Source organism: Prorops nasuta, unplaced genomic scaffold (assembly GCF_024137725.1).
Source record: "Prorops nasuta isolate Cenicafe-Biocafe unplaced genomic scaffold, Cenicafe_Pnas_1.2 PNAS00017, whole genome shotgun sequence".
In the NCBI taxonomy this organism is placed as follows: Eukaryota; Metazoa; Arthropoda; class Insecta; order Hymenoptera; family Bethylidae; genus Prorops; species Prorops nasuta.
This window is the reverse complement of record NW_027116814.1, coordinates 2,710,726-2,854,904: the sequence shown is the minus strand read 5'-3', so window position 1 is coordinate 2,854,904 and position 144,179 is coordinate 2,710,726. Positions and strand designations below refer to the sequence as shown.

The 144,179-nt window shown below is 30.6% G+C and overlaps 10 protein-coding genes across 16 annotated transcripts; 3 read left to right on the top strand and 7 right to left on the bottom strand.

Annotated features, from left to right (window-relative positions):
- Nucleotides 1–49,715: 49,715 nt before the first annotated feature.
- On the bottom strand, nt 49,716–50,984 carry LOC136779692 (uncharacterized). Its single transcript, XM_066737418.1, has 4 exons — nt 50,919–50,984; nt 50,345–50,373; nt 49,937–50,263; nt 49,716–49,815 (listed from the first exon to the last, which is right to left on the bottom strand). Exons 1-3 carry the CDS (start codon nt 50,936–50,938, stop codon nt 49,983–49,985), a joined length of 330 nt encoding a protein of 109 aa, XP_066593515.1. The 5' UTR covers nt 50,939–50,984; the 3' UTR covers nt 49,716–49,815; nt 49,937–49,982.
- A 16,859-nt stretch (nt 50,985–67,843) lies between these two features.
- LOC136779566 (neprilysin-like) lies at nt 67,844–72,309 on the bottom strand. Its single transcript, XM_066737206.1, has 16 exons — nt 72,254–72,309; nt 71,979–72,160; nt 71,737–71,898; nt 71,584–71,667; nt 71,298–71,515; nt 71,033–71,230; nt 70,179–70,955; nt 69,942–70,095; nt 69,654–69,862; nt 69,400–69,576; nt 69,225–69,328; nt 69,064–69,128; nt 68,697–68,748; nt 68,550–68,617; nt 68,171–68,472; nt 67,844–68,099 (listed from the first exon to the last, which is right to left on the bottom strand). The coding sequence occupies exons 1-16, from the start codon at nt 72,304–72,306 to the stop codon at nt 67,917–67,919; spliced, it is 2,988 nt and encodes a 995-aa protein (XP_066593303.1). The 5' UTR covers nt 72,307–72,309; the 3' UTR covers nt 67,844–67,916.
- A 736-nt stretch (nt 72,310–73,045) lies between these two features.
- Nucleotides 73,046–77,888, bottom strand: LOC136779590 (neprilysin-like). The gene is made up of 16 exons (XM_066737246.1): nt 77,829–77,888; nt 77,563–77,741; nt 77,320–77,481; nt 77,166–77,249; nt 76,878–77,098; nt 76,611–76,808; nt 76,048–76,530; nt 74,982–75,123; nt 74,695–74,903; nt 74,439–74,615; nt 74,242–74,345; nt 74,081–74,142; nt 73,961–74,012; nt 73,815–73,882; nt 73,437–73,738; nt 73,046–73,365 (listed from the first exon to the last, which is right to left on the bottom strand). Exons 1-16 carry the CDS (start codon nt 77,864–77,866, stop codon nt 73,183–73,185), a joined length of 2,664 nt encoding a protein of 887 aa, XP_066593343.1. The 5' UTR covers nt 77,867–77,888; the 3' UTR covers nt 73,046–73,182.
- Nucleotides 77,889–81,243: 3,355 nt separating this feature from the next.
- LOC136779454 (neprilysin-like) lies at nt 81,244–85,657 on the bottom strand. The gene is made up of 16 exons (XM_066737072.1): nt 85,587–85,657; nt 85,312–85,493; nt 85,070–85,231; nt 84,918–85,001; nt 84,632–84,849; nt 84,367–84,564; nt 83,514–84,290; nt 83,282–83,435; nt 82,995–83,203; nt 82,741–82,917; nt 82,566–82,669; nt 82,403–82,467; nt 82,057–82,108; nt 81,909–81,976; nt 81,532–81,833; nt 81,244–81,460 (listed from the first exon to the last, which is right to left on the bottom strand). The coding sequence occupies exons 1-16, from the start codon at nt 85,622–85,624 to the stop codon at nt 81,278–81,280; spliced, it is 2,973 nt and encodes a 990-aa protein (XP_066593169.1). The 5' UTR covers nt 85,625–85,657; the 3' UTR covers nt 81,244–81,277.
- Nucleotides 85,658–88,024: 2,367 nt separating this feature from the next.
- Nucleotides 88,025–94,335, bottom strand: LOC136779455 (neprilysin-like). The gene is made up of 17 exons (XM_066737073.1): nt 94,263–94,335; nt 93,991–94,172; nt 93,749–93,910; nt 93,596–93,679; nt 93,310–93,527; nt 93,045–93,242; nt 92,834–92,969; nt 90,462–90,523; nt 90,237–90,378; nt 89,949–90,157; nt 89,711–89,887; nt 89,538–89,641; nt 89,379–89,440; nt 88,869–88,920; nt 88,718–88,785; nt 88,339–88,640; nt 88,025–88,265 (listed from the first exon to the last, which is right to left on the bottom strand). Exons 1-17 carry the CDS (start codon nt 94,298–94,300, stop codon nt 88,083–88,085), a joined length of 2,379 nt encoding a protein of 792 aa, XP_066593170.1. The 5' UTR covers nt 94,301–94,335; the 3' UTR covers nt 88,025–88,082.
- A 7,916-nt stretch (nt 94,336–102,251) lies between these two features.
- Nucleotides 102,252–109,230, top strand: drk (growth factor receptor-bound protein 2 drk). 4 transcript variants are annotated; one of them, XM_066737040.1, is made up of 7 exons: nt 102,252–102,389; nt 102,707–103,124; nt 103,748–103,845; nt 103,948–104,067; nt 104,171–104,336; nt 104,418–104,591; nt 104,658–109,230. In XM_066737040.1, exons 2-6 carry the CDS (start codon nt 103,047–103,049, stop codon nt 104,589–104,591), a joined length of 636 nt encoding a protein of 211 aa, XP_066593137.1. In that variant the 5' UTR covers nt 102,252–102,389; nt 102,707–103,046; the 3' UTR covers nt 104,658–109,230. The 4 variants fall into 4 exon arrangements, with proteins under 4 accessions (XP_066593137.1, XP_066593138.1, XP_066593136.1 ...); XM_066737039.1 differs by lacking the exon at nt 102,252–102,389 and adding an exon at nt 102,435–102,629; XM_066737038.1 differs by lacking the exon at nt 102,252–102,389 and adding an exon at nt 102,482–102,582 and having other exon boundaries at nt 102,650–103,124.
- An 885-nt stretch (nt 109,231–110,115) lies between these two features.
- On the bottom strand, nt 110,116–111,068 carry Rpb5 (DNA-directed RNA polymerases I, II, and III subunit Rpb5). Its single transcript, XM_066737043.1, has 2 exons — nt 110,642–111,068; nt 110,116–110,572 (listed from the first exon to the last, which is right to left on the bottom strand). The coding sequence occupies exons 1-2, from the start codon at nt 110,941–110,943 to the stop codon at nt 110,242–110,244; spliced, it is 633 nt and encodes a 210-aa protein (XP_066593140.1). The 5' UTR covers nt 110,944–111,068; the 3' UTR covers nt 110,116–110,241.
- Nucleotides 111,069–113,923: 2,855 nt separating this feature from the next.
- shv (DnaJ homolog shv) lies at nt 113,924–116,257 on the top strand. The gene is made up of 5 exons (XM_066737037.1): nt 113,924–114,195; nt 114,335–114,719; nt 114,781–115,049; nt 115,123–115,409; nt 115,915–116,257. The coding sequence occupies exons 1-5, from the start codon at nt 114,125–114,127 to the stop codon at nt 115,977–115,979; spliced, it is 1,077 nt and encodes a 358-aa protein (XP_066593134.1). The 5' UTR covers nt 113,924–114,124; the 3' UTR covers nt 115,980–116,257.
- Nucleotides 116,258–118,614: 2,357 nt separating this feature from the next.
- Nucleotides 118,615–124,419, top strand: LOC136779389 (neprilysin-2-like). Of its 3 annotated transcripts, none has more exons than XM_066736955.1 (16): nt 118,615–118,956; nt 120,355–120,536; nt 120,618–120,779; nt 120,858–120,941; nt 121,010–121,227; nt 121,297–121,497; nt 121,578–122,327; nt 122,410–122,551; nt 122,662–122,855; nt 122,933–123,109; nt 123,201–123,304; nt 123,401–123,462; nt 123,529–123,580; nt 123,651–123,718; nt 123,796–124,097; nt 124,171–124,419. In XM_066736955.1, the coding sequence occupies exons 1-16, from the start codon at nt 118,940–118,942 to the stop codon at nt 124,348–124,350; spliced, it is 2,895 nt and encodes a 964-aa protein (XP_066593052.1). In that variant the 5' UTR covers nt 118,615–118,939; the 3' UTR covers nt 124,351–124,419. The 3 variants fall into 3 exon arrangements, with proteins under 3 accessions (XP_066593052.1, XP_066593051.1, XP_066593053.1); XM_066736954.1 differs by lacking the exon at nt 118,615–118,956 and adding an exon at nt 120,117–120,264; XM_066736956.1 differs by lacking the exons at nt 118,615–118,956; nt 123,651–123,718; nt 124,171–124,419 and adding an exon at nt 120,117–120,264 and having other exon boundaries at nt 123,796–123,954.
- On the bottom strand, nt 124,273–143,712 carry LOC136779388 (protein eyes shut-like). 2 transcript variants are annotated; one of them, XM_066736951.1, is made up of 14 exons: nt 143,581–143,712; nt 143,400–143,525; nt 143,154–143,302; nt 140,708–140,929; nt 137,814–138,742; nt 135,828–136,132; nt 135,534–135,744; nt 127,751–127,902; nt 127,548–127,684; nt 126,114–126,359; nt 125,855–126,058; nt 125,550–125,778; nt 124,490–125,478; nt 124,273–124,380 (listed from the first exon to the last, which is right to left on the bottom strand). In XM_066736951.1, the coding sequence occupies exons 1-13, from the start codon at nt 143,589–143,591 to the stop codon at nt 125,397–125,399; spliced, it is 3,003 nt and encodes a 1,000-aa protein (XP_066593048.1). In that variant the 5' UTR covers nt 143,592–143,712; the 3' UTR covers nt 124,273–124,380; nt 124,490–125,396. The 2 variants fall into 2 exon arrangements, with proteins under 2 accessions (XP_066593048.1, XP_066593049.1); XM_066736952.1 differs by lacking the exons at nt 124,273–124,380; nt 124,490–125,478 and having other exon boundaries at nt 125,485–125,778.
- Between the last annotated feature and the right edge of the window lie 467 nt (nt 143,713–144,179).

Below are 144,179 nucleotides of genomic sequence, written 5' to 3'. Positions count from 1 at the left end.
TTTATGTTTTGAGAGAAACATGTTTAGAGTTTTGAGTTTCTGTAAATAACATTTAACATCATGTGTTAGTTTAGTGATGCCTTAAGTATATTTAGATTTCAATAATCTGCTTATAGTTTCGAAAAATCATTATCCAGGTATTAAATAATGTTGTTGTTGTTGTACTTAATCCTTATTGGCTAACTAGAAAATAAATAATAAAAAAATAAAAATAACTAAACCCTACGTCCATGTAATTAATTTTTGGATGCGCTGAGATGGAGAAAAATTATTCCGATAGATTTTTGATTGATTTTCATAATTTAAATTTTAAAATTGTAATAGCAAACCCGATAAGTAACCTATAATAATATGATATTAGTCTCACCATTTTGAATTATATTGTACTGGTGCCAGAATAATAATATCGACAGCCAAAAAAACTTTTTTGATAAATTATTAAAAATAAATTCTGAATTTAATTTAGATTAATCTCACCACATTCGATGTGTTATTTTGAATTTTTTAAATCTAATCTTAAAATTGTAATCAGTAATCTTAAACAATATAAGACATAATTTGGGCATATTTTTATTAACCAAAGGCGTCTGAAATAATGAAAATATTTGTATTAAAATTAATATATACCTTTTAAGAGGAGCATTGCGCGGCGAAAAAGTACTTCCATATATATCTTCTACAATTTTAAAAATTTGAATATTTTCATAAGGACCAAATTGGCTCGTATTGATCTGCTTAATTAACGTAAAGGCTTAATTTTTGGATTAAAACAAAAAATTTTTTTGAAATCGAATATTAACAATAATATTTTATTTCCCATCAATAATTTCGAAAAAGGGAGCCTTTACGACGCTGCGTCAAATTTCAGCAAGTAATTTAAGACCAACAAGAAGCAAATATTCCCATAAATGTAGAAGATTTTTTGGAAATACTGTTCTAGCGCAACAATGGCAAATTTGCACATTTTTCCTTGTTGCGCTACCACAGTATTTTCACAAAATCTTCTACATTTATGGGAATATTTGGTTCTTCTTGGTCTCAAATTACTCGTTGAAGTTTGGCGCAGCGTCGTAAAGGCTCCCTTTTTCAAAATTATTGATGGGAAATAAAATATTATTATTAATATCCGATTAAACAAATTTTTTTTTTAATTTAAAAAATAAGCCTTTACGTTAATTAAGCAGATCAATACGAGCTAATTTGGTCACTTTGAAAATATTCAAATTTTTTAAAATTGTAGAAGATAATTTGGAAGTACTTTTTCGACGGAAAATGCATCCCCTTAATTAAAATGATACTAGAGTTATCGTCTTCCATTATACAGGGTGTCCTATTTTAATTTTGTTACCTAATAATTTTGTAGACAAATGGGTTTTGGAGAAAACGTTTACGATAGAGTTTTAGACAGAATTTAGAGTACCCTAATTAGCAGTATCAAAAAATTTATCTTGTATATCTTTATAGAGGATAAGTGAGGTTCGCTTTATGCTTTGGTAAATGGAACGATCCATATTTTTATTACATAGTATTCTTGTAGTTAATTTCAAAAGAGCTTTTGAACACATTATATAAATTTAACATTTCATCCAATCTTTTACTAGACATTTAGATTTGAAGTTATAAATAGATAATCGACAATGCATATATATTCGTAATGGTAGCACACACTTATTCACCTGCACAGAAATCCATAAACAATTTTAAGTTGAAATATCTAGTAATAACTTGGATAAAACGATAAATTAACTTATTATGTAGAAACCTCTTAAGATAAGTTACATGAATATACAACACAACCATATAATTGCATTAAAACAGATTAAGGTGACCTTCGCCATCCTTCATAAGGACAAAAAATATGAAAATTTTGAGACTGATAAGTAAACAATTCTGAGCCTTAAGGTTTTTATTCAAAACATTTTTTTTATAACCTATTTGTTTTAAAAATATATTTAGGAGAGAAAATAAAATAATTGTATATTCTATACAGGGTCCAACAGTTAAAAGTTCAATAGCATAAATATAAGAAAACGTGTATCTACATAACTATCAGAGATATCAAAAAATTGTATAAGACCTTTTTGAATGCAAATCGTAATACGTTTCGAAAAGGTCTTATTCAAAATTTTGATATCTCTGATAATTATAGAGATACACGTCGTTTTGTGTATTTATGCTCTGGGTCATTTTAACAGTCAGACCCCGTATACTTTTTTAAAATTAAATTTCGTTATAGTAAATCTGAAAATACCCAAAAGTCCAAATGTCATTTTCCTAAGGGAATTACTTAAGTTTATAATTGCAATTTCATTCCCAGTCATTCAAGTATTTCATCAAATTTCAGAGAGAGCTATTAAATAATTTCAAGGATACGTTTGTACGAGTACCTAAAGCTGAAGCGGAAGCTAAATCTTATTCGAGGGGAGCTACATTTATCAAAATGTAGACATTATGAAATAGAATTACGCGCTCGGTGTCACGTTTGAAAACTCTTATCTCGTACGAATGAAAATCTGCTTTCGTTCTTAGCTATAATGCGAAATGTTTGGCTTCATTTTTTTCATGCTTCATAATGAAATACACCATTTTTTCTTTCATATGATTATTTCCTCTGCTAATTAAAGGTGAGTTATTTTAATTTTCTACATAATTTAATTTAAGTCAGATACGATTTTAAAAATAAATAAAAAACAGTGAGTTAATAAGTGATGGTAGGAGACAGTGTTCGTAAATGATGAAGAAAGAAGATGGACAAAGTGAATTTTGATCGAATCTTCCTGTTTTGTGGAGAGATGAGGTTGTAACACAGGCAACAAGTTGGTAATTCTTCTTTCATTGTCATTGGCATTTATGTATTTTTGGTTCTATTGTGACGACCATAGCTGTCAGAAATTGCTCTTTTACAGCCAATTTCAGCTAAACATCCATGTGTTACACAGGGGATACGTGATTATGTATTGGTTGTAAAACAGTGATTTCTGGTAATTTTGGTGATTGTTGAATGTTCCTAATAATTGCATTTACTATTTTCCTATATAGAAGATAATGAATTAGGTTAATGGTAACAAATGTTAAATTTTTGAAAAAATATAAAAAAAAAACATTAATTAATTTGTGTACTTTATAGAATGAAGGTGCAAACGAAACAAGATTAGGAACAGTATTTTTAAAGGTTGAAGAGAATTTAAAATATATAAGATGGAAAAAAAACAAATTTCTCAATACAAATTTCCTCTTTTCAGGAAAAGTGAGTTTGGCAATGAGCAAAAAACTGGGACGATTCTTCTTTCAATTTTATTATCAATTATGAATTTCCAGCTTCATTCTGATGTTTACCGCAAAGTATTTAGCTAAATTTGTTCAAACTAGATTACAAAACTTGTTAATTAAAAGTGACAGAAGTTTATTTTCTGAAAAAAGAGGGAAAAATACAATTAAAAAATTGTTTACACTGAAAACGAAAGTGTGAGGGAGCAACAGGTGATCGGGAATAGTATTCTAGAAGGACAAAGAGAAACAGATGTATAGGATAGAAAGAGAAGGTTTGAACGGAGCCTTCCTCTTATAGGGAGAGGCAAGGGGGCAACAGGCAACAAGTCGGTGATTCTTTTTCAATGTAATTTTCATTCATGCTTTTTGAGCTTCATTGTGGCTACCACTGATCTATTGAAATAAGTTCGAGATGAATGAAAGTGGAATTCTCGGTTTAACAAAAATATTAGGAAACTTGAAGGTTGTGATATATGTACAAACACATATATACATTCGACTATATAGTGTGTACCAAAAGTTTGGACTCCCTGAAATAACTCAAAACTGAAGTATTTAAAAAAAATGTTTTATACCGAAATTTTAGCACTCGACAAATATATATTTGTTGACTTTATTAATTTGACCTGAAAAAACAACACAAAGGTTATGTCAAGATCATGTTGATTCTGTTTAAATAAAATGGTGTATTTTTTTTATATTCTTTTGGTTTATTTCAAAAGCTTTTCAGAGGCCTTTTGAATTTATTATTCCATATTCAGTCATTTGCAAATATTTCGATTTGAAATTGCACGTGGTTGTAGATCGAACTAAAACACTGTTTGTGTGACCGCAACGCGACATATAGCACAGTCTTTTATCTATGATTACTTTCAAATTGTAATTTCTCATAAATAACTGTATGAAATGAAAATATGAAAAGTGGATTTGTTATTGATTTTTATATAAGCTACAATAATATGCAATAAAAAATAGCTTATTAAATGTGTGAAAATTAAAGTGACCTTGACGTGACCTTTGTGATGTACTTCAAGGTCAAACTATTTAGGTACAAAAGGTGTATCAGATTAATCTATTACAGACAAATAATTTGTGCCTAAACTATTAGCATTATCAAAGAATGTTTCAAATAAAATTTGTTTAACTTTTCGAGAGGAGGATATCATTGAGTCGATTGGTTTGACTTTCAAACGTTTCTCGAAGGTCATATGAAGGTTATTTTGAGTTTCTCGATATAAATCCCTCATTTTTATTACACATTATCATAACTCACCTCGAGAGCCTTCTAAAACCATCTTAAAAATGTTGTCACTTCACGCAGTCGTTTATCAGATATTTTGATTGAAAACTGCATATAATTATAGGTTCAATTGAAATAGTGTGTTATCTCTACGCGTATACACATATATATGCTCGAATATCTTTAATTTCAAATAGAATTATCTAGCAAATGGTTGTATTTAATAAAAAAATAGAAATAAGACTTTTCAAAGCTCTCGAGATAAGCTATGAGAATATCCAATAAAAAATAGAGGTTTTCATTTAAAAATCTCAAGATGGCCTTCGTGTATGCAAATTAATTTTGATTATCAAATGTATGACACTATATTGCACCCCTCTCCTTTCTAAATTGAACAACTTCTATTAAAAACATTTGTTAATAATAAGAGTAATCTGGCAATGATGTATTTGCAATAGATTAGATAACACATCATATATATATATATATATATATTATTGTTTAAAGTTTAAATAGAAAACTTTGTCCAAAAATCCTCCCCTTTTAATTATTTTAAGGTACCCAGACTATGACGAGTCTTACATACAACAATACCATTTCCACTGCCAAAAATGAAAAGGCTACAAAAATACATTTTGAACAATTTAACGTCCATTCCTCGTTCAATAATCATGACAAAAATTTAAATTAAGGGCAAAAAAAATTTACAAAACGAGAAGCAGATTTGTGAATAGGAAAATCGTAAGTATAGGTATGCTTTGTTAAACGCACACGGACAGGTAATCGAGTTGACAAGTGGTTGCCGGTGTCTTTGAGTGTGATTGTCATTCATGCATTGTGAATCAAGGACTTTATTTTTAGAAACGCTGAATGAAAGTGGAGTGGTTTACTCCTACCTCCCTGCCCCGTAGTAGTGCAACTGGTGAGAGTGGTAGTAACGGTAGCAGAGTAGCTATAACAGTAGTGGTAGTGGTGGTAGTTGAATACTGGTGTACACTGGAGGGGAACGGAAGAGCAAAGGGTGCTTTATGAGGTGGGGGATTGGGGGGATGGGAACAAGAATAGGAAGGAGGACGAGGAAGACATTCCTCCGATCTACGAGTAAATCGTACTACTACGTACGAGAACGACCATTGGAACACTCGTTTCTTCAGGCGTGCTGCACTTTTTGATAATAAAGTCTCTATTACTCATAGTGCTGTAGTATAGGTGTTTCTAATCTTAATACTCGTACATGTAAAAGTTTTTGATAAGTTTAGTTATATTGCATTGGATGCTGAAGACATTGAAGAATCTCTTGTGTTAAAAATTAAGTGGTTGTATTTAATTAGTTTTGGTATTTGATTTTAATTATGATTTAAGTAATGAGGAGAGAATTTATTTGAATTAATCTTTTAGAGAAGAAAGAAGATACAAAGTTATGAGAGGGGGGGGGGGGGACTAAGATGTAAGAATTAAATTGTAGTATGTGGGGGCCAAATATCTTGTTTTTGTAAGCTACACTTTTTAATAATAATGTTTTTAAATTCAAACATATGTACATGTAAAAATTGTTGATAAATTTAGTTATATTGCACTGGATGCTGAAGACATTGAACAATTTCTTGTGTTAAAAATTAAGTAGTATATAACTGTTTTTTATATTTCAATTTAATCATGATTCGATCGAGTAATAAGAAGAAAAAACGTATTTGAATTAATCTTCCAGAGAAGAAAGTAGATTGAAACTTATGAAGGGGGAGGGAGGATGAAATTATGATCTGAGAGTTAAATCGTAGCATAATGGAGACAAGTGTCTTATTTCTATAAGTATGCACTTTTTAATAATATTTTTCACTCAATAGTTTTATATAATTGTTTTTAAGTTCAAGTGCATGTAAAAATGGTCGATAAGTTTATTTATATTATATGCTGAAGACACTAAACAATTTCTTATGTGAAAAAAAGATGTGGTTGTATCTAATTATTTTTGATATTTGATTTTAATCATGATTCGAGTAATGAGAGGAAAAAACGTATTTGAATTAATCTTTCAGAGAAGAAAGTAGATTGGAACTTATGAAGAGGGAGGGAAAATGAAATTATGATCTGAGAGTTAAATCGTAGCATGATCGAGACAAGCGTACGTCTTATTTCTATAAGTATGCACAATTGACAAAATATTCAATTTTACTATAAGGGAGCTGAATAAAATTATCTCAGATTTGACTAATTTTAATAGAAATAAAAAATGATTTTTAGATTTTACGTTCGGGTACATCTGGAATAATGAAAACCATAGTTAAAGGGCAAATATAAAATACAAGTTTCCATAGACTTGTACATTTTATAATGAATCAAATGAAACAGTAGTGTCTCGATAACAAATAAAGGAAAAAAAGAAAAACATTATTAAATTCTTACATTTTACTAAAATTTTTACTATCCTTCTAATTTAATTTCATTAAAAATACTCGACAAATTTATCTTACAAAGAGAGGGTTTCTCATAAATCGTTTATATTACTATCAGCTCACTTACTCGTATAGCACACATTTTAAGATTTATATTAATTTTACGTGCATCGTATAAAAAATATATACAGGATGTCTCATACATCAGGGAATAATTTTAACCTTCTATTCCTAACATAATTTGAAGAATAAAAGTCTTTAATCATCATTTCCTAAAAAGTTCGTAATATTTCAAAGATATTCAAGTAATTTAATAACGTATATATAAATGGAGCAAGCGTATGTTATACAAGCGAATGGTCCCTATAAGCGAGATTAATAAAAGTAATAAAAAATGTATAAAAATGATATTAAAATTTATATAGTTATTAATTTAGGTTCTCGTAATGTCATCGTTATTAAATATTGTTCAAAACTTTTTCTTCCTACGGCTACGCCACCCCTACTCCTCTCGTAACAAATTCACTTAAATTATTGAATAATTTTTCCATAAAATCAATAACGTCGATATTATGATGGTTCCTCATGTCTTTGTAAAAAAATTATATAGAAATAGTAGATTTGACATAGAGTTAGGAAAATTTCACTCAAGAACGTTACAAAATTGGTTTTAATGATGTTACGTAAGAAATAACAGCGACAATTAAAGCGAATTTATTCCGAAGAGTAAGGGTGTGCATATATTAGTAAGGGTGAAAGAAATTATGAATATTATTTTAAAATAATGTAAAACTTTATTCCTACAAATATTTAATTTCAAATATAGTGTTTATATAAATATTTTTTGTATCTCTTTTGCAAATTTCGCTAAGATAAATTATTTGCACAGACAATTAACATATGATCGTTCCATTTACACATTAATAATTATTTAAATATCTTCGTAATTACAGAATGTAGAAAAAATAAACTAAGGACCTTTTTCTTTCAAATGATGTAAGAAATACATGGTTGAAATTTTTCTCCTGATGCACGTAACACCCTACAGAAGTGCATATGTGTGCGTGTGTTGTATAAGGTATATGAAATAAATATAAGCTTCTGAATGTTTATATATATATATATATATTTAAATTATGTTATACGTGCAAATAAGACAGAATATTATATACACATGAGCCTATGTGCTATATAGGCTGATATATGTCTGTACATGTACACTCATACTATATATAAATAAGGTAGTATCAAACATTTCCAGAAGTGGCTTCGTTTCTTAAAAACATCTTTGTTTATCTAAATTCTAACATTATACTTTTTAAAATCATCGCTTTCTACAGTAATATACTGATTCCTGTATCCTTGAAACTTATGAAAGGTCAGCTAAAAATCATTTTTCTTAAGACCGTCGAGGACCTTCTGCGATTCGTTTTGGATCTCAAAAATGAAATCATAATGTCGAAACGATGACCTTTAAGGAGAATTTTCATCTTCGCAAATAAAAATCTGTAGGAGTGTGTGTATGAAATAAGTCGAATAGGACAGGTGTAATGCATCAAGGTCTTGTTTGTGTAAAGAATAAAAACTCAGAGAGTTTGGTAAAATATGGAAATTGCAGAAGACTGAATAAAAATGCTCAAAAAAGTAGCGCTTTCAACGCTAAGGGCCTTGGTACACAAAACTTAAGCACTAAGGTAAAAACGAGCCAATCACTGTTTGGCCATTGAGGAAATTCTCGGAAATTCTCAACTGTGATTGGTCCGTTTTAATCTTACCGCTTAAACCTTGTTCAAAGTTATTTTGCGTGTACCATGTCCCTTAGAATCTAAGAGCAGCTTTGCAGCTTTGTATATTGATAAACAAAGATCACAAAACAGTATAGCTTCCTATTCAATTCTGTGTTGCTGTTTTTTTGCACGCCACAGAAATATTTCGTGATTTTTTTTACGACAACTTGTAAATTAAATGAATATACATTCTGTATACAAATAAAATCTGAAATACTTATATTATAAATATCGAAATAAAGTTTAATTAGGTAATTAATTCTTGTACGTAAAATGAATGTAGGATGTATAGGTGTCCCATTTTAATTGTCCCTGGTTATTACTTCGAATCGTAAACAAAAGAAAATAAAAGAAATTCTGAGTAAAGTTGACTGACTTCAGATGTTACAAAACATCATTGATTTGACTTTGGAAAGAGTAAACAAGAAAATACGAAGGTCACCTTGGTTTTTGAAATGGATATCCTTATGTATTATTATATATTATTATTGTTTATCCTACAAAATGTTTTAAAAAGACTCATAGTTTTTTTTAATTTCATCCAGTTGTTTACGAGATATTTTAATTAATCTAAAATTTTATTTAGGAATGGATTTGGTTATATTAGTGTTTGTGTGCGATCATGATGCATACAAACGTATAATAATTGTTTACTTGTGTACAGTTTCTAATTGAAATATCTCGTAAATGACTGGATTAAATGAAAAAATGATATGAGAGCTTTCAAAAGCTCTTCAAAGAAGCTGCATAAATATTCAAAAAAATAAAAAGCTGCATTTAAAATACCAAAAGTGCCCTTCATATTCTCTTGAGATCGCTTTCCAAGGTCAAACTATTAATACTATCTACTGTCCCTTTTGAAATCAGATTAATTTTATTTTGAACATTTTTGTGTAATTTGTGTTTTTACTTTTTGTGATAATTACTTGGATCGATTAAAATAAGAACCCTCTAAAAAAAATTAGCGACACGTTTACATAGACGTATTTTAAATATCAAAATAAAATTTAAACCTGTATATTCATACAATCTATAATAAATCTAAAATAAACATTAAGAAAAATTTCATAAACCTTACACTTTCTCTAATTATTATACTATAAATAAATATATTTCGAATACTTAAATTATAAACTTTGAATTTAGCATTCAGTGTTGGAGGAGTCTAGCAACGAACACCTTAGTTCAAGTGTTAGATTAATGCTCTCCTAAAAACAAATTATAGATTAGTATAGTGAACAAGGAGTTAGTCTACTAATGCAAGGTGCCTCAATCTTCCTAGTTTGGAATCTTGTTGAAGAATGAAAAATTTATTATACTTTAACTAGTAAAACAATATGAGATTGACTGTATTCATGGAGAATCGATTGCAGAATAATTATAATTTTTATTTTGTGGTATTTACAAAATTTATTTTAATATATGCATATTTGAATATACACTGCATGTACAGAATCATATAACATGTATGGAGTATGTTCCACACGTAGTAACGCCTTGATATATAAATTTCATAACCACATAAAATTCAAAAGAAAAATTTTTGCATATAAACTATATGTATATTGAATATCCACTAAGCTATATATTATTATATATAGTGTGGGCTTGGGTATTCGGTAACTTCATCGGAATTGTAGGATAAAAAGAAAATCATCAGTATTCACCTATTTTCTTCAGCAAAAGCTAAACGATTCATTTATCATTTATTGACCAGATCAAATCCACTTACCTAGCTACTACATTTTCCGGGTTGATATTTACGTAGAAAATAGCCTGTGTATTGACCTTTAAACCGGACCCTCTTTTTCCCCACATTCCAGCTGGACACATGGATCATTTTTGTCACGTGATATTAACCAATCCGAAACTATATATCAACAAATCTACAGAAAATTCATAGAACTTTTTTAACATTTCAACAAATAATTTAAATAATTATAAAACATTACAATTTTTTTAATTGTTCATTTAATGATTAAAAACAAGAAACTATGAAAATTTATTTTAATATTGAATAACGAGTGGACAAAAATACTTATGTGTCTGGTACAAGGGTTAAAAAATGTTATAAATTTTAAAAAGTTATTTATATATATATATATATAACAATGCCTATTAATAACTCGATTAATAAGAGAATGGGCAAATTTCAGTTAATTTGTAAGAAACGAGAGTAGATGAGAACGTGTTCAAGAAATAGGGAGGATGGAGACATTACGTTGATCTGGGAGTAAATCGTGGTACACACACAAATACACATATATATATGTACGAAATATCTAGGACTCAGCACTCGAGACTTTCAGAGTTCAGACGTGGTTTGCCAGACGAAAGGAACGCACGTGTCTGCAAACACGCGGCCAAATGCACCTGCGCATTTCTCAGACTTCTCTCTGTCCGTTTATTTATGTATGTGTATGTGAGTCTCCTCCTCCCCCACACAATCATACACAAGCATAGACACTCTATCTCCCACACGTCAAACACAAACGCAACTGGTTCTGCCTAATCTCCATGTCAACCACTGCTGAACTCCCTCAGCAATTCTTGTACACTTTGAGAAATTGATTCGTGTTGACCTTTTTGCTATAGTGTAGTATGGGGACATCAGGAAAGTGTAATTAACCTAAGGTTTGATAAATTTATTTTTTTTTAGTGTACAGTTTTTCTAAACCCACTCAGATGTCTTGAATAAAATTAAAAAAAATATAAATGAAAATTTGTTTAGTAACTCGTCATAAAAAATGTGTTTTATTATATTTATAAATTTAGTAGGTGTGAATTTATTGAAAGATAAGGTTGGAAATTGTACAAATGGTGGAATCTTAAGTCGTTGATGGAAAGATCGATCAGTGATTTTTTTATATCTGTGATATTTTAGATATATACTATATAGGAACGTGTAGTGAATACTGTTACAGTGTAATGATAATGATTTTTAGTCTATGTGCATGTTATCAGTCTATTTTTGCACTTTTTAGGGTTTGCTTTATGTATATGTATAAAAGTACACATTAAAACTTCGTTATCAGTGTATTTATCGCGCCTTCCCTATATAGCATCGGACAGCTGTTGCACTGAGAAATATATTGGTTAAAAGAGTATGCAGGAGAATCTAAGCTCCTTCAAATAAACTGTCAGTTGGTGCTATACATATATTGGTCCAGCGTCGTATTGGGACTGGGCAAATATACACATTGAAAGTTAAGTGAGAATGTGTAACTGTGTATATAAACAAAAAAGTTCTGCAAACTGATAAAATTTACCCATAGTTAGTACTGATATTATGCATATGTATTGTTCTGCACATCCTTAATGCAATATCACTGTGTATACAATGAGAAAAAATTTTCAGTTAAAGCAAAATTTTTTGTTATAACTGCAAATAAAATTTATTGATGTAAAAAACAATTTATTTATATAAAGAATAATCCATTATTTAATAGACATGTTCGTTGTATGAATTAATTTTGTTCACTGGTATAAATAAAAATTCTACAGTAGCTGGAAATGTTTCCTAAGTGTATAAGTGTTCACATAGCGAGTAGTATAAATCAACCTTTCTAGTGTAATAATTAGAAATGAGGAAGAGCGTTGAATCAGTGCAGGAAGAATATCGCTCACTAGTTGCAAATATGGCACAATACAAATTTCAGAATTTTTAGATATTGACTACATAATTTTCGATTTATTAATTATACACTTAACTGAATTAGATTACACAAATAATTAGTATTGTATAATTTATTGCAACGACATTTATATCAATATTATACGATCTGATGAAATGAAAATTGGGCCTTGCGAGATTTTAACAAATCATAAATATTTTTTTTTAATCACTTACGTGTTTTAATAAAAAGTTGTACATTTATTGTCAAGCAATAATTAGAATATATGTATAGTTAAATTTGTGTCATTTTTACTTAATAATAGAACATTTAAAAAAAGATTGTTAGAGAGATTAAATTCAAATTTATAATTTTTTCAGTTGTGCTGATATTAAAGCCGATGAGCGATATGTAACAAGAGCCAAGGGAAAAATAAATAACTTAGTTTATTATTCAAATTTAACTCTTAGATAACCAGAATTTTTAAGAATGATAAAAATGAGCATTTCCCATAAAAATGTCTCTTTAAATCTCTCACCCAGATTCAACAACGACACATACATTGGTTTCTAGTTCTGACGTCACACAGCAATATAGTTGTCATTTGAGGGTTATGTGTGTGAATATTAAATATTTGTTTGTAGTAATAAAATAATAATTTGGTTACCATAAACTTATAACTAAGCTTTTTTGTTGTAATGGTTACTAATCCAAATTAAGTAATTTTTATTTTAATCAATATAGCTAATGGTCGATGATATCCAAAACGTTCTTTATTTTAAATTACATTTTGTAATTATGGATACTTTCTAACTAACCTGAAAATGTGTATAATGAGATAAAAACCGTACATTAGGTGTTACACGAGCTATACATGATGTAACAAGGTCTCTGTACTACCCTTTTAAAATGTAAGGATGTAGGTGATTCGAACAAGTCTAAGACGTTTATAATACATATATATATACCGAACATGCTTTATCGAATTATAGTATTTTCTACTTCCGGTTTAAAGGGTGAATATTTTTTTGCTGAAAATTTAATTTTCTAAAAGCAATTACATTTTTTATTTCGTATTCTTATAGTTTTTTTTAAAAAACTGTTTAAAACTCATTCTTTATTTTTTTAAATTTGTCTAGTCGTTTACCAGATATTTCTATTTGAAATTGCATATATAGTTGTAGGTCTGACTAAAATAGATGTGCTACTACTAAATTAACACATGCATAGTCATTCACGTACATTTTCAAATGAAAATATCTCGTAAAAGACTGGATAGATTGAAAAAATAAAAAAAAGTTTTTGGATAGCTCTTGAGATGAGCCATAATAATTCAGAATATAAAATAAGAGATTTAATTTACAAATTTGGATATTCTACAGAAAAAGGTTATTTTTTATTTGGATCGAAAGTGAAAAATGCAATTACTTAATAATTTGTTGGGTATAAATATATATAGACGCCTTTGGCCACATAAAATTGCCCACCTCTTACTCTTTAAAGGTTTAGTAAAAATGCTCTATTACACCCTATGTAATACTTGTGCCTATTTCTGTCGATTTTTAGACTGATTCAAATCTACCGTTAAGTGATTCATTTAATTAATTTAAGGTTAACTGTGCCATCAATTTTTTATACATATTTGTTGCGTTTTAAAACCGGTCATCCACCAGACACTGGTAGTGTTAAACATAAATATTTTATTGGACGTCAGTAGTCTGGAAAAGTTTAAGCAGAGTGCCAATCATAACGCTGCACAGTGGAGCAAGAGCCTTCAAAGTTTTCAGAAAATACAATACCAGAATAACCGAAGAATTATTTATGTAAACGCCATTATTCAGTATAAAAAGTTGAAGTAGGTTGAAATTAGATAGAATCATCTTCATCATCATTATGACCACATCAGACAATTTCTGTTTTAAGTAGTTAAAAAAATGTTTCTTTAAGCAAATTAATTACTGCTTTTTGCAAGTTTTTTTGTATTTTTTACGTTTATTGGAAATTATATATATTTTTTTTAATTAAAAATATCTGCAGTAATGTTATTCTGGTTATATTTACTCGAATAATTCTCTCTACATTTTTAAAAATCATTGTTTCTAACCACTGGAATTTCCTCGATCAATAGGTAACAATTTTGAGAATATAAATTATGTTTAGTTCATGCAGTAGATATTTGTGTAAAGTTTGAGGCACATTGTGCTACGGATATTTTGAAACAAAGTATCTACTCGTATCATAAGCAAACTCACAGCAGCGATGGTAGATTATGGGAATTTGGTTCCCTCTTTTGATTCCCTTTCGCTTAGTAGCTCCGGGAACGAGGATCATGGTGGGCCTCTCGAATTCCCATAATCTACCATCATAGATCGACGATATTATTCTATATTGATATTACATTTACTGGTACACACAAAAGTACAATTATTATCATGCATAACGTTTTCAATAGATTTAAATCTATGTCTGTAATTTTAGAAGAAATTTCTGAATTTTGAAAAATAAAAAAATAAATAAATGTTTGGTAATATTATCATCATTTGTCTTTTCAAAACCTAGTTTAGTCTTATCAATAATTGAATCGAATCGATCTTTAAACTCTTTTTGTATCCAAACTTTATTCTTAGTTATTATTGGCTTATCTTCTTTCCATGTGTTTCCTATTTTTGAAGAGGTAATTTATAGGATAAATGTAGCAGACATTCAAATATTTAAATCCACCAATGCAACACAGATAATGCATATCATAACTTTCAGCTTTGCATTTACTTTTAAAAATCATTTTGTTGACTTGATTAAATTGTTTCTCTCTGGTTGTTGTATCATATACAAAGGGTATAATTGTACAATATACAGGGTGTAACGAAACGACCGCCTTTTCTCGTAACTGGAGGTTCGGGGTGACAAACTGAGTGCACGTGTAAAATTTCGTTCGAATCGTTCAAGAGGTTTAAAAGTTATTTCTATTTAAAAATCACCCTTTTTCAGTCCTTTTCGAACGACTTTAACTGCATAATGGAAAGTGGAGAAAGTGAAAAACAATTGATGAGCACCCAGCTAGAATGTTAAAATTATCGATCGCGTGCGGTAATACTTTTGCTATTTAATTCTTTAATCTGGCTATTAGATTAATTTTAAAAATAACAAAATCCTTTATATTACAATTCCAATTCAATTCAGTACAAGCATCATTGACTGATTTGATGGAAAGAGCGAGTTGACGCAATGTAAAGGAAAGTATCAAAAGCTAAGATATCGCGCGAGCGCAATGATAACTTAATAGACAATGCATGAGGGCATTCTCTTTCTACTAACGAAGCTAAAGGGAATGATTCAAAATCAATACATTGATGAAGGAGAAAACTAAACTCACCCATTAAATGTTCTGCAAGTTCCTTTAAATCGAAGTTTTTGAAAAAGCTTCAAACTGGCTCCTCGATGATTTCCAGAAAGCACACTATCACTGATTTTGCATTTAAACACTTGTGAATTTAAACAAATTAGGTATTAACCTACGTTTCTTCAAAACACTGGAGAATTTGACACTTTTGAACTGTTTGAAGTAGGGTGATTAAGAGTGGTCGAAACGAATTATTGATTATTCTATCTCTCTGTGTCTCTCTTTTCAGCTTACTTCAAACAGTTCAAAAAGTGTCAAATTAACCGGTGTTTTGAAGAAACGTAGGTTAACACCTAATTTGCTTAAATTCGCGAGTTCTTAAATGCAAAATCAATGAAAGTGTGCATTCTGGAAATCATCGAGGAGCCAGTTTGAAGCTTTTTCAAAAACTTCGGTGTAAAGGAACTTGGAGAACAATAATGGGTAAGTTTAATTTTTTCTATCATCAATGAATTGATTTTAAATAATTCTTTTTACCTTCGTTTGTAGAAAGAAAATGCCTTTATGTGTTTCCTATTAAATTATCAGTGCAGTCGCGTGACATCTTAGCTTTTGATACTTTCCTTTTCATTCTATCTTCTCCCTCTTTCCATCAATTCAGTCAATGATACTTGTATTGAATTGATTTGGAATTGTAATGAAAAGGATTTTGCTATTTTTAAAATTAATCTAATAGCCAAATTAATGAAATAAATAGCAAATGTATTATCGCGCGCGATCGATAATTTTTACATTCTAGTGGGGTGTTCGTCAATTGTTTTTTCACTTTCTCCACTTTATTATGCACAGTTAAAGTCGTTCGAAAAGGACTGAAAAAGGGTGAGTTTTAAATGGAAATAACTTTTAAACCCCTTGAACGATTCGAACAAAATTTTACACGTGCATTTGGATGGTCACCCCGAACCTCCAGTTACGAGAAAAGGCGGTCGTTTCGTTACACCCTGTAGAATTCGTTTCAGTAAGTGCATTACATACTTTGCCATCCTTTATAGTAAATATAAATTTGTAATTTATTTCTAATTACCTCTTGATTTTTATCACAAATATATTTAAAATAATATTTTCTATTTTGCCCTTCACACTATTTTTTTTCTATAATAGACAAATTGGTAAACACTTTTATAAGTTTGAATTTAATAGATATCTGCAAAACCTGGTTGATCTTGGGCATTGATTTTATTTCAAAAAGGTATTTCTAGAATTTAATTGAAGTCAAACTAGACATGTAATTAATAGAAGGAGTCCGGGAGAGTTGAGCCACTTTTCACCAAAATTAATATATTTCCTTAACAAAGCAATATAAAGACGAAACGGGTGGCAATAGATAGCTTGGTTTATTGACAAAATACAAGAAATCTGTTGGTTTATATTCATTGATCAAGAAAAGTATGGCATTAATTCTTATAAAAACTGTAAAATGCTTCAAATCCCCTCGAGAGGTGGAAGACTTTACCATACCAAATATAAGTCAGAAATGTAAAGATTATAAATAAAACTTGATATACAAATGAGTTATTAATAAGATATGTTTGATGAAAAATTACTTTTTATAATTTTGCAATGAGTAAAAATAAATTTTAGGTTATTTTTCTTAGTTAAACCTCTGCAAATATCGTGTATATATCTCTTACAGCGAATACAAATACCCATATCCAAAATTTACCTGAAAGGTAATCAAATGATTTCCTATTAGAATTTCCAAAGCTTGTACGCCACCTACGAAAACGCAAAATAGTGGTTCATGCCTCCCATCTAATACTACTTAGGATAATTTCATATAAAAGAAAATAGAAGTTATTCCATACAAAACTGATTTTGTTTTATAAAGCTAGATAATATTGAGAGATAAGATATAAAGTTTTAAATAAATAATTTTCAATTTGAAGAAATAGGGAGCAAAATGAGGAATTCAAAATTTTTTACTTGAAACAAGTCCAAACAAGTTTTTCTTAATAGTAACTATGTAGTCCTGTGCATTGCATTTTTTTGTCATGCGCTAGAGTAGGCGGTGCCTAAGTATATGTTTACAAAAAAATTTTGCTCCAATAGCCTAAATATTAAAAAAGATATTTCAAATGGTTTATGTCTCCCACCTGGTGAAGTCTCTTAGACTCCCCCTACAGCTGAATGATTTATTTTTAAATCAAACTGTTTGCTTATTATGAGTTATGTAGCAAAGAAATATCAAATCCTTCTTTTGAAAGAAGACATGACTAATGTAGTTTTTCAATTTAATATTTACAATTTGTTAAGGTCTTTAATGCCAGACCTAAGTTCTTTGCAGTGTGATCTAATGGAGCCTTAAAACAAGCACACTTTATTCAGTTGCTAATACAAGGTGTAACTTGAATGACATATTTACTTGGAAGAGTAAATAAAAGATTCAATTTTGAAAAGAAAACACTTAAAACAATGTTTTAATATTGTCAATATTTTTCGAGTTATATAATAATATGTTTAAATCAACAATCTGTATAAATTGTTATGCAACTCGATAAATAATAATTTGTAAAACATACACATAAGAGTTTTGTGTCGTCTACTGCACATATTGCAAAAAATTAGTTTATATTTGTTTGATATTCTTTTTATTTAACTAGTTACATAATTATTATTGTAGGCCATTAATCTAATAAATTTACAGTTAAACAGATAATTATGTAACTTAAAAAATATTAGCAATATAGAGCAATATTATTAGACATCTCTCATTGTTATTATCAAATTTGCCAAAAACTTTTATAAATTTTAAAAATATTATTAGTATTTAAAAAGTGCCATAATAATTTATGCAGACTTTTGGCCTAAATATAGTATTATATGGCTCGAAAAATATTCATGATATAATATAAAAAAAATATTATTTATCCTTAAAATTAGGTCGCCTATCAATTCTTCCGAGAAAATAAGTCATTCGTGTTACACAGTGTATATCTATAGGATAACACAGCTTTTTTGATGAATGTACAATTTTGTAAGAAGGAAATATTTCCGCAGTTTTTTTTCAATGACATTACATGGTTTCCGGGACAATTCAGCATCAAATAACACTGCTAGAGCATTGTCAGCTGATAAAAACATTTTTTTGATTATGAAATTGTCAGATTTTTTAACACGTTCACTGCCAGACTACGAGATAACTCATAACAAAGTACGAGATATCTCGTAGACTGGTAGTGAATGTATTAAAAAAATTTTTTATATTTTCTGGCTCGTTCTGGACTTAACGTAGTTATATTTTTTAAATATTTTAGATCTGCAGTTAACCTTTTTTTTTCTTAAACTCTTGCAAGTTGTTTGCATTAATTAATTAAGCAGGAATAGAATATCCCAAATATTTTGATTTCAATTGTTTACTTCGCTCGGAACACAAATGAAATAAAATTGGTGGTCAATTGTGTTTTTTTTGGATTTTAGAATTTTCAGATCGAGAAAATAAAAATGATTTATCAAAGCCCTAGCTCTTATTAATATTTTACGAAACTTTACACTAATTCTGATTACTTTTGTACATGCAGATTAAAACTCTGATTTGAAAATCGAAAGCTTTCTCTTAATATCGTTACATTTATTTACATTACATGATTTACGTTTTTTGAGCTTCTCTACCATAAAATTATATTACAAATTTAAATTTTCTATTAGAAAAGTTTTCATAAAGTATAGTAGTTCTTTTCTAGTTACTCAAACATTGTATTTATAGCTATTCCTGCGAGAAGCAAAAAGATAAAAATCCAAAGGTGCAGGTGTAACAAAGGAAAATTCTATACAAACGTGTGTAATAAAAATGTGAATATAATCAATAAAGTAATAAAAAAGTGGTATAATTTTTTGAGATTTGAATTTTCTTTAAAATCATGCCCAACTAAAAAAACAATATTTGAATTAAATTTATTTATTTCAGCAAGCATAAGTAAAATAATAATTTTTTTATAAACCTATCAATAATTAAATGTTAATTGTACTATCGCGAAATCAAGATAACAATATGATCAAATTATATTAAAAATAAAGTAAATTTTGATAAAATATTTGTAAATGGCTGAAGTAAATTCTTTCCATTGTCAATAATATTAAATATTTAGTAATACAATGAATTTATTTAAACCATTTCGTTTGATGGTATATATAGCAACTAAGTGATAAAGATTATCTTGTTTCGAATAAAAAGTGTCTGAACCATAGTAATGATCATAAAGACTACACTATCGATACTAATTTAATTTATAATGATACATCTTTATAAAATATTAAATTCCATTTTCGAATTTATTGTCAATTTAAACAGATATTTAACTCACTGTACGCTTTTCTAATCTAATCAGAAAAAACAAAAATAACAGGGATGCGAGGTAAACATGCTATAGATTTTACCTGCAATTGACCCAAGTCACAATATTTACAATTTTTTCTTCATTGCTTCATATGAGAGTATATAAATCCATATTAAAAATAGAAATCATAAGTAACATTTTTAAAATTTCGAAATAATGAATTACAAATTAAAATACATGTTTACGAATGATTCAAGAAAACTCGAAGGTAAATAGAAATAAAAAAACGACGATGTAATTGGAATTTCACAAGTACTTAAGAGTAAAAATGAAGATATAAGTACAACAAACTTAAAACCATAAAAAATTGCTGATACAACTTTATTCTTAACACAACACTACAGTAGTTATTGCACCTTGCTATAAATATAATAAAACAAAATATCCTGAGTATAGACACGATACGAGTATACCGAGGTTATTTCTGGATATACCCTGCAATCTAGGTTACTGCAACTGCAAGCCACAACAACACAAACAAGTTCAGAATGCACAAGATACAGCACAGACACAATGGAAACAATAAACTGTCGCAAAAGTTGTTCTATATTCCTGCACGTTGTTTTGGTGTAGATTGTAGATCAAGTACGAATCACGAGTCGTGTAAGCTATATCGGTTTTCTACACGACCCACGAGGACTACTACGAGACGACGTTACTCGCATTACTACACTGTTTACCGTTTAATTCGAGATACTCGAAATGTCACGTGTGTGGACTGTGGATGACTGGTAAGTCAGCGATAACCACGCCGCCTGTGCCGGGTTACGAGAAGTCGAGGAGTAGTAAGTAGGAAAAGAGAAAGAGATCTGTGTGTGTGTGTGTGTGTGAACAGTGCTTCAACTGGGGAGACGATAGAGGATGAATGGAGAAGAGCAGACAAGGATGAAACGAATACTCGGACCTCCTCGCTTTTACGAGAACATATACACTCAAACATCGATCAGAGTATAGGAATGGCATATATAGACGAGCATACATAAATTAGGTATATACAAAAGCACGTGGCTTCTGTTCAAATGGTAGGGAACAGAAAACACACGAGAAGAAAGAGATGATAGTGCTAGAAAAAGAAAGTGATAGTGAATTATAGTGGGGATGGAAAAGGGTGGGGAGAAAGGGAGATAGAGATGTATCGATGGGTATATTGTGCGAGGTGTCAAAATAAATTATGGTAATTTGGGAAATTGATATATAAAGTCAATGTGACTGTCAGAATATTTGTATCTGTTCGTTCGTCCCTTTTTGTATCTATAGTTCTCAAGGGCAAGTCTCGTGTAATCTTACGAGAAAATTGTAATTTATGAGGTTTTTTTTCAGGGTTATTGAAACATGAAATTGATTTTTTATTGTTTTAGTTGGTTATATGTATTTCTGAAAATATTGATACAGTTTTTATAATAAAAATAGTGAGGAATAAAAAACATAATGTAATGGTAATTTGCGGTATCTAAATGAATGTCTTCAATCGGCATAAGTAGTTTTCTATAAATACACAAAAAATTGTTTTTTTGTTGCAATTTTAATAAATATTCCCTCTTAATGAACCTAGTTTCATATGCAAAAGATAGTTATTTATTTTAAATATTAAATCTGACGACAAATTTTGGAATTTTCACTCTTCTTCTTTTCCCGTTTAAAGTATTATATAAAATAATAATTCGTAATATATTTTTAAAACAAGTAGCTTCGTTTAGAAGGGAATTTTATTACTTTAAAAACAATCTAAAAGAATAGACAACGGTTGAGAACATTTTGATTTTGCGTCACGCTAATTTCGAGTCTTTTTGGGAAAACATTTTTAGTTTCCTTTATGAGAAAGTTACAATTATTTGAAACTTTTAAGCGTCTTTTCACAATTCAACTATTCCTGTTGAATGAAGGGAATCTTTAGCTATTTAATAAAATTTAAATAATTAAATTTTTTCCTATGAAAGAAAATTTCTTACCTTGTTACACAAATCTTATTTCTTAACTGAAACATTATTAAAAATAATTTTTTTTTATTTTAATCCATTATAATGAATAAAAATATATAAAAAAAATTTTAATCATTCATTGATTTTTAATAATTTTAAAAATAATTTTGTAAATGATAAAAGAATTTTATCACAGTTTGTGGTTACTGATAAGCTATATTTAAATATTTAATAATTTATCATTACTATAGCCAGAAATCAACCGGAAATGTTACTCTTTCAAATAATTTATCAGCAGATAAGTTTTCTTAAAACAATTATGATGTCATTTCTGGAATAAATAAGAAACAATTTTTACAATTCTGAAATCGCACGAAAAAAAATATTATGTAATTCATATACACTTTAGTTTAAATATTTAAAATGAAATAATTAAGAGTCTTAGTAAATATTATTTGAATCAAATCAAATATAATTTAAATGGATTAAATTTAATTTGACGCAATTAAATATTTATTAAAACTATGTAAAATATTTCAATATGTATGAATATTCAAAGTAAAAATTGTTCAATTTACTTTTTTTCATTATTATTGGTTATTGATAAAAAATCAATATTCAAATCACGTTTAAAAATGATTTAACATCATATGTCTCGTATTATTAGTTATTTAAAAAAGCATTGTTTTAGTAAAGTCGTTTAAATGTTGCTTTTTTTAAGCGACTTTCATATTACGTCATAAAAATGACCTACTATCGCGTATAAGCATTATATTCGTTTGAAAAAACACGTTTGGTTTTTACATTGAAATTCATATTTTTTATGGATGGAAAAGACTCTGGTTCCAATATATGTATAAAGAATTATGTTGTATATAACTTTAATATTTCATATCGACTCATCCCTTTAATTGCGAGTTAAAATACAGCAGCAGGATTGAGAAAAACATATTTAAATTTTAAATACTGATTTTAGTTGTTAAATTAAAAATATCCTACTTACGGCTAATCTGCCATTCTCAGTTTTTATATACATATATAGCCAACCTTCCTCTTGTTCCATAATAATGTTGTTCAACTGCTGAAGATCTCCTGGTGCGAGCTGTCCGAGCCTCTTTAGAAGCATTCTCGTGCTTTTCTCCACTAATTTGATGTGCGTCGTATCACGATTTTCGAGATAATGATTGTATTTAGTAGACGTAAGAGCTACAGAACTGCTACCGAAATACACAATATAATTGGTTAATTTGAAAAGACGCTACCTGACTGACCAATCATAATTGAGGATTTCAGTAACAGCTCTGTAGCTGCTATTTCTAGTGAGTCCGACCAACGTTTTGCATATTGTGCAACAATTACTATCAATATTCTAAATATTTTTGATATTTGTATAATATCGTCATTGAAAATTCTTGCAGCTAAATAATTAACCAGTTTGATGGTTATGAAGCAAAGCGTCATAACCAATTGTTGTATTTCTCATTATTGTTTGGAGTTTCATTTTCTTTCATTCTATTTAATAATTTTGCCCTATTAATGTCTATATAAAATGAATTAAAAAAAAATTAATTTAGGTATGGTGTTTCACCAGTGAGAGTTGAATATTTTTCTGCTAATAGATTTTATGTGTATATGTGCTTCAGTAACATGTAGTCTCTAAATTATTGATGATCCAACTCTAACACTATGATTTTATTTGATAAATTTTAAGCTATATACAATGCAAAAATTTTATTTTTTTGAATGTCAGAAACTAGTACAATTCTTTAAGGATTGAGTCACTGTAAAAACTGAAAGAAACCTTTTTTATTATATTTTTGCTGTCTAGATGTTATGACGTCAACCTTTTCGAGAGCAAACTCTTTTGCCTTTTACTCGCGAGAGGAACACGAGTTCGAACGTGTGGTGCACAAGGCACACGGAATTAAATAAAGAAATGGATTCCAGAATTAATTTTAAACAATTTATTTTAAATAAGAATAATATCAGTAAAAACCTCTCAATTGGGCGCCAGAAATCCCATTTCATCCCGCGGCTTGACCGGCTGAGACCATCTCAGGTCGTGCTACAATTGGCTTTACTCGAATCCGGACAAAAAAATAATTAATTTTATTTATCGGGTCCTAAATTATGCGTTTAGGAACCTTAACCACGATTACCTAATTGAAAAAGCATTTAGGAATACCTAACAAAGCTATTGGAATCCAACCAACATCTAGCTATTTGTCAGGTGAACCTATGACCTGAAGATAGTATGACTAAACACGAATCAAGGCAACGAACCTAACCAAACCTGAAAATCCGAAAACAACATTGATCGGAAAATACCTAAAAACAAATCACAGAATTCGATCCTTTAAGTGGCTGCCGCCTCCAATATGGCCGCCAACCTAAAAATCAACATCCGAATAATAATTGTAAAATAACTACGAAACCGCTCACCGGCTCTCCTGATAGGAAGACGTCTGTCTCTTTTCTTCCTACCAGCTACTGTCCCGTGAACCCCACGGCAACGAAGAGAAAAGCGTGTACTTCCCCGATGTGGGGCTTCCATGTTAAGTGCTCGACTATTCTACACAGTTCTTCGCAGCCTCTCCGTTTTGTCTCCACCAGCATCCAAAAAGTCCTCCCCTCTTTCCGATGCAGGCATATGCACTCGCGGAAAAGCTCGAGGGAAAAACACTAACGGTGGAGGGGGGGGGGGGGGGGAAGGTAAAACCCAAACTCAGCGACAGATAGCTGGTTTCTACATTAAGGATCGCGAGAGCAGAGGTCCGTCCTCATCGACAGTCCAAGAAAGAGAGTTCCTACTCAATCCCTGTCTAATGAGGAAGAGAGTGAGTACTTGCGACGTCGATTGGCACGTGCCGGGATCCATTAGCACTCCTCGCGGATAATTGCCTAATCGATCCTAGATCCCAGCACGTGCTACTGCGGGTCTGCGGGTGACTCACTAACGGAATTAGGTCAGTGGACCGTGCGACGGTAACCCCAATTAACGACCGTGCCCATCCAACCTTATCAAACTAACAAAAAATCTATGACAGGGAATATCCTATGACAATTTAAAGGAAGCAAGATAATGATATTTACGTATATTATAAGATATTTGAAGTACGAAATTAATAAATACCATTGATAAATATTGCATAATAAGAGGGCTAAAACTACTTTTCTAAAGTATTTACATTCCATGGTGTACGCAACACAACTCGAACGATTTTCAACATTTTCAGTCGAAATTTTAACTACCTCTTTAAGCCAACATTTCTAACAGAATTATATATCTAAAACTTAAAAAAAACTATTTTTATAATTAGCGATAAATTGAAGTAGAGCTTTGAATTGCTGACCGCAAATGATAATTCTTTTTGTTAGAAATATTTTTTTACAATAATTAACAAGTTCGGAGGAAGTGACATCCGGAAGATTCGGCGACGATCGTCATTGTTCGTTATCGTTCGTCGGCGTTCGCCTGTTCAAGAACAAGAGGAGGAAATTTGAAGGGCAACAGAAAGATCTGATTGATCGATGGGAGCGGTTGTGAATTGAACCTCGTAAAGCTTTGTAATAAATTCTAAATTATCTCAGCGTCAGCAGAGTTTTTCATTGGGGAAATAATTCTTTCCACTATCATTGAACATTTACTCATTTTTTTATCATATTTCTCCTAATACATCAGAAGTGGGAATTTATCCAAAAGTGTCTTAATTACGATTAACGCGATAATGAACGGAATGCGTAGACGCAGCGGAGACGAAAGAAAGAAGAACTCGAGGAGAGGAAGAAGGTCCTTTTCTACGAATTTGGGAAAAAGTGAAGTGGATAGACAGTGTGAACGTATACGAAACCTAGAAAAAAGTAGATTCTTTAGAAAGAAGTCCGCAGATATGTGCTGTGTCGACAGAAAATTTAAGGCAAGGCGAAGAAGAATTAATACCAGTGTATGATCCAGCAAGAGATGACATTACGGTTGAAGACTGGATCCAATATGTTGACGAAGCTGCAGATTATTAGGAATGGGACGATCGAACAATAATGAGGCTCGTGATGGGAAAAATGAAAGGTCACGCGGAGCAATGGTTCTATACACGACGAGGAGCAACTGCAAATTGGTTGGAAACCAAAAAATTATTGAAGGCAAAATTCCATAAGAGTATCTCATTTTCGAAAATGTTTCAAAGGGCAGTAACATACGAAGCGAGACCAGGACGATTCCTCGGAGATTACTGTTCCCAAAAACTCGACTACATACGTAAGTTGAGTATACTTATTCCGGAGGAATACATGGTAGACCTGGTCATTGAAGGAGTAACGGACAAAAATATTGCAAAGGCCATTAGGGCAGCCGGATGTAAAGATACCAATACACTGCACGTGTATATGAGGGCGTTGGGTAAAATGCCTAAAAAAGAAAAGAAATGGAAAGGGCGTAACCATGATAAAGAGAATGTTGATGGTATAGCTAATAAGAGTAATAATAATAATAATAATCATAAACAATATAACGCAGAACGAGTTAACGATAGATCAAATAACTCAAGAATAGTTTGTTTAAACCGTGCACGCGAGGGATACATTGCGAAAGATTGCAAGCAAGAGAGGAAAGAATATTCGAATTGTAACAAGTTAGGTCATTTGCGCGAGGCATACACGGTGGCAGAAACTATGAATTGCATCGAGTTATCTGATAAAGTAGCCCCGAACTTGCTTGAACGAACTATAAGAATAGATAACTATAAAGTTGATGCATTAATACATACCGGAAGTGCATGCACCATCATTCGAGAATCTGTTGCGAAATGGTTTAATTTGAAGATGGTAGAAAAAAAGGGAATGACTTTGAGAGGTTTTGCTGGAGAGACGATAGTGGTTAATCAATCATCGCGGGTAATGATTAAAATAATGGGTGCTACGGCCAGTACTGATGTGTGGATGGTACCGAACAAAACGATGAAATACGACGTAATAGTTGGTAGGGATTTCCTAAACCATGACCAGGTAGTCACGATAAAAAAGGGATGCAATTTGGTTGTTAGACAAATTCCAGAAATGTCTCAGGACAAAGTAGAGATTATGAAAATAGATATTTTTAATAACACTACCATTGAAATGTGTGAAATGAATAATATAGATCCGCAGCTAGCAAAAAAGTGCAGGCTACTGTTGGAAGAATTCAGGGATTGCATTGCGACCACAATGAGTGAACTGGGCAAGACCAACGCAACTGAGATAGAAATAAGATGCATAGAAAGTGCACCGGTAGTCTATCGGCCTTATCCCTTGGCGGACATTGAAAAGGGTATATTGAGAAATATTGTTAGCGAATTATTAGAAAATGGCATCATTCGGGAATTGAATTCACCGTATGCTAGTCCGGTACTACTGGTAAGAAAAAAAAAACAGGGGATTACCGAATGTGCGTGGATTATAGGAAACTTAAAGCGGTAACCATAAAAGACAAATACCCGTTGTCACTGATCGAGGAGCAGATAGACAAATTGGGAACAAATTTATTTTTCACTAGGCTGGATTTAGCCTCTGGGTACTACCAAGTGCCAGTCGCCGAAGGTTCAATTGAAAAGACGGCATTCATTACGCCTCAAGGACATTATGAATTCATGCGTATGCCTTTCGGGTTACGCAATGTACCTGCCGTTTTTCAGAGACTCGTCAATAGAGTCTTAGGACCGCTAAAAGACAAGATAGCATTCCCTTATCTGGATGATATTATTATACCGTCAAGGACAGTGGAAGAAGGCATAGAGCGTTTGAGGTTAGTACTGATCCAATTGAAAAAGCATAATCTAACGTTGAATTTAGGAAAATGCACTTTTTTCGAAGAAAGTATAGATTACTTAGGAAGGGAAATTAGTAGTGATGGAGTAAAACAGGGTAAGAAGAAAATCGAAGCCGTAGAAAATTTTGAAAGACCGCAGAATGTGAAACAAGTTCGTCTGGTATTAGGGTTAACCAGGTACTTTCAAAGATTTGTGATGGGGTACGCGAGTCTCGTAGAACCGATTACGCGCCTTGTTAGAAAGGGTGTGTCGTGGAGGTGGACTGATGAGCAAGAAAACGCTTTCACACAAATTAAACAGGAAGTCGCTTCTCGTGCCATATTGACGATCTTTGATCCAGCCAAACCCACTGAGTCACACACGGATACCAACGGTTTAGGAATAGGAGCCACACTATCACAAAAGAACCGAGATGGTAAATTAACGATTGTAGCTTGTTTCTCGAGACAAACCACAGCGGACCAACGTAGATACCATTCATACGAACTAGAGACCATGGCTGTGGTATTATCGCTGCGGTATTTTCGCACTTATCTTTTGGGCATACGATTCAAGGTCATAACCGATTGTAACGCATTGAGGCAAACGTTTATAAAAAGAGACTCGTTATCCGGAGTAGGACGATGGTGGATCGAGATACAGGAGTACGATTTTGAAATTCAGTACCGGTCGGGTGGCAACATGGCGCATGTAGACGTCCTAACTCGAAATCCAGGTACTACGACCATAAATATCGTGGAGATTGATCTGACAAAATCCAAGGGGATAATAGCAGCGCAGATGCAGGACGAGCAATTATCCAGAATACGGAAAATTCTAAAAGATAAAGAAAATAATGCGAAAATGAGACAAATCTTCAAGGAATATAAGTTAAAAGCAAAAAAAAATATACAAGAGGCTGAATTATAGAAGATACGCATGGGTTGTACCTAAAGACGCAAGGCACCAAATTTGTAGACTGTGCCACGATGACGCTGGCCATTTGGGGGTAGAGGAAACCGTTGAGAGAATACGAGGTAGATATTGGTTTTCAGAGATGCGGATGTTCGTTACAAAGTATATCAAAGCCTGTCGTCTCAACTGCGCATACCATAAGGATACCACGCGACGTAAACAGTGTAATCTGAACTCTATCGAAAAAGTGGCGGAGCCCTTTCACACCATTCACATAGACCACGTTGGTCCCTTTGAGACAAGTCGAAAGGAAAATAAATATCTGCTTGTATTGGTGGACGCATTCACAAAGTTTACGGTGATCGAACCAGTAAAAAATACAGAGTCGAATCACGTGATAAGGGCTTTGCAAAGTTTGATATGGTTATTTGGAATACCGCAAAGAATAATCAGTGACCGAGGGACCGCGTTCACTTCACAAACCTTCGATATTTTTTGTAATAGTTACGGTATAAGGCACGTATTAAAGGTGATAGCTATGTCACTGGAAAATGGGCAGTGCGAACGATACGACCGAACTATCCTAAGGGGTTTGGCAACAACTGCAGTAGGAGGAGACCCAAGGGATTGAGATACGCATGTTAAGAAAATACAAAGTGCTTTGAATATATCACATAATAAAGGAATTGATTCTACGTCGATTAGTGCATTAATTGGTCGCAATGTACGCTGCGGTGTAGACGCACCAATTTTAAGTGAAGTACAGGCCGAAGTAGAATGGTTAGACTTGGCTGAGTTATGGGGACAATTATTGGGACATATAACGCAGGATCAGCAACAGCAGAAGAAAAGATACAACGAAACTCGAAGTGAAGTGCGTAAATACAAGGTAGATGAGCTTGTAATGGTGCAAACAATGGGTGTACCGGCTAAGGGAACTAGTGAAAAACTACTTCCGAAGTTCAAAGGACCTTTTCGCATATGTGTGGTATTGCCTAATGATAAGTATGAGATAGAGGATCCCAGAGAAACGAGGTTTAGGTCAAGACGCATGGTAGTGGCTGCTGACCGAATAAAACCGTGGATCACGACACAAGGGTCGGAATATAATAATCCATATAACTAATTATTTTATAGGGAATAAGTAATTAATGTAGCGAGTAAGCAATTAAAATAGCGATTTGACGAAGGATTCGAGTGTAAAGTACGACGGTACTGATGAGTTTTTGACGAGAAAAGTGAAATAGCGAGTTGGCAATAGACTCCCGAGCCTAGCATGATTGTATTGATTATCTTAAGAAGGGGTGGTGAAGGAACCAAATGACAAGGAATGTATCATCAATAGCGAATGTAAAGTTCTTGTAAAACACACACAGCAATGAGTGTACTAAACTGCGAAAATGGTAACAACACTCGAAAGGCAAGATCGAGTTAATTGACTAATTTGAGGACAAATTTATATCACTATGGCCGAATGTAAGAAATATTTTTATCAAGAAGTAACAAGTTCAAAGGGCGGGATATCGTGAAGAGTCGGTTGGTGATGTCATAGAGTCGGTGGAGATCGTCATTGTTCATTATTGTTCGTTGACGATCTCCTGTTCAAGAACAAAAGTTGGAAGTTCGAAGGGTTTCAAAGAGATCTGATTGACTCATTGGTGAACGGCTTTGAATTGAACTTTGTAAAACTTTATAATAAATTCTAAATCATCTCAGTGTCAGCAGAGTTTTTCATTGGGGAAATTATTCTTTCCACAATCATTGGACTTTTATTCATTTTTATTATAGTTTTTCTAACACATATTTTTTTATAGATAAAAGTTTGAATTAACTAATCGAGTATCCAAGACGTATGATTATTCAAAATGTTATTTTAAAAATGTAATTAAAAATTTAAACAATATTAAAACTTCTTGGATTTATGCTATGTATCGTGGATTGTTTGAACAGTTTCGAAGAATAGCTCCAGTACTGTTATTTTAAAATATTCATCCATAACAATTTTATGTATGCTTTAATATATGCCTAATAACACATGCACGAATAGTATTTTCTAATTTCTTTTCCTTCCAACCAAAAAATGTAAACAAAGCCTTTTTTCAGTCGCTAGAGTGGCTTAATCCTTCAATAAATTTGTTGACCAGCGAATGTATAATTAGGTACAATTGTAACATGACTAATAAATAGTATTAATATCTATGTACAAATATGTCAACTCAGCGTAGGTACATATGCGTAAAGATGCCCTTCACAGTCCGTGAAAAGTTGACGATTAGAATCCAAGTGTAATTTGGTTTTATGGTAGCCTTTGTGTTTTTCAAACTTGTCAGTATTTTCTTCTTTTGATTCAGTTTTGTATCATATCCGCACGCTTTAATTTTTATTAATCAGTGTGTACTTGATGTGTAGCTTGAATAGTTATCTTTGACTAACCGTTAGGCGGTTTGAGGTTGAAACGTGTTGTATTATACAGAAAATCGGAAGCGTTAAGTGGGCGATCGAGGGTACGAATTAATGTAACAAAACGAAGAAGGACGATTGTAACATATTATATAATTGTCTATTCTTGTCCATTCAAAGAGTAGTATCAATTATTCCTATTCCTGCAGACAGATATTCCAATATGCCATGCCACATGGTATAAAAACAATTAAAGGACCTTCGTAGAAGATATTACGAAAAGAGTTACGTAGCTTGTTTCAGAAAATAAACTGTTTCAGAGAGAGAGAGAGAGAGAGAGAGAGAGAGAGAGAGAGAGAGAAATAGCTCGTTTCTCAAGATTTGTCATATAACTCTAGATTATTATATATAAAAAAATTCAATTCGGAGAAAGATCGGTGGTTGAATACAACTCATATCCGACTTCCCTGTTAAAACTATGCTGATGATGGTTACGATAGTAAAAAGGTATAGCTACACTTGGGGATCTTATTAGTCTTTATATCGGGATTAACTACGATTGAGTAACATAATATTTTTGCAAAAATTATTATTTATCTCTAGGCTTTTTTTCGTGCAAATATTGCACATCATAAATCAGTAAAATATTCTTGACTGAAAATTGTTACAATTGTATCCGATCTCCCCTACAGTTGCTTGCGCATATAACACAACAATAAAACACCACAGTGATATTTATAAATACTATGCACCTACTCGCACACTATAAACAAACACAAGCATAACAAATCGAGACTGTGTAAAAGTATACATATACAAAAAAGTCATTCAAAAATAACAAAAATCACCGAAAGATAACACTGATAGTAGCACGAGCACACACTCTCGCTTCAATTCCACTGTGTTGACACTTAAGGAAGGAGTAGGTTAGGAAAACACAAAAGCACGTGATACTCAAGATGAAACCAAAGGCACACTAAACCTCTATCTCTCTCACTCTATCTCCTTCGAGAGGAAGAGAGAGAGAGAGAAGCGTTCTAAAAAAAGATGCGAAAACACAAACGATTCGCACGAGATTTACTACACGCCATACACACATGCACGGATCAATGAATGAATTAGATACGTAGAAACACAAGCACAACAAGATAGAAAGGGGGGAAGAGAGGGAGGGAGGGGGAAAAGGAGAGAGAAGAATAGGTTAGGGATGGGGAAGGGAGAGTAGAAGTGGTGGGAGTTGGGCACGTGCTTCGGGGGCTTGAGGGGGTGGAGGGGTGGAAGAACAGACGGTTTGACGAACTTGTTCGCGAAATGAGTCATTGCAGCTCAGTGTCTACGCTCTCTCGCTGGCTACAAGGTCTCGGAAACTATACGCCACCATCGGGTCGTTATCTCAATTGGATTATCAAACCGAACGACCTTGACCCAGGACGAGGCTTATCTGCCTCGTAAACAAACAGTGCACACGGTGTGCGTGTCACGTGTCCTTATTGCTGCGAGGGAGCGAGTGGGAGAAGGACTCGAGGCAGATGGAGATGACTGCGGAGAGTAGGATGAGGGTGGCTCAGGGGGCAAGTGGGAAGGGAGGGGGGGGGGGGGGGGGTTAGATAGAGAATGAAGTACCCGGTCCGATTCGAATTGAGGAAGGTCGGTGCTTAACTAATTGTCTCGAGTGCCAACGAGCACTGCCTATCTCCCAAGCAGATAAGTACCGAGGGATCGACCCGATTCGAGACTTCTCGTTGGCCCAAACTCGTTTACCTTGTTCACTCCCTAATGCTGCATTTTCATGAACCACTCGAGACTTACGACGTCACAGTCCCGTTATTTTAATATTCTTTTTAATTCTTGACCATTTCTTTCTGTCAGTGATCTGGATAAATATTGGTGCTGTTGAACCCGATTCCATCGATTTTCTCGATCAACTCGAATCCTTTTCAGGAAAATGCCACTTTGATCGAGAACAGTGTTTCTTTGATGGGAATTTTGTAGTCTCGATGAAAATTGTATCGAAACTTTACATAGATTTATTATAACGTTTTAGATTAGGAAAATTGATCACTAGCTGTAAGAATCGATGAGATTTTATTGAAAATATAATTTTGTTTTTATTTATTTATCGAAGGTTGCAAGTTTGGTGGTCAACGTATAACTTGTATCGCGTTAAACGACCGGTACTATTTTTCTGATTGATGGATGATGTCCATTTATCTGATTGGGTGCACTTGAAAAATAGAGTGGTTATAGGGTGTATAAATATCACCGAATGGTTTTCAAGGGGTCGATTCCTCAGGGTGACCCGACGAGAAATGTCCCAAGCCATACAAAAATCAGTTCGGTGGTTTTCGAGATTCGAGCTACTGAAAATGAATTTTATTTGGTTCTTTACCCGCTGCTGGGTGCAATAGCACTGTAGCGTGGTGACGTCACTGCAGTGGCGTAGCGGAGAGTGGGTCAATTGTGTACATCACAGGATTTATTTTATTATGAAAATCACTGATGGTTATTTTTAAAACGTACTTTCAGTAACAAATTTTTAGTATTTCATTACATGTAGCAATTTGTAATGAGAAACTAATCAAACTAGATAAAAATTAAGGGTTATAAAAACACTATTAGCGTACGAGGAAATATAAAATACTGGTCACTAATAAGTCACAGCACAATTAATAACACTTAATTATTACTGATTGAAACTTGTAGTGAATAAATAATGTATAAAAATATACAGAACAAAATTGGTCACAATGAGAATATCAATGGTAATTATTCTCGTAAAAAATCTCACAAACGACGATTAACTACGCGGAATTATAAAACTTTTATTCTAGATTTGTTAACATCCCACCAAAAGCTTGACTCATCCAATGTTTTAATTCATTTACTCGTACTTTTTTATCCACTGCTTAAATATTAGTTCTAGTTTAATTCACATTCTTACGTGCATTACGGGCTTTGCTCAAACAGTTGATAGACGCACGAAAACAAAGCCACGTTAACGCACTGCCTGTTAGTAAACAGACCAGTCAGTCGCCGACGGGAACTTTGTTTTGGTGCGTTAAATACGCGAACCTAGTCTTGTAATGCGCATAAGTACGTGAATTGAAGCAAAACTGATTTAAATAATGGATAAGAAAAGTGTACATGAGTGAATTAAATTATTTTATAAGAAAAGCTTTTAGTGGGGTATTGGCAAATCTGGGATAAATATTGTATCATTTTGTTGATACTGAAACGTTGCTGAGGGGATACCTCACAAGGATAACTGCCATTGGTGATTTCAACGTGGCCAATATTGCTCGGTAAGTTTTTATACAAAATAATTTATTAACTGTAAGCTTTTCTGCCAGTAATAAGTGTTATTAATTGTGCTATGGCTTCTCAGTGACCCACATTTTTCCTTTTCCTGTATGATAGTAGAATTCTTATAAGCATTTATCTTTTCTGGCTTAATTTAATTGGTTTTTCATTATTAATTGATGCAATTACTGTAATTCAGAAGATACTTTACGTAAAATATACTTAAACCGTTAATAATTTTGATAGTAAAGAAAAAAAGCCTTTTGAAATGCACGGATGGTCGGAGCTGTGCTACGCCACTGCTATGACGTCACTACGCTATTATGGATCATACAGTGCTTCTGCATTTAGCAGTGAAAATGGTTAAAAACACTCAGTTTTCATAGCTTATTTCTCGGAAACCATTATAAGCTGATTTTAATACGTTTCGGTACTTTTCATTAGGACATCTTGAGGAATCCTTTTCTTTAAAAACTTTAGTGATATTTACACTGTATACATTGAGTAGGTTAAAGTAATCAAATGAGAAATCTGAACGAATTCTTTTTCAAACAAATGAGAAGTTTAACGTAATTTTAGGAATATAACTAAATGATAGTATATGACAAGACATTATTAAAAAACAGAGATTCCTGGTACGCAACTTCTAGTTATTGAAATATACAGCGTTTTACTTAAAATGCTCCCAGGTGAATAACTCAAGTAGCATAGGAGATATGAAAAGATGTTTGAAAGAAAAGTTTAATTGCGCTTTTAGAAAAATAAACGAAAGTACTGATTGACTTAACTTTTAATAGTTACTTGAGGATTGGATGAAGATCACTTTTTATTTTTTAATAATAATAATGATTTTTGGCGAGGATAATGGTGTACAAATATTCAATCTTGAAACCTACCGTGTATTCATAAGCATTAAAAAATAATGGAGTTGGAACGATCAATCCTTTCTTTTCTGGCTTAATAAACTTAAATTGACGGTAATGGACTATACAAGGATGGGCAAAAGTCTGGATACCCTTATTAAGAATATAATTAATTATGCATCGCAGAAAAAATGTTAGATTCGTATGTCTACTTGCTTGAAAAGATATATTTAAAGGGTAAATAATTTTGACCTTGAGTAGCTTCACGGAGTTTATATGAAGGACAGATTAATATATTAAATTAAACATCCTATATATATGATTACATATTCTTGTAGCTAAACTCAAAAGCTTTCCCCAAAACAGTCTTTTAATTTTTAATTTCATCCAGTTTTTATGAGATATTTTAATTTCAAAGTATACGTTGGTGATTTTATATGCGTGTATGTGTGGGACGGTCATGCATACTGCTTCATCTAAACTTGGTTTTAGAAGATGTCTTATTGTAACTTTTGGACTTAAATCTCTAAAAAACTAATCATTCTACAAATATTAAAAAAAAAATAGATCATAAATGTAGCATAGTATGGCATTAATTTGAACTTGAAAGGTCATTCTACGGATGCATGAAGGTCACCTTGAGTTTTTTAAATGGAACACCTTTTATATGGCTATATATTTTTGTAGCTGTCTTCAAGATCTTTCTAAAAACCTCTTCTCATATTTTCATTTCATTCAATTGTTTACGAGATATTTCGATTTGAATGTATATGTATAAGTGACCGATTATGTTCCTGTACCCGTAGCGTCCGAGAATATACGCTTCTTCAGCCAAACCTACAACTATGTGTAATTTCAAATAGAAATATCTTGTAAACGATTGGATTAAATGCAAAAATGAACAGAGTTTTTTTTGAAAGCTCTTGAGGCCACCTATAGGAATATGTAATAATACATATAGAACATAATATTTTAAGAAACTCAAGGTGACCTTTAAATAACTTTTGTTAAACCGTTCGAGGTCAATATTATTTAACCTATAAATACATCTTTTGGATCCATTAAGTTTATGTGTATAATAGTTTTTTTGCATTGCATTGTTCTTGAGATGTTTAATCCCTTGCCTTATGATTTAATTTCTAACTGTACGTGCCAAAAGTGACACCAAGGCTGGCCTCAACACGATTTTGTCTTTTCGAACACATTCTGAAGGGTGCTTTTATAATATCTATTAAAATATCAGTCGAATTAGGTGAGATGTGACTGAATGTCGTGCCTCTACAATATCTCTATGATATTTGTTTACATTTGGCACGGCCGCCCTACCATGTCTTTGAGACGTCATTGTAAGCTAAAGGGTTAAGAGCTTTGAAACTTTCATTCCACCTTTTGAGTTATCATAAATGCTTTTTGTCCTATATTTTTAAGTTTAAAAAAGCCTTAAGGTATATAATATATTACACATAATTGAAAAGTGATGTTTTTGTTTTAAATGCCTGTGAGAATGGCCACTCAATAGCTATGCAACCTGTACATTTAAAAAAATCGATTTTATGATTGCAATTAGAATGTGCAAATGATTAGCTAATTTATATACTATATGTATTTTAGTGGACCAAGAAATCCTAAATGGAGTGCTATTGATCCGACTAGTAGCTAGAGTCACCATATCATAATAATAGTCTTTTTTTTTAAAAGGTGATTCCAATGTTGATGACCTATATCTCAAAAACCACACGTACGATCACTGGAAAACTTTATCTTCAATGTCTAATCATATACCATCATTTAGCATATAAATGGATTTTCAAATCCAGGTCCAAAAAACGATAAAAATAGCTGCACTTATTTTTAGGAACCTCTTTTTATAGGGTTTGCCATAGTTAATAGGTCACCCAGTATGTATGTTTATCATTGCATATTTTCTATACAAATTATTCTTAATACGTAAAATAAGATATCTCAAACTTTAAATTATTTAAATCTTCGTCATAAGTATTAACTTTTCTAATATAATTTTTGTAACAAGCTGATACGTATAATTATTTAATTTATAAAATTCGAAACTAAAGCTCGAGCAGCGTTGATTTTATACATGGACAATAAATGACTTAATCTAGCGTTTCTTAAAATTTGAAGAAAACCTTTTCCGTAGACATTGATTATTAATGCCAAAGATAATTTAAATTAGCGGTTGAGCAAAGCGCGACGGCTCATAATTGGATTGAAACATGTAAGCGCTTCTCGATAAAGTCGCATTGAGTTACAGATATCTGCAGGCGATATAGGAAAAAAAACTTACTAAACTCATTGCAGGAGTATTGACAATACTGTAGCAGGTTGACCAGATCGAACGAATAACGCTTAATTGCAGGCTAGCAGCTCAACAACTCTGCCGGACTGCAGCAAAATATAATCAATATTCTATAAATGAAAATTCCCCTAGCGACCGCACGCAGATATTGCAATTCTTATAAATAATTTTAAAATCAAACATTTATTAAGTGCTTTAATATATGTTCAATCTTTGTTGTATGAAAAATCTGATTATATGCAATGCTTAATCAAATTTTTTGGATCAATCGGTACATATGCTCGAGCGTTTTATTGATAAAGAAAGTATTCTTCATTGTAAAGAAAAAATCTTTTTTTACCAAAAACTCGCATTTAATTTTCGTTATTCGAGCTTGGAAGCCCTAGTGAGGCAAGCCATGGTATGTTATCTTATCAACGGTGAACAACGCGGGTTCTCAGTTGAACTGCGTGCTCGTGTAGAAGATAACATTACGCCGAGTAGCCAATGAGATTCTATTTGAGTTCCCGCTCGTTCGTAGAGAAACCAGAATCTGGAATATGATTCTATATAGTAACTTGATCCACCGTTCTCCATCTCAATTTCAACTGTCGATCCGTGCTGCTTCATCTTCTTATAGATATATCAACCACCAATGTCCAAAAATATTCATGGAAAATGTAACACACAACACTTGCAAATCACTGAATCGTATACGAATAAAAATTAATAAACGTATATTCGTATTCCACTAAAACCTTTTGAAAAACAGCCAAAATTCATTGATAAAGCCACTGAATAACTGTTGTACATTATAATCAATTTATATTGTTAAACATATAAGTTTTTAAAAATATTATTCAGCGCTGCTTTTTCATGAAAGAGAAAGTTACAATATCCAAGTTTTGCGCAAAACCCGATTTTCGGGTGAATAAAACAGTTGCGAAAAGCCAGTGTGACAAACAGTATTTACGATTCTTGAATCCTGTTCTAACAATCGATTCTCGCTGCCAATACAATTATTTTTCATCTAGAAAAAATCGTAACAAATTTTCCAAGTGCCAGTTCTGATTCTGAAACTCGTAAGACAAAATAATAAATGATTAATAGAGTATAGGTTAATTTGTGAATTTTTTTCATAAATTAAAATTAATTGGTTAGAATAATTAACATAGATGGTTTCTCCCGAAGTCGATCCTTGCACTTGTCGATGCTCCGAGAGAAGTTACGATGAATCGGGTCATCTTTCTTCTAGCACAAATTGCTGGGTTTATCACGTCAACTGCATCTACGGTTGTAGATCAGGTACATCACCGCTGCGAAAACCACAATCTCGGTCGGTGATTACGACGAAGCTTACTCTATAGCTCTTCGTTTCTCTTATCACTCCGATTTCTACGATTTTACGCTACAATCGTTGCATTACTTGTATTTATAAATCTAGCGCATTGAAGAAACTTCCAAATCCGTCAATTGGGATCGTACAGACCTACGCACAGTGATATTTAAGCGGGAATGTATAATCGCATACATAACCAAAAAAATTCCAGGAAAAATTACTAAATTTTCGATAGTAGCGTTGCTATTGTGCATATATACACTCCTACACATAGCTCACGTAATGCTATGAGCAAATGCGTGCATTGTGCACACCAGTGCACACTGCGCATATAGCCTCAATTTTTTTTCAGTTAAATTCATGGCACACTATGTTGAATTTCATGCTGGACTGTTTGCTGGATTTATTAGAACTGATGAAATTTTTACGCTTAGTTCACAGCTGAATCCTCATTGGTCGTCATAAATACAGCTAGCAACTCAGCATAGTGTGCTATGGGCTTTATAGAAACAAAAAAAACAACAAACCTTTCTATATGTAATAACATTGAACTTGAATTCAGCGCCAACGACCTTTTTCAAACTCTATCTCGAGTCTGCTTGAAAAATCTTTTTCTAACCTCAAATTAATTTTGTAAAGATTAGTGACACGAGGGAAAGATTCGTCTAATTAATAGAATGTTAATGAAGCGTATTGAATAGTGATATAAGAATGTTTCTTTGTAAAATATAAAAAGTGAATATGCATTTGGAGCGGCAGCGGTATTGATTCGTAGCTCGTGAAATTTCAGTTCACAAAGCAACGAGGCGACGTCCGGTGCTGAGTCAACGTGATTTTCCGAGCATGAGAGATCTCGCAGTACACGTGACTTTCGCACGATCAGATTTTGGATTATGGCATTGCTATGCTGGATGGATGATAGCTTGGAGGTTTTGCGCTAATGAACCAGAAATTCTTTTGTAGTGGTTTTATTCTCTTACGTCACCAAATCTATTGCTGTACTGTGGTTGGTGTGGCCTCGGGGCTTCGGAGAGTGGGGGCACCACTCTCTCTGTACAGTCTCTGCCAGACAAGGCTCTGCCATGAGTGCCATGCGCCACCACCTGACCTCTATCGGTTTAGTTAGCAAACAGGCCACCTAGGCCACTACAACGCCGAGCCTCTGACGTATTTTTCCTGGCGATAAAGAGAGTGACGCAAAAGTTACCCAGGAAACATGCCACCAGGCAAGTCATATCTGTCTCAACAACTTTTTGCTAACTCAGAAGATCCAACAAATATTTTATACTAAATTACCTCGCAACGGTAGACAAAACCTTGCAATATTACGATCATGCGAATATTCACATCTTTTAACAGTATGAAATGTTTTCATATCGTTATTAAGTATATTAGGTAGATGTGGCAATAAATAATTCATGAGGCGCTCGTTTTGTTGATAAGGTCCATTGAATACCTACGAATGGATATGTATATTAATTATTTATTATAATATTTTTTCACTTATATGTGGGAAGGAGGGGAAATATTACAACGTTCATTGACGTGTGATTCATGTTGGGAATTTTGACGACGAACGAATATAAGCATTTCCAAGGTATTTCAATGCACCTGCTTCATTCGTTTCCTTCGCAGGTGTTTTGCAAAGTAGACGTCGTGTTCAGCTGATTATTATTTGCTCCTTCGAAAATATCATGTAATTTCAACAGGTATAATTTTTTTTGCACACATGGAATTTAAATTATTTGCAAAAATATTATATGCAATGTTTTATTATTACGAATGTTATTTATAAAGTTATTTCTAATATTATTTACAGCTTATATATAAATACTAAGTTAATAAATATTAAATTTTTATTGTTTTAAAGAATAAGGAAAATTACTTAATTCTTCTGCCATTATAGTATGTCTGTAATAATTATGGGTGGAAAATTTATATTCAAAAGAAAATATTTCATTGGCCTTTATCATTAAACGGAGCTAAACTCAAACTTCATTTTAATACTTAAGACGAAGACCAAGCTAAGAATTATATTGAAGTTTAAAGTAAGAAAACTTGATTTCAGGTAAGAAATCGCTAAACTTAAAATCCATTTTACGGTACAGGTCTTTAGAAGAATATATTATCCTATAGCGCAGATACCTTTCTTACCGATACACATCTTGAGATATGAAGAGGGCAGCACCTTTCAGAGGGTTAATTTACTGCCTATATATAACATTTACCCTTCTTTACCGGAAGAACTTATTCTACAATTTTTCCATTTTTTTATGTCAGGGTAAAATAGTGCGCTTCGAATTTTGGATTTTGAAAATAATAATTTATAAATTATATAAACTTAATATTACTGTTATCGAGGGAAAACATAAATTACTTTTGACCCTGTAGTAAAAATTTAACTTTATTAAAAAATTGTTGGGGAAATGTATAAATAATGTAATTGTGTGATTATCTTAACTGATTTTTAGAATTTTAATTTTAGTAAACCTCCATTATTAAATAAATATAAAATATAGTACAGTAACCACTCCAGTAATACAAAATCACTGGAATATCTTTGGAAGTATTTAGAATGCTCCAAGGGTGTCCATACGTTAAATGTACAGGCTGAGGATGTCCTCTGAAGATCGTGTGCTTTCATGGCACATAGTACATTGTTACTTATTTTATTTATATGATAATAAATTTCTAAGATTATTATATATTTTTTTTTAAATTAGTAAATTAAAAGTAATTATGGGTTCATTACATATTTCAGATGCATGGATATGATAGAAATAACACGTAACAGTTAAGAGGTTTTAAAACTATCATAAAATTTGAGTATAAAACTCTTTCCGAGTATCTTAAAATGTAGAATTGAATGGCGCCAAAGTCATATTATTTTTGATTTGGCAACGTTGCATTATATACACACGTACTTCAAATGTATATAAATAATAACATTGTTGACGTATGAAATAACAACTTTCTGAAAATAAAACAATATTTATAAACAATTAATTGTAAATGAAGTTTATTAGATGTTTTATTCATTAGTTTTGTTAAATTATAATATTATAAAATATATAATAATAATATTGATTTATTGTAAAATTATTTGTGAAGCATTTCTAATTAGTTTGTCACAGAATCAATTATTCTTGGTGCTTTGTTGCTCTCACTTTACCCCCTACAATTTGTTTTAATAATAATTTGACGTTTTTTCTTCCAAAATTTGAAAAAAAGCGTTTTTATATCTTGAAAAATTATTCCCGTCTTTGCTATTTTTAAAATTATATTTGGAGAACTTTCTTATATTTTTAATATTTACTTTGCATATTTTTTTATTGTTAAAATATTTTTAGTATAGCTTATTTATTTTTGTATTTATTCTTCTTGGTATTTCGATTTAATATAGTTTACAAGCCTCCACTCTCTCAAATAGCTCATCATCATTTTAATTTTAATAAGTAGTTAATGAATTATATTGAATAAAATTTTAACATCTACAAAACCTTCATAAATTTTATTTAAATTTTTAGACTCTAAAGAACCTATATATATATATATATATATATATGTTAAAGTTCCTAATTTACATGTATTTATTTTTAGTTTTAATGCAAATTGTTTAATTTCATTTTTATTATAGGGACAGTGTATAAGCAAATTCTTTACCATTTTTCAAAATTTATCTATCATCTTCATTTTTGTTACACATCATAACATTCTGGAACCATTGAACACGAAGCAGTTCTGTGCAACCAATATAAGGTTCGCACCTGTACGTTTCAAATACGATAAGAAACCATGCAATGTTTATCCAGATCAGTGAGTTAAAAAAGAGAAAGAATCTGCAAACAAAGTTCCATTACACAATTTAATATCAGTTAAATTCCTTATACTCGCAGGAACATTTTTCGATACCATAATGTACACGTTGAAATATTCGTTAATACTTTTTGCTAGAATCTGAATTATTTTACTACTCTCGTTAAATCCTATAATTTGGAACTTGAAATATAGAATCTTTATTTTCTTTGTAATCGTAATTTTTTCATCCCTTATCATATCCTTACACTGAGAAAAAAAATTTTTTGTCAACGATACCATGAGGTTGAGTTATATGCAGTTACACCAAAGTAATTAGAATTAAAATAATAACTTGCAGTATTGATTAAATATCATGCATTAAATTACGTTAAGTGTTTGGTATAATTGTTTAAACTAAATATTTAGTAGTGTGGGAATAATACATATTTGTATAAAACAAAAATGTATCTAAAGAAGAATATACGCATAGTTCAGCCAACCTCATATAGGATTCAATGAAATATAAAGAATCATTTTTACAATAATTTATCCATTAAAACAAAATTTCTTAGGTAATTAAATTAATATTATTAATGAACCTTTATTGAAACATGCTTTCTTTTAATAGAAACAAAACTTATTTAAATGAAAATAGTCGAATTTTTTTAAAGGAAGGCTTTCAATCATTTTAATAAACAATGTTGGCTACTTTGATTCATACGTAAATTATTTTGTTTGTATTTCTCTAATAAAATATGATTCTTCTAAAGTATTTTAATTCAAGCCAGAGTCTTCTATCTTAATTTGTTTAGGAGATATGAATTTTCAAAGATTTTATGTTTTCACCAAAAATAGCAAAAATGCAAAATTTGACCGCTTATATCTTCGGAACACAAAAAGATTTTTAATCCTAACTTGCGCCAAAACTCTGGTCTTTTTTCATATTCTAACATATTTTATTTTGATAAAAAGCGGGGTTGTATTTCGAAATCTGTCAGTTTTTACGTGGGACCCTTAAAACTTCAATTCTAAGCCTATACTTTATTAAGGAGCAAATAGCTGAGTGGGTTAAATGCTGGACTAGTAATCACAGGATCCTAGGTTCGAATCCCGTCAGAGGTTGTGGTTTTTTCTCAAGGAAAAATTATATAGTTCAGTTAGAAGGTAAGTTGTGACTATGTATATATACACTTATAAATCAAATAAAAAATATATATATGCTACTGTGATATTATAGGACTTTTCATACCAATGACAATTATGTTAATCTACACGTGTATGTGAGAATCTATACAAATTTAAAATAATATAAAGTACAAAAGATAGAGAGAGAGAAAGAGAGAATTTCATACATAGTTACTGATATTACGTATGTTTTTTGCTGTGTGTGTGTGGGACAAAAATTTATATAATTATAAATTTATTTGATTCAAAGTTATATTTCATTACTGCAATTAAACATTTTTATCTATTCTTTCAAAGTAATTATTTTTATATCCTACATTTCATTTATATCATAAGAAGCTCATTTTTAATTAAATTAATAATCTTCCTAGTATTTGAATTAATTATTTATGAAGTAATAGGAAATTACTTTAACCATGTTACAACACTTTTAAAACATACCTATCAATACGAAATCTATTATATTAATTTATTCGCGTAGTTGAGACAACGAAACCTCTCAACAATATCTGGTGGTTGAAGCAAAACCTATATTTCATTCGCCGTATTTAACCTCACGGCATAGTTGAGCCAACTACGTTTCGTTTGATAACACTATATTTTTTTCTCAGTGTACTTATTAAATTTACACCGATATCTATATATACAGCATAATTCGGCTAATACGAAATTCTTTCTTTCCTTTCAACCACATTATCCTTTTCCCAATTAAAATCTTTAAACAATTGACCCCGACGTTTCATCTCCTGTACACTTTATCCAATAATTGCCTGCTCTTTCGTCTCTTACTAATTAATTCCTATACTTTATCGATCGTTTCGTGAAAGGAGAGTATGTCAGTTCTTTTTTAACCTTTAGAAAAAGCCACTATGACTCTATATATGACGTTAATTAAGCCTAAGCATATAAATATTTGTTATTGTTTTAGTATATGCTAAGAACTACATCAATCATTTTGTTGAGTTATAAAAAAAATTTTATCATTTTTAACAGTGTCCATATTATCCATATATTTCTGTAAACTCTTCACACCTGCATGAGCGTGAAATAAAGTTGAGACATCATAAAATTTATTTATTGAAGGATGTCTGATAATCATCTAATTTAGAGATTTCATTTGTTTGTATTAATATTCCTGCTGCTAATTCTTGTGATTTTACAGACTGTAATTGAAAAATAGAGGTTAAAAATTACTTTAACGATTCGCCAGTTAAATGTGTAACTTTTGAAAAACGATTATCCATTAGTTTTCAGAATCATCTTTGTATTTGCATCATTGTTCCACAATGAATACATTCACCAAATGAACATGGAACATTATTAACAATTTCTTGTCAAGTTGCTTCAATTTTTTTATTACTATTTTCCATGACATAAAAAGATATTTCAAATAGTTAATATTTGCACTTGGTAACTTTACCCTTTGGTACAGGGAGTTTCATATATTTAACAGATTTTTCTTAACAAATTTTTTACAGCCCTTATAAATTCTATTTTATCTACTAGACTTTTTATTCTGCAAATGACGTTGGTAATATATTAAACAATAGTAAAAAATTCTTGCGTCTTTCAAAAGAAAATTCGTGCATAAAATAGTTAAGTGCGTACTATAGAGACTTTATAACTTTGGCGAAACTACATAAGTTTTATCACATAATTTATGATGGGATGAATTGATTTTCAACGTAAGCACCATACAGTGTTAATAAATCATTATCTACAATAAATGTTGTACTTTTCCATATCATGCAACTGATAATTCAGATTATAAATGAGAGTTCATTTACAGCCATTGCTACTTACATCGATTTGTATTTTAAGAATAATTAACTCGATATCATGTTGTTCCTTAGGAAAGCCGAAGGCAGTTTACATCCATTGGTACAAACATCTTAGTTCATATATAAACGACAATTTCTATATTTACAATTGCATAATAACTTAAATTTATTATCATGATTAAAATCATTGCATTTTTAACAATTTTGATCAAGAGTTTAGACCACTTTAGGATAATAAAAACGATTTTTTTGTTGCTTCAGGAATTGTGTAAGGGTCGTAAAAATATCATACTAAATTATTATGGTCCACAAAATTATTAAAATACTTGAAATTTCAATTTTATCGCAGTGCCTCACGGTCAGATTGTCTCTACTTACGAGGACGGCTAGTCATGACGCAAAATCACGTTTGGTGCGATTGTTTATATTATAATGTGATAACGTTCTTAGATCTAAACGAATTTGATCTTACGCTTTGCGTGAGAATGCTATCACATCAATCACATAAGCAATCGAGAATCGACCAATTCGTACAGCGACTTAAACTTTCTAAATATTATGGATTAAGTATTCGTAGAAGTAGCTGTTGCGCTTAAAAGATAAGAAAAATGATATATGAGCGATATTGTATCACCTATTACCTACGAATGAAAAAAAATGCAATACGATAAATATTCTATTAGGATCTATATTCATGATGTTCCTTGCAATGAGCTAAAGTTGTAAGTAATTTGCACAATTATGAACATAAACCAACCCTTCATAAAGATGTTTATATAAAATTGTGAAACCTATTTACGAAGAATTAAGTAAAGATGATCTCTTCAATCTTTGCCTAGGAGGTTATATTTATATATATATCTTAATTCCACTATTTGGGCATTAGCTTTTAAAATCCTTTTAAGCGTAAAGTCATTATTGGAAATTGCAACCAATATTAGTGTCGATATATACAACAATTGTCTTTCATCAATTATTCATATTTTTGATGTTATGGTCATGAAAATTGGACTGAATAACTCAGCTGTGATGGGAGCTGGTGGGAATTTGATATTTACAACATTCCTGCTTGAGAGAACCAACACAAGCACAAGTCTCGTTCGTGTGAGTCATTCTCAGTGCCTCGTGCAAACTATTAGACTCGCGTGTAAAAATCCTCGGTCAAATTTTGTGGGCTTTGGTAAACATTGGGTGTAATAAGAAGCGTGTAGTATTTTCGGACCTCTCTGTCTTTCTATAGATTCTTTTATTTTCGATGAAAATCTTTCTTGTTTAGCTGATCAGCTGAGCCACTTGAGAAGAATAGCGACCATTGTCTTCTCGCTTTCTTCCTCTCTAAGGTTAAACCGACTAATTTATGATCCTGGAAATAAATATTGATGCAAGTATTAACTTAACCAATAGTTTTGGATATTGCAAAAATTTAATTTGTTTCAAAACTAACCTGAAGAAAACATTTAATTTAATTCTCAATATATAGGGGAAGCCCGGGCAAAGCGGGTCACTGTCCTTACACTTTTATGTAAACAATAAGTGTTAATATTTTGATTTGGTGATATTGATACAACAGTTATGAATGTAAATTAGTAGCATTTCGTCGGCAGAGACGTATTCTATAAAAGTCCTGGCAATTAAATCAGTTTTGTTGACGCCGATAACAATTTTAAAGGTTAGTTTTTTCTAGATCATTTAAAAAGTATTATAATTATTTCTTTATTCTTGATACTATTTCGAACCAGCGTTATTTAGCTTTAAAATAATATGCGAAAATATTGTTTTGGATAATTTTCTTAAAAGTTATAATTATTTAACTAAAAAGTGTACTCTCGGGCAAAGCGGGCCGGGCAAAGCGGGTCAAGTAAATTGATAGCTTTTGTTGAATAATTTACAGATGGTGAATAAATACCAAAGGAAAAAACAAATCAGGCGTCTTGGAGTCAAGACATAATGCAAAAGGCAATGGACGAAAGTAAAAAAGTTCTATTAGAACCGCCTCAAGAAAATATAATATAAACTACCCATACAGCACACTTGACTAAACGTTGTCTTATAGACTTCTTTTAGTCAATAAAGTTGTCTTAAAGCTACTAGGTGCTCTATGAGTACTCCACTTTACAAAGATATATCAAAAAAGGGAACTTGTGAAAAAAAGCTCGGTAGATTTCATAGGGTATTCAATGACGCTGAAGAAATTGAATTGTTGAAATATTCGTTGCAAATTACTCTGGTCGAGGATCTTATTTTTGTAATTTTTGCCAAGAATGAAATTAAACTTAGAAACTTCGTTCAATAATATACTTCATGTTAATGTTAATATTCCATTAACTTAAAATTTGATAAAATAATTATAACATAAAGTCAAATATTCAAATTTGTTTTTTTTATGTATCTAATAACATTTGTATGGTTTATTATAGCGGTAATCTGCTTTGCCCAAAAGACTGACCCGCTTTAGGCTTACTTATGGGGCAAAGCGGGTCAAAAACACTTTTTTTTATTCTTCGCATAAACAAAAATTATGAAATTAAATGTTGTTGATTGTTTTATTACTTTATAGTCAGATAATTACCCTGACTAATGACACCGAGAATATTTGATTATCAATTAAAAACGCAGTTTTCTTGATCTACAAAGCTTAAGTGGCCCGCTTTGGGCTATCTTCCCCTATATCTTACAGAGAGAAATCTTTAATTTTTCTTAGTAATTGTTTATGAAAATGTACGTAAATATAGAAATAATATGTAGCATCAGAAAATTTTTTCCAAATTTACGAAATCTCAAGAATCTGTAATGTTTTTTTATACATGTACATATATGGGGCATTCTTTGCCAAATCAACCCCCCCCCCCCTGCCCACATCAATTTTGGAGATAAAATAGTTTTCAGCATATGAAAATTTTCGTTGAAATGTCTATTTTTTAATGCCGTTAGGTATTTTTGAACTTTCAAAATGGCCGACCTAGAATCAAAGCTGAAATAGAAGGATGCGTAATATTTTTTTTAATATTATGCAATAACTTTTGCATCTGGATTACGAAATGCTTCTAGATAAGCTTTTTTGTTTTCTTACCTGTCGAATCTAAATCCATTGCGAAAAGTAAGCTAGCACGTCAAAATTGATTTTTTATATTAATTTTTTATTAATTTTGTCTTGAAAGCGAAAGGCTTAAATAAAATTTGCTGTAGAATAAAAATTTCTTAAATTTTGATCAAGAATACTCTCAAAATTTGTAAAGATAATTTTTGATTTTTTGAAAAATCGAAAAATTAAAATGTTCAAAAAAAGTCTCCAAAAATTCTAAGACAATTTTATTCTACAGCAATTTTTATTTAAGCCTTTAGTTTTCAAGAAAAAATTAATATAAAAAAATAAACTTTGACGTGCTAGCTCATTTTTTGCAATGGATTTAGATTCGACAGATAAAGAAACATAAAAAAGCTTATTTAGAAGCATTTCGTCATGCAGATGCAAAAGTTGTTGCATAATATTAAAAAGAATATTACGCATCCTTCTACTTCAGCTTTGACTCTGGGTCGGTCATTTTGAAAGTTCAAAAACACCTAACGGCATTAAGAAATAGACATTTCAACGAAAATGTTCATATGCTGAAAACTATTTTATCTCAAAAATTGAAGTTGGCAGGGGGGGGGGGGCGATTTGGCAAAAAATGCCCTATATATATATGTTTTAAGTAAAATGTAAATGTAATTATTACGAGTCTTTACTTACCTAAATATGAATTTGATAGACTACAGTAAATTTACATTATATAATTTTCTCTTCAATTATTGGATACAAATATATATTCTAAGACTCATCATCATTAACTAAAGAATTTAAATAATACTTACTGAAACATGCGATCATTTTAAGTAATTGCAGCGTTCTACTCTTATTTTTCTAGAATTGATTTCATGCATTACTCCTATTTACTTCGTTGAAATAAATGCGTTTTGTAACTTGCACTCTACAGCTATTTTATGTATTAAACTATAGGACAATCTACAATTATTTTTTATTTAGTACAAATGAAGTACACCCTCTTAATTGAATTTAATTTCATTTATTAAAAAAAAACATATTAATTAAAATAAAAAACGCATTCGACGAAAGACTGAGTTGCCTGTCGAGGCTCTCGCTTTGGCACATTTTGAATACGGCTATACAAATTTCGTCGGGTCTGGCTCGCGGCGAATGGGCGAACTGTAAAACAAAATATACACTTCTATTTATATATTTAATAAATAATTTAAATTAAAGGTATTGCTCTTGATTGAGCTTTGTTAGTTGACATTTATCAACAACGTTTATCTTAAAATCTTACGTATATTGATGGGTCTCTTCACTCGACACAGCCGCTGTTGCTGCTCTTACTGCTTCCGCTGCTGCTGCTGCTGCTCTTGCTGTTGCTCTTGTTGCTGTCTCTGCTGCACCTTTTGCTCGAGCAGCAATTGGTGCATATACTCCAGCCTATCTATGAGCTTTAACACAACATACCGGTGTGTCTCCATTTGGTCGTGTTGTTTTTTGTGATGCTGCTGCAGTTGACGAAGCTGCTTCATCAGTTGCTCCATAATCTCTGAATGCTGTTCCCGCAGAATGGTCATATCTTTGACTTGCTGCTTTATCAGTTTGTCTAATAGTTGATTCTCTGAATTTGTAAAATAATTAGAATATTGTATTTGCGTATTGTATTTTAGAATATTTTTAGTAAAATGAATTTTTTACTAACGTTTATAATCATTTTTGTCACACATTGTTCTGCAAAAAATTTAAAAATAATTAAAACATTTTAATAATTATTTGTTTGAAGGATTTTGGGATAAATCTTTTATTATTCTTATCATTAACAGCTTGTCGACCGGCAATTTTACAACGTATACGCATGAAAACACGAGTTAACTCGTAATCGGCCAACAATATGTTAATATTAGTGCTAATAATCTTTTATCCGTTAATTTCAAGTATATAACTTTCTTTTAGCGACACTAATATGAATTTATTTTAAATATTTTGTTATTTCATTCGAGGCTTCAAATGTTAAATATTATAAAATTGTCTCCTATTACCTCTTGACTGTTAGTAGAATCAAATATCTTTTTCTTTCTATTTAACCCAATCTTTGACATTGAAAGTTAAGTGATTAAAAATCGAAAAATTAGTATTGTAAAACTTATTAACTCTGCTTTCGTTTAATAATTCTTAAAGCAAACAACATTTTTGCTCATTTTATATATTACATGCAATAAACAGAAAAGGATCAACTCTAATATTAAAATACAGATATTAATTTTAAAAGTACTTACATAATTTTATTGTCCACCATTTGACACAGTGCTCTCGCTACACGGTTTCAAATACGACTAAGCAAAGATTATATGGTCCCTTGACTTCCTCCCCAAATAAATGTACAGGGTGTCCTATTTTTTAAATCAGTGTGGACTTAAGAAATCATATATGACTTTAGTATACGGTTTCTAATAAAACCAACGTTTCATTTTTATTTTAGTTGTGAGTAATTAGCTGTAGACCCTGTATATAATGAAGCCATTCTGGGTCTAAACTAACTCCCCACTCTGACCTCCCAGCTCATATAACTATATAAGCTTGGATGTCAAGGTGGGGGTACCATTGAGACTTAGATTGTGTATTTTCATAGCCTATATATATTATAATATATAAACAATATAATTCCAAGTTAGATACCACAATATATCAGAAAATTATTGGCTTGGATAACTGAATACTGCAAATTATTTTCTTACCTGAAGTAATGCATATTATTATTAATAAGTATTAGAAAATCTTATCTCCAAAAAAAATGTATCATTGAAATCATTTTTTTTTTATGAATCACTAATGCATTGAAATATAAATTTCAGGAAAGAGATATAAGCCTTATAAATACGAAATATTTAATCAAATAAGACCGTGTATGTGCCCAGTACTCCACAACATGTAACATTTATGCACGTAATATTTCTAATACTAAAAATTATAATAGTAACAGTTTTATACTTTATGAAAATGGGTCTTTTAAAACGTTACAAAATATGTATCTACTATTTTTCTCTATCAAGCATATTTTCCAGATTAGTAAGGTTTTATAAACTATTTCCTTACAAGTATAAATATAAATAAACTCTTCAAATACTCTGAAAATTTAAAGACAATTTCAACAATGTCAACGGAAACTTTAGAGCTGAAACTATCCAAATTTTCTCTCTAAGAATTAACTAATAATTTATGTTATATAAGAGCTAAAATCTATTAATATTTAATCAATAATATTGGGAAGTAAGTATGGAAAAATCATAAAATATAATAACGGATATTGAATCAGAATCAGCCTCGGAATCAGCCTATCGATCGAGGGTTTGTAAATAAGGGTGAACTATAAAATAATTAATATGTAATTTTTTTTAGTTTAGAGCATAATAAGTATTTAAAAATTCAATAGGTTTTGAAAAGCGTATCTTCAATATTTCTGAGTATCATCAATCTTGTAAAGTGTACCTATCATGTTTGTTTCTTGTAAAAAAGCGAACGAACGAGTGCCTAGCGGGCGAGAATATCAGTCCTGTGGTGACACTTTCTAATCCTAACGAAGCAATTAATTTTTTTTATGCAAAATGCTTAATTGTCTATGTGCGAATATTTACCCTTAAGTTCAGAAAAATCGATACTACTATAAAAAAAGCAAAGAAAATATTGGTCGAAATAAAGTCAAGAATGAGCCAGTTATGTAAAAATGAAAATAATTTATTTAATAAAAAAACGGAAATATTGTGCATAAAAAGTATTAAAACGAAAAATGCACCAAGGTTTTGCAAAAACGTAAAGATTAAAATGAAAGAACGTACGAGAGGCTAATACCAGGCTTTTTTGGGAATTTTCTCTGGAATAACCGTCAAAATTCCTAGGTGGAACACAATGTTCGCGATGGGAAGACAGAGGAAGATGAAGTTACCAATCCAATCACGATATTAAAGGTTAGTTGTAATAGGCATCCTATATACTATATGTATACCCTCTAAAAATTTCCAAGACACGTTATCCTCATCACCCACAAGAACACTTATTGGTCCAAATCTCTAGGAAGATGCATGGTATTCGAAACAACTACAATTTTTGTCAAGAGGCTGAGGTACTATGTATCAAATTTGCGGAACAGTTATTGTCTACTGGTATAAAAGAAACCAGAATAAGTTTAAAGATGCTCAGCAAGCAAGCTGAAGTGGATACTACCCATTTTGAAGGTCAAATTTATGATGCAGGTATCGCTGATTAAAGGTAAGTCCAAATCTTGTTGGATATATTTATATACAAAACTTTAAATGCGTTTTTCTCGAAATCAATATTTGAAATTGGGTGAAATAGAAATTGAAGAAATCTTGATGAAACTATTTCAAATTTTTATTATTGTTTCATAACTAAATTATCTATAAAAGTAAGTAGGAATTTTTTGTCAATTTGAGTATTTATTATGTTATGAACAATTATCTATACGGATTTTTGTTTGAAATTTCTCAATTTTTTTTTAGAAACTGTGTTAATAGCTTAAAAATCAATAAAACCAAAAAACCCTACGTACTTTTCTAGCTATTAATATATGTATATAATCGAAAATTTTATTGTTTTTTTCTAGATTCAAAATTACAAACGGTACTTTTCCGTTCGCTTACCCTTATAACCAACGAGATTTCGGAGTAAAAATTTCGTATATTCGCCCTTTTGTTATAACTCATTATAACAAAATTCTATTAGGATAACATGCCCAATATATATAGACAGTTTAGCACTTTGTTGTATATCGGGGCTGCATATTTAAAATATAACATTTGTTTTAAAGACAAATGTCGAAACTGAATAAAAAAATGATTAAAGATTCGAATAAAAAATAATTCAACCCATTAGAAATAGCTTTAAATAGATTATGACAAAGATAAGAGTCCAATAACCAAAAGTACCAATAGATGGACGATTCGCTAATAGTAAATATTAAGATTCAGATTAAATTTAAAAGGTAATCAATGTGTATTAATAACTAAAAACATTTTTTGAAATAAAAAAAGGCAGTTTTCATTTCAACAAAATTTATATTATGAAAACTATCTCATTAGTGAATTTTTTATTTATTGATCATAGTTTATCTATTGGGCATGTTACCCTATCAGGTTCAAATGTTTTACTTTATTGAAATATATACACAGTACAATAAATTCCATGCTCTTGCCAAAAACAATTATTAGAATATCTTATTTTTCGTTTCTCTACAATGGTCTAATGTATTTAAATTAAAAAAATATATCGTATATGTGACACAATGTGTGCTTCTTTAAAATATTATAGTCAATAGCTATTCCTACATCAAAACCATTTTCGTTCCGTTTAACCCTTTTAAAATTAACTTTTGCAATATTTTCTCTCCACTTTCTTTTATTCATTTACAAAAAACTACAGTTCTTGCCACAAAATTTTTCGTCACACACGATCAATCACACAAGACAAAGTTGCTCCAATCTCCAATAACTATAATATTACAAATATGCAGTAATGAAGTAATCAACACATTCAACATAGTCAATTCGGCCAACTTCGCCCCATTAGCTGACTTTCTTATCTCTACAGCGTTGCCAAGCACATTCAACAACACTTCGATGCATTAATAAAGCCATCAAATATAACTTTTTTTAAAAGTATAATATACACTATTATATAACTAAACATATAATGTGTTACAATAAATAAATATCTCAATTTTCTTAAATAACTAATAAAATTATGAACATTGAATATATCACGTAGTTCTTACCTGATTAACTTAAGCATTTGCTTTTGGACAATATATTTTTAATTGTAAAAAACATACAAGAAATTCTCTTACAAAGCTTTACAATCTGTGTTTATTTTTCGTACCTTGTAATCAACTTGTTAGTTTAAATAAATTACTATTACAGTATTGCACTGTGCGCAATTATATCGACCAAGTACATTGAATATATCAAGTATATGTTGTTTGACACTTGCTTTTGGACAATATATTTTTAACTGTGAAAGACATACAAGAAATTCTTTTACAAAGCTTTACAATCTGTGTTTATTTTTCGTACCTTGTAATCAACTTGTTAGTTTAAATAAATGACTATTACAGTATTGCACTGTGCACGATTAGCGACCAGGTACATTGAGTATATCCTTGTAGGAATGGTGTTTCGCAATTGACCAAGAGTCATGAGTCATTGGTGGTATGCTGGAACGCCTCATAGAAAATCGTCGAATCATCGAACTGTTGTTCCGGTTGTCGGTGCTGTATAAGGTTTGCCCACTCAAACTCGACTCACGGCCGAGCATTCACCTCGTTACACACGGGTGCAAAAGGTTTAAAAATACAAGTGTCGCTGTACCAGTGGTCTTCTCCACCTCGATTTCCCAATTTTGCCCGTTTCAACCTGCCTACTTTAATTCTTCCTCATTCAATAATTTTAACTCGAACACGGGTTGCGGTGTGCATCAGGAGTCTCTAAACACCTGAATATCTTAAATTCATAGCATTTTAGAAAATGCTATATATAAAAGTTCTAAATAGTATTTTTAAAGAGATTTTGGATGGCAATAATAGCTTGACCTTGGGAGGCGTGCTGAAGTACTTATGAAGGTTGCCTTGGAGGTTTTAAATGGTACCCTTTATTTTTTATTGCATTTTCTTATATTTTGTTGTAAGTTCTTTAAATCCCTATTTTTGGTTTTTACATTTTATATAGTAGTTTATATATATATATATATATGTACATTTAAATCGTAATATCTTATAAAGAAGAGAATGAAATGATGAATTAATGTAGCATTTTGTAAAGCTCTTGAGGTGAGTTAACAGCATGTGTTAAAATATATAAGGTGTTCTCTTTAAAAAAATTAAAGGGGCCTTCATATGACCTCCAAATAAAAGTCCAAAGTCAAACCAATATTCGCAGGTTATCTACCTTTTGAAGTCATACAACTTTTGTTCTAAGATTTTTTTTCTAAAGCTACAGGAAAAGCCTTAAAACTCTTAGCAACTGGAATGTGACACTTTGTATATTTCAAAAATGTTCAATAAATATAAAATCTGTTGATTTTTAAAATTATGTTTGTTATTATACAATAAATAGTTTCACTTTAATTAGATATATTTAATATTCTTATAAATTATTTATTGATTTAATACTAGTACATATTCTTGACATATTTCATATTACAATAAACCGTTATCATAACTTAACCATATTCTTCTTCCCTTCATTATTACCTTATATTTAAGATTGCAAATTTACTAAGAAAGTCTACACTCAATATATTATCGAAATATTGAAATAAAGACGAAGCTTTTTTATTTTATATGTGGAATAGGCTTATAATTTTTGCATAGTCCTTTCTACATGAATTTCGTCATTAGCAACCGAGTAAATCTATCTTATGTCTCGTTTTTTAAAAAATCATTTTTTCTTTCAAAGAGTGAAGAAATGATAATTAAAAGTTTCTTTCCACTTTGATCTAAAGATGATCGAACTTCTGGAAATTTTTTATTGATTCAAACTACACATCATTATTTTCTAATAAATCTAATAAGCCAGATTAAATAGTCAATGATAAGTCACTTTTCCTTACACCAGCCATTTTTGACTTAAAGCTTCTGAACCTAGAAGGAGCTATGCCAATTAGAAGTTTAGTTGTAAATTCTTTTTTATAATCAGAATAATAATACACTGTGTTTTCTATTTTTAGTAGCACTTCTTATCTAAATCCAATGTAATCTCCTATTATCAATCCTGTAGGATTATAATTTTTTTTTAAACATTCAGATATATTTCTCTGTATAACCTGTACATACAGCCAAAATAATAAATTTGATGTTGTATACTTTAATAATGACATAATTGAGAAAAATAGTCTTAATAGTTTTGTTCGATGGATGTTAAATATAGTACTTCATGCTGAGAATGCTAATCGAGTTTTTATTTTAGTTAAACATTTAATAATCCATTTTCTTTTGAAATTTTACAGTCATTAGACAAATTTAAAGTCTTATTTAAAAATTGTGCCTAAAAGTGTCAAAATCCCCTCCAGTTATATCTACCAATTATTCATCATTGTGAGGCGATGAAATATCAATAGTTATATTCTCCATACTTACTTTTTTATTTATTTGACATGACTTGTTTGTTACCATTATTTGATCTATGTTGCAGTTTTTACTTTTAAATTTTTATTTATTTTACGTAGGCAATAATCCTTTATTATTTATAATATCAAAATGCACTTCAATTTCACTGTGGCTCTTACAAGTATGTTTATTAGAGTTGAAAATCTTAGATAAATTATTATCATTAACAAAAATGCTTGCTTGACAAGCTCCACTTTAAACAAAACTTAAGTAATACTTTGGTGATTATCTTTGTAATGTTTATTTGCTTATTATATTGAGTACTATCAAACACCCCTCAATTTTTTGCTTAATTCATCTTTTTTCTATTTATAAAACGTTTATATTTATAAAAGCACATTTATGTTCATATAAATATAAATAAAATATTATTTTTAAATTTAAAATAAATAAAAGATTTGCATATCTATATTTACAACTATTTTTCATCATATTTTCTAGTCTTATGCAGTGAAGGTAAAATCTTCTTCTGTTTTCTGACCACCAATAAAATGAGTAGGGAAGCTTGTGGAAAGTTGTAATAATTTTCGGAAAAATGTGCACATTTTAAATTTATTTATAATTTCTTAGGGATAGCTATTTTTTCTTAAAGATCAATTATTCGTTCATGTAATACACAAGTAAATCATTTAGAATCTTTGCTGATCTTAGCCAAAAATATATTTTTACCAAAACTGTCAAATGTTATAATTTGCCCCACATTTGGGACAAGCTGTAACAGATGATTTGCAACCATTAAAATGAAAATGGCAACATGTAGAAATCTTTTTCTTTCTTTTTCCTTTATTAATTAATAAAAAATAAAAGTTTACTTAAATACTATTAAATGTTGACAGTAAAATAAACCGAAAAGAATTAAATTTATCATCAAGTTAATCAAATTATTATTAATATAAACAACTTAAATTTCTTTTCACTCACACATTTTATGTGTCCATACTTAGTAAATTACATATTGCACTCATTCTTCTTCATTAAATTTGCTGTAAGCATATCTACAAACTAAAACTTACAATTTACCTCAACCTACAATTTTGAACGTTTTTATTTATCCAGAAAAATATCATTCGATTAGGTAAATATTATAGCAGTATTTTAAATCTTAAAACATAATCAGAATCAGTAGATATTCATTCTTGATGTTGGTATTAATTAATTGACCTTAAATCAAGATTTACAAAATATATTTTTTTTCTATTTAATGACTAAAATAAAGTATATTACTGTGTCTCTTATTTTCTCATTTTAATTAGGCATTGATTGTATTTACGTAATAGGGCTAGGCAGAAATGCTCCTAATGATCCTACACAATTTGATGACGAGCTTGCTAATAAGTCATAAAATTTTTATTTTTTTCAAAACGTTTCATTGGATATAATCTTCTGTGTTAGTACAGCAACAGTTCATGGCTATTTCCTTAGAAGGTTCTTGCGTCTCCCCTTTCTCTTTAATAGCCAGAAGAGTCATTCGTCTCACGGTGCACGTTCCAACTTTCAAAAGTTTTCAAGTGTCTACCTAACAAAGCTACTAACAGACGCTTCTTGAAAAACAAATAAAATGTTTTTTTATTTTCTGTTTTTCGTTAAGGTTAGAAATAAGGTAACATTGAAAATGTTAAGAAAAATTTTATTTACACGCCTTGAGGAAGTTCACCAGATTTACATTTTAACAAAATCTACCTTTTTTGCATTATCAGAAGATACAGTAATGTCTCGATGGCAAGTACATATATGAATAGAAACAAATTCTATACAGCAGATATGATCGTCTGAAAATGAAAAATCAATTTATTGTTATGAATATCATTTATCGTGAATTGATTAAATACTCGTACCATTATGCCCAAATTACTTTAAAATTAGTTTATAAATATAAAAATTGATTCGACCAATCTTGTGATATTATAATTTAAGGATTAGCAGTTTTGAAAAACTGTCAACAAATTGTTTACCTCGTATTTTCTCTATAACATCCTAGCCGCTACTTTCCTTTGATTCCCTGAATTAACTGTTGCCCACTGCATACTTTTTGGTCTACCCTCAAACCATCAGTCCCTCCTCTCCTTTTTTTTCATAAATTTTCTAATGACTTCTACCTACCTCTACCCTACGCAGCTCTCATAATTATAGAATGCCTTATGTAATAAGATGGATGATAAAATAAAAAGCTCTATAAATTATACAAAAATTAGTATCTAAGGATTTTGAGGTCTGTGCATTCTCCCTCTTTCTCGTTGTTAAATTAGAATTCGTAAATACAAAATGGTGAATACAATATGGCAGAGAAAAATACACAAAATATTCAAAATTGGATAAAAATTTATATGTATTTTTATCTACCAATATCGATTTATTTATATCGAAAGCAGATACAAAAATGAATTGTTTTACTTCGGTCTTAAGGAGGCTAAAATATGTCGATTATTTATTATAGACTTTAAAATAATGTTATGAGATCGTCCCATTGAATATGATTTTTCTATTAGGCTATACTAAAAAATATCTATCTAAGCTAGAGCTGTACAAAACTAAAACACCTTGTATAAGGTCGTTTATCTACATTATCATTAAAAGTATCAAAGTTAAATTTTGCACAAGATATATTTATGTTAAAATGGTAAGATATTTGGAAACAGTACTATGTATAGATTTAATATTTCTGTAATATTACAGAGATAAAAGTCTGGATTTTCTTGCATCTATATTCTGAGGCATTTTAATGTTATTGAGTTAATAGCAATTGTGTCAAAATAGTGACCATATTTTTACGTAATGAAAAAACTTTTAGAATTATATAGAAAGTGAATATTTTATTGATCAAAATCTAACTTTTGCGAAAATCCATGTATTATATTTTCAATATAAAATAAAATGAATTTAATTATTTAAAGTTTAAATTTAACTTCACTAGAGCAATCTGTTTCGTAGGTTATAAACTTACCAAGATAGTTACAATTTTTCGATACTTCAAATTAATATTCCAGTAGTAGAAGTAAACGTCAGGAGCTGTATCTCGAAATATTTCATTACCTAAAAAAATCATACATTTAAATTAAAAGTTTTCAAAATTTTTATATTTTACCAATATTGCTTAATTTTCTATAACTAGATGCATTTTCAAACATTTTCACATTAACCATATACTCTAAAGTACATTTTCAAATATATTTTACTCAAAAACTAGAGTATTAATAATTTTAAAAAAATTCTATTTTACCTATTGAATAATTATAAGTAATATACTAAATTTTCACATTTTTATTTTTTCAAAGCATTCATAGCCCAACCACCTTAAGTATCAGGTACCTTATAATTGTCCACTTGTATAGAGACACAATGTTACTCGAAAATACCTCAGGTATTTTAATAGCAATGATTTTAACCTAAAAAGATTTTTTATATTATTAAAAAATTAATTTAATATACTTATTTTTATAATATAAAACACCTTTCAATTACAACACAATATGTATAACACAAAAATATTCTTGTAGTATACTTATTGAAACGTAAACACTAAACTACGGTAGACCAGAATAGCAGAATGTAATATCGAAAGCGATAAGCGCGTATTGTATCGTACAATGTTATAAATCTTTTTGGTCAACTACTTCCGCTTTGCGGATAAGGCTTATTTTCCCCGTCAGCGTCGCAGTTGTATAGGAGCGATACTTACGACAATTAAATAGAAAAAATATTTTTCATTTCTTCTATTTACAAGAATTTTATTATTTTTTTTTCAACACCATTATAATATATGTCGTTCATTTTTTTATCTATAAAAAAACGATGTCGGTTTTATTATCGTTGAAGGAAAATTCCGAATCACAGCTAAATTTTCTGAGGAAAGTTGAGTTATTGGATTTAAAATGAAGAATTATAGTTTCATTTGGAGCATAATTCATATTGACTAATGATAAATTTACAGTGACATTAGATTAATTAGAGAGATAATAGTTTTAACTGTGATCGAGTGGCGTGTAAATCTCTATCACATTCTTACTAAATGTGAGCGGAAGCGTGCATCTACGAAGCTCGTAAATCTTGAACGGGAAACGGAAATGCGCATACTCATGAATTTGCGAGTGGTTCAATGGAAATCCCGGTCACAACATTTAACTAATATAAATGTTACGTGTTCTATGCTAAATCTCAAGAAAAAATCATATTGCTATCTGTACATTTGTGTTACAGAGTGTATCATTTAATTCGATCAAGAGTGTGAGCGTAAAAATTCATTCATCTTCTTAATTGTAAAATATATTAGTTTTTTTTATAAAACTTTTTTTTTGGATTTGAATAGAAAGTTTTTTTTGGAAAGGTTCTATGAAAAAATTGATATTCCTTTATGTTTATGAAAATGAATGTATTGTTACGTGCTTAATATGGGGAAATTCGCATACTCATGAATTTTCGAGTGTGGTTCAATATAAATCTTGATCAAAACATTTAATTAATATAAATGTTACGTGCTCTATGCTAAATCTAAAAAAAAATCATAATATTCTGCATATGTTACATGATGTATTATTTAATTCGATCAAGAATGTAAACGTATAAATTTATTTACCTTAAATATAAAATATATAATTTTTTTGTATAAATCTTTTTGGATTCGAATAGAAATTTCTTTCAGGAATGTTTTATGAAAAAACTGATAGCTCTTTATGATTACGAAAATGAGCGTGTTGTTACGTTCACAATCTGGGACAATTTAAGTGAATCGCCCTTATACTGGGTGGACCATTTTAGCACACACACATATACAGATTGTAACGTGAATTACTTATTTCCTTGGAACAAAGCGAATGGAAGATCTAGTTATGTGAAAAAAAATCTATAGAATTTTTTAATAATTTAAAAAAAAATATTTTCAGAATTTCTTATTGATATGTTTCAGATAAGAGTTTGTGTAAATTGTTTTATACAGCTCGATATTAATACTCTAACAATACTCAAATATAATTAAAATATATTTCGTAGACATGATAATCGTGATGAGAAAAGTTTAATATTTTTTTTACATTTTGCTAATTTTTTTTAAGTGATATAAGAGTCCATCTAGGTATAAATTTATTACATTAATAGTTTACAAAAATAACATATAACTTAATAAATACGAACATCAAAAATAATACAAAGTTATTTTTAGTCGATATAATAATAGACAACAAAGAAACCTAATCATTTTTTTTTTGGTATTATTACGATTTTTCTCAAGTTAACTAACAATATATGTGATCAAAATATATTGTTATGTAACTCGGTTAATATGCATAATACGAAAAGAAATCATTAGAATTTTTTGTTGCCTATTATCATGCTCACAAAAAGCTATTTTATGCTTTTTTTGATATTATTCATACCTAATGAGTTACATAAACAATTTTGTGGACTGTCGACCTAAAGAATTCACACTTAGACAAATTGTTATGTAACTTGAAAAATATTAGCAACATCAGGAAACGTTATTAGATTTTTATCCTCACTATTATCATATCAAATATAAAAAAAACGTTTATACATTTCACGAATATTATTGATATTTACAGAGATTCATACAAAATTATGGAGATTCATGGCCTAATCATGTTGTAATGCAACTCAACAAATATTGTCAATATATTAAAAAAATATGTAAATGTTTTCACTTCAGAATCAGATATGCTATTAGTCACTGTTCCAAGGAAATAAGTAACTCGTGTTACGCCATTTATAATGTCGATTATCTTCTAAAGAAAACAAAATAAAGAAAAATATTTAAAGCAAAAATTATTTTACTTTTAGGTGAACATTGGTTTATACCATTGGTTTGACCTTGAGAAATCACATCAAGGCCATTCCTATTTTTTTATACTATACCCCCTATTTGTTTAAAGCTCCCTATTGTAGCTTAGGCTTTTGATGGAAGAATGAAAGTCATTAAACTCTGACAAAAAGTCGAAAGCACGAATTTTATAGTACTTAATTTATATTTCTATTTTTACTCTTATAAAATTATGTAATATTTTTTGTGACACTTAATAATAAACTAAAATTGATTATATCAATAAATATTTTGATGGAATATGTTAATGAGATTCATTTTTGCTACCTAAGCCATCCTCTTCAAATTTTTATTTCTGCAAACGTATGTTATGGTATTAAAATTTAATAATAGAGAGTTTTGTATAGAATATTAGTAAAAATTATTATCATTTGACCTATGAAAGAACCTTTCAGGTCAAATCAGTAGTATCGTCTCAAGTCTCCTTCAAAGTCAAACAACTTTTGTTTAACATTTTTTTCTTTATCTTATTTTTCTTAGAAAATGATCACATCTTAATATGGTTCACCCTGTATATACATTTTCCAATATAATAATCTTTATCGAATTAAAACTAATGCTTATATTTATTCAATTAGTAGATCAATATATTTACATCTTAGTAAACGTATAACTTTATAAAGTCTTTGAAGTTCTGAAAAGTATACAATCAATAAACGTTATTAACGATGGCAATTAATTGCCGATATTTATCAAAAGAATCGTAACGACTTCATCCTTGCAAGTGTTGTCGACGAGTGTTTGTATTGCTATTGCATTTAATTGGGTGCTCATTGTAAAGTGATAACTTGCTTGCATATAATGCTTTCATCTCAGCAATTGCATAAAGGTGATTCAATTGCCATGCTAGTACTGCGGAGATTATCATTCTTTTATGAGAACATTGGTCACTGGGCAAAACAAGTTATATATATAGGCAATGATCGAAATAAACGATATATTTAACTAGCTATATATTTTAGAAAGTATGAAAGATACAATACAAAAAATTATTTCATATTATTATATACTATTTTACGTATATGTGGATTTGGCTGAAATAAAGTGTGCAACCCTTTCACATACACATGCATAGTCCCAAATTTCAAATCGAAATATCAATTGGACAACTTGATGAAATTAGAAATTATCACATTCTCATCGAAATATTTTTCTTAAAAATTTCATAAATAATCCAGACTATTTTAGAATTTAATTGATATAAAAGAATTTCAACGTACGTATATACACAAATTTGCATTGGGAAAAGAAAAATCTTGTTTTTGAAATATAAATATTTTCCTTGTGCTAAAGAATTTTGTTTTTCTAGCTCCGAATGTGTTAATTTACTTTTTTAGAAAATTCTCGAATTAACCCACCATAGACCGTTTAAAAAATAATGATCCATAGACGATATTAAAGGGACATTCAAACGACCTTGAAAGTGCTATTCAAGGTCATACTAACACCACTCTCTGCTCAATGGATTTTAAAAAATGCTACAATATTTCTCTGAAATATTTTTCTCTGCTCCGCTTGGTCTTAGAGATATTTAGGTGGTCTGTAACACTCTGTATGCTGTATAATCGTAAGTACGCTCGTGTTTTTCTCCTTACATAAGTCGGCAGGCACTAGCAGGCACCAGCGTCACGAATACTTACATTTATACACAGTTCGCGCCGCTTGCCTTTACTCGCTGCGAGAGCTTCCACTGCAAAGCCGTTCAAACTCCATTTTACAGCCTCGTTTCGTCTAATAATAATACTTAAGAATCTCAAACATTTTGCAACAAACACAAGAAACCTTACACTGCAATGAACAATTTCCAATTATATAATTATAACAAATGCCATCGGGCAATCTTTTCTGTATTATATTATATATTTAAAAAAATAAAACTGAATGAAGTATAAAAGTCGCAATATTAATTTATTTTATTATAGCATAATGGGAAATTGGTTTCTTTATATTTCAGAGCAACTTCACTCTGTACTATCTAGGAAATATTTATATATATATATATATATTGATCTATAGCAAAAAATGAATGATTTAATCTCGTGAAATATGTATGTAGATTTAACAAATACAGAATTAATCATTTCATTCACAATTTTTAATCTTTTATTCTTGTTAAATAATTTACTAATAAGACAGAGTTTATTATTTGTTCAGACTGTAGTTTAAAAAATATAAAGACAATCGTAAATTTTAAATATAAAAGTGAAAATATTATAATCTTGAAAATATTGCTTTTATTTAAATAAAAATTTTGATTAAGTTTAGTAATTTCCTCACTATGATTAACAAGATTTTAGATATTTTACGTGTGTGAATACAACATACATACACGTATATTTATTGATATAGTTACAAAAAACTTTAAGATTATTGATATATATATATATATCTGTAAAAATTTTAATGACCTCTACAAAAATTTGCCATTCGAATTAATAATATTTGTTTTTAATGTTATTCAGATAGATGAAAGAAATATACATCGAGAGTTATTTAAACAACTTCAGCTGCTTTACAATCAAATTAAGTAATAAATTTTACGAACTAAATAATATTTCATACTATGTTTTATTAATTTATATTGTTATAGTTATTTGAAAAATCAATGCAAGGTACCGCAAACAATTTTTTTCAATATCCATATTTGCATAGTTATTAAATATAATACACATGTTTAGTCTTGTGCAGATGATAATATTTAAACCAACAAAATTTGTGTACAAAAATGATAGATTTAAATAAAATTTGAGAAGAGACAAACATATGTATGTATATGTGTAATTCTATATATTCAATATATTACTTAAGGACAGTCTCGTCATTTCACCACATTAGAAATAAATAACGCATGCGTATAGTTGCATCTTGAGAAAGTGAGTACAACGTAATAAATTTTTATCTTGAAATTTTTGGTACTTTAAAAAAATATTTGCTTTCCCTAAAAGAAATTAAAATTTAATATATACAAACGAATATATAGATAAGAAGAAATCAGGATAGAGGAGATCGATAAGAAAAGATAAATATACTGGAAATGTGTGTGTGTGTGTGTGAAAATGGGATTGTTGTAATATGCGCAGAAGCGAATGCGTAGTTATTTAGAAGCGAGAACTGGCAGAGTGAGTGGTGGTGGTAAACAGTGGTGCTCCATCGCTTTCCAACATCACTGGCAGTGAGGAATAATACGAACCACTGTGTTTGCGACGTGTGATGCAAGATTGCAAACGTTCAGAGCCCCCACCATGCATCCAAGTTTCTCACAAATACATAAGCAATCTCGTATCCGTGAGTCGTCCCCACTCCTAGTCCTATCACTTCCAACTCTGCAAGTTGGACACACGCACACTACGACACCACTACTCCCGTGTGGATGTTTCGGCCTCTTTCGCTTGACTTCGGTCAGCTTCGGAATAATTCTAGCGCGAGAAGGAGGGATATAATTTTGTTGGATATCTCTCTCTCTCTCTCTCTCTCTCTCTCTCTCTCTCTCTCTCTCTCTCTCTCTCTCGACCTTAGTGTTATCTTTGTTTGGGCAGCGATTCGAGGCAAAATCCTTTTCGATCAACTTTGGATTTATATACCGTGGGTTCGGTGGATTCGAGTTCGAGCCCATTCAACTACTTTTTTTTGTTATAATTATAAATTTACACAGTGATTAACTTACTAGATTAAATATTAAATAAAAATAGGTCTTTAATAATTTATAGTTATGTCAAAAATATATTTATTGATTTTTAAATTCTACATTCTAATAAAAATTGTATTTTAGCTATCTATTATTAACTCGAATCAATTAAAGGCTACCTAGAAATATTTTAAATTTATTAAAAAGCAAAAACATAAATAAAGAAGAATTAAACAACCTGTAACCATTGGATTTACAAAGGCTTAAGTTAATACCAGTTTTATGTTGGGTACTGAACGCTAATTGATCATTCTGCAACTTGAATTAATTTAGTTTGCACCATTACAATTTTATTAAAATCTGTACGTACAATATAGGTGTCTTCCTAAGTGAGGTTTGTAAGAAATACAAAAGTTGTAAGTGTCATTGCAAATTTAATCAGTTGCTTCATTCTGGAAAATAAAACACTGCTAATAATTAACATTATAAGATACGAGAAAGTCACCTCTTTGTGTACTGCAGTGATCATTTAGTTTAATAACTAATTATATTAACAGCTAAAGATATATTTTATTAATTCATTACAAATAATTAAATCATTAAAGAATTTTAAGCTGCTGAAACTCAGAATTATTTTTAATTTTCGTATAAATTTTATTTGCGAAGTTTTTAAAAATTGTAACATTTCGTGCAATGTTTTCCCGAATATGAAACAATATTTTTCATCATATTTAAATGAATGAAACGACTAAATTGTTTTTTTTTTATTGACGAGGGGTTAGGCTTCAACCTTGAACTGTTTGGAGACTATCGGTACATCTATAAAGAATATTCTAAATCTGTAAAATAGACATCCTCTTTGAGAAATAAACGAAAATTATTGCAATTGAGTCATAAAAAATCAAACGCGCATACATCATTAATAAATTTCTTGTTTTGACAATTATAGCAAATAATGGTAACAGTCTATTTTATTACCTCTCAAATCTCAAGTGATTTTTCCGAATGAAGTTTAAATCTGATCTATATATTATTTAATTATTAAAAAATGTAAAGTGAGAAGTTGTAACACAAAAGTCACATGCTACTTTAATATCGTCCGACAGTTCAAATGTTAAAAAGAGTGTAATATTTGAGTAGTACTGTTTTCTTATTTATGTATGTGTGATTCAATCTATAAAAGTTTATAAAATATTATTACGCTCCCTTTTGTGAACACAATAGTTTTTATATGTGTGGTCTCCAATGGATCTATACACAAAAAGTAGTGAGAATAAAATGTGGTATTTTACCGAGATATTTTTAAATTAAAAAAGTATACTAGTGGTTTAAACCTATATTTTGATGTTTTTAATATAGATGATATATTAGAGTTAATTGTTAAAAGTTATAAGTGCGAAAGAAATATTTTTGTATTAATTAATACTTTCTCCTAACATTTATTAATTCTTAAAATAATAAAATTTTCTCAATAACTAAAAAATTGTTCTTATCCTTTCCAAGATTGTTGGAAATTTATTGCTTTATACATTGCACAATTACTATTTAAATAGGAAACAATAAGTATGGATCAAAGTAATAGTTATGCAGCTTCATTTATTAATTACGTTTTATTACACTTACATTTATAATAAAGACAAGATTGTCATTTATTTCCAAATATAACACTTCTTTTCAGGATTCATTTTGCTGCCTACAGGGCACGAGAATGCTTTAGAAAACTCTTCGGAATTTGATAATTCACCTAAAACCCTTATTTGGCCAGGACTGTGGGTAACATTTTTAAAACTAACCTTCTTATTTTTCGGTGGTTTGATAGTTTCGCACCAAACCTTAAAAAGAAATTCAATGAAGATATAAGTAACTACATACAAACATTTAGGAAAAACAATAAAAGACTAACAGATGCCGCAGAAAGGAAGAATAATTGATCTTCACTAAAATCTTCTAATCCAGGAATCTTTGGATCTGGCGTTCCTTTCAACGCTCTCGCAAGCTTGAAAACTTTATACAAGCTGTGAATTCCTGTGCTATCAGCAATATTCTCGTCCAAAGTTATGTTTCCGTCTAATTGAGAGATGAAATTTCCATTTCGAAAAGAATAAGAACCGTATTGCTTAACGAAGCATTTTGCCCTCGATATATATTCTTTGTCCATTTGTTCATCCCATGTAAACTCTTTACCATCTTTATCGTAATTACGACCTGAAAGATATAATATGTTACGTCTTACGATATTCTTTAATAGTATAGGGTTTTCATGAATTCATAATTAGTATTACTAATGGAATCAAATCCATGGGATATTTCGTGAATGATTAAAGAACCCAGCAGACCATATCTAAGGGCACTGTGAACAATGGATTTACAATTATTGAACGAAATAATTGAAACTGTTATGTGGATGTTATTCGTAAAAATTTACTTACTCAGGATGCCAAATAGAGAAAAATGGGTAACTAAACAGTCCAGCTGGTACAACTGAAAAAAATTTCAAATACTCGATGTTTTATTTTAATTTATGGTTCTAATCCTTTTGTTATCAATCAACATTGCCCAGAGGAATGCGTTGAATATCGATATTATATTAATATTTTTTAAAAATGATAACTTACAGTTACTTAATTGGAAAATTAACATATATATAAATATATATAGTAAATGAGATGTGCTTTAGGATATCATGAAAGCAAAAGGTATCGAATATTTTTAATTTAAAATATCATATCTTAAAAATATTAACATGAAATCGGATGAAAAACGTTTCTCTGAGCAGTATTATTTTAGGTTACTTACTTAAACTATTAAACTCCGGTAAATACATAGCATTTAATGAAATAGGAGTTAATGATCCGGTCCATCTAAAATAAATTAAATCATTTGTTAAAAAATATTAATTAATGTTAACCAAATGCTTTTAAAAATTTCTGAAATATTTATATTTTACTTTCACTTACATAAAGTCTTCCATTTCTACTTTCAATAGAGGTTTTAGATTCTGCAAAGCTTGATATTTTTGATAGGATAAAGCATTATCAAAGTGTTGAGAGCCAATATTTAACTAAATTAAAAAAAGAAAAGAAATGTTCTACAAATTATTAATAGCTTAAAAATTGTTAGTAGAGATCATACCCCTCTATAACGGTTTTCAACAGCAGTATTGTTACTATACCATTTCGGATAACCAACGAATTCCTTCATTTTGTCAACCTTTACCATAGCATCCATCTTCATATCATTATTAAACCAAGTGGATTCCTCAATATCCAATATAGCCCCTGTTTTCAAACTATCGACCATAGAGTATCCCTAAAATGAAACAGAAAATTTATAACTCATATTCATTATTTGCACGTGTATTATAAGAAATGCACATTATGACTTACAGCTTCCAAATGTTCTCTGGGAAAATATTTGTTTACGTATTCGTAGTAAATTATATCAGACATTTCTACTTCTTCAATGCAAGTTTTCCACCTTTCTTCTTGCTCTGATATATCATCATGGCCATTTTGAAATCGAAAAATCATTCTTCTCATATCATTGGTAGTATATTTTAACATTTCGCTTACAAAACTCCACTGAATATAATTGGCTAAAATTCGGATATTATTATTTTAGTTGTTCTGCATAAGTATGAAAGATTGAAAGATTGTAATCATTAAATTAAATACCGATAACTTCTTGGGGTGTCTCCAGGAGAAGGAAAAGAAATTGTTTAAGATAATTCCTGCTCATTTGTAGATCTATAGGAACATCCGTAGTGCTGATAGGTACTTCGCTAAACAACTTTGCCAAATATTCCTTAACGACCTCCTCAAAAAACTCCTACAAGATAATGAATATATTCGCGTATAAATCTTATTTTCTGAAAACTATTTAATTAATATAATATCTATTAACCGACTTACCCTTAAATTAAGCAAAACTTGTTGGATTTGTGACTTAAACGGTTCTAATTCTCCTTTATTAATTTTGTCAGATATGTCAGAGTCATTGTAATTATTCTGATCATTGAAATAAGCATTCCTTTGGTTTTTCACATGATCCTTATTAAATGCATTATTGTTTCTTACATAACCATCGTCCATGTCATGTTTATTTTTGCCTTGTACGTGTTGTTTGGTTTTGATATCCTTTTTAGTCCGTGCAACTTTGGTATTTTTACTGTTCCGTCTTTGGGATCGCAAAAACACTTGATTCAACCATTCATCAATTTCTTCATCGTTATGTTCTGATGTTTTACCGTTGACTGCATCTTCTCTTATTTGTTCTTTTATCTTACTCTTTTGTTCTTTATTATAGTTGTTTTTACCATGACGTCGCTTTGAGATCCTGAGTCTAGATAATAACATACTCTCATTTTCCTTTAAATTCTGTTGACTTCTATCTCTTCGTTTTTTAGAGTCTTTGTTCATTTGTTTTTTTGTATGATTTTTTTGTATTCGTTGATTTGTACCTTTTTTCCATTTATTATTAATTTGATGGTTATTCATTGTCGACCGTTTCTTGCTAATTCTCTTAGTGATAATACCCTCTTTATCGACTATCTTCAATTCTTCATCATCTTCATCATCTTCATCAAAAATACTACCATAATGGAAATTTTTCATCGTGTCAGAATTATCATCTTCGCTAAATGTCTCATTGGTGGAGCTCATTTCCTCTGGGTTATTATTTTGTATAATCTAAAAAAAAATCAATTTATCGTTTTGTTTACGTAATTCGATATTTTTAATTAGCTAAGCTATTAGTAATTAACAACCTCATATAGCTTTTTTTCAAAATTGATTAAATCATCCACATCTTTTGCAAGCTTCTCCTCATTGAGAGTAGTACCTGTTTCATTCGCTATTTTATTAGCAACAGCCTTAATGAGCTTTTTGTAAGAATCGGATGAATAAAATTGGCTACGATCAGTTTGTTCTGTGCTTGACATTAACGGCAAGTCTGGAGGAGCAATCTGCGATATAAACAGGTTAGATTTCGAATGTTTACCACAGTCGCTTGAAATAATTAGCATGCTTTACCCTTAAGAATGGTTTAGGATTATGTTTTTCTAATCCTTTTCCTACAGCACCATAAGTAAAAAAACTTGACTTGCCAAAATTGTCTATATAATAACTTTCTATATTCGTCCAACGATTAATCACTGATTCCCAGTGATCTTCTTGCATTATCAACGGCCAACCACGATTGCTTGTTACAAGTGAAACAACTGGAGATAACCCTCTGGCATTCATAGTCTCTGCAGTAATACAATAGAAATTAATTGGGTGGAATTTTAAATAAAAAATTTACTAATTATTTTTTTACCCTCGTCCATGCAAGCTTTGTACCAATTTTTTGCCAATGTTAAAGGTAGGATATCCTCTGGTTTTACTTCTTCTTCCAGAATTTCTAATAAAAATATTATTTTGAAAAACTATGTACAATTATATTTAGTTCTCTAAGAATAACATTAAATACTTCGAATTTTCGATTGAACATCTGCTGCCGATTGATCTAATACATCCCACCTCGTTCTATCTTTTGGAATTTGACTATTATTGCTCCAATTTCCACAAGCGTATTCGTAGAAATCATCGCATGGATTTACGTTTTTGTTCATGTTAACATGAAAAAATCGGCCTGTAATAGAAATTGAATTTTTTAGGCACATTGTTTAAACATTGTATTAGTTACTTTTTGTAATATTTCGTATGACTTGCCCAATCTTGCACATTCCTCTGTCTGACAAGTTAAGCTTGATTGTGATTCTTCTTCATGTTTTAGGGCACGAATAAGTGTCTTATACCAGGGGACATCCAAAAGATTCGAATCGTTGAAAATTTTATTATCTTTTGGTGATTTTGGCAATCTTCGTCCTAACACTGTGGTTACCGAGTAACATCTTTAAAGAAAAATCACTTAATTAGATCGTTGATTGGATTCCAAGTGCTCGAATTACTTCAGTTAATTATTTACTGTATAAATTGATATTTACATTAAAAGCCAGCAAATAATTTTCATTATTGAATCCATCGTAAGCACAGACATAGCTTCAGAAAGGTTCACATCGAACTATTAAATTATAACAAGATAGCAAGTATATATATTTTCATCAGAATAGGAAGTTCCTCCAATGATAAAATTTTATCGTATAGTTTTGTGGTAATTAGAGCTGAGATACGAGAAAATCATCCTCTCGTCCTTCACTAATGATTTTAATTATCACTAATTATAATTATTATCAGGCAATGATATTTTAGTTTTGTGTATGTATTCGATTGCTGTAATCTAAATATATTTCTTTATAAAATAATAAAATCATTAAAGCCTTTCAAGTTGTTAAAAACTAGTTTTTGTTTTTGTAATTTCGTCATAAAAAGTAGGTTTTAAATGTTGAAACGTTCTAACATTTCAAGTATTATATTCCAGAACGTGAGAAAATTTATATATATATATAATTTTTTATTTAAATCACAATATAACGCTTAATTTAATGTGTTTACATTATCAAAGCAAAGGGGGGGGGGGTTATTTCTTTTCCTTTCGGAATCTATCAGGGCATGGATGCTATCAATATTAAATTTGTATAACAATTACCTTTTCTACGGAATAAGTGAATATAGTTACAATTATATCAGTATAATAATGTTACTATTATTGCTCAGTTACTAAAGATTTTTTGTTGATAATGACATATGTAAGATAAGATATTATTTTAATTATTATTGAAATAAAATTATTTCAACAAACAAAAATTTAGTTTTATTCTTTACTACATTTTCAAAAATTCATATCTCTTTACTATGTATGAATGTTTATTAGATAGGAAGCCATAATTATGGATTATAACAGAGGATTTGCAATTTCATTTAATAATTACTTTTTATTCTAATTATTATCATAATAAATACACAAGCTTATTAATTATTTCCAAATATTACACTTCTTTTCAGGATTCATATAACTTCCTACTGGGCATGAGAATGCTTTAGAGAATTCCTCAGAATTTGATAATTCACCTAAAACTCTAATTCGGGCAGGACTGTGTTCATCAGTATCTAAATCAAGTTGCTTACTTTTTGGTGGTTTGATTGTTTCGCACCAAACCTAAAACAGAAACTCAATGAAGAAATAAATAACTACATACAAACTTTTAGGAAGAACAATAAAAAACCAACAGATGCTGTAGAAAGGAAAAACAATTGATCTTCACTAAAATCTTGTAATCCAGGAAGCTTTGAATCAGGCCTCTTTTTATTCTTTCTCCAGAGTTTGAAGGCTTTGTATATGTTATGTGTTCCTAAGCAATCAGCAATATTCTCGTTCAAAGTGTTCTCGCCATTTACATTAATCGTAACCTTTCCCACTTGTACAGAATATGAGTTGTATTGTTTAATATAGCAATTTGCCTTTGCCAAATATTCCTTATCCATTTTTTCGTCCCAATTAAAATTCTTGCCATGCTTATCGTAATTGCGACCTAAATAATATATTTCATTTCACTCTGTTGAATTTTTGAAGTGTTATAGTTTTTTCATGATTTTATAATGCATTACCATGTGGATCAAAAGCATGAGACAATTCATGACTAATTATGAAGCCTACGAAACCAAAATTAATGGCACTGCAAGGAACAGATAAATATTTATTTAACGATATTATAGTAATCAATTTATTAACATAATTTATAAGAGTTACTTACTCTGGATGAAAATTAGAAAAAAATGGAGACTGGAATATCGCAGCTGGTAAAACTAAAATGGAAAGTCAAATATTCGTATTTTTTCAGTATATTATATAATTTGATCCAATTATTACTTACCTAGGACATTAAAGATAGCAGAAAACATAGCATTTGTTGTAATAGGACTAAAATCATTCCACCTAATAAAAATTATACAACAGTTTTTTTTTTTAATATTCATTAGTATTAATTAGGGTCTTTAAGAATCTTAAAAATTCATTAATATTGATCTCACTTACATATTGGGTTTAAATTTATCAGACAACAATTTTTCAAATGTCTGTAATTTCTCATATTTTTGATAGGATAATGCGTTTTCAAAATGTTCAAAATTAATATTTAACTAAATAATAAAACATGAAAGAGAAGTCATAAAAAATGTTATAAAGTTAATAAAAGTTATCAATTATTTAAAATTTAATAGGAGGTATCATACCCCGTTATAATAATTTTTAACAGCACCATTATTATTGTACCATTCTGGATAGCCAATAGATTTCTTCATTTTGTCCACCTTTTCCTTTGCGAACTTCTTAATATCATCATTCATCCAATTAGATTTCTCAATTTCTAATTTAGTCGCAGTTTTCAGAATATCAACCATTTCGTTTCCCTTAAATGAAACACAAAGTGACTAACCTATACTGATTACATGCACAGATTTATCATAAGAAAATTACATTAAGACTTACAATTTTTAAATTTTCTGCAGGAAAATACTTTCTTACATATTCGTAGGAAATTGCATCAGTGAATTTTACGCTTTGAACGCAACTTATCCATCTTGGTGTTTTCTCTGTGACTCCATATATGTTGCTCCAAATTTGAAAAATCATATCTTCTATATCATCGGTAGTGTATTTTAACATTTTGTTTATAAAACTCCAATGAATATAATTGACTAAAAAAGGAATAATATTATTTTCGTTGTTCTACACAAATTTCAAAAATTGAACGAGTACTACATTATATTAATTACCAATTACTTCGTTAGGTGTTTTCATGAGAAGTTTGGTGTACTCGAGACGTTGACTCGTATTAATACGTACCATTATCATAACCTTATTTTTCTTAACACCAAGATTTTTTAACACATCGGCAAAACATTCTGTAAAGAGTTCCTACAAAAGAATAAATATACATGTTAATTTTATTTTTTGGTACTTCTTTAACCCTTTCACTACGGGAAACTTCTGCACCACGGTATTTCCCCTGAACGTGCCGCGCCTAAAATTTGCACGGTACTCGAGTAAAATCGTTAGCAGCCACGTTTACGATTCACCCGAGTTGGTCTAACGGTGTTCATTGACAAAAAGCTGTCGCCCGCGTGCGCGTCTGTGTGAGTGTCATTTTATGTAGAGCACTTAGTGCGCGTTGTGCACAGCGGGAAATTGACCCATACAGCACACTTGACTAAAAGTTATCCTATAGACATCTTTTAGTCATCTATTTGTCTCAAAGACTTCTAAAAGATGTCTTTAAGTCATTTGATGCTCTATGGGGATTCCTTTACAATTTGTCTAACTTCACTCTGTACTTTATCATGGAAAATGATATACTACACTATACTGAACAACACAGGATTAGAATTCCTATTGTGTACCTAAAGACCAGTGTGAGATGGAAAAATTTAAGGCTAGAAACCTCAGAATTTGAAGACAAAAAAGCAGTAATCATCCTAGGTAGACGCCAATTCCATGCGAAGGTGATAATTTAACATACAATTTATCTAATTTTACTTCAGAGTGTCCTCATTTCGAGCTCCCGAACATAAAAACTGCTTTTTTGTCTTCAAATTCTGAGGTTTCTAGCCCTGAATTGTTCCATCTCGCACCGCCTCTAAGTGGCATCACATGGAGATGGACTGTAGTCGCACGTAGTAGCGAAAGGGTTAATATATTTAGGACAGGGCTCGGAAATTTTTGCACAATTCAATTGTTTACTATAGTCACTTATAGGGATTTCCTATTAATGACTATAGTAAAATAGCTGAAATGTGCAAATAATTCCGAGCTCTGATAAAGGATATGAATTAATCGATGTACCTCAATTTCTGTTATAAATTTTTCCACCTCAGCAGATGTTACTTCGAAGTCCTCGTCATGTTTTTTATTATAGGAAATAACCTTTGTTTCATATATATCATTTAAATTACTTTTATTTTCATCCGAGTAATCTTTTTTCTTGAAAATAGATGAAAATCGTCTCTCGTTCTTTTCGAAATTTTTGTGACTGCTGTTTCTATAGGTTTCGGAATCCTTGTTTATTTTATTATTGTTTCTATGCTTCTTAAATATTTTCTTATTAAAACCTTGTTTTTGTTTATAATTAATATGGTGGCGTTTCTTCATCAACCCAATTTGACTAATTTCATTAAAAACATCATCTTCGTCATCTTTCGTTCGTTTTTCGTCATCGTTTTCATTATATATAGCATTAAAATTTATATTTTTAACTTTCTCAATACCATAAGCTTTGATAAATACCTTTCGGCTGTCCTCTTCCTCTTTTACCTTAATACTCCGTATCTAAAATGGAAATAATATCATCATAGCTTTTACGTAATTTATTATTTTTTCAGAATTTAGAGTTATCAATAATTAACGACCTTATACAGCTGTTTCTCAAAATTTACTAAATCATCGACATCTTTCGAAAGCTTGTTCTGATCGAGGGTAGCACCTGTTTCCTTCGCAATTTTATTGGCAATTGCCATAATGAGCTTTTTGTAAGAATCGAGCGAGTAGAGAAGTTCACGAGATGGTAATTTTATATCATCTTCTAACGATTCTGTTGGAAGTTCAATCTATAACACGAACTGATTAGATTTTTCGAATGTCTCTTTCAGCTATTTGTAACATAATTAGATTTGTACCGATATGAATGGTATAAATTGGACTACGCCAAGATGGCCTTTTTCTATAACATTATAGCTAAATAAACTTGTGAAGCCTGTCGACTTTGCATAATATTTTTCCACTTCTTTTAAATAATCATCGGTCATAACTCTTTCATTCTTTGCCATAGTTATAGGCCAACCACCAATTTTCGACACAATTGAAATTATGGGAGATAACCCTTTGTCATTTATAGCTTCTGTAGTAATATTATAGAAGTTAGTTGTAAACGAAATTTTCTGCAAAAATATTGATAAATTTCTTACTTTCATTCATGCAAGCTTTGTACCATTTTTTTGCCATTTTAACAGGTAGGATATCGTTAGGTTCTACTTTCGCATCCAGAATTTCTAAAAATGAAATTTAACACGATGAACTATATATAATTATATTTAGTACAATGAGAATAACAATAAATACCTTGAACCTTCGAACGAACATTTTTCAACATAAGATGGAATGAACTCGTCGAGGTTGCCCAATTGGGAATTGGATTACTGATTTTCCAATTTCCACAAGCGTATTCGTAGAAATCATCGCATGGATTTACGCTTTTGTTCATATTTCCAAGAATAAACTTGCCTATGTATCAAAATATGAATTTAATTTCAAATTTCTTTTACAAATGTTAATTTTATGTTTTTAAGCATTCGTATTACTTGCCTATTTTGTTACACTCCTCAGATTGACAGATGAGGTTTGATTTTGATCCATGACCATTTGCCTTGGAATAGTGTTGCTTATACTGGGGAAGTCCCAAAAGGTTTGAATCAATGAAATTTGTATTATCGTTCGATAAATCGGAAACCGTTCGTCCCAACACGATGGTCCCCAGAACAAATCTTAAATAAAAATAATTTTATTATATTATGGAATACTCTGTTGTGATTATTTCAGTGATTGAGTTATTATAAACGTTATAAGTATACATTAAAAACCACCAAAACAGTTTCACCATAAAATACATTTTGAACAAGAAAACGACTCGAGTATGGTTTAAACCGAACTCTTAAATTAGATCAAGCTAGCAAAAGTATATATTTTCATGAAAACAGGAAGTTCTTTCAATGATAAACTTTTATTGGATAATTATGTGATAATTGTACAGTTCAGATAGGAGAAACTCATCATCTCGTCCTTCAGTAATGATTCGTTCACTATCATTTATTATTAGCGAACCATGATATTGTTGCTATGTGTATTTACTATACTATAAATATAATTGATTACATGCAGAGAGAGAGAGAGAGAGAGAGAGAGAGAGAGAAAGGTATAAGGTTTTTTGTTATTGGGCAGCTGGGGGTCGTTCTCCACGTAATTTTCTGTGTAGAATCCAAATCCGAGGTCAGAATTGGCCCAATGCATCAAGGTTTTCATATATATGTGAGGTCATATACTCAAAAAAATTATTTTTGGTTACATTTGAGGTTATGTACCGGAAGCACAACATTTTTTACGTCTTTTCTTCCATTTGTATCATTTAGTACTACTCTTTCTCTGCAAAGTAAGCTACCAAATTGTCATACATGATTTTTCTTCTTAAACTTACGACAATTTTAAGATAACATGATAAATTCCAAACTGTGTTGTTATAGCCCAAAAACCACATCAACATTTACATTAAATCTGCAACTTTTTATTTATACACCCAAAAATCCAGACTTTAAACTGTATATGTAGATTTTAAGTGTCGCTAATTACGAATCTGATCTCAGATCAACTACAAATTTATTATACAACTAAATCTGCAAATATTGACCATTAGGGTGAAACCTACTAAAATCTGTAAGGTAGAATTTTATCATGTAGGATTACCAATTTTTCGAAAATACGTATGCTGATTGCCCAATTAACAGCAAATTGGCAATCCTACATGGTAAAATTTTACCTTACAGGTTCTGATCGGACTCATCCTTAGACTTTAAACGAACAATATTTGAAATTTGTCTGTTATCTTAAAATTGCTACAACTTTGCAAAGATAAATCGTAGTTAACCATTCGATAGCTCATTTCAAAGAAAAAGAGTTAGAGTAAATAATGCAATTAGAAGAAAATAGCTAAAAATTTTGTTCGACCTGTATATATATGCACAAAGTAGACTAAAAAGCCATTCTTCGAGTATATAACTTCAAACATCTCAACATCCTGATGTGATGAATGAATTCTGACTTCGTATTCAGATTCAACGAAGAAAATTACTTTGGAAACGACACCCACCTGCTCGATAACAATCATGATCGTATTTTTTGTAGACATGTGTAGTTTTTGTACATTCCCAGTTACGAAAATATTTCATATAAATAAGCAAATGCTTAGGGGAAGGTAGCCCAAAGCGGGCCACTTAAGCTTTGTAGATCAAGAAAACTGCGTTTTTAATTGATAATCAAACATTCTCGGTGTCATTAGTCAGGGTAATTATCTGACTATAAAGTAATAAAACAATCAACAACATTTAATTTCATAATTTTTGTTTATGCGAAGAATAAAAAAAAGTGTTTTTGACCCGCTTTGCCCCATAAGTAGGCCTAAAGCGGGTCAGTCTTTTGGGCAAAGCGGATTACCGCTATAATAAACCATACAAATGTTATTAGATACATAAAAAAAAACAAATTTGAATATTTGACTTTATGTTATAATTATTTTACCAAATTTTAAGTTAATGGAATATTAACAGTAACATGAAGTATATTATTGAACGAAGTTTCTAAGTTTAATTTCATTCTTGGCAAAAATTACAAAAATGAGATCCTCGACCAGAGTAATTTGCAACGCATATTTCAACAATTCAATTTCTTCAGCGTCATTGAATACTCTATGAAATCTACCGAGCTTTTTTCACAAGTTCCCTTTTTTGATATATCTTTGTAAAGTGGAGTACCCATAGAGCACCTAGTAGCTTTAAGACAACTTTTAGGTGTCTTTTAGTCAATTGGATGACTAAAAGAAGTCTATAAGACAACGTTTAGTCAAATATGCTGTATGGGTAGTTTATATTATATTTTCTTGAGGCGGTTCTAATAGAACTTTTTTACTTTCGTCCATTGCCTTTTGCATTATGTCTTGACTCCAAGACGCCTGATTTATTTTTTCCTTTGGTATTTATTCACCATCTGTAAATTATTCAACAAAAGTTATCAATTTACTTGACCCGCTTTGCCCGGCCCGCTTTGCCCGAGAGTACACTTTTTAGTTAAATAATTATAACTTTTAAGAAAATTATCCAAAACAATATTTTCGCATATTATTTTAAAGCTAAATAACGCTGGTTCGAAATAGTATCAAGAATAAAGAAATAATTATAATACTTTTTAAATGATCTAGAAAAAACTAACCTTTAAAATTGTTATCGGCGTCAACAAAACTGATTTAATTGCCACTACTTTTATAGAATACGTCTCTGCCGACGAAATGCTACTAATTTACATTCATAACTGTTGTATCAATATCACCAAATCAAAATATTAACACTTATTGTTTACATAAAAGTGTAAGGACAGTGACCCGCTTTGCCCGGGCTTCCCCTATATTTTTCTGTTCAGTTCATTACAATTTCCTTGGAATTGCTTTGTTAATATATTTTTCTTAGCTATCTTTATTAGATAGAGCAGTTCATACGACAGGTCATCAAAAAAATAAAACGACTTCAAAATGAATCTACAAGTGACGATGTATTATTAGCCTGAATTATCATTTTAATAGGCGCTTTCGAAATTTCTCTTAAAAATAGACAAAAAATGAATTTCATCAGCAGCAGGATCAGAAATGTAGGATATTAGGAAGTAATATAGATGATCGGTATGATAACGTTGCGTATGTATGTGTATGGCAATATGAAACGGTGAAGAAGAAGAAGTACAAGCTTCTTTTGTTTATCGAAAGGAAAGTACCAACGAAAGTGAGAGTAAAGTAATTCTTCCATGGAATCAAAGCTCTGATTCCCCGAATGAAAAATGAATTATCTTGGCAATTATGCTGTTTCGGAAAAAACAGTAAATAACTTCTCGGCTTGTTATATCTTCAAAAATACCTGCTTAAATTTCCATGCATTATTGATGATACAACCTGTATATTGATACTTTTAATATAGATCAATTATTAATTTTTCGTTAAAAGCGACTAAAGTAAAAATATATATTTTTGTATTAATTAATAGGTTCTTCTAATTTTGATTAATTATTAATCCAATAAAAATATCAGAATATCCAAGAATTTGTTCTTGTCCTTTTCAACATTGCCGAAAAATCATTCCTCCATATATTGTATGAATATTTTTATTAGATCGGAAACGATAATTATGGATTGAAGCAAATGATTTGCAATTTCATTTAATGATAACTTTTTATTCCAGTTATTTGCAGAATAAGTACAAGCTTATAATTATTTCCAAATATTACACTTCTTTTCAGGATTCATATAACTTCCTACTGGGCATGAGAATGCTTTAGAGAACTCTTCAGAATTTGATAGTTCACCTAAAACCCTTATTTTGCCAGGACTGTGTTCATCAGTATCTAAATCAACTACCTGATTTTTTAATGGTTTGAGAGTTTCGCACCAAACCTAAAAAAGAAATTCAATGAAGATATAAACAACTGAATACAAACTTTTAGGAAAAACAATAAAAGACTAACAGATGCCGCAGAGAGGAAGAACAATTGATCTTCGTTAAAATCTTCAAATCCAGGTATTTTTGGATCTGGCGTTGCTTTCAACGTTCTCCTCAGCTTGAAGGCTTTATACAAGTTATATATTCCTGTGCTATCAGCAATGTTCTCGTCCAAAGTTTGGCTTCCGTTTACTCGAAAAATAAAATTTCCATTTCGCACAGAATATGATTCGTATTGTTTAACGAAGCATTCCGCCCTTGACATGTATCCCTTATCCATTTGTTCATCCCATGTAAACTGTATTCCATTTTTATCGTAATTACGACCTGAAAGATGTAATATGTTAGGTCCTACGGCATTCTTCAATATTATAAGGTTTTCATGAATTTAATAAGTATTACCAGTGGGATCAAATCCGTGTGATATTTCGTGACTGACTATGGAACCCAGCAGACCAAAATTAAGGGAACTAGGAACAATGGATAAACACATTTATTGAACGAAATAATTAAAATCATTATATGAATGTTATTCATTAAAGTTACTTACTCAGGATACAAAATAGAGAAAAACGGATAATTCAGTATTCCAGCTGATATAACTGTAAAGGAATTTCAAATGCTCAATGTTTTATTTCAATTTAATTTTAATCCTTTTGTTACCAACCAACATTGTCCAGAGCAATGAGATGATTATCGATATCATATTAATGTTTTTTAAAAATAATAACTTAAAGCTAGCAACAGAAAAATTAGCAGATATTGGATATACTTTAGGACATCATAAAAACAAATGGTATCGAATATTTTTAATACAAGTTATCATATGTTGATAATATTGATATGATATAAGGTTCGATGCGTTTCTCTGAGCAGTATTATTCTAGGTTACTTACTTAAACAATTAAATTCTTTTGAAAACATAGCATTTATTGTTGTAGGTTTTACAGCTTCAGTCCACCTGAAACAAATCAAAATATTTATTAAACAACATATTGATCATTATTAATCAAATACTTATCAATTTGTTAAATATTTATTTATTTTACTTTCACTTACATAAAGTCTTCCAAATCTTGATGCAATAGAGTTTTTAGATTCTGTAAAACTTCATATTTTCCATAGGATAAAGCATTATCAAAGTGTTGAGAGCCAATATTTAACTAAATTAAAAAAATAAAAGAAAAGTTTTACAAATTATTAATTACTTAAAATTCAGTATTAAAAATCATACCCCATTATAATGTTTTTCAACAGCAGTATTGTTATTATACCATTTCGGATAACCAACGAATTCCTTCATTTTGTCAACCTTTACCATAGCATCCATCTTCGTATCATTATTAATCCAAGTGGATTCCTCAATATGTAATATAGCCCCTGTTTTCAAAATATCGATCATAGAGTGTCCCTAAAACGAAACAGAAAATTAATAACTTATTTTTATTATCTACACGTGTATTATGAGAAAAGAACATTATGACTTACAGCTTCCAAATGTTCTCTGGGAAAATATTTGTTTACGTATTCGTAGGAAATTATATCAGGCATTTTTACTTCTTCAATACAAGTTTGCCATCTCTCTCCCTGCCCTGATATATCATCATGGCCATTTTGAAATCGGAAAATCATTCTTCTCATATCATTGGTAGTATATTTTAACATTTTGCTTACAAAACTCCACTGAACATAATTGGCTAAAATTCGAAAACTGTTATATTCGTTGTTTCCATAAGGATAAAAGACTGAAAGATTGTAATCATTAAATTAAGTACCGATTACTTCTTGAGGCGTCTCCACGAGAAGGAAAAGAAATTTTTTAAGGTAATTCTCGTCGATTTTTAGATCTATATGAACATCCCTTATGTTGATAGGTATTTCTTTAAATAAGGTATCCAAATATTCCTTAAAATTCTCCTCAAAGAACCCCTAGAAAGTAATGAATAAATTCACATATAATTTTTTTTTTAACTATTTAAATTATGGGATATTTGTTGATTGATTGACCTTCAAATTAAGTAACGCTTTTTGCATTTCAGAGTTATTTTGCTCCGATCCTTCTTTTGTACTATTGTCAGAATTATTAGAATGATTGCCTTCATTTACATGATTAAAATAAGCCCTCCTTTTGTTTTTCATATGTTCCGTATTACCAGCATTATTATCTCTTCCGTAAGCAAAATCAAAATTATTTCTATCTCTATCCGTTATGTGTACTTTAGACTTCTTATTCTTTTTAGTCTGTGCAACTTTGGAATTTTTACTATTCCGTCGTTGGGATCGCAAAAACACTTGATTCAACCATTCATCAATATCTTCATCGTTATGTTCTGATGTTTTACCGTTGACTGCATCTTCTCTTATTTGTTCTTTTATCTTACTCTTTTGTTCTTCATTATAGTTGTTTCTACCATGACGTCGCTTTGAAATCCTGAGTCTAGATGATAATATACTCTCATTTTCTTTTAAATTCTGTCGACTTCTATCTCTTCGTTTTTTGGAGTATTTGTTCATTTTATTTTTTGTATAATTCTTTTGTATTCTTTTATTAGTACCTATTTTCTGTTTATGATTAATTTGATGCTTTTTCTTTATTGTTCCATTTTTGCTCATTCTGTTAGTGATAATACCCTCTTGATCGATTATCTTCAATACTTCATCGTCATCATCATCTTCATCAAAAATACTACCATAATGGAAATTTTTCACCGTGTCAAAATTATAATTCTTGCTAAATGTCTCATTGGTGGAGCTCATTTCCTCTGGGTTATTATTTTGTATAATCTAAAAAAAATCAATTTATCGTTTTGTTTACGTAATTCGATATTTTTAATTAGCTAAGCTATTAATAATTAACAACCTCATATAGCTTTTTTTCAAAATTGATTAAATCATCCACATCTTTTGCAAGCTTCTCCTCATTGAGAGTAGTACCTGTTTCATTCGCTATTTTATTGGCAACAGCCTTAATGAGCTTTTTGTAAGAATCGGATGAATAAAATTGGCTACGATCAGTTTGTTCTGTGCTTGACTTTAAGGGCAAGTCTGGAGGAGCAATCTGTGATATAAACAGGTTAAATTTCGAATGTTTACCACAGATGCTTGAAATAAGAAACAAGATTTACCCTTAGGAATGGTTCAGGATTATGATTAACCATTCCTTTTCCTGCAGCATAATAACCGAAAAAACTGGACAGGCCAAAATTGTCTATATAATAACTTTCTATATTCGTCCAACGATTAATCACTGATTCCCAGTGATCTTCTTGCATTATCAACGGCCAACCACGATTGCTTGTCAGAATTGAAATAATTGGAGATAACCCTCTGGCATTCATAGCCTCTGCAGTAATACAATAGAAATTAATTGGGTGGAATTTTAAATAAAAAACTTACTAATTATTTTTTTACCCTCGTCCATGCAAGCTTTGTACCAATTTTTTGCCAATGTTAAAGGTAGGATATCCTCTGGTTTTACTTCTTCTTCCAGAATTTCTAATAAAATATTGTCATTAAAAATTATATATACTTATTTTTAGTTCGGTAAGAATGATAATAAATACTTCGAATTTGCGATTTAACTTCGTGTGCCGATTGTTCTATTACATCCCATTGCACTCTACCATTAGGAACTGGTCTATTATCGCTCCAATTTCCACAAGCGTATTCGTAGAAATCATCGCATGGATTTACGTTTTTGTTCATGTTAGCAAGAAAAAATCGGCCTATAATAGAAATTTAATTTTTTAGACAAATTACTTAAACAATGTTTCAGTTACCTTTTGTAATATTTCGTATGACTCGCCTATTCTTGCACATTCCTCTGTCTGACAAGTTAAACTTGATTGTGATTCTTCCTCTTGTTTTACGTCACGAATATGTCGCTTAAACCATGAGAAATTCGAAAGATTGGAATCGGCGAAAATTTTATTACCTTTTGGTGATTCTGGCAATCTTCGTCCTAACACTGTGGTTACCGAGTAACATCTTTAAAGAAAAATCACTTAATTAAATCGTTGATTGGATTTCAAGTGCTGGAATTACTTTAGCTAATTATTTACTGTATAAAATGATATTTACATTAAAAGCCAGCAAATAATTTTCGTTATTGGATCCATTGTAAGCGCGGAAATAGCTTCAGTAAGGTTCACATCAAACTGTTAAATTAGAACAAGCTAGCAAGTGTATATATTTTCATCAAAATAGGAAGTTCCTCCAATGATAAAATTTCTCGCACAATTTTGTGATAATTAGAGCTGAGATACGAGAAAATCATCCTCTCGTCCTTCAGTAATGATTTAATTAACACTACTTATAATTATTATCAGCTAATGATAATTTAGGTATGTGTATGTGTTCGATTGCTGTAATCTAAATATAATTCGTTATAAAATAATAAAATCATTTAAGCATTTTAAGTTGATAAAAAGTTTTATTTCTCTTATATAATTAAATCATAGGATGTTGTTTTTAAGGGGTCACACGACTAGGATTTTAGAGAAATTGATTTTTTGTTTAGCTGATGAAGGGAAATGCACGTAAAATACTTTTTTTTCAGGAGTAATTCGACAAATTAATTTGTTAGTTTTTTATGATTATTGATGATCATAAAAACTAAGCAATGATACTTCTTTTTTTTTTAATATTTATTATTAATGGAGTAATTATATTTGAAAGTGAATACTAAAAAGATCGCCATGCAATGTGGAGGTTTATAATCATGTGAAACAAATCTACCGAAAAAACTATATTAATTTACGCAAATACGCTTTGATTAAACTTAATAAAAGAGATAAAAATCTAAACATTTTAAAAATATAATTTTTTTTTTTAAATAATGTTTTTATCATAAATTAATTTTCATAACTTTTTAATAGTGTTAAGATATTTATATTGAAGAGGTTCATGCAAATGCGTATTAGTTAAGGAATAATCCCTCAAAGGTTTAGCAAAATCGGTTAAGTACTTTTGAGTTATCACGCATGATGCAAAAAGAATAACATTTTAATTAAAGTGCTCGCTCTGAACTCACATTTCTAACTCAAGTATAATACAGAAACAAATCTAAAATCATTTCATAAGTTGTACAACCGTAATCTAAACATATTTTCCTATCACATAATTGAAAAAAACAATGGTAAAAAAAATATTTTTTAAATGTATTTCCCCCTTAAACAATATTTTAAGGTGTGATAACATTTATATATAATTACTCCTGTTGTCTAAAATATATATTGTATTGGAAAAGTTGAAATACCTTTTTTTCCTCAACGCCTCGAATCGCGAGTGATTTCCATGCATTAGTTATGCAACACTTTCTAATTTATCGCTTTCGTATTGCTTAGACATATAGTAATAATACAAGACCCTATTGTTTACAAAGCAGAAGATCCTTAGAGTGCTTTAAATGTCCTCCATGGGTATCTTGTGCTGAAAATAACCGTTCTGAGTATGGATTATCAGTACATTTGATGAGTAACAAACTTTAAATACGTTTTTCTGGAACCCACTTTTCTTATCTGGACGGAATCGCTACATCTAGACTTTTGCACACGTTGATTTGAAATTTTAACAGAATCTTCACAAATACATTGATGAGAGAAGCACGTAACTGTTTTTTCATTGATTGTAAACTTCCATTTATATAAGCAATTATGGACGATGTTTTCACAAAAATTTGATTCTTTTCCAAAAACATACCAATCCTGTGAAAATAGAATTAACGAAAAATCCTTACGTAATTCTAGCATGTAGGTGAATAATCTTTTTTCTTTTTTGACCCAAATCTTATACTTTCCTAGACATTAGTCCACCTGTTTAGATATTACAATAGAGACTATTCAGTAGATTGGCTGCTCAGCCACCATTTTGTATCAAAATACGAATGAAAAACTTATTTTGGAAACTCCATTACATGCTTAAAAAATAAATCTTCAAAACAGAAATTTGATTTTTTTTTCATATTCCCGTAAAATATTATACAATTTAGGCATTTTTTTCAACCGCTAGTACGGTGTTACCCACCTTAATTGTTGAGAGGTTGTAGTATGTCAAGTATTATTTTCCAAAACATGAAAAAATTTTTAATTTTTATTATATAAATCAATTAAACGTTCAACTTAATTTTGTTTTTAACTTTTATCAAAGCAAAGGCTTTTTACCCATTAGACCTTCGATATCTATGGGAATAAGTAAGTATAAACAATATTAAATCTGTAAATCAATCACACTTTCTGCATAATCAGACAATTAGAATTAAAATAATATAACCATATTGATACTATTGCCGAGTAGCTAGAGATTTTTGTTAAAAATAACAAATTTAAGATAATTCTTTCTTTTAATCATTAATAATTTCTGTTAACATTTGTAATTATTAATAAAATAAAATTATTTTAACGAACATGTATTTATTCTTATACTTTCTAACATTAACGAAAAATCATTCCTCCATATATTATATGAATATTTATTAGATCGGAAACGATAATAATATATTACAACAAAAGATTTGCAATTTCATTTATTGGTAACTGTTTATTCTAATTATTTTCATAATAATTACAAGCTTATATTTTACTTCCAAATATTACACTTCTTTTCAGGATTCATATAACTTCCTACTGGGCAAGAGAAAGCTTTAGAAAATTCTTCTGAATTTGATAATTCACCTAAAACTCTAATTCGGCCAGGACTGTGTTCATCAGAGTCTAAATCAACTTTCAATCTTTCTGGTGGTTTAATTGTTTCGCACCAAAGCTATAACAGAAATTCAATGAATAAATAAAAAAATTTTAAACAAACTTTAAGAAAAAACGTTATTAATACTAACAGATGCTGTAGAAATGAAGAACAATTGATCTTCACTAAAATCTTCAAATCCAGGAATCTTTGGATCTGGTGTTCCTTTCATTGTTCTCCATAGCTTGAAGGCATTATACAAACTATGTATTCCTGTACAATCAGCAATGTTCTCATCCAAAGTTATGTTACTGTTAACATGAGAAATATATTTTCCATTTTGCACAGTATATAATTTGTATTGGTTAATGAAGCATTCCGCCCTTGACATATATTCTTTGTCCATTTGTTCATCCCATGTGAACATTTTGCCATCTTTATCGTAATTACGACCTGAAAGAGATGTAATATGCTAGGTCCTACGGCATTCTTCAATATTATATGGTTTTCATGAATTTAATAAGCATTACCAGTGGGATCAAATCCGTGGGATATTTCGTGACTGACTATGGAACCCAGCAGACCAAAATTGAAAGCACTGTGAACAACGGGTAAAGATTTATTTAACGAAATGAGATTAAAGAAGTCATTGTATGAATGTTATTCGAAAAAATTACTTACTCAGGATGCAAAATAGAGAAAAGTGGGAAATTGAATAGTCCAGCTGATACAACTAAAATTGAATATCAAATACATGAGATCTTATTTCAGTTTATTTTTAATCCACTTATTACTAGCCAACATTATCCATAGAAATGTGCGTCGAGTATCTATTTATATTGCTCCTTTTTAGAAAAGACAACTTAAAGTTGCCGATTAGAAGATTAATATACGTGTGATATTCTTTAACCCTTTCACTGCGAACAAAAGTCTATAGGTGTAACCGAGTGGTGAGTCGGATTTTCAATATTTTTGAATCTAATCTATATAATTTTAGAATTTTTATATGCATATGCATGTATATACGTTTTTTGGCTTGCGTCACGGATCCATGACATTCACAACGAAAGGGTTAAGAAATTGTAAAAAAGAAGGTATCGAATTTTTTAATTTAAATTAACATTTCTTATAAATAATATGAGATTGGTTCTCCATACATTGCTTTAAGCACTATTAGCCTAGGTTACTTACTCAAACTATTAAACTGTTGTAGAAATTGAGCATTCACTGTAGGGGGACTCTGCTGACTCCATCTAACATAAATTAAAACATTTGTTAAAAAATATTACCCATTATTAACCCCAAAGCTTTTAAATTTCTTAAACTAGTATTTGTTTTAATTTGACTTACGCGAGGTCCTCAATGTCTTCTCCCGATAGCATTTTCAAAATCTGCAAAACTTCATATTTTTCATAGTTTAATGCATTTTCAAAATGTTGAAAGCTAATATTTAACTAAATAAAAGATACAAGAAAAGTTTTACAAATTATTAATTATTTAAAATTCAGTATTAAAAATCATACCCCATTATAATGGTTTTCAACAGCAGTATTGTTATTGTACCATTTCGGATAACCAATGATTTGCTTCATTTTGTCAACCTTTTCCTTAGCATCTTTCTTCATATTATCATTCATCCAAGCGGATCTTTCAATTTCTAATTTTGTCCCATTTTTCAGAACATCAATCATATCGCTTGCCTTAGATGAAACAAAAAATAAATAACTCATACTCATTATTTGTAAGTACATTATGACTTACAGCTTTCAAGTTTTCTTCGGGAAAATATTTCTTTACGTATTCGTAGGAAATTATATCCGACATTTTTATTTCTTCAATGCAAGTTTTCCATCTTTGTCCTTCCTCTGATGTATCATCATAGCCATATTGAAATCGAGAAATAATGTTTTTCATATCATTGGTAGTGTATTTTATCATTTTGCTTATAAAACTCCAATGAATATAATTGACTAAAATTCGAATGGTATTATTTTCGTTGTTCTGCATAGGAATAAAGGACTGAACGAGTGTATTCATGAAATTAATTACCAAGTACTTCAAAAGGCGTTTGGAAAAGAAGGTGGAAGTATTTTTGAAGATAAGGGCTTTCCATTTTAAGAACTATGTGAACATCTTCTCTGTTAGAATTTAGTTCTCTAATTAAATCTTCCAAATATTCCTTAAAGATATTCTAAAAGACAATTAATAATTTCGAATGTAAATTTTATCTTATAAAAAGTATTTACTCTTTAGGATATAAATCAACTGATATACCTTCGTTTCATTAAAACGTTTTTCGGGTTCAGACTCATTCTGCCTTAAAGGGTTAGACAACTCTAGAATGTTTAACAAAATCGATTTTTTTTCGCTTAAAATATATTTTAATAACTTAAAAATATTTTTCGAAAAAATAATTTTTGAAAAGTAAGACAAAGTGCAAATTTTAATTCTACCGCATCGTGTTTCGACCGGGAAAGCACCTTTTGTACGCTTAACAGAACGTCCACGGTGTCGATCTGCAAAAGAGGCCCGCAGCTATTTAAAAATCATCAGAAATACAGCCCAAAAACAAAACATAAATGAGGAAGGTCAATTATATGAAGCAGGCATCGCCGAGTAAGGTAAATATAGATATTATAATTATATACGACTTAAAACTTTAAATATGTTTTTCTCGAAACTACATGTTTTGAGCTGGGCGGAAATAAAACTCGAACAAATTTTCGCCAACCGACCTGAACATTTGACTGTATATTCAAAACTATATTATCTAGGGAACTGCGTAGGATTTTTTCGATATAATCCATAGTTTTTAAGTTACAAGCAATTATTGATCATTTTTTCTCCCATTTTTCGATTTTTTTTATACATGCATAACTTTTCAAAAAATTCCTACCTAGTTCTCTAGCTCGTCTTATATATAATCGAAAATAGTTTAGTTTTTGTTCGAGAGCAATAATTGTATGCACTTGCGTTTCCGCCAGTGTATCTTTACAACCAAAACACGCCAAAGAATAAGTGCTCTAATGTCATTATTTTTCTTTCTTTGGCTTTCAAAATATTATGTCTTATAGAACAGTTCATTGATATAATAAGAAAGAACCGTTTTTAAAATTCTAATTTGTTTCATTTTTTCGTTAAAAAAAATCTCTAAATATGTAGATATTTTCTTGCTCTGGAATGGCCTAACCCCTTAAAACTTTATCATTATTTAAGTCACAGCATTATCAGAATCTTTGCCAATATTTCGATAATTAAAATAAGCATTCATTTTGTTTTTCAAATGAGCCTTATTACCAGCATTAATATTTTTTTATGTAAGTAACATCAAAATTACTTTAATCTTTTTCTGTTATGTGTGGTTTAGACTTATTCTTTTTAGTCTGTGCAACTTTAGTATTTTTGTTATTCCGTTGTAGGGATCACAAAAAAAACTTAAATCAACCATTCATCAATATCTTCGTTATTAGGTTCTAATCTTTTACCATTAACTGTAACTTTTCTTTTTATCTTAAGGTAGTAATCTAGTAAATCGACCGGTTTTGCAAGGTATTCTTCGGGAATTTTTTTGACTATCTAAATGAAATGCAAAAAATCTGAACATTTTATATGTTATTAATACTATATTGAATTATACAAAAATATATATTTTTTTAATTTTTACGATATTTTATTTAAATTATTTGGGTTCAAAGTAGGTAAAAAAAAACATGTGCTGCTGGCCCGTGAGGTATCTCCAGTTTAGGTAATCGGAAATAAAAAAATGCAACGGATTATTGTTCAGTAGGATTGTCATTCTGGCCGGAACTAGAAAAAATTAATTTGGTTGAAAAATAACAAAATGGCGGACTTCGAAAAAAAAGGTACAATTTTTGTAGAGTTAATTGGGCTGTAACTTGAAAAATTATGAATGAAAGAAAATGATTCTAGTTCCAGCCAGAATAACAGATGTGTATAGAACCACCTGTAAAAAATTCAGCCCGATCGGTTCAATAGAAAATCTGTTATGCCTCGGGCCGACCGAGAAAACGTGGTTTCAAGAAAAACGCATCCTCACACTAATCGTCGATCCCCGGTGAGTGCAACAAGCTTTAGGTCTCTTCATACGTGTCAAACGCGGGTATATCTGGTTATATCCGTTCGTATATCAAAAGGTATACGAAACTTCAAGGAAATATAAAGGTAATGAGTCATAATAGTGAGGAATAACCGTTAGCAGCTGTCGTGCACCTTACAGCGTTTAATTATGCGGCGCTCTCGAATGTATGTTATAACTTTGTTAATATTTTGAATATCGGTTTAAAATTTATACACCATATTCTCATGTTGGTATACTATCGAAATATGAAAAAAAACATTTTCGACCAAAACAACTAGACTACTACCTTAATCTTTTGTTCATTATTATAGTTTGTTTGATCACGAAGTCACTTTCAAAATCCTGAATCTAGATGATAATATTCTCTCATTCTCTTTTAAATTTTGTTGACTTCTATTTCTTCATTCTTTGGTTAGTCATTTTATTTTTTATATGATTTTTGCGTATTCCTTTATTAATACCCCTTTTCCATTTATAATAAATATGATCGTCTTTCCTTGTCTCGATCCATTTTTGCTAATTCTATTAGTGATAATACCATCCTTACCATCTTTCTTCATTTCCATAACGTTTTCATCAACGACACTATGATAATTGAAACTTTTCTGCGGATCAAAATGATCAGCTTCACTGAATGCCTCATTGGTAAAGTTCATTCCATCTGTGTCGTTATTTTGTCCAATCTAAAATAATCAATGTATCATTTTGTTTATATAAATCAATATTTTTCAGTAATTAAACGATTAGTAATTAACGACCTCATATAGATTTTTTTCAAAATTGATTAAATCATCCACATCTTTTGCAAGTTTCTCCTGATTGAGGATAGTACCAGTTTCATTCGCTATTTTATTTGCAATAGCCATAATGACCTTTTTATAAGAATCGGATGAATAAAATTTGCTACGATCTGTTACTTTTGGGTCTATCTGTAACGGGAAGTCTGGAACATCAATCTGCAATATAAACGAGTTAGATATCGAATGTCTATGTCATTCCCTTTAAATAATAAGCAAGTTTTACTTCTAAGGTGGGATCAAGATTATCCTTATCGAATTCTTTTTCTGCAGGTTGGAAGCCGACTAAACTTGTTAGACCCAAAATGTTTGCATAATATTTTTCTATTTTAGTCCAATGGTTATTTGTTGAATTCCATTGATCCTTTTCCATACTCAACGGCCAACCACCAATTTTTGAAACTACTGAAATAATTGGTGATAATCCTCTGGCATTTATAGCCTCTGTAGTAACAATATAGAAATTAATTGGGTAGAATATTAAATAAAAAATACACTGATTTATTTAGTACCTTCATTCATGCAAGCTTTGTACCATTGTTTTGACAATTTTAGGGGTAAAATATCCTCTGGTTTTGCTTCTGCTTCCCAAATTTCTAAAAAATGCGTTTTCATGAAAAAGTATGTATAATTATTTTTAATGTGATAAGAATAACAATAAATACCTCGAATTTGCAATTGAATATCTTGTTCCAATTGCTTCATTACATCCCATCTCAATGAACCACTAGGAACTTGTCTATTATCGCTCCAATTTCCACAAGCATATTCGAAGAAATCATCGCATGGATTTACGTTTTTGTTCATATTAGAAAGAATAAAGTGGCCTGTAATAGAAATTGAATTTTTTAGGCAAATTACTTAAACATGGTAGTTTTTATCTACTGTAAGATTTTATATGACTTGCCCAATTTTGTGCATTCCTCTGTCTGACAGGTTAAACCTGATAGTGATCCTTCATCATTTTTTGCATCAAGAATATGTCGCTTAAACCAGGAGAAATTCAAACGATTTGAATCATGGAAAATTGTATCATCTTTTGGTGAATCGGGTAATGTTCGGCCTAACACTGTGGTCACTGCACAATATCTTTAAAGAAAAAATTCGTAATTAGATCGTTGATAAGTGCAAGTGCTCGAATTATTTTAGTTAATGATTTAATGTATAAATAATAATTACATTAACACCCAACAAAACATTCTCGTTATTTGATACATCGTAAGCGCGCGAAAATGACTTCAGTAAGGTTTACACCGAACTCTTAAATTAGAGCAAGCATGCAAGAGTATATATTTTCATGAAAATAGGAAGCTCGTCCAATGATAAATTTTTATCGCATAATTATATGATAATTACAGCCCAGATACGCGAGAAAATCATGCTCTCGTCCTTCAGTAATGATTTTTGTATAACACTCATTATCATGAGTCACTCATTTTTTAAGTATAAGTATGTGTTTCAATACTGTACTCTAAATATAATTCGTTGTAAAGTAATTAAATCATTAAATCATTAAATCATTTCAAGCTTTTAAAAGGTATTTTTTTCATTTCGTCATAAGATGTGATATGTAAGTGTTGAAACGTTTTAATGTATATAGTATTATTTTCCAGAACATGAGATAATTGTATTTTTTTTTATTTTAATTAACAAAACTTCTGAATAAAATTTTAGTAACTTTTATCAAAGCAAGGATTTCTTACCCGTTAGCCCTTTGGAATTTACGGGTATATGCAGGTAAACAATATTAAATCTGTATACAAGGTGTATCGAATTTCATATAGCACTAGGATCAGAAATGTAAGACATTAGGAGGTAATATTATAATAATCGGCGTAGTTGCGTGCGTGTGTCTGTGTACGTGTATGGCAATACGAAACAGTGGAAAAGTACGAACTTCTTTTCTTTTTCGAAAAAGAATTGTCAACGAAAGTGACAGTAAATTAATTTTTCCGTTGAATCAAAGCCCTAATTTATCGGTTTAAAATTGATTTATCTCAGCAATTATGCTTTTACAGATTTTATAGTATAGGTCTTTTCTACTTAGTTTATCCTCAAGAATATGTGGTTAAAGTTAAAAACATCATTACTGATACACCCTGTATAGTATATCACCCTTTCCGCGTAATTAAAGAATAATTACAATTATATCAATATAATAATGTTGCTACTGCAGCTTATTTACTAAAGATTTTTGTTAAAAATAACCAATGTAAGATAAGATCTTTAATCATTAATAATTTCTCCTAACATTTGTTAATTTTTAATCAAATAAATTTATTTCAATGACCAAGAATTTATTCTTATATTTTTCAACATTGTCGAAAAATCATTCTTCCATATATTGTATGAATATTTATTAGATCGGGATACGATAATTATGGCTAAAGCAAATGATTTGCAATTTCATTTAATGATAACTTTTTATTCCAGTTATATTCATAATAAGTACAAGTTTGTATTTTATTTCCAAATATTACACTTTTTTTGAGGATTCATATTACTTCCTACTGGATATACGAAGGTTGTAGAAAATTCTTCAGAATTTGATAATTCACCTAAAATCCTAATTCCACCTGAACTGTGTACATCATAGTCTAAATGAACCACCATATTTTCAGCTGGTTTGAGAGTTTCGCACCAAGCCTAAAACAGAAATTCGATGAAGAAATAAATAACTTCATAAAAACTTTTACAAAAAATACAAGAAAAACCAACAGATGCTGTAGAGAAGAAGAATAATTGATCTTCATTAAAATTTTCAAATCCAGGAATGTTTGGATCTGGTGTTCCTTCACCTTTCTCCAAATCTTGAAAACTTTATATAGGTTATATATTCCTGTGCTATCAGCAATGTTCTCATTCAAATTTTGTTACCATCTACTTGAAACATATCATCTCTATTTCAAACAGAATATGATCTGTATTGGTAATGAAGCATTTCGCCCCCGACGTATATTCTTTATCCATTTATTCATCCCATTTGAACTCTTTACCATTTTGATCGAAATTCCAATCTAAAAGAAATATTATGTTAAGGCCTATTGAATTCTTTTATTACAGCGATTTTCATAAATTTAAAACGCATTACCAAAAGGTTCAAAATCATGAGATATTTCGATGATTATGAAACCCAGCAGACCAATATTAAGGGCACTGTAATCAACGGGTAAATATTTTTTTAGCGAAATAATGAAAGTAATTTTATGAATATTATTTCTAAAAATTACTTACTCAGGATGCAAAATAGAGAAAAATGGGTAATTGAATATTCCAGCTGATACAACTAAAGTAGAATGTCAAATACTCAATATTTTATTTCAGTTTATTTTTAATCTATTTGCTACCAGCCAAAATTATGCAGAGCATTGCGTTGAATATCGATATCATATCAATATTTTCTAGAAATGATGACTAAAAGTTATCGATTGTAAAATTACTAGATATGTAATATTCTTTAAGACATCAAAAAATCAAAAGGTATCAAATTGTTTAAATTTAAGTTATCATATCTTAAAAATAATAATATGATATCGGTTTTCGAAGCGTTGCTCTGAGTAGTGTTAATCTAGGTTACACTTACTCGTATTATTCAAATCTTGTATAAACATAGCACTTACTGTAGTACGCTTTTTTCAGTCCACCTAATATAAATTAAAACATCTGTTAAAAACTATTGCACATCATTAACAAAGGTTTATAAATTTCTTAAGTAATTATTTCTTTTATTTTCACTTACGCATCCACTTCTTTTTCTTCTTGCAATAGCGTTTCCAGATATTGTAAAGCTTCATTTTTTTCATGGGATAAAGCATTATCAAAATGTTGAAAGTTAATATTTAACTAAATTATATAAATAAAAGAAACCTTCTACAATAATTATTAATAGCTTAAAATTTAGTAGTAGAAATCATACACCTCTATAATGGTTTTGAACAGGAGTATTCCATACAACACACTTAATATTTTCATCGAAATAGGAAGTTACTTTAATGATAAATTTTTGTCACACAATTATATGATAATTACAGTACAGATACAAGAAAATCATCCTCTCGTTCTTCAGTAAAGATTTGCTCATTATCATTTGTTATCAGTAGTCCGTGATATTTTACGTATATTTACTATACTGTAAATATATTTTATTATAATTAATTAAACCTTTAATTCATTTCAAATTCTTAAGAATATTTTGTTTAGTTTCATCTTAAGAAGGCAGTAAGAAGTGGTAGTTATATAAATGTAAAAACATTGATATATATTATGTATTATTTTCCGGAATATGAAATATTATATTTTATTATATTTCTATCAGTTAAATACCTGAATTTTAATTTTTTATTAACGACAGGTTGGTTATCATCATTTAACCCTTTATAGTTTATCGGGACATTGTAAAAATGACAATAAAAGTAGATGAACTTTTTAGTTGGTTTTTAGTTACTTGTGTGTGTGTGTGTGTATGTGTGCGATGGCGCTGAATGTAATAACGCATTCTGTTTAGTTCATGTTTAATCCGCTTTTGAGTAGAGTTTTCTTTTTATAATTTTTAAGTGAATCATCCTTTTCGTAACAGTTATAAGAGCTGGAAAAAAAGAAAGTTCATTGGTACACTGCATTACTAATTTTGCCAATTAACTAAATGATAAGTAGCTAAAGGGGGTCACCCCGTGTGACGGCAGGTTTCTTCGATCTTTTTCGGGAATCTTATTTGACGAGCAATAAAAAGATATCAGTTTAAAATTTTTACTGTATATTTATTGATATATTGATAATAATCTGCATTTTCTTCATTGTAAAATCTTTATTAATATATGTATAGCACCATTCCAAATTTACCTATGTTGAAAAAACCGATGTCGATGGTCTCCACGATTCCAGCTGATTGGCTTATCTGAAATTAAAAAACCAAACGACATTTTAATCTGTAGAATTGTAGCTATTGCGCGAACTAGGATCTTTTGAAAATATGAAGCATTGATTAATTTTGACATGGTTTTGAAAAATAATTTTAATTTTTCACGTTTTTTTTCTCGATTAATATGTTACGTTAAAAAAAGCAGCTTGGAATTTGTAAATTATCCTAATTCGCGTTATACCTATAAATGTTCTGAAGATACCATTTAAACTTCAAAGCAATCGGTCAAACCGTTTTCGAGATATCATGGAAACTAGTTAGAAAAACGCGTTTAAAGATTCAAATATGCTTCAAACTATATATATGAAATCTTATGCTCACGATTAGTCTGCTATGTCTGGTCTATAAAGGGAGAGAGAGAGCGAGAGAGAGAGAGAGAGGGTTTCTTCTTCAATCTTAGCTTTTAAGCTCTCTCTTTACATATATTTTGAAAAGTCTCAGGTAACAAAGAAGTATCACAATAGGACTGGTGCACCCCACCACGTTGAGCGGTTAGGTTTTGCTCTGACCAGCTACTCTGCTTTGGCCTGAAGGATTTTATATTAAGCTACCAGGCCAAGGGTGTACGCCACTGTTGGGGTTTTAGTGGGTAGTCCCAGAAATGGGGAGTCCCACATACCCCGCCTAGAAGAGGCGGGTATGCGTAAACGCATTTCCCCAGCAGAATAAAGAAAAAAAAGAAAAGGCTACTCTGCTAACGGTTATAACTCTTCAAGGACTTCGAATATAAGGAAACTGCTTTGCCAACATATGTTACATATTTTTAAGAACAAATGTATGTAAAAAAAATAAATTTTTTTAAACTTTCACATGAGTTGACCCCCTTAAGATTAACAAATGTTGATTAGGTTATGGGCCCAGAACACGAATAAGAATTGTGTACAGCGGTAGAATGTTTAATTATTCTGTTAAGTTACTGTACCCTTCGAAAGTTATACATAGTTAATTGGCGAAGTTTGGATTCATTTTTTTAACAAAAAGAATTGAATTAATAATACAGTAATCTATCACAATGAAAATGAAAATTCAATTCATAAAATTGAACAAATTTAATTACCTTACTTGGAAATTTATGATGGATGTTATGTTTAAAGCTAGAAAATTGATGGGTTTAGTAGGTGGAACAGATATAAAATCGGCATCGGTACAAGAAATGAGATTGTGGGAAGAAAAAGAAGCCAGAGCTCAAGAATTAATTGTCGTGAGTATTTAAAAAATATGCTGACAAATTTAATACCAAGGTAATAGTATAATGCGATGTGTGGAAAAAATGATCAACCATTTTCGAACCTAAAGTCATAGTATGTGTGCACCTTGTGCAGACAGAAGTTTTTTAGATTGAAATAAGAAGATCCCATGTCGGGCTTTATAGCTAAAGTTGAAGAATTAATCAGTTAATTAAATTTTATGGACGAGGAAGTATTAGAAAACATGGTAATAACAAAGACTTTAATGATATTACCTGTGAAAATATAAGCACTATATATGTGTGTGGGAGTCTATACCTAATAAAACCAAGCTTTAAAAGAGCTTACGTCAAGGCTATTTGTGGAAGAGGAAAGAAGCAAGAATACAGAGGAAGAAGGACGATCATCATATCGTCAGTACTGGTTGCAAATTCCAAAGAAGAAACCAGAAAGAAAAGACTATAGTTCTAAGAATATAATGTCAAATCTATAGTATCAGTGTAGTTAAAGCGTACTATGAATGTGGTAGAAAGGGTCATTTTATGAAGAATTGTGTGTAGGCTTAGAAAGGAAGTAGTATGCACCATTCCTGTAAGAAACCCAGTCACATGATATAAAATTGTAAAATTAGGTTAGAGAAGGAATATTATACGCCTAAAAAGGAAAGTGATATTTAGAATGTGTTTATAGCTAATAATTTACAGAATAATAATTAATAAACACAAATGCAGGTGAGCACATGTGTAAAGAAAAGCATTTATTTGAAAAGCACATAAACAATGCTTCTATGCATTTATTTGGTAGGTTAATTTTGTACAAGTTACTGTTACAAACAGTTTTAGAAACAAGCTACGTTCAACGTCTAAAGAGGTATTGAATTTTGATATTTGCGACCATAAGGTATATGAAAATCCATCTTTTGTAAAAGAGATTTAATTATTTTGCAGTAGGGTAGGATAGAAGAAGATGATTTTCATAGTGTACTAAGCACGGAAAGTATAGTATCTTTTTCTAAAATAGAAGAAGAAAATGATTCTAGTATAATGCATTGTGTATGCAATGAGGCTGAAGCTAGCCGCTAGTTGCGAAGTGGAAAAAGTATTGCATATATGACAATGTTCAGACAATACGCACGCTCAAAGAATTATTATCTTTTTGATAGTTTAGAATGCTTCTTTCAAATTATTATTTGCACTGCCATTTAGTGCATTAAATTTGGCATAAAATGATATAAATTTCATGAGAAATCTCAATAGACAAAAATTAATTTATAATCATTGAAACGAAAGATATGGATGAAAATCCAGACACTCCAATGATGAGAGACAAATTACGAAACCTGGGCGCACGTTATCCAAATGTTAAATTACACTATCTATTAGTGTATTAAATTTGGAAGAGAATGATATAGGTTTCATGAGGGATCTCGAAAACCAAAAATTATTTAATAAAGATTGAAACGAAAGATACGAATGAAAATCGAAACATTCCAATGATGAGAGACAAATTTCGAAAACTGGGCGCATTTTATCCAATAGTTAAATTGTCCAGTGGAGATCCCTCATTAAACCTATATCACTTTCTTCCAAACTTAATGCACTATTTGATAGTGTAATTTAACATTTGGATAAAGTGCGCCCAGGTTTCGAAATTTGCCTGTTATCATTGGAATGTCTAATAGATTTTCACTCGTATCTTTCGTTTCAATCTTTATTAAATAATCCTTGGCTTTTGAGATCCCTCATGAAACTTATATCACTTTCTTCCAAACTTAATGCACTATTTGATAGTGCAATTTAAAATTCAGATAAAGTGCGCCCAGGTTTCGTAATTTGTCTCTTATCATTGGAGTGTCTGGATTTTCATCCATATCTTTCATTTCAATGATTATAAATTAATTTTTGTATATTGAGATTTCTCATGAAATTTATATCATTTTATGCCAAATTTAATGCACTAAATGGCAGTGCAAATAATAATTTGAAAGAAGCATTCTAAACTATCAAAAAGATAATAATTCTTTAAGCGTGCATATTGTCTGAACATTGTCATGTATGCAATACTTTTTCCACTTCGCAACTAGCGGCTGGGAAGTGGCGGCTACCTTCAGCCTCATGAATTCAGTTAGGTTATAGAGTTGTCAGAATATCTCTTTTATAAAGAGAAGTTTTAATTTTTTTTGAATATTTTCCTTTCTTCTACAAAAGTGTACCATAGCTTATTTTTTCAAATAAATAATTCTTATATTATTATTTTTTTTAAATAAATGTGTTTATCTTAATTAATATCTTTGTTTTTTTTTCTTCTAGTTGTTCTCTTTTTTCAATAGAGACTTTCTGTCAACCCTAATCTAGGTAAAGAATTACAGAATATCACACGAATCCTAAAAAATATGAGATGATTGTATCAGTAGAAAAGACTAAATTCTTAGAAGAGGATATAAGTGATGCTTGTTTATAAAGCGTTCTTCAGAAAATAACATCTGAGAATCATAAAAAAGATTATTCAGATTCAGATCCAGACCCATTCTTGAAAAAGCTAAATTTGCATTTTCAACAATGTTTTCCTGGTAAATGCTTTAATGGTTATACACAGCATCACGCTATAATCCTGGTATATACTGTTTTGTTCACGGAGAAGCAATTAGAACATATTTATCCCTGCCAAAAGAAAAAGTATTACAGTATTATAATACAACAGGATCTATCACCGCTCAGCCTGTTAACTGTGCAACAAACCTGTATATTAATACACATTAATAAATATTTTAAGATATTGAAAAAGTTAGCCCACTTCCAAATTATTATTGCAAATAAGGGAATAGAAAAGAAAGAGAGATCCGAAAAATTGTACGGGTCTCGCTTGCGTTCAAAATGCATCAAAGCTCTCGAAGCGTACCGAACTCGTTCGACATTTATCATACGCGTGGCTACTGGCCGTACGGCTGAACAGTTTGTTGCGGACTCAAGTGACGCAAGTCTTAACTCAACGGACTCAAGCTGAGGTGGTCAGGTGGTCCCTGTGATGGCTGTGTCGGCTGTGATCTCTGTGTGTGGAGCATTGGAGCCACTGGAGCCGCGGAGGACGCGTTGCAACTTGCAAAGAGCGAGTTTAGTGGGGTAGAGACTGGAGAGTGAGGCCTGGTGGGGATACTATAGGAACGGTTCACGTCAGCTTACAGTCACAGTTCACACAGACGAGGTAAGTTTCTGCTTGGTAGTGAGTTCTCTAGGTTGGCATGGTGGGGAAACAAAATACCCACCGTCTATCATCACTGCTTCAAGTTGGACCAGTGAGAGAGAAGAGAGTTCTGCGTTTGCGGGTGTAATACTGTAATGTAGTACAGTAGTAGTCTGATAAGACCAAACGAGCAATGGGCAACCGTAGAATGCGTGTGCGTGATAGTTCCAAAAAGTTTTGACAGTTCTAGTGTTGTGTAATGTAAAGAACTTTTTGTTTAGGTTAAGCTGAAGTTAGAAATATCCGATTTTACAATGAAAGTTGTTTAACCTTACCAGGGAGAGTGGTCAGATTGTCCGATATCGACAAATTCTGGTGAAAAGGCATGCTTTGCGTGTGCGTTATATTCTGGTAGAATTTTATGCATAATCAGTGCATGGAAGAAAAAACAGTTAAACAAGGGGCACAGATTAAAAAAGACCCAACATCCAAGCTCAGCTGGCTAAAAGGAAAGGAAATTTGAGCTTCGAGTAGTTCGAGTGACCAAATCTACGATTTCTCTCTCTCTCTCTCTCTCTCTCTTATATTTCCTCTCTCACTCTTTCTTTACGCTACACTTCGTTCCTCTCCTCTTTGCCCGTCTTTCTTCTCTCAGTGTTTGCTCTCGAAGGAAACAGAATGGAGGCGATAGCGAAACACGATTTTACTGCGACAGCCTCCGATGAGCTGAGCTTTCGTAGAAGTCAAATTTTAAAGGTCAGTACAAACCTATGTAGATTGCTACATGCGATTTAACCTAGAATTTCTGGTCGATTTATGGTGGATCTAGAATTTTCTAAATGTAGTACACAGTACACTTGCGTGTAAAGTAGTTTATTACTAAAGGATATTTGTGTTACCATGGAATGTAATGACAAAATAAAGTTAGAATTGCATACATATGTCAATATATCCCATTACATAGGTCTATTATTATGTTTATGCTATTGTTTATTTTTAATTAAATTTATCGCTACGATTTATATTACTTTAGTATACTAACTTCATATTAAATATCATTTACTAGCAGTTTTCGCACGTCTCTCCTTCCCAGTAGTCCCTTGCAAATAAAGTAATTTCTCCAATGATTAATGATGATGTGTACACTAGTCTGCATCGATTCTGCTCTTAAAAAATCGGCGATCAAGATTCTTCAGCCAATAGGGTTCCTCTATTTCTAATCTCGGGAGTAAAATCGATGAAAGTCAGTTTATATTGTTTTCATTTTCTGTGCTTTGTTTCATTCAATTGTTGTGTACACATAATTTCTTTCCAAATAATGTGGAGTGTTGGAGTACTACCTGTAGTGTTATAACAAAAGAATTATGTTTTATTTGTAGATTCTAAATATGGAAGATGATATGAACTGGTATAGAGCAGAATTGGATTCTCGAGAAGGATTAATTCCTAGCAATTACATAGAAATGAAAAATCATGAGTAAGTGATCGAATTTATTTTATTATCCAAATATGTGTGTATGTGATAAAAAGATTGTCTTTATACACTTGTGTATTTAATTAATAAATTCTTATATTGCAGCTGGTACTATGGTAGAATTACCAGAGCAGATGCTGAAAGGCTATTAATGAATAAACACGAAGGTGCATTTCTAATTAGAATCAGTGAAAGCTCTCCTGGAGACTTTTCATTATCAGTCAAGTAAGCATATTTTTTAATTTAATTCATAACTAATGTTGATTATATACAAGGTAAATAATATATATACATATATATAAATATGTATTATGTATATTTTATCTAGATGTTCAGATGGTGTCCAGCATTTTAAAGTATTGAGAGATGCTCAAGGAAAGTTCTTTTTGTGGGTTGTCAAGTTTAATAGTCTTAATGAATTAGTAGAGTATCACCGAACGGCATCAGTTTCTCGTTCACAAGATGTTAAATTACGTGATATGGTTCCTGAAGAAGTAGGGGCTGTTCTATATTGAAATAAATAATAGGAAATTAGTTAAGTTCCTGAATAAAAATATTTCTCTCTTGATTTTCAGTGCTTAGTTCAGGCTTTATATGATTTTACACCTCAAGAGCCTGGAGAACTTGAGTTCCGACGAGGAGATGTAATTACTGTCACAGACCGTACAGATCAACATTGGTGGCATGGAGAAATTGGCAATAGAAGAGGACTGTTTCCATCTACATATGTAACACCTTACCACTCCTAGGTAGGTAAGGAATGAATTATATTTTTATACTTTAATAGATTTCTTAAAAAAAAAAATGCTTTACAGGCTTCATATTATACGTACCAAATTAAAAGGGTTTGGCCACCTTATGCGACCATCAATAGGGCACATACAGTCAATGATAGGATTAAAGAATGGTTTAATATTTCACACGTTAAATGGACTACCAATTCGTGCAGTTTGAATGCCCTGCGACTGTCTAAACGGCAAGCACCACTGTCAAAATACCCGCTGTCAATTACATTCAGAAATCTAGTTTTACACTAATAGTGATCGACTCGGGTACTCAGTTTCTAGATGTGCCATGCAACAGGGTAGTGCTATATTGTAGTGCATCGCTGGATACACCAGAACTTTTTTGTGAGAAATTGAAAATACTTTTGAAGTTATATATATATGTTGCATGTGATAAATTGAAATTGTTTTATTTGTGTCAACATTCATCATATATTTTTCAATGAAACATTCATTTCACTCTACTGAACTAATTATTCAAAAAAATAAACCAATAACTTCGCAATTCGGCGTTTTAGTAGTTTTGGCTTATTATTTCAGTAGCTGCTTTTCAGTATGGATAGCTTAATTTTGATTCGTCGAAAATTTGAGGTGCAGACGCACTTATAATTTTCACCTTTAACATATGTTAGATTTTAAAGATTTTACTTATATTTTTAAATTTTTACATAAGGTTATTTCGTAAATCATTTCCAAAAAAAAGTAAGCTTGATTATATATACAGCTTTTTTATTGATAGGAAGACAAATTTTAAACTATTTTGCAGAATCTTGCATTTTTATTAAACCATCATTTTTGAAAAATGTTATATGAATTTACAATAAATTTATCACAAGAAATATCAATTTGTGTTATGCAGCAGTAATATTATGATTCTAATGCTACATATTTATCATTTTATTTCTATTAGGAACTGTATCATATATTTACAGGGTATCTAATTTAAACATACATGGTGGAAACAATAGAATAGATCATTCTAAAAGAAAAGACTTGTACAATTTTTTAATCTGTAATGGTCACATATTGTAATAAATAATGGTCAGCTAGGGTTCAGTGGATTCTTTACAAAATAATTTTAGTTTGATTTTCTTATGAAACTTAGATATATTTTTATTATTATGGAAATTAGTACCATACATTTGACTTGGATTTGATCGTCCAAAATATTTTGCCACAGATATGTTGATTGGTCTTTTGAACTTCGTGTGACTATTATGGGTTAATATTATCAATATTTTTAAATAACATAATAATATGTTTAGGGCAAGAGTGTACATAAATGTTTAGGATATTCAATAAATATTAATAATGTGAAAAAGATTTATAATAGCTTTTTTATAGATATGATACCAATGACAAAGAGAATTGAGGAATTAGTTCCGTATTATTGATATTTAACAAATTTCATAAAAATTTATTAGGTATAAGTTCATTATGTCAATATCCTGCAAACATTATTATGTAACTTTTTATATATGAACCTTATTAACAATTGTGTAGAACAACTTTTTGGATATGGTAATAGGCAATAAAAGACTAATGAGTTTGTGTTCATATCATTGTTTATTGAGTTTAGTAATAATATGTTTAGGCTACGTACATTGTTATGTATCTTGTTAAATATCAATAATAAGAAAATAATTCATTAATTTTTTTTTTATCACTGTTATCACATCCATAAAAAGGCTGTCAATAATCTTTTCCAAATTATTAATATTTACCAAGTATATAACAATATATGCAGATTTTTGGCCTAAACATATTATACAACTTGGAAAATATTGGCTATAAAAAAATTGTATAAGACTTTTCTTCTCAGAAGTAGCCCTTCTATTTAAAGTTTCTGGCTTATCAACCTTAAATTGTACACTTTTGTGCATATGCAATTATATGAATGCATATATAATCTTGTATTAGCTTTCCCCTTTAGCTTTTTAATTCTTAACATATGTATCCCTAATTCTCGGTTTGTAAACTACAGCATAGTAAGTTTATTCATAAACAAATGATAATCTTATAATTACACATCGAGATATGCAGAGATCTTAAGATAATACATTTTGTGGTAGTCTATTGAGAGTGTGAAACATTTAAATGATACTAATACAAACATATTTATCAGCCATATTACATCTGTAATTCATGCAGTTTCTGGAATTAATAACAGAGTCTGCATAAATTTTGTATTTTTCAATACATTTACCAAGAGTTTTGGTGATAAAAGGCCTATCAAGCCCAATGTGTAAGAGATACAACACAACTTTATATAGAGCTATCATTAAAGTGCGTCGCCTTTTGGCATTTACTTATACCAGTATGCATATATGTGTGGGTATGTTGCAAATATTTTTGATGAAGTTCTTTTACAGAATGTGGACAAAACTAATGCTATATTAGTGTATTTATAGACAACCCTTGAATAATACATTTTGCATTCGTTGCTTTGCTTCAAACTTAATTGTAATAAAGAACTAAGTATGGTAGTTTTTGTGAATGTTTTAAGAATGTAGTTGTATAGTATCAACTTACAAACTACTATAGACAAAAATGATGCTAAAACCTATGATATTCCAGGGTTTATCTGTTTGGATATATCACACATTTTTTAAAAGATATTTCTGTGAAAAGAGAAAGAAAATATGATACATCTATAAATACATAGGATCTGCCATATAAAACGAACAAACCAGGCTATGGACATAAAATTCTCTTTAACTTCATAATTATAAAAAATAACAGGGTTTTGTATAAGATTTTTTGAAGCATCGTATGATTTGCACTTAAAAAAATCTAGGTTTTATACAAAAAAATTAATTAATAACTCTGCAATAGTTATAAAGGTAAGTAGAATTTTATGTTCATGGTCTAGATCTTTATCTGGTAGACCCTGCATATACATCATCTACGTTGTTTATAGAAAGTGCTTCTTAATGCATTAATATTTCCAAACCTGATTAAATCCTATTAAGATGACCTCTTAAAGGATATTAGCTGTATTTGCAGTAAGCTTAAACGGTCCAATTTGTAAAGTGGATTATTGTTAATGAGTTCTTTTCATAATTTGATAAATTCAAATAAGTGTAAATATTTAAAATTGGTATAGAAAAGAGAAAAACTTGGCAAATATTTTTGCACTATTATTTAAAATACACTACCTTTTTGTTTATGTATGTAAATATGTTTTTGCAATATTTCTAATATGGAGACATACTTTATACTTTCAGTTGTGGAACAGTATAGTTTTATTTGCATAATAATGGTATGTCATTGACAATTATCGTATACTGTAGCTGTTTAAACAAACAGTATATTTATACAAGTTTATAGGACACGAAGAAAAGCGCAATGCGTTGTTTTTTTTAAATATATATATATATATATTTAAAATATGATATTTACTCAAAGGGGGGGCACGTTTACTGAGTACGTTATTAGAACTATTAACGCTATTGCGCATAAAAATTGCCTGAAATGTGTGAATACTAGGGTTGATATCAAGAATAGTATGTTCCATGAACGCGCCCTAACTGAGACTTAAATACAACGACTGATATTTTGCAGTAGATGCACTAGAATCGAGCAAAATTTTGTCGACTTTGAATAGCGATTTTTGAAACAATTCATATGTATGTGTGTATTAAGTGATAATTCTGAACCCCATTAATTATTATTTTTGATCTTTTCCGCATAACTTCACTGTCGATACTTCAACTGTATATGAAAAAATATATTAACATATTACAGGAAATTGGCTTAAAATATTATAACTGTTATCATATATACCGAATGTAACGTTTTTACAAAATTTTGCTTTCGGTAAAATGTTCCAATTGAAAAATGGTAAAGATGTCAGAAAAATTATTAGGATTATTTTTATCTTAACACTTTAACGACCACGTGTACACTGTACTGGTACACACACTGATTTCTGCATAGACCGCGTGACCATATTTGGGATCAGTAAATGTTCATATTTCATATCACGAAGGTCTAAAAGGTACACAAATACAGTTTATTTAAATGTGGTAATGGTAAGTTTGATCCCTGGGGCATACAAAAATTATTTTCGGTTGAATGGTCCAAAAATGAAACTTACTATTTAGGTCGGTCGATAACGTGTTAAAAGCAATTCAAACTCTTATTGATATCTTTTAGTTGCTTTAACTAATGATTTTTTAATTCAGTGTGTAAGAAACCTGTTTCACTATTACATATAACAAAGATATTAATAAGAGACTCCGTAAATTTGAACACGTTTGTCTGTTCTAGTTAAAAACAACAATGCACACCGAATGTATTAGAAAAAATGCCAAAAAGCGATACGATTTTGAGAGGCGGTTGTATCGGTTTTTATATGGAGTTGATTGACAAACATTTCCCAAATGTGGGCTGGAAAGTGTAGTAATCTTGAAAAAGAAAAGATAAATTTGTGTACATTTTTCTTAAATTATCCTCCCTCTTCAGTAAAGCATGTTTTTCATTTTGTAAGCATTGAAAACTCATAGTCTTACCATGTAATTATTATTATTATTATTAGCAATTATAATTATTATTGCGTTATGTTACATTTTATTAATAACAATATATTACATATATAATAGCAGCATGCTTTATCCTTTTCCAAAAAAATCCTTTTAAGGTGTGACTGATAACATTATTTTTTTTCTCTTTGTGAATAATGTAACAAAGTACTATGAAATGTACTTCAGATATACAGTATATGAAGCAATTTATATACTTTTCTGTTAAATATTGATGCAATATTCTGTATAAATTTATATTTCAAATGCATTTGCAATGTAAAAGATAGATCAAATTCAAAATTTTTTAGAATATTTTTGTTATAAGGGATACATTTTTTCATTAAGTTATTACTGTTTGTGATAATTAAAAATTTTATTTGCACTTCAAAGTAATATTCTAATGGAAGCTAAAACTATTCAAATTTAAAGCTTGATAAAGTATAATACAAACTTTTAATTAGAAAATTTATAATGAAAACTCTTTAAATAATTAATTTTGCTGGATCATTGACATTTTTCCATATCTATTTGTAATATTAAAAAATTAATAATGATAAAAATGATTATAAATGTTTAACTAAGATAAAATTATGAATCATTCAATCCCAGAGTGGGTTATTTCACAGCATTATTTCATCATAATGTTATACAACAAAATGATATGAGTTAAAAACTATTTAAATTAACCTTGCTAGCCAGATGCATAAAGATTTGACTATGTTGAGTTTTTAGGTGTAATTAAATGATCACCTTAAATTAAAATGCATTTACAGTAAGGGAAGGTTTTTACAATTTTTTAATATCTCTGTATTCTGATAGATTTGAATGTTTATCATATAATAAATTCACTATAGTTGTATAGTCAAATAAAAAACATTTCAAAGAAAAATGATTTTATTATATTCTTAAGCTGGTAATAAATAAATCTGTATAGAAGAAAAATATTAATTTCATTGATCAAATCTTAGTTAAAATTTATTATTGGTCTGTTCCACTTATAATTTAGTTATAAGACTAATTTAAAAGATTACTTATTTTATAGGAAGTAATATAATTTTTTTATTTTACCACGCGTAATTCTATGATAATTAACATACTAGTCTGTAAGAAATATATCTACCAGCAGTTTCTGAAGGCCTTATAATTTTTACCACTTGTCCACGCTTTAATCCAAAATATCTTGCTACGGGATCATTAGCTTGAATCCTCATAAGTTGGTTCTCTTTTAACTTATACCTTGTTAGTAATTCCTCTTTTTCATCTGGTGTTAAAACTATATGCTCAGGTACTAATTCATGTTCAGTAATGTTGATTAATAATTCTGACTCTAGAAACTGTTCTAAAATATATTTTGGTGCCATATCCACCAAAGACTGCTTAGCAGATGGAGTCATACCTTGTTGTACAACAATAATAGCTCTAAAATAAATAAAATATTAAAAAAATCTTTAGTAAATTAAGAGAAATAACCATTATAATGATAGGTACCTATGAATTTTCTCTTCCTGCATGCGCTGACAGTAAGTTTTTATTGTTTTTATACCAATTTTCGGCTCATCAGGAAAGAACACAAACAGCTGATCCGTAGGATCATCGTTGTGGGCAACTAAAACAATCAGATCACTACGTGCCGGTCTTTTCTCACTTGGTTTATCCCCAAACTGTTCTTTAAACTGATCCAATGTTTGATCCAATTCATCTTGCGTTACAAGATAACCTCGGTCATGACAAAGCTGCATTACTGTTTTCCTGATTCTCCATAATTTATATGTTTCAGCTTCATCGTCCATTTTTAATTGGTACTAATTCGAATTTCGAAAGCAGGGAAAATCATGAAAAAATATAAATACATACAACAATTCTTCCTCCTTTCTTAACACGCTTAACACAGAGATGAGATTTACGATGCGTTCAATTTAAGATTTGTAACGCTCTACTGCGCAGGCGCTCTACAACGCTCATAATACTATAGTTTATGTGATATACTATATTATACATAGGGTGCATTCCAAATTACGCATGAAGCGCATAGAATGTACAGTTTATGTCACATTTATTATAGAATTTAAGTGCTTACTGCGCGCATATGCGTGACTCGAAACGCACCCATTGTGAGCGTTATGGGAAGATGAACGCGCTAGGACGTTTACATTCATGATACGATCCAGAATCCAGATCACGATCCAACCTAGCCTCAGGAATGCAATGTCGAAAAAAAAATTACTAGATGGATCAGAGGCTTCCACGTGAGCTCGATCTCCGATCCAAGATCAGAAGATTCAGAGGGTTGGTGGCCCATTAATCTTGTGCCTGGCGAGGGGAAGTAGGAATTAGAGGGGTGAAGGGATATCTAGGGAGTTTGTCCGTAGCTGTCAAATGGCGCGATTAACCCTCAATTTTGGATCGTAAACAAAAGTAATATTTTCGGAAAACGATTGCTGAAAAGAAGGAAGGATTTTAATACATAACAGAGAAGAAAAAATATATCAGATGAGTATAAATTAATAACACAAAATGAAAATTATTGTGAATTATTTATAAGAAATATACTTTGTGGTTATTTTATTTCTGTTACAGGCTAAATCCTATTCTTCATGAATTTAAAGCGCAGGAAAGAAATACTTAAAGAACAATGAATGAAAAGGACTAATTTATAAAGCATATCTGTGTGGCCCAATAGTTTCAATAATTGTGATATAATGTTATAATAGTGAATGTGTAAGAAAGATTGCTACGTATACAAAGAAATTTTATTATAAAATAATGATGTTTAATAATGTTTTGATTCCTATTATTATAAATTAAAGTTAGTTCAATAAAAATATTATTTTAATTTCTTCCTCAACCATACACAATCTCTATACGTACATAGTAATTACATATTCTTGTAGAACCTATCTTTAAGCTACTCTAACCAAATTGCAAGTATTTTAAAAACAAAGCTCATAACTATTTACTTCAATGATTTTTATTATTCAATGTGAGATTATTTCTATAAAGTTTCTGCTAATTTCTTATTCACCTGTACTTCACATGCTTCCACATCTCGTATGACATTTATTTGCCTTGATTATTCCTTCTTCTTCTAGTTTTAAAAACATATACCAATAATTCTCTAAATATTTTCAAATATGCTCAGATATGCTTATTCTGTTGTCTAATTATTTCTATAATAATTAGGATAATTGGTAAACTATTGCTGTATTAAACTTGAAGAATGGACGCTGGACTTATTGTACTTAAATATGTTTGGCACCTCATCCACATGATATCTTTTCCTTCCATTTGAGAGGATATTGTCGACCAATATGTTTATGTATACTGCTGAGTTCATCTTGTTTTCAGCTTCAGATTATATTTTCCAGCTACATATTTAGATATCCATTCTCAATATGCAATACTTATTTTATTATTCCTATTTGTTCATGAGACTTATCTGTCCTAAAACCTTAATTTATCCAGTCGTCATATGTATATCCTATCATTTTCAGATGATTGAAATATCTTTCTATCAATCCTGACAACATTATAATAAGAGTAAGGAAATAAGAGTATTCTATATTCAAAATGTATATTCAAACAAATAGCTGGAAAACTACTTAAAGCTAAAAAATAAGAAGAACTCAGTATTATACACATATAACTTTTAAGGAACTTTATCTATCCAAGTATTATGAAAACATATCTCACAGAAGAGAGGCCCAATTTAAATAGCATCATTCAAATGCCCAATTTTCAAATTTAATAAGACAATGGTTTAACAATCATTCCAATATTTATAAAATTAATTACATATTAACATAATCATCTTATCTGCATGTATTTAAAATTGATAATAAAATTATTGTTATATGTTATAGACAAAAAGAAAATAGTGCAAAGTAGGCATATAAATATCATACAAGGTAATATGTCTAAGGATGTGACAGACTAATAAGAAATTAGCAGAAACTCTATGCAATTTGTCTCACTTTGAATAATAAAAATCATTGAAGTAAATAGTTATGACCCATAGATTTAAAATAGTTGCAATTTAGTTAGAGTAGCTTAAAGATAGGTTCTACAAGAATATATAATTACTATGTACGTATAGAATTTGTGTATGGTAAAGGAAGAAATTAAAACAATAAATTTTAATTGAACTAGCTTTAATTTATAATAATAGGAATCAAAACATTATCATACATTATTATTATTTTGTAATAAAATTTCTTTGTATACACAGCAATCGCTTACACTTTCACTATTATAACATTATGTCACAATTATTGAAATGACTGGGCCACATAGAAATGCTTTATAAATCAGTCCTTTTTCATTCATTGGTTTTTAAGTATTTCTTTCCTGCGATTTAAATTCATGAAGAATAGGATTTAGCCTGTAACAGAAATAAAATAACCACAAAGTATATTTCCTTATAAATTCACAATAATTTTTATTTTTTGTTATTAATTTATACTCATCTGATATATTTTGTCTTCTCTGTTATGTATTAAATTCTTTCTTCTTTTCCGCAATCGTTTTCCGAAAATATTATTTTTGTTTACGATCCAAAATTGAGGGTTAATCGCGACATTTGACAGCTACGGACAAACTCCCTAGATATCTCCTCGCCCCCCTGATTTCTGCTTCCCCTCGCCAGGTGCAAGATTATTGAACCGAACGTACTCAACATTAACAATCGGCTGTAATCGGCGGTGGTGCCGACAGCTGGCGCATTCGGAACCACTCGGGAACACCCGGGATTCGGGTCGGGTCACTCGGGTCTCGGGGCTGCACGCCGCACGGGTCCGACACTCCGATACTGAGACATGCTGGACCAATCAACATCAACCACGATTTATACAAGGCAATGAGCGAGCTACACTTGCGTTGCGCGGAATAGCTAGAGCCGCTAGAGGCTAGAAGAGGTTAGGGATTGAGGGGAAGTGGGTGTTTATTGGTGTTTATCGTATCGTAAAGTCTGGTAGGATGGCAGGAAGTCAGTTTCTTTGGGTGTTATTAATTAATTTAATGCTATGTGTTATTTTAACATTAGCGGGGTTAGTATATATTAATATTTTCATTTATGCATTCTAAAAATTACTTGTACAGTTCTTTAATTTAGCTATCGTCTATTTAACCTTAAATAATGCAAACATTATACGAGCCCCTCTAAATTATGTATCAAATGATTTTTAGGAGAGATTTTTATGCTATCCTAGGCCTGTCACGTAGTGCAAGTACACATGCAATCAAGAAGGCTTATAGGAGGCTTGCGAGGGAATTACATCCAGATAAGAATAAGGATGATCCGGATGCTTCAAAAAAGTTCCAAGACCTAGGAGCTGCTTATGAAGTGCTCTCAGATCCTGAAAAAAGGGAGGCATATGATAGTTGTGGAGAGGAGTGCTTAAAGAAGGATGGCATGATGAACAATGCTGATCCTTTTGCTAGTTTTTTTGGAGACTTTGGATTTCATTTTGGAGGAGAGACTCACCATAACCAAGGAACTCCCAAAGGGTCTACAATAGTGATGGATCTAGCTGTCACGTTAGAAGAATTATATAGTGGTAACTTTGTTGAGGTAGGTAGGAAACTTGATTTAACTATATATTATGTATATTTTATTTTATTTTATACTGCAGTTGACAAGAAATAAACCAGTTCTTAAGCAAACAAAGGGTACCAGAAAATGTAACTGTAGACAAGAATTTGCCACACGTAATTTAGGTAATGGTAGATTTCAAATGACACAGCAAACAGTTTGCTCTGAGTGTCCAAATGTGAAATTAGTCAATGAGGAAAGAATATTGGAAGTAGAAGTAGAACCAGGAATGGTGGATGGTCACCAAACCAAATTCACAGCAGAAGGAGAGCCGCATTTAGATGGAGAACCAGGAGATTTAATAATAAAGTTAGCATTTTTTTATTATTATTAATTTAATAACTATTAATTTAATAAGTTAATATTATTTGCTTGTTTGTAGAATCCGAACGCAGCCTCATCCAATTTTTGAAAGAATAGGTGATGATTTGTATACAAATATAACCATATCAATGCAGGATGCCTTAATTGGTTTCACTATGGAAATCAGTCACTTGGATGGACATAAAGTGACCATTAAGAGAGATAAAGTCACAAAACCTAGTGCTCGAATGAGAATTAAAGGAGAGGGCATGCCTAATTATGAAAATAATAATCTCCATGGTACCCTTTTCATCACGTTTGATGTTGCTTTCCCTGATACAGCATTTACTGATGAACATAAAGAAGGTAATGAATCATATGTGAAATCTAATTGGTGCCTTGATATAGGAGAAACTCTTGAACTTTCATCATAATGGATTTGTTGATTTTCGCGGTACTATCGAATTAGTGTCATTAGTTGAAATAAGATAAACATATATTGTCTCACTGTAACTTATTGCAAGAGTGCAGTAGTGAGGTGAAAATGAACAAATTTAGTACTTCCTGTGCACTCTCTTTAGAGATCACTATATGTGACAGTGATAATTTTTTCCATTTTCCTGGCAATACAACATAGGTTGGCTAATAGAAAGAGAATTTTAAACTAGTTATGGTGAATTAGACATACTGGAAAGTCTAATTTGTCTAATATTAAAAATATTACTTAATGGTTATGTTTAATAAATAGATGTCCTTTATAAATTTCTGTAGATATTATTAATTAATATTTATGCATTAAAAAAAAAGAATACGTAAAATTTTCCATGGTACAACAATGTCTTCTAACACTAATAACAAATTTCTTTTGCAGAGATCAAGAAACTGCTTCATCAGTCACCTGTGAATAGAGTATATAATGGGATTCATGGCAATTGACTAGAATTGTCTCAGACTATTGTGCAGTGAAGTAAAGTGTTGCTGTATATTATGAAAAAAAGAACGTTTGTGTGTTTTTATAATGAGATACTTAAATGCTTCCTCGCGTCAGATACCAACTGGTCTGATAAGCTAGCCATGGGCTAGCTTAAACTAATAATGTTTATTTATTTGAGTTATTTTCGCGAGTGTATTTACTCATATTCCACCATGAGACTGGTTATGTACAATTGTTATTTCTTTAATAAAAATGTGCGCGTGTCCATGCGCATTTTTTACTTTTGTTTTTGAATAATTTCTCTTGATCATTGATCAGTAGAAACAAAATATTTAAAGCAAATAAGGAATTACTATTTATTTTTTCCCTAGTAGGAAGAATAAATATAAGACTACTACTGTAAAAATTTTGCATTCCATGTTTAGTCAATCTAAATTTTTAAAGATCTAAATAAATCAGATTGCCTAATACAATGAAAAAATTTTTTTTTTACTATCATTCTTTTTAGATCTCAACGATTTCAATCAGGAGTTTGTCGGAATCCGTATACCGATATTACAGGGCGAAAACTATTTCGCTCTGTAATGTCGGTATACGGATTCCCGTTAATGCTTCAGAGGTTCGAACGACTCAAGTCATCTGTATACAGCAAATTAGCTGAACTCTGACTGAAGCATTTCTTAGTTTTTTTTCTTTCTTGGTAATGAGTTCAGGCTAAACGCCTAGTGGGCCACGATTGTGATGATTATCCCAACTTAACGGGATCCCTCACGCCTACTTTATCGACAGTTTAAGTCAATAAACAATTAGTTTAATAAAATTCAAATGCGAAGCAAATTGAACAATCGGGCGTTTGTTGGACAATGTGCCAGTCCTAACGAGTCAAACGAACTTAAAAACACTCAAATTAGTTGAAAAATAACGCTGTACCATTGTGCTGCGTTCTTGAAGAGAGGTTACTTTTGGTTATTTCCACTTCAAGAACGCGGGACAGTGGTACAACGTTATTCTTCATCCGAATTGAGTTTTTTCATGCTCGATTGACTCGTTAGAATTGGCACCTTGTCATAAAGAAGCCCGTTTTTGCAATTTGCTTCGCATTTTACTTTTATTAAACGAATTGTTTATTAACTTGTACTGTCGGTAAAGCACGCGTGAGGGATCCCGTTAAGTGGGTATTTCTTTTTTAGGGATTATTTTCATTTATCAGCATGTTGTATTGTTGCACCTGGAGCGCATTTGGCGCGACGTTTAAATTGTGTCATAAGGAAAAATATAATAGGTAGTAAATAGGAAGGGTAAGGGAGTTTTAATTTAGGAGTTGGTATGAAAAGGGAGCTTGTTGTAATGAGTGGTATAGAGGGTTAAAGACTAATACTTTCCTGAAATATTGTAAAAAGTAAATAGAAGAATGCCGTGTTCATTATTATAATCATACCCACAGTTTTTAGTATTCTGTAAGAACTCTCCACCAGGCTTTTTAGGATTTACCAACTCCATGAGAAGCTATAAGTTCTTGTCACTCGGGAAGATTAACGATGTCTATAACAGACTGTTTTTGGAAGTTTGAAATAAAATGAGTTCTTTGAACTTTCCATTTCTCGCACCACCATAAAAAATGGTTAATTAATATCCTCCACCCCTTTTTTGCAATCGCATTGAGGGGAGTTTTCTAATTTAATTTTATATAGATGACTTTTGCAAGTGTGTGGTTAGATCTGATACACGATAAAATGGTGATTTGGGCTCTATTTCATTCAAGGAGAATTGTGTAGAGACCGTGCACACTAGCACAATTACAATGAGATAAGAATGTATATTGGTGTATATGCATACTATCAGCGCAAACTATCGGTCAATTTTCGCAGTTTTTGAGTGTATTTTATTTATACGTATACAGTTATACATTGACACTTCGCTATCATTGTGTTGGTGTGCACGGTCTCTATACCAAAGGAAGTTGAGGACCTTGTTAGGAATTTTAGTCGAAGGGTTCTACTGTTTGTTTCTGTATAAGAAGTATTTCTTTCTAGAGGCTAGGGGGCCGATAGTTTTTTATAAAATTTTCTGCTGGATTGGTCGAAATTATGCCTTACAAATTTTGTATAGTCTATGAGTTCAATATTATTATGGGTAATGAAGTCCATTCGAATGGCGTATTTGGCGAGAGAGTGTGCCATATTATACATATTACCTTCAATACTACATTTGGACGGGCACCAGACTGATACATATAAGAAAAAACCCGTGTGGCCTGTGAAGCGAATTTTGTCATTCAGCCAAGTTTCAGAGATGCAAGTAACGTCAATATTTCCATTGTCGAGTGATTGGATAAGGTCAATTCTATATCTCATTAAGTTCCTATAATGTTTCATTGTAATATATTGGTAGCATTCAGCAGAGGTAGCAGCTCAGTAACGTTACCAGATTTCTTTTTAAACTTCTACTTCTATTGGATAAAATTATAGGATCTAAGAGTAATAGCCAATAACATACACCGCTCCCTCAACATTTGTCTCTGCTGAATGCTACCATTGATGCAATTATTTTGGTGCATAAATTGTGAGGTTAGATTAAGTTGATGAATAGACGTAGATATCGTATTATTTTTGCTGACCAAGCGGAGAAAGCAGGTAGTGGAGAAATAGTAATTATAAGTCCAGTTTGTGGCAGAAGAGAATATTTGCGAGAGAAATAAGAGAAATATAGTCGATGTGATAATATAAGTATATAAGAAGTTAATTAGATTCAATGTTTTCATTTTTGTCTTTATTATAGTGAACCATCTCACTTTGAGATTAAAGAGCGCGTCACGAAATATAATTTATTTAAATATCCGAGTCGCGTAGTTTCGTTTAAAAAATCCGCGACGCGTCGTATTATTTTATAATTAAACTATCACGAGTATCATCCTCGTCTTATCCTGCAGGCTGCAAATGGATCATCGTTGGATTTTCGCCGAATGAGTGAGTCCTACGGGTAAATTTGTGGATTTTTTTATTAATCTGCATTATAGATTCCAATCGGCCCTTCTTCAGTTAAACTATTTCTTAATTTTGTCTTGTGTTTTAATGTTTTGTGTGTGTGTGTGTGTTTATTTCAGGTTTAGATTTTCAATATAGGTAGGACCCTTAACTTTGCGTTTTAGGTTGGCATTTTAGCTTTCGGTGTTAGGCAGGCTTTCTTTTTAGATTCTTCATTGCGTTATTATATTATATTTTGCATGCGTGTGTTTTTTTTTCAGGATCTTCATTGCGTTATTATAATTTGCGTCCGTGTGTATGTTTGTCAGGTTTAGCTTTCCGATATAGGTAGGCTTTTTAGTTTTGCGTACTAGGTAGGCATTATAGCTTTCGGTGATAGACAAAATTTCTTATTTAGGTTCCTTTTTTACAAATATATTTTGTTACCCTTCCCTTTCCTTCCCAGGGGTGAGAGCAAACGTATGGTCAGGAACGAGTTACGCGTAATGAGTTTTGTTTGTTTTTGGTTTTTTCTTTTTAAATTAACAAATTATTTGAATATTAAATATAAATTCTAATCAGATCAAACTAAAAACGAACAAACAAAGCCTCTGCTCTGTTCAAGACCATTGCAATACCCTTCGCGAGGTAACCTTGATTTTGCAAAAGGCAATGGATCTAGAGGAAAGAAAGTATCTGAAAAAATTTACTTTCCTTTTAAAATATTAATATCTTTGTAATTCTTTTATAGGGATTTTCAATTTAACAATATTTTGATTCTGAAGAATTTTAATATGCTGATAATGCAGCAAAAATAAATTTTCTCAACTGCTAATAATTACACTAAACGAAACAAGAACGGAAACCATGAAGATTCAACGAAAAATTCAAGGTTATTTCGAGTAGATTAGATTTGACTCTATATAATCTTACATCTAACTATATCCATATACGAAAGATATAAGATCATCTATAGATTCGTGAGAACGTGAAAAGAAAAATGACCACAAACTAACTATCCTAATTATACCGCATATGTGTATAAATAATAGTACACACACATATATAAAATATCAATGGCTGATGATAATTAGTGTTGGCGAAAAATTATTACTGAAGGATGCGGAGATGATTCTTTCATATCATAATTATAACAATCGCATAATTATGCGACAATATTTATCAATTGAGGCACTTCCTATTTCCATAAGCATATAACCTCTTACTGGTCTATTAAAATATAATAGTCCGATGAAAACGTTGCACAAGCCATTTTCGCAAATGTAATTTATTTTTCTGTGAAAATGTTTCGCTGGTTTTTAATGTGTGTAATTAGAGCATTTAATAAAGTAAACCACTAATTGAAATAAGTAGAACACTATTCATTTAAATAATGAAATTGTTACTATTCTAGATTTTCCTTGGGGACTACAGTGTTAGGACGAACTTTGTTAGATTTATCAAACGATGATACAATTTTCGTTGATTCCAATCTTTCAGATTTCCCATGGTTTAAGCGACATCTTCCCAACATAAATGGTGATAAGAGAACACAATCAAATGTAATCTGCCAGACAGAGGAATGCAAAAACATTGGTAAGTTTTTCATATGGTTACAAAAGGTAGCAATTACCTCGTATAAATAATTAGAAAATAAGTTCATCCTTTGATACGCAGGCAAGTTTATTCTTGCAAATATGAACAAGAGTGTAAATCCATGTGATGATTTCTACGAATATGCTTGTGGAAATTCGAAAATTAGTAATCCAGTACCTAATTGGTCAGACTCATGGAGTACAACGCATTTTATGTATGAAAATATTCTTTTGAAGAAGCGAGGTACTTGATGTCATTATTTTACTGAACCTAGTATAATTATAGTAAATAGCTTTTCATTCAATTACATATATTTATCAGAAATTCTGGAGGCGAAAGTAGAACACGATGATACTCTACCTCTAAAATTATCAAAAAAGTGGTACAAAGCTTGTATGAACGAGGGTACGAAATTAATTAATAATTTTTGTATTTAGAATTCCATTCATTTAATTTTTATTTGGTTAATGCAGAGACTATGAAAGACAGAGGATTATCTTCAATCGCTTCAATTGTGTCGAGAATTGGTGGCTGGCCGCTAGCTATGGAAAAGGGTGAATGGAATTTGCTCGATAAACCTTTCAAAAAAGTGGAAAAATATTATACTAACATAATAGGCGCCTCAACTTTTTTTAACTATAAAGTTTTAGATAAATCTTTAAGTGGAGAACATAATAAACCCTTTATAATGGTATAAAATTTGTTAATTATTTAAAGAAGATGTTAGATACATACGAAATCGTATCGTTTTGATTTACAGATTGAAGTTCCAATTCTTCCGTTAGAAGCATATTTGAAATTTCCTCGTGAAAAGATTTATACGCAATCTGACGGCTATTACCAACGCACTATTATTAAAATTGCCAAAAAGATTGCGAAACATACAGACACTATCCTCTCTGAAAAGAAACTAACCAAAGATGTTAATGATTTAATCAATTTTGAAAATGAGCTTTTTAAGGTCGTCAATTACTATTAGCTAAACTGTTGATAAATATAAGAAATAGATATTGAATTATGAAAAAAATATTTCAATTTTAGATTCGGAATATTGAGGCTACAAAGAAAGAGGATGAGAGCGATAGTACTCATAGTGAAGATGATTGTTTTGATAAAGATAAAGAAGAATCGAAGAATGACGACGACGATTGTATTGCCTTGAATAAAACCATCATTGATGAAACAACAAAGATACTCGGTCGAAGAAAAAATAATCAGGAACAAGATTTTAATAAGAGAGTAAACAAAAAAAATAAATACATTAAAAAATTAAATAAGAAATTGAATAAACATAGAAACAACAGTCATCAAAATTTATTAGAGAAAATGGAAAGATTATCATTTAGATTGAACAAAATATCAAAGCGTCGTGATTATAATAATAAAAACAGTCAACAGGTTGATAATTTTAAACGACAGAAAAGAGATGTTGCAATTAATGACTGGACATTTGAACGTAAGGATGAAGATATTTATGAATTGCTGGATCAAATTTTATTACGATCAAAACTTAATAACAAAAAAAACAAAGTTATACAGATTAAAATAAATAAGAAAAATAAATTAAATAAAGCAACTGAAAATGATGATACAGTTGGGAAAGACAGTAAGTTGAACGATAGTTATGAAAAAAATATTAATGCCAGTACTGAGGATCGTGAGAAAGAAAATGAAATACTTAATTGTAATGATAGCAACGATGATGACGAATGCAACATTTCTGAAAATGATAGTAATGATAACTTCGAACAGGATGAGTTTGATATCGAAGAAGTTTCAAGTGAAATGACGGTAGATCCATTAATACATTTGCAGCAGATTACAAAATGTTGAAATAATAAAAATAATATTATCTTCACTTTTTCTTTTGTAGGAGTTATTTAGAGAATGTTTTGAAGATTTGTTGGAAGAAATTGATGTTAACATAGATGATGTTCTCATAGTACCATTTATAAATGATAATCAGCTTTTTGAGTATTTCGAATTACTCAAGAAAACACCTAATGAAGTAATCGGTAATTAATTTAATATAGTGCCTGTTCAATTGTTTAAGTACACACACATATATATATATATATATATATATATATATAGTATATCGACGAAAATATTATTTGCATTTCAGTCAATTTTATTCATTGGAATTTTATAAGCAGGATGTATTTGCTTACCAAAGACCTGACTTGTACAATCTTGGATTGTTTCCCTAATCCAAAACAAATACCAAGATGGAAAGGTTGTGTCGATGAAGTAAAAATGACTGAAGCTATTTCCTATGAATACGTAAAGAAATATTTCCATACAGAAGCTTCGAATATAGTAAGTTTTAAAATAATTCTCTTCTCCTAAATTTATAAATAATGAAAAGTAGTTAATAAATTTATATTTTATTAAAGACCAATGGTATGATTGACGTTATGAAAAACGCCACTAAATTAGAAATTGAGGGATCCACTTGGTTGGATGAGGATATGAAGAAGGATGCCAAGGAAAAAGTAGACAAAATAAAGGAATACATAGGTTATCCCGAATGGTTCGATAATAATACCGCTTTTGAAAATCATTTTAGAGGGGTATGATTACCACTTTTATATTTTAAATGATTTATTATCTTTATTAATTCCGCGGGAATCTTTATAACTTCTCTTTTATATTTCAATGTAGTTAATAATTGTTGGTAATAATTTTGACAACTCCTTATCCTATGAGAGATTTAAAAAAATATGGGAATTTGAAAAGCTATCGCAAGACGATGGTGATTTTGATGTGTAAGTGAAACTAAGATTATTAAATTTATCTAGAATTTAAAAACCCTTGATTAAAAATAATCAGTATTTTTAAACTTAATTTAAAATTTGTATTAGATGGACTATAGTCAAACCTACACAAGTAAATGCTTATTATCTACGTTTTCAAAATTCTATAGGTAAGTAACATGTAGATTAAAAATATGTTGAAAAAAATATATTTATATAACGCCATTCTATTTCAGTCTTTCCAGCTGCGGTTTTCGAATTTCCGTGGTTCTCTATTTCTTATCCTGAGTAAGTAGCTCATACAAATAATTTTGATGCATTGATTTTAATCATTTCGTTAAATAAATGTTCTTTACAGTGCCATTAATTTTGGTATGTTAGGCTTCTTAACTAGTCATGAAGTATCCCATGGTTTTGGTCCCACTAGTAATATGCCTTTTAAATAAATGAAAAGCTTATAATATTACAAAATGCCATAGAATTTAACATATTATATCTTTCAGGTCGTACTTATGATAAAAATGGGAAAGAGTTTAAATGGGATGAACAAATGGAGAAGGAATATATGACACGGCTGGACTGCTTTATTGAACAATACAACTCATACTCTTTAGAAGTTGGCAATATTACAGTTAACGCGGATGGTAAGAAAACATTAAACGAAAATGTTGCTGATGTCACAGGAATATCTATAATATATAAAGCCTTTAAACTCTGGACCGAGATTAAAGAAACGCCAGATCTTAAGCTTCCTGGATTCGAAGATTTTACAGAAGAGCAAATGTTGTTTCTCTCCACTGCAAATGTTGGTTTTACATAGTTGTTTGTTCTATAAGGTTTTTTAAGCTTTTCGTTTATTAATTGTATTTCTGTTTTAGGCTTTCTGCGAGACTGTCAAACCATCTAATTTTATTGCTAAAATAAAAAGTAGTACACACAGTATTGGATCATTTAGAATAAATGGTGTATTATCAAACTCTGAAGAATTTTCTAAAACATTCTCATGTCCAGTTGGAAGTAAAATGAATCCGGAAAAGAAATGTGATATTTGGAAATAAATTATAATCTTGCCTTTATTATAAATGTAACTGAAATGAAAACTTATCATTAAAAGAAATTGCAAACTATATATTGTTTTAAAAAAAATCTTTTTGCTTTCCACCTATTCGGTATTTTTTTAAAATAAAGCATACTGACTTTCGACAAAGTGTTGAGAAGAATAACAGTATATTTTTAGAATATTTGAGTAACTTGATATAATTATAAAACACTGGTCGATCTTAGTTTAGCTGCCAGGGATGTTGCATGAATTTGCGGTATCATTTCTGATGTAATTAGGCTGCCAAATCGCAAAATGTTAGCAGAAATTCGTTATCACGTCAAGAGTTTAAGAAAGAATATACGTAGACAGAGGGATATAAACCTAATGTTATCATTAGTTTTCTAATAAAAACTTCTCTATATCTTGTCGAAACTAAAAAAGATAACAATTATGTCCAGGGTGAACGATTTATATTTAATGCAATTTCGATTATTTTCTTTGATATAAGCAATAATATATAACAACTTAATATCTTATTATATTTTACGTAGTGTCTGAATTATAATTTAAATGACATGTAATAATGCATTATAGAAAAACATTACCAGTGAAATATATCTAATTTTAATAAAAATGATAGTATTATCACTAGGTACTGATGGTCCAGAGACAGAAGTTAATCAATGGAGGATGGGTCGCTGATTTTCTCATATCTCAATTGTAATTATCATATAATTCCTTGACAATTGCTAATCATCCAGGCCATTTCCTCTTTTTCATGAGCCTACACTCTCTCACCAATGATGCACGCTGTCAAGTGCAACACATTCAATGTGTGAACATGTCATCTTATAATTATATTTCATACTTTATTACTCCTTTTTACATCGTTTATCACAAGTCACTCTTACTCATTCATAAGGAATTATATAAATCGATTCATTTCTTTCTTTCAGGATTTCTTGTACACATTGCAAGTTACACGTTAACATCCTAAACATAAATATTCACTCTTTATGCACACTTAGTTTCGTATTGTTCTGAAGCTGTTTCGTTACAATATTAACACACTGCATGCTTTCTAATGAAAATATTAGATTCTTCTGAGCAGTCCGAGCCACTCCAGCCGTCTTTACAGATACATCTACAATCAAAAAATATGGAAGAGCATGTGAAACTATTCTATAACAGATTAAAATAATGTTTCAATACGACCTGTATGTTGGACCATGGTTCAGGCAAACTGCACCATTTTTACAAGAATGTTGTATACATTCGTTTCGGTAACATTCGCCTACGCCTCTTCCTGTGGCAGGATTCGAACTTGTTATGTCGTTGACTATATCTTTTATTCGTAATTCTATGTCAAAAATACAGCCAGAAAATCCAGTATGCAAAGGAAGGTCATGTGGTAAAGATTCATAATTGGTAGATTTATGACCACCTTAATTAAATTGAAAATTTTAAAATAAAATTGGCGATGAGTTTTGCTTATAAAATTTAAAAAATCGTTAGACCACCTATATAAAGAATTGGGGATACGTCGAGTCTGGTCATAGATCCAGCAGCCCTTCCAGTTACATTACCAGCTCCTTCAACTGCCAACCAGGCATCCCTTCCTTTTCTTCCTACACGTAATATGTAGGTTTTTGTTACTTTAACCGTTGACGAATTGTGTGACGTGACGGATGTCAACGGAACATTAGTAAATATTCGTCTTACACCTAAGATTTTAATTTTGCGTTACAAGTTCTTTTTTTTCATCTAATTGTCAATTACCTGAACCTAAATCCCAAGTTAGCATAATATAGCCCTTAACATAAGTGATGGAGAGATAATCAACCAATTCTTTGGTGTAACTACTTCTACCTAGGAATGCTATTAATGAAATCTGGTCCAAATTTCTTGGAATAATTTTCATTTTTAATTCCATGTCATCTTTTATTGAATTTGATAATCCATAAGCTACATAAGAAGAATATCCTTGCAGTATTACTGAGAAAGAAGGTCTGGTCACTGTGAAATCTAGAAGTATAAATTATTTATATTACTATGTTTATATTTGGATTCTATTAATATTACAGGTTAACACATTTCTATAACGAAAGACAGGATTAGGCTTTTCCGAAGGATGTTATCGTGCTGATCACAAATCCATTGCCAAAATATTTCTAGCATGTAAAGATTTTGTAATATTGTAAAATAAATCCTTGAAAAATGTTATTTTAAGTAATATTTGCATTCTTTTAACGAGAACCATATATGGAGGAAGACAATTTTTAATACAAATGACTTTTAATAATTTAAGGAATATAAAGTTTTTTATGAGTGCAACTAATTTTTTAAACCCAGTTCTTTAGAGGTAAAATCTCCTAAAAAAAGAGGACATAACTTCCATGCAGTAGAACTCAACGAATAGCATGAGGCTAAAAATAAGCTAATATTCCTAAAATTGTAGAAAATAATTTCCAATAACTGATTCAGACATACAGCACCAAGTGATTTAAAGATATCTTTTAGACTTCTTTGATCAATAGAATTACTAAAATATCTCTATAAGACACCTTTTAGTCAAGTTTACTGTATAGGACTGCTTCAAATGGTAAACTATTAATGGATTGCAGGATTATTTGAATCTGCCATATTGAATTCAGCAAGATTGGCTAACGACTTATATTTGGCGACTCTAAGAAACCTTGAAGATACCAAATACTTTCATGTTAACTCTGTAAATAGTCACTTTTACTAGTTTTTATGTAAAACGTTGATTTCAAATCTACCAATTACGTTTAAAGTGATAATTCTTCACACACACACACACACAAGAAAAAAATTCGTCTTGCGCTTTTTAATAGTGGAATTGCTCTGGTAGCAAAATACGTTCAGATGATGTAAAACTTACTGGATTTCTGTTCATAATGATATTATCTAGATAAATTTTGCCACCGTAGGACCATAGTGCTAAACGATGTCATATTGGGTATTAGGCAAAATTGATATTATCTGTATTACATGAATGCAATTACGGTTAAAAATAGCGTTTCTATTCCATTAGGTTAATAATTTCCTAAAATCTTGTCAGGATAGGACATTTTTGATGTTGGATTCGTGGTCAACACATCCAAATCCTTTGGAAACATTAGGACTTTTAGTTATTGAAACAATTTAATTTTTGAAGACTTCTGTAATTACAAAATAATAATAGTAAACTACCTTCTTCACACAAAAGGCCACGACTTCCAAATGGACAAATACAAACATATCCAGCTCCCGGAGAATTTATGCAAGTTGACCCTAAGTAGCACGGATTATCATCACAAGCGGATCGCTCACAGAACTTGCCGGAATACCTGTATGTATTGTAATAGTGGGAATATCTATCGAATTAGGTTTATATTAATAGTATGTTACCTTACCCAGAAAAACATCTGCAACTAACTATATTATTAACCTCATCGCAGACTCCAAAATTTTTGCAAGGATTGGATAGACAAAGAAGCGACGTACATTCTTCTATTTGAAAATATTCAGTTGAATCTTGTATGAAATGTCGTGGGACCTCATTAACCTAGGAATTTTAGTCAATTAACAAATATATACGGTGTATCGTAGAACACCCGTACACTCGTTCTCTTTCGAAAACTATGAGCAATTTGGGGAAAAATATTTTAGACAAAATTTGTATAGTTTTTAGAGAAGCATAAGATGTTATTGTTTGACCCTGAATGCGTTCTAAAGGCACTATGAACGTAACTTTAAGATTTTTAAAAGGAATAGCTTATAAGGTTCCGTCAAATTAATTGAGCCAGCGTCTAAAAGTACTAAAATCGCAATTGCGGGTAATTAGCATCCTATTGGTCGGAGATAAAAAGAAAGGGAAGATCAAGTAATATGCTCTTTTTCTCTGTCTCCCCGTCACTTTCCAGTTGAATTTATTTGTAATTGAAAAGACAGTGTATAAGGAATAAAAAAATATGCATACGTGCGCTCTTATCCTCTCTACTTGTCACAGGCACATGTTCATTTTTTAACTATATGTTTATGCATTTTAATCAACGAAGTAAATAAATGAACACGAAATAAATAATTTTTCGTTATGAATATGAAAAAAATGAGTATCATAATAAATTATAAAAAATAAACAAATCTTCAATAATTTAATATTATGATTTGCAACAGATACTTTCGAATCACGTAAACTCTATTGCAGAAATTTTTAAATCAATTTTATACTTATATTATGTAACGTGCATTATACAGTTTAAATTAAACACGTTTCGTAGAAGTGGCCCTTAGAAAAACATTTTTATTAGCAAAGCAAACACCTTAACGCGCGCGCGCTATGTTATAATTGGTCAATTCGGTTAATTCGATCTATCATGTCGATATTAATTTTAAGCAGCGCCTATCGCAGCGCTAAGCTGTCCTAACATGCTTAATGCTGAATTATTTGCTAAATTTCAAATGCTGATTGCCGATTGATTATAAAATTGCAGATATGTGATCAGCAATCGCCATTTTAAATCCAAAACGGCTCTAGTTTTAAGATTATCCAGACTGGAAGTGTTCGTTAAACAGCTTACTCAATAATTAATCTCACCCAATTGGCGCAGCCCAAAGCTCCAACCAATCAGATTCCATTGTTCTACTTCCGGATGAGCACGTTGCTTATCACCTGTTATACAATTCAGTTTTCGAATCTGCACGTGGTGGTTGTCAGTGAATCGTGCGCGCGCCGAGCTTTTTTTCGTCGTAATCGCTGACAACCGATTAATTATTCGCAAATAGAAATAATTAAATACTTTATATTAATCACGCACGTGCAGTTTCATTATTATGATTATTTAATTTTACCACGCAGAGAAAATACTTTAATCATTGAACAAGTTTTTGCTATAACAATGAACAAAGTGAATTAATATAACAGACATTCATTCGTTTAACAATTATAGTTTAGTATGTAATGAAATATTCGTTATTATGTCAATGATTTTATTTTTTATGTTAACGAAATTTATCCATTATTGTTACCACGAAAAGTTGCTCATTGATTGAGGATATTTTTCTCAGTACGGGTTTTATTAAATTTATATAAATCCAATTGCTCAATTCTTTAAAAAAATATATCAGTAAAATGCATAATGTGATTGAAATAAAAATATTTACGTATGTAGGAATTTGTCTAAGAATTGAAGGAATTGGTAAAGAAAGACAATTAGCGGCGCGAGTGTTATTTTTTATGCAACGTGTTTCGGTGCATGCAGTAGCCAAGTGTAACAGCATCAAGGACTCTCATAGCCTGGGAGTACCATTGTTTTTATTTCATGGTTAGAATAAACAGAAAAATTTTTTGATTACAATTTTACTCAATAAATGTTTTCGTTTTTGTCTTTATTATGGTGGGCCATCTCACTTTGAGATTAAAGTGCGTGTCACGAAATATAATTTATTTAAATATCCGAGTCGCGTAGTATTATTTTATAAATAAACTATCGCGAGTGTCATCTTCGTCATATCCTGCAGGCTGCAGATGGATCATCGTTGGATTTTCGCCGAATGAGTGAGTCTCACGTGTAAAACTGGATTTTTTTAGGAATCTAAGAATGACCGAAAGAACCTATCAGTAGATTCCAGTCGGTCCTTCTTCGGTTAAAACCATTTCATAATTTTGTCTTGTGTTTTAATGTTATGAGTGCGCGTGTTTATTTCAGGTTTAGATTTCCGATATAGGTTTAGGCACCTTAACTTTGCGTTTTAGGGTGCCATTTTAGCTTTCGGTGTTAGGCAGGCTTTCTTTTCAGGTTCTTCATCGCATTATATTATATTTTACGTGCGTGTATTTTTTTCGGGATCTTCATTGCGTTATCATATTTTCCGTGCGTGTGTATTTTTTTTCAGGTTTAGCTTTCCGATATAGGTAGGCTTTTTAGTTTTGCGTACTAGGTAGGCATTATAGCTTTCGGTGATAGATAACATTTCTTATTTAGGTTCCTTTTTTACCAATTTTGTTATCCTTCCCTTCCCTTCCCAGGGGTGAGAGCAAACGTATGGTCAGAAACGAGTTACGCGTAATGAGTTTTGTTTGTTTTTGGGTTTTTCTTTTTAAATTAACAAATTATTTGAATATTAAATATAAATTCTAATCAGATCAAACTAAAAACGAACAAACAAAGCCTCTGCTCAGTTCAAGACCATTGCAATACCCTTCGCGAGGTAACCTTGATTTTGCAAAAGGCAATGGATCTAGAGGAAAGAAAGTATCTGAAAAACTTTACTTTCCTTTTAAAATATTAATATCTTTGTAATTCTTTTATAGGGATTTTCAATTTAAGAATGTTTTGATTCTGAAGAATTTTAATATGCTGATAATTCAGCAAAAATAAATTTTCTCAACTGCTAATAATTACACTAAACGAAACAAGAACAGAAACCATGAAGATTCAACGAAAAATTCGAGTTAATTTCGAGTAGATTAGATTTGACTCTATATAATCTTACATCTAATTATATCCATATACGAAAGATATAAGATCATCTAGATTCATGAGAACGTGAAAAGAAAAATGACCACAAACTAGCTATTCTGCCCAGATAGCAACGTCTGAAACCTCAGGTTTAATCACGACGTGATATGTATATATTACCGCATAATGCTTTATTTTTGTGATCAGATTATGTTAAAACATAACATGTTAATATTAATGGTCTATGATGTCAATATGATCCTGAGCTCACATCGTGACATTTACTGACGTATCGTGAGGACATGCTATGTTCTACATTTCACGTCATATTGTAAGAAAAAAATGAGATCATGTAATGATAATAATATGAAGATTGCTGTTGACACACCATGAGTGAATTATGAGTACATTGAATGTAATTGTGGTAATACATTTAATATTTTCAAATAACGAGTATTCAAGAAGCAAGCTATATATCGCTATCAACGCTACAGCACGTACATTTTTTTTAATTAATGTGACCGATAAAATTACAACCAGTCGAAATATATAGACAAATGGAACTTTGCTACTAACTAACGTCAGGCAGTGTAATGGACAAGGTATCAGTCTCATTATTCCAACGACCAGCGTTCAAGACCCACCAGAGAAAACGATTTTTCATCAGCAAAAGTACGGTCAAATCATTTGGACATCAAAAATGAAAGTAAATTTGATTAAATGCAGAGCGAAAATGTTGTAACGCCGGCGTTAAAAATTGAAGAATTATCCTACATCGGAATTCAACATTTTCTATCATTTAATGGTACCTCATGACGTGAGTGCAATCTGAGGTACAAATGAGTCCTCATCTGTGTCTATTTTTGTCATCACGGAATACTGCTTTCTGAGGACAATATGACAACATTACGACAGGATTTTGCTATCTGGGTATTTTACGTAGTGTCTGAACTATAATTTAAATGACATGTAATAATGTATTATAGAAAAACATTACCAGTGAAATATATCTAATTTTAATAAAAATGATAGTATTATCACTAGGTACTGATGGTCCAGAGACAGAAGTTAATCAATGGAGGATGTGTCGCTGATTTTCTCATATCTCAATTGTAATTATCATATAATTCCTTGACAATTGTTAATCATCCAAGCCATTTCCTCTTTTTCATGAGCCTGTACTCTCTCACCAATGAATTTTAATTTAAGCTTATTCTGAACTCAACTCAAGTAAAAATTCGTGTAGCTGTCTAGAAAAATTTTTCGTTGTCTTTTAATGTAATTATTGAATAATTTAGTAAACCAATAATAGAACCTTATATGATTAACTGATAGCATTATTTTACCCTAAAGATTTTACTTAGAAATCGTGGTGTTGGGGTGAACATTTCCAGACTGTTTGACAGATTATAAAAATTGGTCTGGTTTATTCGATTTTTCTTGGTTTACATTTCATCTCCCCAAAACAAATGAAGAGAAGAAGTCGGAACTAATTGTAGTTTGCGAAACAGTAGAGTGTAAAGAATTAGACAAGTACCAATATAAATAATTTCAATAAAAAACAATGACTTCGTTAAAACACTTTGTGTGTGAAGAAAACTGAATTACATAGCAGGAAAATTTATTCTATCAAATATGAATAAAAGTGTTAATCCGTGCGATGATTTTTACGAACACGCTTGTGGTAATTGGGTAAACAGTAATCTAATTCCCTCTTAGGCATTTGCCTTTGTATGGGGGATTTATGGTCTATTCCTCAAGAAAACACTAGGTTTAAAATTCGAGGTACTTTTTTTGTGCTTTCCAAAAATAACTAAAATTACATAGTCTTTTATGAAGCAGCTGTACTTTTCACGATATTCTGGTAACGTAACCTAAACCAAATGATATCCTGCTTTTAAAATTTGCTGTATGAAACAAAAAGAGACAGAAAAAGTATGTGTGCTTTTTATCTCTCATTCTCTTTAAATTGTCAGTGAGATTAACAAAGTGGAAAGCAATAGGAGTGACAGAGAGATATAGTAATTTACTTGATCATCCTTTTCTGCCTATCGTCAGTTAATGATATGGTTATTATCCGCCATCGCAATTTTTACACTTACAGGCTCAAGGTCACTTTAACTAGCAAGAGTCTCAAGCATAATATTTCCTACATCCCATAATTAAAAAACACTTTATTATAGTTTTTTAGGAAGCTTTCAATATAAGCTGCATAAATATTTATTAAAAATAGAAGGCTCCATTTAGAAAAATGGATATGATTTGCAAAACGCAATTCAAGGTCATATCAATGATTTTGTATAATGTAGTTTTGAGAACCGTACAACTTTTGTCGGGAATATGTTTTTCTCCCTGCTTTGTCTCCAAGATATTAGGGTGTGATATGTGGTCTACGATAATCTATGTATACAGGGTTTCCCAAAAGAATCCGAAGAACAACAAGTACAAAAACTAAGCGTTTTCGAGAAAAACCTTCAGGGATAACTTGTTGTTTTTCGAAACTCCATAAGATAATAAAATCAATTTAACCTCGTGTAGAATGTTGAAGGGTATATGAAGGTCACCTTGATTTTTTTAAGCAGAACTTTCTGTTTTCTATGGCATTCCATAGAACATCAAGTGACTTAAAACATCTTTTAGTCGTCTTTTAGTCAATTGGATGACTAAAAGATGTCTATAAGGCAACTTTTAGTCAAGTGTGCTGTATGGGCCCTCATTTACTTATAATTTCAAATCGAAATATATAGTGAACATAACTAGTTGAAAGCATATTTTAACATAGTGTTTTCTGGTAAGTTTTTGAGATAAGCTATAACAATATGCAATAAAAATTGGTAAATTGCATTTATAAAAATAAAGGTAAACTCAATATGACCTCCAACACTCCACTCATGCTTAACCAATTTTATCATATAATAGAGTTATGAAATTATTAAAAAATACTCATGGCCGTTTTTTCTAAAATGTTTTGTTTTCGAAATTTTTTGCTCTTCCGGATTTTTTTAAAACGCTATATGTGTATACGAGGAGTACAAAATTATCCGCATTACCCTAATATATTGAAAAATTAAATACTCTAACCATAATAATTAAGACTAAATCTATAAGGATTTCGTAATGCAGACCGTAGCAAAATCAAAAGACACGATAGTGTCTCGACGGTAAGTACATACAAAAGTAGATAAAGAGACATGTCTATACCACCGTCAAGCACTACTTCTCTTATACAGCTAGTTCGGCCCTCCCAATTTTCAAACCGATTTTTATCTCCGTGAATAATCCATTGTCATGATTCAAGTAAATTAGTATGAGCTGATAACTAAATAACACAGGTCTAAAAAATTAAACATTTTGAAAGGTGCCGAGGATTTAACGGTGGTTTCAAATGTCATTCTTCCCACTAAAACCGAATCCGTTGATAAAATTGTTTTGCTCTATCCAATTTTCGAGTTATTCCGAATTATTGTGCGCGAAGTCGACTGTTTTTGACTGTTTGAAACAATCCACACTGTTGGTAGCATTCATTATTCGGCATAGATGTATATTTTTCTAATAAATACTATATTATAAATATTTTAGATAAAAATTTAGTTTACAGCGATATTATTTTTCTTAGCCGATATACGTCAATTTGAATTTTAACAATTAAGAAGCCATTAACATGACGATAAAAATATAAATTAGATATACTACCTTCTGACAGCATTATTTTTAACATTACTATGCATGTAAGCTTTTGAGATCACCATAACTGTAAAGGTCACTTGTAGATCGAATGTCTATCAAAAAGCAGTAAGTTCAGGTAACTCTGCCATTGCATAAAAGTTCTTTACATTTTGAAACTTTTAAGAGACATATCTACAAATAACCTTTATAGATTTGGTGACCTTAAAGGTTTAAAGAACACAGAAATATAATAAATTATGCCACCGGAAGGTTATATATTTATTTTATATTTTTACCGTCATATTGGTGGCTTTCTAATGTTGAAAATTTAAAACTTATACTTATTTCGACGAATAAAAATTATAGTGCCGTAAACAAAACTTTTTCTAGTAACTCCAATTTAGGATTATTTAAACAATATGGAACGACACCGAATAACGGTAACTAAAATGAACCGAGTGGATAGAAATCCAGACAAAAAACAGGCTAAAGTTTGTGTGACACACCACAGGAGCAATATAAGGATATGAGGTGAGGGCTCTGAAGCTGGTGGAGATGGTTCATACCGATAGGGGACTCTGAATATTTGTAATTAGCTATGAAGTATACTGGAAGGATAGATGGAGGTATATTTGTCTCACGATCTCTTATCTTGGCTCAATTCACCTATTTTAGAATGTTTTGTAATAAACGTGTTTATAAACATTTTAATCCACTGATTTTTCCTGATCTGCTCGTGCCTGGTCGCTCAACACAGTACTACGTTCCTAATATGACGTCATTAGCGGGGGGAGGGGGAGCTCAGGTTTTCGTAACGGGAGCCTTCGAACACCTTTCAGGTCGGAATTTCTAGACAATATTCCGGTGTTATTTGAAGACTTATTTTCAATTCGTTATACTGTTTTAGCGACGTCGCGAATTGCTCTTTCTGATAAGCCAGTAAGACAAACGGCCGTTTATTTTCATTTCTGCAAAAATTACTGAAATATTTTAACCGATGTAATTACTGTCCTACACTCTGCATATCCATCTACTTCATGAATTGATCGTGTACAAGATGATAGTTTACTTTTAGATTATTCATACAGCCTACAAAGCCCACAGCAACATGGGGGAAGTAGCGAAAGGAGGCTGTAGGAATTCCCCCAAGATATAAAATGGCAGGGCTCAGTATATTCATAGGTGATGCAAGAATTTGTTCTCCAGTGACGGCTGTGCTACCATTCACCAATAATTTTGCGTTGCATACGTAAATGCCTCCCTTTTCATAGTACTGAAAACTAAACGTAAAGTTTGCATCTTTAGTAATGTTTACTTATTTTCTAGAAAGTAAAAAAAATATATATATACATATAAATTTAACCTTGTATCAATATCAACTTCATTTCCGTTATTAATAACAGCATCAATTTCTCCTAGTATAATAGTTTGAAGACCACAAGAGAATTGGAGCTTTAACGATCCAAGCTCCAAGTAAACCAAAGCATACCTTTCGTTACCGAAATCTACGTATAGGATTAGTCCATTTTTTGTTATGGTTGTGACTCTTAACAAAATTTTCAGAGTAATATTTCCATCATTCTTTTCGCTTATTGTTACGCTGTGTCTTGCATAGGATTTTCCATTGAAAGATGAACCTTTAGAAAGCTCTGAGGAGCCACAGCCTTGCTGAAAATAAGTATTAGCTGTAAAATTTTCATTAAAGTTTAAAAGAAAAACTGGAATATATTGTCTTTGAAACAATCATAAAATTGGTAAATTTTATCATGACAAATAAGGCTGTGTAAGAAAATGTATATAACAATGAGAAATATGCCCCCATATGAATTATATGAATTTTGTTCTTCTCTTAACTAACAATGATAGTAATAATTTTGCTGAAGATCATTTCTTTACAATCAGTTGTAATTTTAGAAGAAATGATGATTAAATTTGTTTTAAAAATCCATAACACCTATCGGTTAAATTATCATAAATCAAACAAATACATTTCTTAATATGTTCACCATGATTGTGAAGAACATAAATAAAATATTAAACTTTTCTAAATAAAAAATGGTTTTCAATAGTTTAAGATGTGTAAAATAATACATATAAAAACCTAAGATAATTTTATTTCATTTGGTTTAAAAAAAATCTTAAAATTAATCTAAAAAACAGGGCATCATAGGAAATTATATGCTTAAACTTAAATATCTCAAAATTCTAATCTAATAATGCAATTTTGACCGCGAATTTGAATGCAGCGCAACAATTTTCATCAAGAAATGTTTTAAGTTCCGTGATCAAAAAATATTTAAAACTTGTAGGTTTACATGATGACTTAATTGCATATAAAGTTGATGACTTATGATTGTTTCAAAAACTTGCTTATGTTAAATTTCAATTACTCATATCAACTTTCAATTAGAGGAAATTAAGTCAAAATGATCCCTCGAGGGAAAATGATTCCCGAGACTTTAATGAAATTTGTTGATACCATTAGTTTAAAAATAAATAAATACCAAAATATAAGATTTGAAATACATAATTAATATAATAATGTCTGTTTTTAATGCGTAAAAATTTGATAGCGATATTTATATGTTTTAGCATCGTTTCTATATAAGATATGTAATTTTTGAATGTTATAGGCAAAAAATATGGGAATATTTTTTAAATCGCTCAATTAGGTAAATCATAATAATAAATATGAATTGTTATTTCTTTTTAAAGTTAATTTAAAATCAATTTTTGTAAAATTTCAAGATTTGATGAAAGATGTGCAATGCATTTTGGGTAAAATGATCTCTTAATGTTTTTATCCGTAAGAAGCAAATTGCGTTTCATACAGCGGTAATAATGATGGTGACAAATGTATTTTATATACGACAAACAGTTTAAAAACGAAACCTATGAAGAAGATTATATCTAATGTACTTTGTTCATTTTTTTCACGGTTATAGTGATTATATTTTTTTATTCAAAAATTAATGTTAGGACTAAAATATCCTTTTTGCCTTTTTATTACAAAGATTATAGCTTCTGCCTACCATATCTGTAGTTAAAAGGTAATAATTTAAAATATTCAGCGTGGGATCATTTTACCCTCACTCCTGGAACAATATGATCCTTTTGTAAGGTTTACTTTAAATTGATTACTACACAGCATCTTTAATGATGTAATTTTGACAAATACGTAGAAATATAAAGTAATGTGTGATTTTCGTGAAATAAATTTTTTGTTATGTTAAAATTAATATTATAGTGCCACTGCGATGGATTTTTCCTTAGAGGGATAATTTACCTCACCCTCCTCTATATTAAATTCATTTGATAGTAATTATTTAATTTAATATATTTTACTAACTTTTTTGACAGTTTCCACTAGTTCGGTGGATACCGATAAGCATTGATTCCCAATACATTCAGGTATTTCAGTTTGAGTACTGAGATGCATCTGATTTGTAGTAACTGCAGGCGTAGAGGTAAAATCTGTATGTGTTTTTGAAACGAATCCTTCATTACCCTCTTTAAAACTAGAATTAAAATCCGACATTCCAGTTGTAGTAGAAACTGAAAAGCCTTCGGTTTCTTGCACAGAAATCTGTGTCGTTACTAAAATTTCCATAAATGTATTTGTAGAAGTTTTTTGAGTACTTGCAAAAAGTTGAGTTACTGATTTCGAAGTCGATTCAGTAACCAATGTCTCAACTGTTGAAGTCGAATCTGAACTAAATTCTGTTTGTGAATTGGTGTCAGTAGTGATTTTTTCAGTATTTTCTGAAGTAGTAGGAACCATAGTATAACTTTCTGTACCAGGCTCAACAGATAGCTCTTCTTCTTTTGTAGTAGTAATATGACTTGAACTCATGTAATACTCTGTGGTTGTAGAAATGATTGTACTAGGTGAAAGATTTTGAATTTCAGATACTAGACTGGTGGAACTCCAACTGGATTCGGTTCCCAGGTCAATAACTCCATCTGTCCTCTGTTCAACGACAAAAGTTGTATTGGCTTTGTCAGTCGACGTGAAAAACTCGTCGCAGGTTGGTCCTATGTAATTATCGGGACAAATGCAAGCGAAACTATTAATTCCATCAATGCATGTTCCTCCATTTTTGCAACGAACAAATTTTGCTTGACAGTCATCGTATTTGAGTTCGCAAAAGGGTCCATGGTAATCAGGTACACAGTAACATTCTGGCTTTCCATTTTCGAGTAAACAAATTGCTTCATTTTTGCAGGGGTTTTCCTCACAAGGATAAATTTCGATGTCGCAATCAGTTCCTGTAAATCCTAGCAAAGAAAACATATTTCTTTGGATAAATATATTATAGTTAACTTTATAAAAACTGAAGCATTATTATTTCAAATAATATGAATTTTAGTTTATAAAAGCTGATTAACAAATAGGATTTTCATTTTTCGATTTCCACGTCGCTTAATTACTTAAATTATTTAAGGCCATTTGACCCAGATTCTAACTTCAACGCTCATACTTTTTAAGGGATACCATCGAAATCGAAAATTTTAATTTGCAGTTATCTCCTACTATATTAGGAATATCAAGTTTCCAGTAAAAACCAAATTTACTAATTGAAAAAAGTTTTATATCAGGCTTAAGATTCAATTTTTTTTTTATTGAAATAATAGCAATAACAATTATATTTGACTGTGAAAAATAACAACGAATTTTACTAAAAAAAGGGCCTTTACAGACATGGATGAAAGTTTAATCAGTAATTTAAGTCGAAAAATAAGCTAATATTCCAAAAAATGTAGAATATTTTGGAATATTAACTTCTGTGTTTGGTCTTAAATTACTCATTAAATTTTCTCCCGTTGGTTGTAAATCCCTTTCTTCTTAATAAAATTCATCATTTTTTTTACTGAGTCAAATATAATTGTAGTTGACTTTTTCTCGAATTAAAAAAATCGATTTTTTAGCGCGATAGGGATTCTTTTAACAGTATAAATATGATCTTTACTGAAGACTTTATATTCCTATTATTTTCGGAGATAATTGCCCATACAGCACACTTGACGAAAAGACGCTTAAAAAATAGCTTTAAGTCATTTGGTGTTCTATGGGTGGATATTAACATTTTTGACCTCGATGGATTCCCTTAAAAAATAATAGCGTTTAGGGAGTATTGGGTAACAGTATTCCGAACTATTGGACTGGAGGGGAAATTGAGCAGCATTTTTTTTTACATCTGTGAGGATCAAGCAACTGGCGTTACTATCATTGATCTATTTGAATAAGACATTAATTATATAATTATTACGATTGAACTTCCCTTCATGTAAGTTTTTTTAATCATTTAGCTATAATCAGTGTTATCGTACATGTGTGCATGGTGATAGGGAACAGCGAAAAGTACAAAATTCGTTTGATTATTGAAAGAGAATTGTTAACGAAAGTGAAAATAAAATAGTTATTTCGTTGAGTCACAAGCCCTGATTCATTGATTTAAAAATTAATTAACTCGGTAACGAAGCTTTCGCAAATAATAGTACAGCTTTTTTCGGCTTCGTTTACCCTAAAAAGTATCTGGTTAAAATTATATGCATCATTGCCGATACACCTTCTATGTACAAATATATGTATCAAGGTTTAATAAAGTGCGTTTAACTGCCATAGTACATAGGTATATATACAGAATATCGAAAACGTTCTAGGAACTATTGGTCGATTGGAATGACTATATTAAAGCCGTGGACGGTTTACATTTAATGATAACTCACCTTAGATTTTGGAGAGGGAATGTTCTCGACGATATTCGCTGTGAAAGCCGGAGAGCCTAATTCTCTGTAATAACTCACTCTAAATATCAGAAAAAGGGTAGTTCCGGGATTACTCAATTTACCTTGAATTATGGTACAATTCAAGGTAACTCAATAATCGGATCTTAAGTGACTTTCAGATCCGCGGTTATAACTTAAGTATTATCGCGGCTAAATTATCGTTAACGAGAGAGGAGTTTATTGTGGTAGCCACCCAGCGGTAATTATTGGTACTACTGATGATTTTGTTGGTGGATAAACGCATTTGGGGGGTTTTTTGTGAACGAATCGGCAGCTGTCTCGTTGAACACATTCAATAATTCCTTATCGTACTATAGAATTTTAATTTAATTAAACAATTGTGAACATTTTTCTATATACGTGGCTAATATTACGTTTCGCTTTTATAACATAAAATAGGTGCTACTAAAGAAGTGCTCCAGAAACAAATATAAAATATTCTTTTGTTTTTACCGAAAAGGCAAGCACAGGAGTAACCACCAGGATAATTAATGCATAATCCACCGTTATAACATGGAGAATTATAACATTCATCATTATCCTCGTCGCACACTGCTCCGGACCAGCCGTCAGCACATTTGCACGAAAAATGAGATCCAGGTCCCTCAACACATATGCCAGAGTTCTTGCAAATTGTTGCATTACAAACGGATGCATCAATTTCACAGTAAGTTCCTAGAAAAAAATGCAAATGATCAGGATGTACAACTAAGATTTATTTCTGCAAATTAATATTAAGCTAAATTCTTTCTCTTTTCATAAAAACTGCAAAATTCTCACATGGGATGCCTCCCATACAGCACATTTCACTAAAAGTTGTCTTATAGATATCTTTTAGTCATCCAATTGACTAAAAGACACCTAAAAGATGTGTTTAAGACATTTGGTGTTTTATGGGCTCTTATCAAGAATCAAGAGACATTTGGTAGTGTATTGAGGATAAATACACATTAAAAAATTGATTCATGTGTGTGGTTCAACTATAGGGTAGTATATCAATTTTCACGTTAAAAACGATTGCAACAACACACAGTGGGAAATTGAATTGTGTGTGGTTCAGTCATTGTGTAGTATATTAATTTTCATGTTAAAGTACAGAGTGAAATTAGCAAAATAATAAAGGATTCAATTTCCCGTAGCATACAAACACGCACACACTCTCGGAGAAATGTATTTAATCGAAAACAACAATGAACTTAGAGGGCCTTGGCCTTACGCCACATGGTTTACCTGAACAAACACAGTGCCCCGAGCAAAAAGCACATGGTAATATACAAAACAAAATTGAATAACCCTAATATACCTAATACTTCAGTAACATATTGAAAATTAGAATTTTTTATTTTTAATAAAATATTAGTATAATTGTTATCAATGCATTGTTTATATTTCTAAGGTAAAACCGAACCCAAACAAAACATACGTAAAAAGCAGGCTCTTCCTGAGAGTTGTAAAGCTAATCCTAACGAAATAAGAAATTTTGAATTTATAGTCATACTGAGGTTAAAATAACTGATATTTATATTGTAGATTTTCCGCTTAGAATATGTAAACAATAAAGAGCAAATTCTTTATTAACGTGAAAGGGATTAGTGAAAAATGCTTTATACTTTAACATCTGAAGGAGCAAGGTTCAAATCTTACTAGGGATATGGATATTTACAGTCTATACACAGGAGATAATTAATACATAAATAGGTAAAATCTTTAAGATTACATTGATCAAGAAACTGAAGCTATTTAACCATAAAAGATCTATTCAAAACATTTTTATTCATAATTATATAAATGCTTTTATTATTAATGGAATAATATTCTTAGTATAAAAATTGTTAAAACTTTATTATAAAAATATTTAAAATGTAAGTCATTAAATTTACGTATATTTGACATTTTAATGACTTTAAGACATCCATTGAACTTTGACGTTTGACCGACATTGTAACATATAATTCATTGTTATGTATAGACTACATATAGGGTAAGTCATTTTAATGTCCTTCCCTCGATAACTTTTTTATTTTCGATTTAAAAAAAAAATATATCAAACAAAAGTATTATGATTTCAAGAAGAAAAGAAGATAATCCTATTGATTTGACCTTGGAAGGTTATTTCCTGGTTACACGAATGTCGACTTGGATTTTTTAATTGGAACGTCCTATATATTATTGCTTATATATTCTTGTATCTGATCTCAAGGGCTTTCCAGAAAACAACATAAATTTATCTTTCAATCAAGTAGTTCACTGTATATTTTAGTTTGAAATTACATATAAGTATAGGTTTAATGTGAGAGAAATAATGTGCTTAACCGCTAACTCCATGCGATCACTTGTTTAGCCATTCACTTGTAATTTAAAATCAATATATGTAGTGATTGTTTCGACAAAGTAATAAATTAATATAATATTTTGGAAAGTTCTTAAGATCAGATGCACAAATATATAATAATATATAAGGTGTTTAATTTAAAAAACTCAAGTCGTCCTTCATGCAATCTTCAAATAAACTTCCAAGGTCAAACCAAGGGCGTTATTTTTTTTTCTTTCGAGGCCTTAAAACAATTGATTGAAACATTTTTTTTTTCTAAAAATCAAAATAAGACAGTTATTGGGAGTGGGACATTAAAATATCTTACCCTGTACATTAACCCTTGGTGGTCGTGTGTCTACTCTGAGCCACCCAAAGCCTTTTTACCGTCATAGTCGTACGTCCGCTCTCAGCCACCACAACAAGAAACCTTTCTAATCTTACACTGAATTAATTTCAACCAGTACGACACCTAAGTTTAAATTTGATACGTCCAAAACGAGTTAAATTTAAATTTACATCACCTGCAGTCTACATTACAATGTAAAACAAAATAATTTATTTTATTTTAATAATTGTATAATTTACCAATGAATCCCTCGGCACAGGTACAATTGTAAGTCGCAACTGCATCACTGCATGTTCCTCCATTTAAGCATGGATCTGACCAACAGTCGTCCCAATTAATTTCGCAATTCAATCCGGTATACCCATCGATACAGTAACAGGAATAGGAGCTAGAAATTTTATAATTAAAAAGTATTTATTTCAAAGCACAATTTAGTAGGGATAATTTACATTCTTTCCGCAAATTATTCTAATCTTAGTCAATACCTATTGTCATTATCTAAGCATATGCCATATATGCATGGATTTTTTAAACAATTTTCCGTTATCGAGGATTTAATCAATCGAAAGAAGATAATCGCGGTTATTGCTCGTTGTCCGAGCCATTGCCATCTGCATTTAAAATTTCATTAATGACAATTTAACTGTATAAAAAGTTAATTTTTACCTCAGATTCATAATTCTTGCAAAGGATTACAGATTTTTTATTAGAATTAATTTACATAATTAAAATAAATACTATTATAAATAAGATATGTGCTACAACAATGGAGGAAGCACGTATAAGTAGAAAACTGACAAGTCCTCCCTACGCGGAAAGGTAGTAGTCTTAGCAACCGGTAACAAAACATACCTAAACTCGTGTTCAATATACATTCTATAGAAAGTGAAAAAACAAATTGACAATTTCTATTTTGATTTATTTCTTTAAGTTTTACTCTCTAAGCAATATTGTGTTGCAATTTTATCGAATTATTTCAACAAAAGCGTTGTTTCGTCACATTCTAATATACATAGATTATTCAAATAATTTTTCTACATGCAATAAATCTATTAAACACTCTAATTAAAAAGAAGTAGTACGATAAAAATTGTAGGTATTTTTCGTTCTAACAAGAAAAAGGATTACAAAAATAATAAATTAACTGAAGTATCTTGAAAATGAAACTGATGTTTCTTTGTCCATAGAGATTAATATGGTCTAATAACTAGTATACTTTTTCAAGTTTAACCATATTTATTAAGAAAATTTGTTTGAATGACGTC

Excerpts from the sequence above, each read along its gene's own strand:
- LOC136779454 (XM_066737072.1), bottom strand. The coding sequence starts at position 85,624 with ATGGATCCAATAACGAAAATTATTTGCTGGCTTTTAAT. Across the intron at positions 85,494-85,586 it reads ATTATTTGCTGGCTTTTAAT|ATGTTACTCGGTAACCACAG; the intron begins GTAAATATCATT and ends TTTTCTTTAAAG. Across the intron at positions 81,834-81,908 it reads ACACGGATTTGATCCCACTG|GTCGTAATTACGATAAAAAT; the intron begins GTAATACTTATT and ends TACATCTTTCAG.
- drk (XM_066737040.1), top strand. The coding sequence starts at position 103,047 with ATGGAGGCGATAGCGAAACACGATTTTACTGCGACAGCCTCCGATGAG. Across the intron at positions 103,846-103,947 it reads ATAGAAATGAAAAATCATGA|CTGGTACTATGGTAGAATTA; the intron begins GTAAGTGATCGA and ends CTTATATTGCAG. Across the intron at positions 104,337-104,417 it reads GTGATATGGTTCCTGAAGAA|TGCTTAGTTCAGGCTTTATA; the intron begins GTAGGGGCTGTT and ends CTTGATTTTCAG.
- LOC136779566 (XM_066737206.1), bottom strand. The coding sequence starts at position 72,306 with ATGTCTGTGCTTACGATGGATTCAATAATGAAAATTATTTGCTGGCTT. Across the intron at positions 71,516-71,583 it reads CAAAGCTTGCATGGACGAGG|AGACTATGAATGCCAGAGGG; the intron begins GTAAAAAAATAA and ends GTATTACTGCAG. Across the intron at positions 71,231-71,297 it reads ATCCTAAACCATTCTTAAGG|ATTGCTCCTCCAGACTTGCC; the intron begins GTAAAGCATGCT and ends TTTATATCGCAG.
- shv (XM_066737037.1), top strand. The coding sequence starts at position 114,125 with ATGGCAGGAAGTCAGTTTCTTTGGGTGTTATTAATTAATTTAATGCTA. Across the intron at positions 114,196-114,334 it reads GTTATTTTAACATTAGCGGG|GAGAGATTTTTATGCTATCC; the intron begins GTTAGTATATAT and ends AATGATTTTTAG. Across the intron at positions 114,720-114,780 it reads ATAGTGGTAACTTTGTTGAG|TTGACAAGAAATAAACCAGT; the intron begins GTAGGTAGGAAA and ends TTTATACTGCAG.
- Rpb5 (XM_066737043.1), bottom strand. The coding sequence starts at position 110,943 with ATGGACGATGAAGCTGAAACATATAAATTATGGAGAATCAGGAAAACA. Across the intron at positions 110,573-110,641 it reads CAGGAAGAGAAAATTCATAG|AGCTATTATTGTTGTACAAC; the intron begins GTACCTATCATT and ends TATTTATTTTAG.
- LOC136779692 (XM_066737418.1), bottom strand. The coding sequence starts at position 50,938 with ATGGTGGACAATAAAATTAT. Across the intron at positions 50,374-50,918 it reads ATGGTGGACAATAAAATTAT|AACAATGTGTGACAAAAATG; the intron begins GTAAGTACTTTT and ends AATTTTTTGCAG. Across the intron at positions 50,264-50,344 it reads TGACAAAAATGATTATAAAC|AGAATCAACTATTAGACAAA; the intron begins GTTAGTAAAAAA and ends TTACAAATTCAG.
- LOC136779388 (XM_066736951.1), bottom strand. Across the intron at positions 136,133-137,813 it reads TAGTGGAAACTGTCAAAAAA|CAAGGCTGTGGCTCCTCAGA; the intron begins GTTAGTAAAATA and ends ACTTATTTTCAG. Across the intron at positions 126,059-126,113 it reads AACTTGGGATTTAGGTTCAG|GTGTAAGACGAATATTTACT; the intron begins GTAATTGACAAT and ends TTAAAATCTTAG.
- LOC136779590 (XM_066737246.1), bottom strand. The coding sequence starts at position 77,866 with ATGTATTTTATGGTGAAACTGTTTTGGTGGTTTTTAAT. Across the intron at positions 74,904-74,981 it reads AACACCTAACGAAGTAATTG|TCAATTATATTCATTGGAGT; the intron begins GTAATTAATATA and ends TTCCTTTTTTAG. Across the intron at positions 73,366-73,436 it reads TTTTCCTTTCTACAGCATCT|GTTTGGTGCGAAACAATCAA; the intron begins GTTGGTTTTTTA and ends TTTCTGTTTTAG.
- LOC136779455 (XM_066737073.1), bottom strand. The coding sequence starts at position 94,300 with ATGTATCAAATAACGAGAATGTTTTGTTGGGTGTTAAT. Across the intron at positions 93,911-93,990 it reads AGAGGAATGCACAAAATTGG|GCCACTTTATTCTTTCTAAT; the intron begins GCAAGTCATATA and ends TTTCTATTACAG. Across the intron at positions 88,641-88,717 it reads CCACGGATTTGATCCCACTG|GTCGTAATTACGATAAAGAT; the intron begins GTAATGCTTATT and ends CATCTCTTTCAG.
- LOC136779389 (XM_066736954.1), top strand. The coding sequence starts at position 120,245 with ATGTTTCGCTGGTTTTTAAT. Across the intron at positions 121,498-121,577 it reads TTGAAAATGAGCTTTTTAAG|ATTCGGAATATTGAGGCTAC; the intron begins GTCGTCAATTAC and ends TTTCAATTTTAG. Across the intron at positions 124,098-124,170 it reads TGTTTCTCTCCACTGCAAAT|GCTTTCTGCGAGACTGTCAA; the intron begins GTTGGTTTTACA and ends TTTCTGTTTTAG.